The sequence below is a fragment of the Oryza brachyantha genome, chromosome 5 (genome assembly GCF_000231095.2).
Source record: "Oryza brachyantha chromosome 5, ObraRS2, whole genome shotgun sequence".
Lineage (NCBI taxonomy): Eukaryota > Viridiplantae > Streptophyta > Magnoliopsida > Poales > Poaceae > Oryza > Oryza brachyantha.
In genome coordinates, this window is record NC_023167.2 from 11,941,389 (window position 1) to 12,082,156 (window position 140,768).

The 140,768-nt window shown below is 42.1% G+C and overlaps 13 protein-coding genes, 2 long non-coding RNA genes and 2 pseudogenes across 16 annotated transcripts in view; 8 read left to right on the plus strand and 9 right to left on the minus strand.

Moving 5' to 3' along the window:
- Nucleotides 1-970: 970 nt before the first annotated feature.
- On the minus strand, nt 971-3,550 carry LOC102714457 (sm-like protein LSM5). The gene is made up of 4 exons (XM_006654289.3): nt 3,335-3,550; nt 3,066-3,189; nt 1,395-1,467; nt 971-1,292 (listed from the first exon to the last, which is right to left on the minus strand). Exons 1-4 carry the CDS (start codon nt 3,369-3,371, stop codon nt 1,257-1,259), a joined length of 270 nt encoding a protein of 89 aa, XP_006654352.1. The 5' UTR covers nt 3,372-3,550; the 3' UTR covers nt 971-1,256.
- Nucleotides 3,551-4,628: 1,078 nt separating this feature from the next.
- Nucleotides 4,629-7,860, plus strand: LOC102714831 (probable folate-biopterin transporter 7). Its single transcript, XM_006654290.3, has 2 exons — nt 4,629-5,238; nt 6,569-7,860. Exons 1-2 carry the CDS (start codon nt 4,962-4,964, stop codon nt 7,609-7,611), a joined length of 1,320 nt encoding a protein of 439 aa, XP_006654353.1. The 5' UTR covers nt 4,629-4,961; the 3' UTR covers nt 7,612-7,860.
- A 213-nt stretch (nt 7,861-8,073) lies between these two features.
- LOC102715112 (carbon catabolite repressor protein 4 homolog 4) lies at nt 8,074-12,427 on the minus strand. The gene is made up of 10 exons (XM_015837792.2): nt 12,180-12,427; nt 12,017-12,096; nt 11,837-11,886; nt 11,666-11,715; nt 10,643-10,712; nt 9,648-9,769; nt 9,399-9,508; nt 8,879-9,029; nt 8,628-8,775; nt 8,074-8,479 (listed from the first exon to the last, which is right to left on the minus strand). The coding sequence occupies exons 1-10, from the start codon at nt 12,281-12,283 to the stop codon at nt 8,180-8,182; spliced, it is 1,185 nt and encodes a 394-aa protein (XP_015693278.2). The 5' UTR covers nt 12,284-12,427; the 3' UTR covers nt 8,074-8,179.
- A 6,522-nt stretch (nt 12,428-18,949) lies between these two features.
- Nucleotides 18,950-22,452, minus strand: LOC121054436 (annotated as a pseudogene).
- On the plus strand, nt 20,532-22,311 carry LOC107304234. The gene is made up of 3 exons (XR_001550269.2): nt 20,532-21,388; nt 21,501-21,692; nt 21,978-22,311. It is a non-coding gene; the product is annotated as an uncharacterized LOC107304234 (long non-coding RNA).
- A 1,630-nt stretch (nt 22,453-24,082) lies between the features above and the next one.
- On the plus strand, nt 24,083-28,865 carry LOC102715390 (E3 ubiquitin-protein ligase RLIM). Of its 2 annotated transcripts, none has more exons than XM_015837896.2 (6): nt 24,083-24,548; nt 25,022-25,864; nt 25,938-26,141; nt 26,238-26,392; nt 27,351-27,461; nt 27,681-28,119. In XM_015837896.2, the coding sequence occupies exons 1-6, from the start codon at nt 24,345-24,347 to the stop codon at nt 27,790-27,792; spliced, it is 1,629 nt and encodes a 542-aa protein (XP_015693382.1). In that variant the 5' UTR covers nt 24,083-24,344; the 3' UTR covers nt 27,793-28,119. The 2 variants fall into 2 exon arrangements, with proteins under 2 accessions (XP_015693382.1, XP_006654355.1); XM_006654292.3 differs by lacking the exon at nt 27,681-28,119 and adding an exon at nt 28,469-28,865 and having other exon boundaries at nt 24,087-24,548.
- A 1,997-nt stretch (nt 28,866-30,862) lies between these two features.
- LOC102715663 (cyclin-dependent kinase C-1) lies at nt 30,863-34,762 on the plus strand. Its single transcript, XM_006654293.3, has 12 exons — nt 30,863-31,099; nt 31,202-31,283; nt 31,367-31,457; nt 31,555-31,584; nt 31,671-31,783; nt 31,883-31,955; nt 32,054-32,174; nt 32,271-32,388; nt 33,411-33,550; nt 33,629-33,686; nt 33,817-33,887; nt 33,988-34,762. Exons 1-12 carry the CDS (start codon nt 30,990-30,992, stop codon nt 34,535-34,537), a joined length of 1,557 nt encoding a protein of 518 aa, XP_006654356.2. The 5' UTR covers nt 30,863-30,989; the 3' UTR covers nt 34,538-34,762.
- A 53-nt stretch (nt 34,763-34,815) lies between these two features.
- On the minus strand, nt 34,816-38,174 carry LOC102702195 (annotated as a pseudogene).
- Nucleotides 38,175-41,113: 2,939 nt separating this feature from the next.
- On the minus strand, nt 41,114-46,844 carry LOC102702473 (phospholipase A1-Igamma1, chloroplastic-like). The gene is made up of 3 exons (XM_006655214.3): nt 45,605-46,844; nt 45,190-45,515; nt 41,114-41,787 (listed from the first exon to the last, which is right to left on the minus strand). The coding sequence occupies exons 1-3, from the start codon at nt 46,673-46,675 to the stop codon at nt 41,532-41,534; spliced, it is 1,653 nt and encodes a 550-aa protein (XP_006655277.2). The 5' UTR covers nt 46,676-46,844; the 3' UTR covers nt 41,114-41,531.
- A 4,494-nt stretch (nt 46,845-51,338) lies between these two features.
- Nucleotides 51,339-60,782, plus strand: LOC102702759 (probable transmembrane GTPase FZO-like, chloroplastic). Its single transcript, XM_040523981.1, has 11 exons — nt 51,339-51,939; nt 52,966-53,531; nt 53,657-53,725; nt 54,978-55,175; nt 55,517-55,648; nt 56,967-57,053; nt 57,163-57,606; nt 58,010-58,177; nt 58,865-59,095; nt 60,061-60,176; nt 60,296-60,782. The coding sequence occupies exons 1-11, from the start codon at nt 51,453-51,455 to the stop codon at nt 60,576-60,578; spliced, it is 2,781 nt and encodes a 926-aa protein (XP_040379915.1). The 5' UTR covers nt 51,339-51,452; the 3' UTR covers nt 60,579-60,782.
- Nucleotides 60,783-70,204: 9,422 nt separating this feature from the next.
- LOC121054479 (protein FANTASTIC FOUR 1-like) lies at nt 70,205-70,987 on the plus strand. The gene has a single exon (XM_040524362.1). The coding sequence runs from the start codon at nt 70,205-70,207 to the stop codon at nt 70,985-70,987; it is 783 nt and encodes a 260-aa protein (XP_040380296.1).
- A 3,616-nt stretch (nt 70,988-74,603) lies between these two features.
- LOC102715940 (RNA polymerase II C-terminal domain phosphatase-like 4) lies at nt 74,604-80,753 on the plus strand. The gene is made up of 8 exons (XM_006654294.2): nt 74,604-74,876; nt 76,585-76,658; nt 76,822-76,952; nt 77,412-77,592; nt 78,442-78,731; nt 79,015-79,203; nt 79,323-79,361; nt 80,087-80,753. Exons 1-8 carry the CDS (start codon nt 74,650-74,652, stop codon nt 80,627-80,629), a joined length of 1,674 nt encoding a protein of 557 aa, XP_006654357.1. The 5' UTR covers nt 74,604-74,649; the 3' UTR covers nt 80,630-80,753.
- Nucleotides 80,754-82,627: 1,874 nt separating this feature from the next.
- Nucleotides 82,628-83,511, minus strand: LOC107304256. The gene is made up of 2 exons (XR_001550286.1): nt 83,159-83,511; nt 82,628-82,840 (listed from the first exon to the last, which is right to left on the minus strand). It is a non-coding gene; the product is annotated as an uncharacterized LOC107304256 (long non-coding RNA).
- A 5,868-nt stretch (nt 83,512-89,379) lies between these two features.
- LOC102703037 (probable membrane-associated kinase regulator 1) lies at nt 89,380-91,461 on the minus strand. Its single transcript, XM_040523829.1, has one exon. The coding sequence runs from the start codon at nt 91,325-91,327 to the stop codon at nt 90,161-90,163; it is 1,167 nt and encodes a 388-aa protein (XP_040379763.1). The 5' UTR covers nt 91,328-91,461; the 3' UTR covers nt 89,380-90,160.
- Nucleotides 91,462-119,469: 28,008 nt separating this feature from the next.
- On the minus strand, nt 119,470-123,628 carry LOC102703583 (probable glycosyltransferase STELLO2). The gene is made up of 3 exons (XM_006655218.3): nt 121,832-123,628; nt 120,309-120,435; nt 119,470-120,186 (listed from the first exon to the last, which is right to left on the minus strand). The coding sequence occupies exons 1-3, from the start codon at nt 123,574-123,576 to the stop codon at nt 119,710-119,712; spliced, it is 2,349 nt and encodes a 782-aa protein (XP_006655281.3). The 5' UTR covers nt 123,577-123,628; the 3' UTR covers nt 119,470-119,709.
- A 3,289-nt stretch (nt 123,629-126,917) lies between these two features.
- On the plus strand, nt 126,918-135,144 carry LOC102703868 (mannosylglycoprotein endo-beta-mannosidase). The gene is made up of 11 exons (XM_040524059.1): nt 126,918-127,355; nt 127,530-127,668; nt 128,555-128,782; nt 129,333-129,391; nt 130,803-130,851; nt 130,971-131,201; nt 131,917-132,086; nt 132,168-132,372; nt 132,746-133,414; nt 133,510-133,737; nt 133,823-135,144. The coding sequence occupies exons 1-11, from the start codon at nt 127,177-127,179 to the stop codon at nt 134,624-134,626; spliced, it is 2,961 nt and encodes a 986-aa protein (XP_040379993.1). The 5' UTR covers nt 126,918-127,176; the 3' UTR covers nt 134,627-135,144.
- Nucleotides 135,145-136,763: 1,619 nt separating this feature from the next.
- LOC102704148 (xylan glycosyltransferase MUCI21-like) overlaps nt 136,764-140,768 on the minus strand; it is an 8,516-nt gene continuing 4,511 nt past the window's right edge. Inside the window, exon 4 of the mRNA XM_040524219.1 lies at nt 136,764-137,974. Coding sequence (XP_040380153.1) covers nt 137,274-137,974 — 701 coding nt within the window. The 3' untranslated portion in view covers nt 136,764-137,273. The remainder of the gene's footprint in view (nt 137,975-140,768) is intronic.

The following is a 140,768-nucleotide window of genomic DNA, read 5'->3' on the forward strand; positions in this document are numbered from 1 at the left end:
TCTAATAGCCTCATCTTACGTGCATGATGAGACCACTCCTACAAGTGTTCTCCACTGTGTATGCCCTAAGTGCCATTTTCATGCTTCCATGCTTCCCTATAACACATGCTCACCCATTTTCATGCTTCCCAAGTCTATTTTCTGGCTTCCCCCATAGTACACGCTCAATATATTGCTATCAAAAGCTCACTTACTCAATATATCGCTATCAAAAGTTGTATGCAATATTTGTAGGCAACAAGATCATGGTGGCACACGAACAAACTTTTAAGTGCCCATTTACTTTCTTAATATAGGGCTATCAAAAGCTCGCTTGTGTATATGCAATATCTATAGGCAACAAGATCCTGGTGGCACAAGAACAAACTTTCAAGTGCCCATTTTCTTGCTTCATTGAGATATAGCTTTCGGCATTTTCTTGCTCCAACTGAGAGAGCTCGGCTCAAGGCATTTTATTTGTCAATTTTCTTGCCCAACTGAGATCAACTGAGAGTGCATTGCACTTTGCACCCGATAAGAGTGTACATTTATTCAATTTATACACTGGGTTTATTAAATAGTTTCACTTTACAACAATATCCAAATATGCTTCAGTCTGAACTAGATTGCATCATATAATTGAAAGGAAATCTTGTCAAATATGCTAAACTTGTAAAACTTCATGAATTTATACCATGTTTCACAAAATTACATTCAGATTTTAAGAATTTCATTAAATTTCCATAGAACCCTAATCAAGAGAAAATAATTTCAATACAACTTGGTGTGAAGTGTAAGTATATGCTAAACTAGTTCAAACTTCAAACAGAAACAGTGATTCCTACCCTTAGAATTTGTGGCAGAGGTTACTGTGGATCTATCCTTGTATAATAGTATGACTGCCCAAAGGCTAGATACTACCTTTGATTCCACTGGCACATTATCTCATTGAAAACATCTGGTGCATAACACAGGATATTAATCCCAGATGAAACACAAGAATACCAAAATTTTCAGAGAAGGCAGCATGTAGCAAAAATTATCAAATCAACAATGTTGAAGCACATATGCAACCATTGCAGGTACGCTCACCATTATCAGGTTTCTTCAAGCAGTACCTCATGTAGGTGCAGCTATTGCAGGTACACTACTTCAGGTCAGTTAACTAATAAACTTCAGTACAGCCACAAATGGAAGAAACACATTTGATCTAAGTAAAACACTCGGTAGCCTATGTCTCCATCAAACTCAAGCAAGCATACCAGGGGAGTACTTGTTTATGCCACATCTGGGGGAGAACCACCAGGAACCAACTGTATGGGCCAAACAAAAAGCGTAATAACGTTAGAGATCGCAGGTAGCATCAAACTTACCGAACCATTCTTTACAGGAAGTATCTGATCAAGATTTCTTACAATGGCTATATTGTTGCCATTTAGGAGTATCTGATCAAGCTTTGTTATGCGACGGCCTTCAGCAGTGTATTCACTGGAAAACAACCAGAAGATCACAAAACAAGAAACATTATACTACAATTCCATAATGAACATATACATATGCTAAATATGCAAGTGAAGAAACTACCAAATATCAGTCTGATTTTGCTGAGTGAGTTCCTAGATCCTACATTAATTTGGAAGGGTGATAGTGGTAACTTCATATTCAGCTAAAATAGGAAGAAGTACCACTACTACTGTCCAGCATTTTGTTATGGGACTAGTGAATCATTGCACATCAACAGATCATATGGATATAGTCATGGTATATATTCAGGAAGTAAACATAACACAAACTCTAAAACACTGCTCACTTGAAAACTTCTGCAAGATGCTCCAACAGTATCTTAAGCCCTTGTACAACCATGTATTATATTGCATGCCATTATACAGCAATCATCTAAAGCTTTTGCGAAACACCTCTGATTTTAAGTAGTTACAACATCCACTGATCCACATGCGCCTTCTCCAATCTACTAAGATGCTGAATATGAGCATTTCTAGCACTAATTCAGGTATAATAGAAGACTGCAAAATTTGCAAAAAATATGGTAACACAACAACACCTATAAGAACTAGTACAAAACTAATGCAACAATTGCGAAGAGCTAGCATGACATTCATGATGTGTCAGCGTAACACTCACTAATGGAAAACTACTATCGCATGACCAACTCTCTCCCTCTTATCATTCTATCCTATATCGATTGCTACAGATATGGAGTACTCCCTCCGTTCCATATTATAAGACTTTTTGGGTTTGCCTAGATTCATCCATGTCTCAATGTATATGTTTTGTATAAGTGTCTAGATTCATTAACACACAAATGAATCTAGACAAGTTCAGAAAGTCTTATAATGTGGAACGGAGGGAATAGATAACAACATTAATTATGCCAAAAAAACAGCTTGATTCCCTGCTGCAATATATGGAAATAAAATTCCCAAACAGGACAACACTAACTACAGGGGTGAACAGGTTACTGCACCACAAAACCTGCAAAACAGTGTGCTGCATCCACTGTTGCAGCTTCTCTGGAATCAAGTTTTAATGTGAACTGATCTTAGACTGGATAAATTAGTGATCGTGTTATAAGTACTAAACAACAAATAAAATCTTGAGCTATACCAAAGTATAATATTGAGATTAGAAGATGGCATACTTCTTTAACTTCATGAAATCAAGTTTTTTTGTGAATTTAAAATTGAAGCACACAATGGGTTAACAATCATGTGAGATACCACAAAGATGAAAAATAGTTTGAGCTATACCACCTATGCTGATTGGTAGCATAACAATTCATGCTATATGAAATCTGTGTGAGATGGGATGGAGAAAAATGACCAGTACAAGGCTAATTCCAATGTGTGCCGGTTATCATAAACTCAAATAAAGTTTTCTAAATTTTATTGCTAGTTCCACTATCAGCACAGTGATACAGCAATGTCAGACACTAAGCTAAACTAATCTGTAACCTAATCCGAAAAAACCAAAAACACCATACGATCGTGAGATAACATAAAAGAACTGGTGCCAAAAGATCCAAAAGAAACGGAGTAAATTCAAGGGTAGGGCGATTTTCCACATACTACTCAGTGACGTCCTCGAGCACCATGTTGACGTACACATCGAACCCACAGAGAGTGCCCACGAGCTCCTTGTCACCCTTCATGATCACCCAGATCTTGGACCCGATGCACCGGTCAATCAGCTCTGCTCGAACCAACGCCCGCAAAAACACACAGGAACAGCCGAGACTAACAGGTCAAACCCAAGGCAAGAGAAATCCGGGAGCAAACCTAGCAAGGCTTAGCCCCCTACGGGATTGGGAAACAAGGGCAAGCTTCTTCCGGCGCACCTGAGGGGAGAAGCTGGGAGGGGTTGTTCTGGGACATGGTGACGGGTCCCCTCTCCGGCGGATATCGAGGTGGAAGGGCGGCGCGCGGCGACGGCGGAAGAAGATGAGCGGCGGCGGAGGCGGAGGCGGAGGCGGAGGGGATCCCAACTGGCCCGAACACTGCGCCCTAGCCGACCCGGCGACTCCACCCACAAGACGTATCCTCCGCCGTCCGATCGATCAATCAACCGTAGATGTATAAAAGCCCCAGACTATTCTTTTTTTAACGCTTTTGAGAGCATTTTAAAGCACCAAATAAAATGAACCCAAGAGCCGAAAGAGCTAAAGGTCAGCCCAATTTCTGATAAGATTTTTAGTGCGGCTTACTCATTCCAAAGAAACATTATTTGGGCCTAATTTTAAAAAATTAGAATTAGGCCCAACTCAAATATATTACGTTTGTTGGGCTCTCTGATTTTTAGTGCCAAGTGAATGACGAATTTATTAAAAAATAAATATATTTTTTGTTTGAAAAAACTATAAAATTGAAATTCCATCTTCTGGACGAAATATATAAAATGTTCACTAGTTATGCTATATATTTAACATGCATACGTCCGATTATAGCTAGCGGTGCTTACTATATTTACCGGTGCCCCCCTTAACGTCCAACCACATGCAAAATGTTTTCAGTGATGAGCAGCAAGAGAGAAGGGGTGATTTTGCAGTTGGCTGACTAAAACACCACTAGTAAGAGCATGGCTAATAATATAGCCAACAAGCTGGCTATAAAACTCTTTTTAGTATTTTTATAGCTCACTCATATAATGGTTAGCTCTTTATTTTTAATGCAGGACCCACATGTCTATCTCACATGCTGTCTTGGTTCTTGTGCTTGAGCTGGCTATAAGCTTATAGCTAGCTTCTCCTTTTTCTCCTCCCTTCTCTCTTCTACGTCAGTATTTAGCTGGCTTATAGCCTGCTATTATACTTGCTCCAAGGCATATTTGCGGATATCGTCGAGCTCAAGGACGTTTTATATATATCTAAGTGTTAAGAGTCTAGTTTTACCCTTTTAAAAAAAACTATTTTTTTAACTTTTATAAAGAAAATATAAATAAAAATTTCAAAGAATGACATCCGAGGTCATGGTGACGCCGCGTGTTGCTAGTGGTGGGCCATGTGGCCCACTCGTCTCGCAGGGCCCACTGATAGCTCAACCCAGATGGACGGCCACTGAGATATGGCCAGAGCGACACCTGAGCAGAGCCCAGCCAGTCACATCCGCCCATGGCTTAGCCCCACACCGACGAGCTCCTGTCCTCCCTCCACTACACCACGCGGCCAGCCGCCCATCGAGCTCCCGCCGCGTGTGCCCGTCGCCTTCGCGCTGCGCCATTAAACAATCGGGCTGGAGCTAACAGCTGCGCGCCCGAGCCCTCTCGTCCCACTCCTACGTGTCCCGCTGCCCTGGCCTGGCCCCCGGCAGGTGGAGGTGGAGGTGGAGATCAAGAACCGCCGGTGCTCGTTCGCCCCAGTGCCTCGACACTCTTCTTGGATCGGGGAGCCGAGCGGGGCAGATCAAGATTTGGGCTGCGGGCGGGCGGGCGGGCGGAGGTGGTGAGGGTGAGGAGGAGGAGGGGGCGCGATGGAGAAGGAGAAGAAGATGGAGGTGGAGAAGGTCAGGGTGGAGGCGACGCGGCGGTGGGTGATCGGGGTCGGGTTCTGGGTGCAGGGGTTCCGGCTGTTCCCGTGGCTGGGCGTCAACTTCTTCCTCAAGGACGGCATGGGCGTCGCCGCCTCCTCGCTGCAGATCCTCCAGGCCTCGGCCAACCTGCCCATGGTCGCCAAGCCGCTCCTCGGCCTCCTCTCCGACGCCGTCCCCATCCGCGGCTACCGGCGCCTCCCCTACGTCGCCATCGGCGGTATGCTCTCTCTCTTTCCCTCCCTTCCCTGGATTGCCTTCCTCCAGATCCAGAATTCGCCTCACAAATCTTGCTTTGCCCGGAATCAGATTTGGTTGCGCATTTGTGATACAATGCATTACGGTGCAGCAGTGTAGTGTAGGAATATGCAGTGGTATCTCACTTTGCTCCGTCATTAGCATTAATCGTGGCAATGGCCATGCTGCTTAGTATGGAGAGTCTTTTCTTGCATTTGTTTTGGAGCCCGCATCTTATGGCGCAGCTGGCGACAATTGCATCACAGCAAAGGATATGCTTTGATGCTCATGTGCTTGTCCTCTTGATCCTTCTCACCTACCTTTTGTTATGGTTTACTTTTCCTTTTTGTGATTAGCATTAGTATCTGTCATCTTTTCCCGGATTAGCCTTTCACAGAATAACTTTCGTCTAATGTTGCACCAAATTTCCTCTCATGCTAGTGCCACGAATTCACAAAGCAACAAGTAAGTAGTCCCTTGCCAACCAGCTCACGCATGAATCTTTTATGTACTTTCGACGTGGCTTCTGCCGTCCTTTTTAACTTTTAACCCTTTTAAAAGGCAGTGTCATGATGAAATTCTTCAAGGATTAATGGATAGTGAACCGTCTCACTCCAGCATCACATAACTTAAGACTCTAAATTTCCTAGCAGAAAAGATAGCATAAGAGGTGCTTAAGAGGCGGGAAAAAAAATGAAGATATACATTTTTTTAGTCTCATTTTGCATGTATATGCATACCGACTCTAATTTGCAAAACTATAGATGTGCTGCGGGATGAGATGTGGTGCCACGCCGCCGATCCCTGTGTCTATTCCACAGGAGAGGGTCAGGCTGGTGCCATGGGGTGGTTGCGCGGCACTGGCTGGCGGCAGTGGCAGGCAATGGCAGGGGCAGGCTGGTGCTGCGCAGTGGTAGCGCGGCACTGCAATGGCACTCGATGGGAGCACGGTATCACCACGGTGCCATGTCGCCAGGGTGCAGATGTATATCTAACTTTTTCTTGTGTGTGTATATACTTGTAAAACCGACAAAAAAATGTATATTTTAAAATCTTTATCCTTAAGAGGCACAGTTGTGAAATTTCAGGGACCTATGTGGCATCTTAAGCAATGAACAGATGGCATAAATCGCTCAACCGAGCAGGGATGGACATAATTGACAGGATCATGTCTATGAACGTTATGATTTTAATCTAATAAGCACACCATAAGACACATGACGTAGTTTGGAAATGCTTCCTGTGCATTACGCTACTTTTGCAAAAATATTAGACTATGATACAAACCTGACATGTTATTGCTATTGATGCAGCTCTCTTGCAGGCGATTTCATGGTTAGCAATTGCCCTCTGGCCAGCTATTTCTCTTCCAGTTCTTACCATTTTTCTCCTCTTGAGCAACTTTGGTGCGTCCATATGTGAGGTTGCCAATGATGCCATTGTAGCAGAAGCTGGGAAGCAAACGACCTCATCCTCAGGGTCAGGTCAGCTTCAATCCTTTGCTTGGATGTTTGGTTCATCTGCTGGTGCTTTAGGAAATCTTGTTGGTGGCATTGCTCTCAGCTACTTTTCTCCAAAAATCATGTTTCTCTTTTTTGCGATCCTTCTCGTGCTCCAGTTCTGCACTACTGTGGCTATACCTGAAAGCTCCCTCCAACTCCCAAAGCCAGACACTAATCTATCAGCTCTCTCCAGCATCCGTAAGCAAATCAAAGAGCTGTCATGTGCGCTGTGCATGCCTGAGATATTTTGGTCTGTCATATGGTTTTCAGTGTCCTATGCTGTCATACCATTTCTACTTGGGACCATGTTCTTCTATCAGACTGAAGTTTTAAGACTTGACTCATCAGTTATCGGTCTGTCCAAGGTTTTTGGACAAGTAGCTCTGTTAGCTTGGAGCGTGGCATACAATAAATACTTCAAAACAACACCTGCACGGAAGGTCCTATCGGCTCTGCAGTTTCTTACAGCTCTCATAATGCTGTCAGATGTGCTATTTGTCCAGGGTGTATACAGAAACTTCGGAATACCAGATTCCATGTACACAATTGTGTTCTCAGGGCTGTTGGAGGGTCTAATGTTGTTCAAGGTGCTGCCCTTCAGTGTTCTTGTTGCAAAACTTTGCCCTTCAGGGTGTGAGGGATCGGTTATGGCTTTTGTCATGTCTGCGCTTGCCCTCGCAACTATAATCAGTGGCTATCTTGGGGTTGCACTTGCTGAATTCATGGGAGTATCTGGAGGTGATTTCTCAGCATTGCCTACTTGCCTGTTAATTGAAGCTGCATGCACAGTGCTGCCACTTTGTATCTCCTCATTGATAAAAGAAAGGAGAGAAAAGGAGAAGAAAGAAGAATAGAATTCATCTATAGGATTCGATGAGGTTGGATTGGTGCTTGTTATACTTTACCAGTTTACTCTCATCTTTGGAGCCATATGGAGTTGTCGATAGTTCAGTTTGAAGATTTGAACATAGCTCATGGAAACAATATAGAAGGGTAGGTCCCTCGAGAGGTTTTCAGTGTTTATCGAGAATTATGTTCAACGTAAAGGGCATATATGTACCTATATTTGTGTTACCATTTTTCTATAGATCAAGTATTATTTCTGTAACTAGTATTAGTATTCTTTTTTGTATGTTATTTTGTTTTTGTAGATCAAACAATACAGTCATGTTCTGTGCCTCTTACAAGAGTTTTGCATTCCTACCTTGTGCCCATGTGACCAACTGAAATGGGCATGTTTCTTTATGATGGGCCTCAGTTATTGGAAATCTACGATATTCTAGTGTAGTGAAACTTAAAGGTAAAAATAATAGATAAAAAATTATGCATATATTATTAAATTTGCTAGTGTTTATACAATAAAACCAATCAAAACACGGCGAACAATCCATGGGACATTTATTGCTGATGTTCAAAATGCAATCAGCCTTCGTTGCTAAGTACCTGGAAATCAGCACCGATTGGCAGATGGTCACTAGGATGGTGAAAATTGGGTAGCCCTCCCTGGACATCGGCTGAATCCCCTTGTGGTATACGAAGTAGGCTGGTAGGTTTTATTGAACTGCCGTCCGACAAAAATATGTAATCCAGTGTTCCTGTAAAACCAGGAGTGCAGTTGGTGAACTCTGGCTCCCCTCCATTCGCAGCATAAAGGCTGCGTAATTTGATCGCCGGGGCTTCGTCCGTAGATTCAGAGTTAGCTGTTACGAGGTAGTTGTATACCTGGAAATGACAGTGACATATTAGAGAGGTGGAACATCATGTTGTAAGGTCATCTGTAACACAGTCTGATGTAAATACAAAACAGTATGTGATGCTTTCGAAAGTCTGTAAAGTTTTAAAGAACATACATAGCAAACGCAGAGCATACCATGTCACCGGGAGTTGAGTTGAAGTCACCAGCAATTATTACTGAAGGTTTACAGTCAAATTTATTCGAGATAAGTTTCTCAAACTGAGAAACTCTTGAAAGAAGATACTTTGCTTGAGCCAATTTTACATCGATCCATTCAGGATCCCTACAGAATCAGAAAAATATGAGCAGGGGATTCAATGCAGATATATAAATAAAACAGAGAGATGGCTTAAAAAATATTAGAGATTTCTGGCACTTTTACTTGCCAATATATATGAGTGTTCGCCATAATTAAAATGTGATCACAAGGGTCGTTAAGCTTGAAAGCAGCAAGTAAACCAACACAGTCACGCTTCAATCTGAAACGTGGATCATTTGGATCTCCATGCTTGTTATTATCCGTCTTCTTGCTTGCTTCTGAAAAAGGAATATTGCCGAATTAACTTGTGTAAAGCATCATACTAGCCAACTCAAACTCATGCACCAGATGTAAAATAAGTACAGCACGCAGTTGGGCAAATGTGTGCCCTCGCTATAGCATTGTAATGATAAAGGTCCAAAGATAGAATCATAATAGTGAAGGCCAAAAGAATCTGTGTGCTTCATGAGCTGGGATTTTAAGTTTGAATGTCTGTCTACTTCTTTTTCCAAGATATGGCAAGGTAGTTTGTATGTTTTAACTTGTAAGTCGTTTAGCCCAGTTCACAACTTTAACCATCACCTCTCACGAAAGAAGTACCACAATGATTCACAGGATAGTATCAAGTTGAGCAGCTGATCCATTACCTTCCGTTGGTGAAGAATTATTTGATGTAACAGTATTTACATGATCAGTATGAACATATTTTTCCACTAAATCGTTGTAATGGATTGCTTCCTTCTGGACTAGTTCCATGCTACAAAGTAAGAATGGCCCAAAAAGGGGGATACTGAAAAGTTAGTTTGCAACTCAATCAAAATATTTGTAAATACTTTATCTTTCTTTTTTTTTTCTCATTGGCACCACTTGTTTGAATTTTGAAACAATATACATACCTTTTTGGTTTATAGAATATCCCACATCCATCCCGTTTGTCCCCAGATCGTTGAATGTAAATACTTGAATATCCAGAATTCTCCATGTTTTTCCTGTAGAAAGTTTCATACTCATCCAACTCCTGTGCAAACCACAAGTCCACAATGAAAATAAGTCATAAAAATGTTCTAAACTCCACATTAATATAGGTCATGCCTAAATTTGAAACAATACAGCCATATGAAGTAATATGTAATGTTCCCAATGTTCGCTCATGAATGAATAGAAGAGTAATTAATTTGTGTTCAGCATAATGGAGGAAAACTATTATTTTTTAAAACATTATAATAGCCAAAACTATCTACTACCCTTATGTCCATTATGTTCTGTTTTGAAAAAGGAACATTGTGTATCAGGTTACAATCTGTTATGTTGATAACTTGAAATGATCCCTTTATGCCAGAGGTTAGATCATAGACAAGGCAATCAATGTTACAGTTTTTCTATTCATTTCTTTCTTGGATGATACTTTTCAATCCATTAAACAAAAATTTGAGCATGTTACATAAAGCCTAGATAGAACCAAATAAGACATAATAGGATGAGAAAATCTAAAAAATATCATTGACAAACATCTAAGTCTAAGAAATGTCATTGACGAATGTTAGTTCTAAGAAATGTTATCGTATAAACGAATTTGTCTGAGAAATATCATCGCCGTTAAGGTTCCGTCCATTTCTGCCATTAAATATACCGTTCATACTATAGCACTTCATGTAGAAAAGTTAACGGAACCTTAACGGCGATAGCATTTCTTAGACAAATTTGTTTGTACAATGGCAATTTATAGAACTCTGATTTGTCAATAGCATTTCTTAGAATTAAGTTTTTGTCAATGGTATTTGTTAGATTTTCTCTAATAGGATCTAAAAAAAGTTCACATCATATATATTACTTACAAGGCATGACCACATAACAAAAAGGAGTTGCTTGAAACATCACAACTAAGTCCAACCTGTATGCACATGAGGTCAGCTTCGAAGCTCTTGAGTTCTGATAGAACAGCTTTAGACCGAGCTTTCCACCTGTTTCCAAAACATGAGGGGAAGCATATGGTCCACAAAAGAGTAGGGACTAGAATGGAAATGGAAATTGTATACAGCCACAAAACTAAACAAGCACGCTGATGCATCAATGGTTTGATACTTTTAAGGTGAATGAGCATATTTTGCTCTGTATTGGTCCTACAGATTCTGAGAATGGAGCCCAAGTCTGTCCCATAATATAAATACAAACAGCATATCGGAAAGCTTGCTATTGGTAGAACCTGAAACTACTCCATATTAACCTTTGTGTGCAGAATGTAAAGCATGCTTTAACTTGTACTATGATAGTTAATTCATAGAAATATACTTAGGTTAAAAAAAAGCAATTGGCTTGTAAGTGGTTAGCAATAAAGTTTTGGTTAATGCAATCTTCTGAGCCTTCCTTCAGGGCATCATATTCAAGCAGGCATCATATTTGCTTTGTCAATTAGTATATTCCATTATTACAAGCCGAATTGCATTCCACACATAATAATAATCAGACCATATAAGATTTTCACAGCTGTACATATAATTTGGTGTTGCAGAAGAACAATCTTATACTCTGTTATTGCATTGACATGAATCATGAGTATTATTGTAAAGAACTTCCACACATATATATGCTTTTAGAAGGAGAGATTGGGGTGACAGTGTGCGCTACATCCATCTCCCCTCACCTTAGGTCTCTTGTGGCAATATATATGGACATGTGTGTTTATATGTATGATCTTCTGTGAAAAAATATATATAATTAATCTCATGTAGATGTAGGCATGCATATGACTTTAAGATATTTATGTAACTTATTACTTCTATAGTAAATTATGTGGCATTCGCCGCAGTGCGTGGCCACTGCTCTAGTGCTTAGTAGTATCATTGAAGCGGCCGCAAGAATATATTACTAACACCCAAGAAAATGTTAGGAAGAAGCTAGTAAGCCAAGAGCTTACTTGAGACAGGCAGATGGGGAATGCGGGAAAAATGCACTCTTCACATAAACCTGCAACACAGATCAAATAGTCTTTCCTCTCTCAATACTGTAATCCTCATCGTCACCCAAAAAAGAAAATGTACAGAACCACAAGCAACCCAACAGAACAAAACGCAGCATGACAGCCTACCTGGGCCAAGATATTGTAGGAAACCAGCCGGAACTGGTACCCTGCTGCCCCTGTAACCCAAACATTAGAATTTAGAACTATGAATACGAATTACACCTGGCACCGCGAGATTTGCAGGTAACACTGGCAATCACCAAGCAACTTCGTAATTTCGTATTAGCTTCTTATTAAGATTGAGACCTGCATCCGATTCGGGTCGCGCCGTGGGGAGAGGGGCGAAGCTGGGCTGCGCCTGGGTGCCCATCCGCCGTTTGCAAATCCTGAACCGCATTCATTACAACAGAGAAGAGAAGAGGTACAAGGAGGTGAAGGGATTCTGAATCTGGGAATAGCACGTGCTCACGGGACGAAGGGGAGGCGGCGGCGGCAGCCGCCGGGAATAGGGGAGCTGGGACGGAGGCGGAAGAGAGGGAGAGACGCCGCCCGGGCTGTCTGGAGCTTTAGCATCGGTGGACTCCTTGGGCTCTTGTGCACCGGCGGAACAGGCGCATCTGCGCGGCGAGGAGATGGCCGCGCCGCCGCCTGCTGCTGTACGTGTACGGCTCTGGCTCCACCGCTCAAGCGTTTTGATTCAAACCTGACAGCTGGGCCCGACCTGTCGGCGGGATGCGTCTGTATTGGGATATGGAACTTCAATCAGATTATGTTTTCGTCTGTATTTCTAACTCTAGATTTCACGTGAAATAGTATAACCTCTTTTCAGACTGTTTTGGGGGAAAATACGAGAGCTCCCTTTCAGAAACGGAGATGGTGACAAATTGTATATCAATCTATCAATAAAACTTTAGATGAAAAGGTAAAAGCGTTCCATAAGCCATAACAACCGAAAAAGAGACTAAGGCCCCGTTCCCGTTCGTTAGGTGTGAGGGGTGGATTAGTTATCCGGTTGGAAAACGTATTAATAAATTAGTACATAAGTAATTAATTATTAATTATTAAAAATATAAACTAGATTAATATGATTTTTTTAAAACAACTTTTCTATAGAAAATTTTCGCAAAAAATACACCGTTTAGCAATTCGGGAAGTGTGCATGTGGAAAGAGAAGGAGATAAATAACTAGCGTAGGCAGCCGAACGCGGCTTAAGGCCACGTTCAGCTTGGCTTGTTTTGAGGTAAGTTATCCGGCGCGAAAACGTAGTAATAGATTAGTATATAATTAATTATTAACTATAAATTATCAAAAATTAAAAAATAGATTAGTATGGTATTTTAAAGCAACTTTTCTATAAAAAAACCACAAAAAACACATCGTTTAGCAGTTCGGGAAGCGTGCGCGTGGAAAACGAAAGAATCTAGATATGTAAACACGACCTAAGCCAACAGCATAACAAATCATTAGCCGAGAAGTCTGTTGTCGTCTCCAAGACTCTAATTAGCTCATCATATCATCCTAGGACAAGTGCAGGCAGAAGATCATCATCGCACGAGATAGATAACCTACGCTCTGCATGACACATAGAGCAAGTCATCATGCAGACTCGCAAAATCTGTTTCTTTTGCCTTCATGTCATCTAGTGTCATTGCCGCTTGTCTTTTAACCCCGTGAAGATCTCCAGAAACTCTTGGGTGCCCTAAGTTGGGACGGACCGAGAGCTCAATTATTGTCGGGGCATGGAGAAGTCATGATCCAGTTGTGGTGGCACAACGTAGATCAAGGTCATCCAAACATGGTGGTGGAGTGGAATGGAGTAGCAAATGGAAGGAGCGCAGAGGGTAGCGACAGCACAATTTTATAGTGACATTTGTTAGCTTTCACTGACTAATGGCAAATTTAACTGTGTGAGACATGCAATTATTAAGCATATTTTTGTATAGTATGTTTGCAATATGAAAATGAAATGAGATTGAACTCATTCTATATTTTGTGGTTTCTTGGTATTTATCTATCATTTACTTGTATTTACATATTTTATACCATGTTGACATGCATCACCAAAAAGGAAAAGGTCAAGAGATTTATGATGAGACAAATTAAGTAATTATTGTGTTGCTAGTTTGTGACAAACTAGCTTTATGGGACTAACCTCTCTCCATGAGCTAGTGAATATGTTTCTCTCCAACTTAATATGAACGAAGATAGCGATATATTCTTTGAAGATGGATCCTAACCACGATGAGGAAACACAAGAAGATCAAGCTATACGTATCATTCTTTCTCTTCATCTACATATTGACATATATACGATCTCCGTGTTATTGTTACATTTATATGAGACAAATATTTATTTAAACTTTACCTTATTTAGTTTCTTTTACATTATGAACATGGAGATCATGAAGTTATGAGTTTATCTTTGTTGCATGCCTTCCATATATTTATAGGATAATCCCCCATTGACCAGCTTTAATTATGCATACACTCACCTCTAAAACATGTACGCATATATTTAGGGGAAAATCCTATACATTTGTTATTCATGTTCTAGATCCATGTTATAAGTGTACACTTTATTCTAGATCTTTACTTTTGAGCATACATGTGAGTATCACACTTGCGGTGTTAATGGATACCCAACAATCTTTTTCATATCGTAGATATGCAATCGATGATCATCATATACAGGATGGCGACTTATTTATTAGGACTAATATTTTCATTGGAGTTGTGCAAATAAATAGTAGATCCTGTCATGATGAGGCTAATGGATGACACCATGGAATGATGGTCAGCTAGCTAAAGATATTGTCATGTTGACTAGGATGAAGTCAAGTTTTTGATAAGAAGAATGTCTTGACAAAGGTTGATCGAGACCCCGGTAAAAAGATGGTTCACTCGTATGGTCACAAGTGTTTGTCTTATCTCAAGTATTGACCTTGCTATGAATGAAGCAAGGCAAAGGCATAATAAAGCTAAGAATGTTTTTTAGTTTTTTTCAGGTCTTAGATTTTGGTGAAAGATCGAATTGCAGACGTCATACTATCAGAAGGGGTCTACGATGTGAGCATGCGGGTGATCTTGTGTCATTTTAGTTTAGTTGCACTTAGTGACATACTGACATTGTCTAACCAATTGTGGTGAGTCTTTTCTCAAGTCTAGCTAGTACAAAGAGTGAGGTAAGTATATCCAATAAGAATGAGTGGTCTCTCATGGGTATATCCACTTGAGTGTCCTTTAGACTCTGAGCCCTTCATCCTTGTGAAATGTTGTGATTCTTGGACATATGGTTCATGTGTAGGATAACCCTTTGAATAAGCTTCTAGAGGATCCACTGTGTGCCACTAAGTTTGTCAACGGTCTATAATATACTACTAAATTCGTCGCATTCTATAATTTTTCATCTGCCTAACTTTTACAATATACTACTGTTGTCCATATAGTCTCTTTTAGTACTGTACAATTTTGTCCTAATGATCCAAATACCCCTCAAACAAAAACATCCACAATTTAGATAAAATTCCAAAATATCCTATTTTAAGTTTTTGACCAAATTTTGTTACAATCTTATGTTTACAATTTGATATTTCAAAATTTGTGTCCACGTTTTAGAAGTTTTATTCTAGGGATATTTTGGTCATTTGGAAAAACTTTACGGTACTAGCAAAGAGTTAAGGGACAATGATGGTATATTGTAGAAGTTAAGCAAAGATGATGGTAAATTTGGAACGTGACTAAGTCAATGGCATATTATAGATCGGTGACAAACTCGGTGGCACACAGTCGATTCTCTCATAAGCTTTGCATAGAGTAGAATGTCGAATTCTAACACCTGAGCCATGAGATATCATCGTTTCACATACCATTGTTCATGCTGAAAACTGACTTGTGGTGGACCACCTAGTCAACTATAGTCAGACCACTATTTGTTTGGCTTGGAGAAGGGGGTGCTAGTGGGAGCGGCACCTCAACATCCATTGGACTGGGAGCACATTTAATGCACCTCAATGGTTATTTCTTCAACAGTTTGGAAGACCATTAGTCGGACTAGCCTCTCCATGGTGGTCAGACCAACAATGCTTAGAGTTGGGAATTTTTCCCCGAACGACTAGTTTTGGTGGTAGGGGTATAAATACCCCCTACCAACAACAATGAGGCCCTCTTGGCACTTCATTGATATCTTGAGTCTTTGAAAGAACTCTCATACGTTTGTGTACTTAGGTTATCAAGTGAGGTGATGGAGTGAATTGAGTCAATCCAAGTGCATTGCTTCATTGTTAGAGCTAGTGTGCCACTTGATCATCCTCAATCAGCATCATAGACTTGTTACTCTTGGAGGTTGCGACCAACGAATTTTTATTATTTTATGAACCTTTATTATCTTTTAATTTTAAAACTAAAATCTTCCAAAACTTATTTCTAGATGTGAACCTTTTAATCACGCCACCCAGCCAAGCATGGCTAAATAACACTGCCATGGCAGTCTGGATGGCGTGGTAGGGTTATTTGGCCACGCCAGGTGGGATGTCATCATTGCCATGGCTAAAAGGTTTAGATCTAGATAGATCTATAAGTTTTGCTTGAGTTTAGTTTTAAAATTAAAAAGAGGTTCATAAAATATAAATAATTTGACACCAACTAGACAGCTTGGAGGAGTTTTTCATGTGATCTCTGCAAAGGGGATTGTGGAGGAGGCTTGATGATTGATTATTAGTGCCTCAAATTTCATCATCTCTGGAGTGGAGGGAGAACAATCCCTAGTGACCGAGGCTTGGGTGGACCATTTTAGAACTGGCACTTATCTTGCCCATCTCTTGACCAAGAGATTTGGAGGCTTGGTGGTTTGTGCGGTAAAATTGGACTCACCTAAATGCATACTAGTAAACTGATAAGTTTTTGAACCTTGTGTGAAAAATCATTTATCATTTAGCTCATTTACTTTGTTATATTTACTTTGAGCAAGTTTACATACTATACATGTTATTTGTGCTAATATCACCGTAGGCTTGCAAACCTCGACAAAGGCTAGCTTCTTGGTATACTTAGTTAAGACTAGTTGATTTAGATTTTGAATCGTGCAAAAGCATTTGGATTTACACTTCCATATATAAATAGATTTAGCTAAAAGTTTCTAAAACCATCTATTCAACCCTCTTATCATCGATCTCCTTGATCCTATATATGTACAAGTGGTGGTTGGGAGCGGAGAAGACACATGAAGCCACACATGCTTGCGTTTGAGGCGAGCCAACCACAACCCAACATATCCTAAAAAAAATAGGGTGGCCTCAGAAGCCCACGCTTAGTTTCCATTGGATTAGGCTAAAAATGTCCATAAATTAATGTGTTAACGATCCATCGAAGCAACACTTTGAGTTTACCCTAGAAATAATTTATGGCTTTGTAATTTACACTTGTATTGACCCAATTACAAGGCTTTCAAGAAGGCCCCAAATTGGAGTGTCTTATCTTATAATTCATCAAATCACCTGTGATTTAGGTCAGGTTTGTTTATGTTGGACTAAGCTAACTTTTTTTTTTGTTTTTAGGGTTCTTTTGGTAAACAAACACAGGATGTGAAAAAACATACTACAAAAATAAGAATAAAATAGTAATAAACGTGGAAAATATAGTGTCAGAGCATGAGCTCGTCGAGTGGAGGACCGTGGGACCCCCTTTGTGAGTTCGGCGCAGGGGTGCTATTTAGGGCCCGAAAGCCTATCAAGATGAACAGATGAAAAAAGAGAGATCGAGGAGGGTCGGGCCCCTCTCGATGCACGCAAAGGAGTTATACAAGTTCAGACTGCCGCGAGGCGTAATACCCTACTCTTGTTGTTTGTCAACTATGAGAGCAAAGTTACAAGCTTATGTGTGAATGTTTTACTTGTCTTCTGTTCTCACCCGGGCCTCCTCTTCGCGTTGGCCAAGGTCTCCTTTTATATCATAAGGGGACACCACAGGGACCATGGTTTTTTTCCACCTACGGCTTGCAGGGGCATTCTTCTCGGGACTGCCGTAGAGGCTGCAATTAGTCAACATGCTTCCTCATGTCGCCATGCTATCATCACTCGGGCCCACCATCTAGTGGGTGGATGAGGGGGCAACCTCTTGGACCTAGCGGTCCGAACGGGGGGTCACTCCTCTCACATGATCGCCTTATGCATTTAATGTGACAACGATCGCGGGAGAGACAGGCCATCCTTGCGATGATAGAGCCGTCATTGCACAGTCAGCGAGGGCCTGACATCCCCCTGCTTTTTCCGGAGAGAGGCATGGGCGGGAGTGGGTGGGAGGCGTGTGCTTGTAGCTGCATTAAACGAGGCGTGGCGCGTGCCAGGCGCCCTTCCATCACCATAAATGTGGTGGTTGGGCGCGAGGGACGCACTGCGCCCGCACGCGTGGTGGGGCCCGCGTGCGCTGCCCGCCGCGGAGGTTAAGGGCGGCCCGACCCCTCCAATGCTCGATCGTCAGGTAGCCTTTCGGGCCCGATCCCTAGGGGGCACGTGGATTCCTAGGGCCCGACCCCTTTTTTCAGGGGTTCAAACACGTGGGCCCACGGAGCCACGCACCATACATAGGGGATACCCCGGGCGCATTATCCGACATAGAGAATTTTAAAACATATGAAAACATGAAGACAATGTGTTTGGAACGTAGGAATTGATCAAATATAGCCACATAGGAATCATATTAGGTGTAAACTTACCATGCTACTCCCTAATATCATTTTTCTCTATTTTGTTTGTCCCAAAATAAATTTACTTTAAGTAATCATTGCATCGGAGTGTTTGAAAGTATAAAAAAGCATTGGAATTCGAGTAATCATTGTATCTCAGTTCGTGGAAATAGTGAATCAATGCATTGGATGTGGAAGAAGTATTCCTAGATGACTATTGCATTGAAATTTGATAAAATAAAGATATTTTTGTTTCTTATTAATATGTATGACATGAGTAAAACAAAAAGAAGAGAAAGTACTATTGTGTTACTGCAATATCAACTCCAAACGCCCGCACTGTCCCGTGGAAACAAACCAACAAACAGACCTGAATCTAACCTTCGCAATTATACATCGGTCAATGTGTAATTTCCTCCCCACAAAATTAAATTTCCAAACAATTCAAAAGTTTTGATTCATCGCTAAACCTGTTTAGAGCCATTTAGAATGGCAATGATAAATAAAAAAAGTTTTGGTGGCAAAAGTTTTGATACTGTATTTTTACAAGTTGGTATTTAGAGGCACGTAAAAGTTGTCTTTTTTGGCGAAAGTGAGAGGTGGTCCGCGTCCTTATACACTTTTTAATGAAATTTGCTACTCTAGACTGCCAAATGCTAAATGCGAATTTATCATTTTCTTACCCTACTGTTTAGATCTATTTTATCAAAAGTACTTCAAAATGACAAAACATTTGCCATTTTAAAAGATCTAAACACGCCCTAAACTAGAGCAACAAAACAAACTAGCCATTCTGCTATAATCAGACTGGGCGGCACGGGAAGGTCAAACAAACCAAAAGAAAAAGGGTTAATTGATTCCATGCCACTGTAAATATGGCTATTTAAAAAAATGTCACTACAATTCACGTATTCGGGTGGGTGCCACCACAATTTTTTAAAATCAGATCCATGCCACTGCCGTGACTTTTCCGTCCATCTCACACTTCCTTCCGTTTTCTTCCGTCCGACTCGTCACCACCTCCGGTAAGACGTCAGCTGCGGAGGCGAAGACGACGACGGAGCCGACGGCTCCAGCAGCGGGGTCGGTGACCGGCGGAATGGGCGGGGGGCTTGGACAGGAGCACGAAGAGCGTCGTGAGCGCGGATATCCCGGCCGGCGAGGAGGAAGCTGACGACGATGTCGCGAAGGAACTTGTCCTCCGCGGCGCCATGCGCGTCTCCGGCCGAGGCCATGAACCGGGACAGGAGGTCGTGGCTGTTCCCGACGCCCAGCTTCTGGCGCTCCTGGATCATCGCCGCCGCGAGCCCATTGATGAGCCTGATGGCCTTCTTGATCTCCCTCTTGGACCCGATGTTAAGCAGGCGCTTCATCTTCCACAGCAACGGCGACGCCGCGGCGCCCCGCATGGCGGAGAGCCGCGAGGTGGTGTCGAACGCGTCGGCTAGCTAGCTCCGACACGAGCATGTCCCGGTCGAGGCAGCCCGAGTCCAGGCCAAAGGAGATCTTGCAGATGGTGTCGAAGGCGAACCTGTTGGAATCACTCCCTCTCTTCTGTAGTGTTTATCACAAACACTCACGTATTTTTTACTTGAGTCACACACACGAGTGAACAGATGGCACAAGCTAGAAATGCTTTTGGTTGATGCAGCCACCTTGCTCTTGTCGTTTTCCAGTCATTATATAGACTGATGTACATGCAAGAAGTTACAACGAACTAGCCAATCACCTGGCCAAAACTCACGCACCACGATTCCCACTAAGTGCTAATGACCAGGTAAACTAATTACATACATGCAAAATTAACTACCAACTTCTAGCATGCAGCCATGCACACACGTGAAACTTTGCTTGCAAGTTTCTACTCCTCCTGGGCGTCGGACAGCGCCGGCATGAGCCGCGTCTCCACCTCCTGGCAGGGGCGGGCCCAGCTATAATTCAAGGGTATTCAGACGTATACCCAAGATTTTTGCGAAAAAATACATATATACTGTGTATACCTATATGTATTCAATAGAATAAAAGAAAAAACATATTTAAGCCTAAACAGGCCAAAATTCGGCTTATTGGGCCTCTTTCTCCATTTAGCCCATTTCTCGCTCAGCCCATGGCCCTTCTAAAAAAACCCTAATGTTCCCACTGGGGGGAAAGGGGGCCGGTGGCTTCATCTGGTCCCGAGCGCCGAGCCGCCGATTCCCCCCTTGCGTTGTGTGTGCTGGCGGCGGCGACTGGAGAGGTTGCGGGAGACGGGGCGAGCCGCCGAGCCGGCGTCCGTGGAGGTCGCGCCGTCACGAGGAGAGGAGGGAGGCCGGCAGGCGGCGACGGAGGAAGCCGAGGCGCAGGCGAGCGCGCGGGCGCGGGGCGCCGAGGCGGAGCCGTAGAGGCACGGGTGGCGGGCGACGCGTGTGTGGCGGGCGCGCGAGCGCGGGGCGGAGCCGCGGAGGCGCGGTTGGCGGCCGGTGCTGGCGCGCTCCCCCCACGCGCGATGCTACGGTGCTGCGTTGCCGACTTGCCGGTGGGCTAGGCGGGGCGACCGGCGACGGCGAGGCGGGCACTCCGGGCAGGCGGAGGCGACGACGGGCGACGGGCGACGGCAAGCTTCCGCGCCTCAGTGAGGGCGGAGGCCAGAGGCGCGACCGGCGGGCTCGCGCCTCGCGGAGTCGCGGGCACGCGGTGCTGCGTGGCTGGGCGACCGGCGACTCGGCGACAGCAAGCTTGGGCGGGTGGCGCACGGCAGGCCGGCAGGGGCAGTCGTTAGTCGAACAGGCGCGCAGGTGGTCCACGGGCGCCGGCGCTCGGCCCGACGACCGGCGGTTGGCGAGCCGCGAGTGGGACTGCTCGCGGCGGCAGCCGGCAGCGCTGTCCGGAACTACCTCAATGGCTCAACGTCGGCGAGGTTGTCCTTCCACTCTTCCAGCGGACCAGCGACTCAGTGGGCAGGCTGCAGCAGACAGCAGTAGTCTCTAGACACTAGACAGTTAGAGCTTTGAACTTTGAAGTATGATTGAATGATTGATTGTCAATTTAATTTTGTGGATTGTCAATTTGTTATTTCACAATAATTGAAGTATGATCGATTTATTGAATGATTGGTTTTGTTTTCACTTTAGATCTTAAGATGAAAAGGAGGAGGGGGCCTGCGGTTGATGTGAAGGATTTTTTGCAAAGAAATGCTTCAAAGAAGACAACTCAAAATGAAGTTGAAGATGTTCGAGGTGAAAATCAAGGTGAGGAGAATCTCAGTAGCAATCCTTGGGTCAATGAGAGTCATCATGGAGCGTCGTAAAGTTGTCCTCTAAATGGTAAGAATTGTACTCATTTCATTATTGTTTATGTTTCACATGTTATCTATATGTTGAATAATTTTGTGATGTTATCAATTCGATGAAATATGACTTTAGGTTCAATTTGACATTTTGTGTTATATATGATATATATAGTATGATCATTTAGTTTTTGATGTTATACGTGTCAAGTAGTAGGATTTTGGGTAAAAAAAATTTTTTTTCCACCATATCATTTCGAATACCCAATGTCTAAATCCTGCTCCCGCCACTGCCCCCTGGGCGATGATCTTGAACGCGTAGGACCGCACGGAGACGCTACCGAGCTCGAGGCTGGCCATCTTCCGCTGGTGGCGCCACATGTCGCCGTCGACGTTGAAGATGCCGCCGCCGAGCAGGTCGCCGAGGAGCGCGGCGAAGGGCTTCCCCTTGGGGAAGTTGTCGAAGCGGGTCTTGAGCATGTACTCGACGTTGGCCATGACGGTGCAGCCGAGGACGTGGACATGGACGGTGCCCATCGGCGAGCGGCGGAGCAGTGCGCGTACCAGTCGCCGAGGTTGGTGAAGTCCCTCCTCCACGACCCGATCAGGTAGGCCGGCACACATGGCAGCTGCACCACGGCCACCGCCGGAGCAGTAGGAGCACGACACCGAGCGCCGCCATGCACAGCGCGCACCCAAAGAACACGAGCCCCGCGCACCGCGCGCCCGACGGCAGCTCCACCAGGGCGTCCATGGCGGATCCGTTACACATTCCACGGCAGTTCCTGTCCAAGCACCCCGCCCATTCCGCCGGTCACGACTCCGCTGCCGGAGCCGTCGGCTCCGTCTTCGCCTCTGCGCTGCCGTCTTGCCGGAGGCGGTGACGAGTCCGATGGAGGAGGAGACAGAAGAAAACGGAAAGAAGAAGGCAGATGGATGAAAAAGTGACGGTAGTGGTATGGATCAAATTTCGAAAAATTACGGTGGCATCCACCCGAATACGTGAATTGTAATGATATTTTTCTAAATAGTCATATTTATAATGATATGAAACTAATTAACCCAAAGAAAAAACACTGGCCGTCTACGCCTCTAACCACCGGAGTCCGTACCGCGCTACAGCGCCTAACGAAACGGACGCAGACCACACCAGACGAGACGATACAGCCACCCACCACGACAATTCGAAATCAAAAACCGGCGCTCGCTGCGGCGACACTCGGACACTCCCCCACGATCCACCCATCCGCCGCGCGGCCGCGGACACCACACACGCACGACGAGCAAACCCTACCCCGCCGCGCGCGCGCCGTCGAGGGCGCGACGCGAGGCCGGGTTTTTCGCCGTGGTGGTCGTCGTGCGGCGTGGGCGGCAAAAGCGGACGCGGTGCGATGTGTCGCCGGGCCCGCGCGCGCGCGCGCTGCGCCGCTCCGCTGTGCGGTCGCGGTCTCGGTCTCGGTCACGGTCAGGATCGCCTGCTGCCCGTGCCACCCTCTGCCTCGTGCCTCCACATGCGGACAAGTCGCGGGGGAGTTTTTCGATCGGCACGAGCAGCTACAGGCGCCTGCCCCCCCGGCAGCTGACTGCTCCGCTGGATTTTGTGCTGGGAGGTGGGCCCTCACCCAGCCCGGCGCATCTGCCAGCCATCAATTATCCTCTCTTCGTCTCGACTCACGTCACCTACAGGATCTTATGTTTTCACCCCCATCCTACCCGTGCGACTGTGCAGGCTAGTACTGGTACCACTGTACTGCCCCTACGAGTGCAGGAGTACTCCTACTCGAGTGTGCCGCTGCCAATGCCAATATCCCCTTGTTTTACTGGCGTGAACAGTACATGAAATGACACTCCTCAAATCAAGAATTCAAGATGGTGAATTATACGCTCATATAAAATCGTACTACCTAATTTTATTTTTTGTTTTTCCGTTTCTAATGTTTGACCATTTATTTTATTTAAAAAATTGATAAAAAATGTTAAAAAATAGTCACGTATAAAGTACTATTCATATTTTATCATCTAGAAAAACAAAAATATTAATTACAATAAAAATTCAAATAAGATGAAGAGACAAAAAATTGTATCAAAAGAATATAAAAATAATCTTATTTCGGGACGAATACAGTAGTACATCTTGCTGAAATATTTGAACACTCAATAGTGGATGCGTGGAGTAGCAGTAAAACTTTATGTTTTAAAAAAGAGAATAGTACTACGACTAAATTTTAAGCGTAGAAAAATGGGAATTCTAGGTGAAAAGAAGCGAAGAGTGAATTATTGCACTCATCTAAAACTGAAGTCCACGAGGCGGTAGCACTCTCATCTAAAGGATGCCATTATTGGTAACTATCCAATCCAATCAAACCGAGGAGAGGGGAGAGAGAAAGAATCAAACCGAGGAGAGAGAATGAGAGTGGCATTTTTTTAATTTTACCGAACCCCCTCTTCTCTCGCTGCCTAGCAAGACTCGCCGAGCTAGGACTGGAGTGGTTGCTAGGCTAGCGTCAGGAGCGAGGCGGAGGCTGGGTAGCTAGCTCTCCCTTTCGCGGCCATCTATGCGCGGCGCACGCGCGAGCGAGGAGGCGTGAAATCCGAGCAATGGCGGTGGGGATGGCGCCCGGGCAGGGGCGATCCGCTCATCTGTAGTAGAGGTGCCGCGCGGAGGGGGTTTGGGTGGTGGTGGCGCGAGATGGGATCTGGGAGCAGCAAGGGCGCCTCGTCGGCGTCGGCCGGTGGCGATGAGGCGAGGAAGGGGGATGGGAAGGGGCGGAGGGGGAGAGGCCTGCTGCAGCGGCTGCCGAGCACCTCCTCCTGCTTCCGCGGTCACGACAGCGCGCCGTCGCGTGACGACGCTTCCTCGGCGTCTCCGCCGCCGCCGCCGCGGCAGTTTGAGGTGAGGAAGACACTGTCGACGTCCGGCTTCCTTTGGCTAAGTTGGGAATGCTGTGCGTGTAAATGACGTGTGATCATGAACTGGATGTGTGCGTGCGTTTCCATCGATGGCATGAGTTAGATCTCGTGCTTGTTGAGCGATTGCCCTGTTTATCATGTCGAGTCATGTCTGGGTGTTTGGTTCCTACCGTTTCCAGAACATCGTGATGGAGATGGGAGATTGTCGAATGCGATTCCTTTGACTGCTGCATAATTTGGTTACAGTGATTTTGACAGTGCGTGGAGCGTGGTGAATAGTGGGAGTTTCCTGATCCATACTCATATTTATGAAGAACTAGCGTATAATGAAGTGATTAAATTTGTTGAAACCAGACGAATTTGTTCTCTTGTAATAGTGTTATATATGTAAGGATATGCATTTTATGAATTAGATGCACTCTTTCTAACAGAATGATGCATTTGTGTCTTTTCCAGTCTAGCAAGGGAGGGGAGGCCGGACGCTTGCCTTCAATTCCTCAAGTTGACAAATCTGATGAGGATGCTCCCACGAGCCCTAAATCTCATCCAGGTGAAGGGGCAACATTACCTTCATCACAAATAAGCAGAGAACAGGGTGTTGATGTATTGCAGAATGCCACCGCTGGCAACACCACAGGGGAGGTCAACCAATTACCAAATCATTCTGACAGGCCACGACCACGTCTTGGTGTCAACTTCGGGTTGAGTAGAGCTGTCAGCTTGGGATCATCGGTAGCCTGCTCTATTCTCTCATCGGACCTCTCCACTTCAGCTAATCCTGATGGAGGCCATGGAAATGTGGACAATTCTTCTGGTGCAAACATCTCTCAGCAAGGTGGTGCATCAACCGCTGGGATTGATTCAACCCTGAATATGCTTAGAGATAGTGTAACAGCACAAGCTAGAGCAGCACATCAGGCCAGGAGAAATTTGCTAGAATCCGACAATGCTAACTTGAGGCATTCCAACAGAAGGATGGGAGCTCAGGAACCTTTTGAAGGCAGTGTTCGATTCAGCCGAACGTTGAGTGTTGGACGTCTCCGTGACAGAGTTCTGAGGAGGACCCCATTCTCAGATGGGTTATTCACCCCTTCACTTCTTTACGATAGGGCAATATGGCCATCAGGAAATGCGAGTGCCAGGCAAAATTCAGCAATCATGCAAAGGACTAATTCAGAGAGAAATTCTGAACTACAATTGGATTCTTCAGCTGACCCTGCAACACTAAGAGAGGCCAATAATCGGGATCTACTAGAGCGCAGATCAGCTTTTCTTGAGAGGAGAAGGATACGATCTCAGGTGGTCTGTGTTTCAACTATTCCGAATCTTCAGTTTTCACCTGTACATGCTAATGCTTTTGTTTCCTTAACAGGTCCGAGCTCTCCAAAGATTGGGCAGCAGGTATGAAAATCTATCAGGACTATCAGGACATGAGAGATCATGCATACTATCTGGTCAGCATAGAACAGGAAATTGCAATTGCAGAACGAACAGTCAACCAGGAAATTCTGATGAAGAAACCAACACAAGAGCTAGCATATCAAGAATTGTTATGTTAGCAGAAGCACTTTTTGAGGTAAGTAGTACTGTTATCTGTATAATATTTCTGCTTTCCTTGACTGGAGAAATATGCCAAATTGCATCTGTAATTCCATATGGTTATACACACCAGGTTTTGGATGAAATCCACCAACAGTCTGCTGCTTTATCCTCAAGGCCATCATTTTCCTCAATTGGGTCGGTTCCTGCACCAAAGGAGGTTGTCGAGCGTCTTCCTGTAAAAGTGTACAGGAGATCATTAAAACACCAAACAGAGGAGGCTGCACAGTAAGCCACCTGAACTTTTATAGAAATTATTCAGCATTTTTTAGTCAAATATTTGGACTTTTACCCGTGTTCAATTATTATGGCCATTATTATCTGCTCACAATATTTAGTGTCAAACTCAATCTTGAGGATAAGTGAAGGAGAGGTAAGTACAAAACTGTGAATGTCTAATGTCTAAAATGATTAAGATCCTCTGCCTTTTAATCGCAACAAGCATACGCTTATCTGTGCTGCTTGATCACTCATCAAGTGCTTAGATAGAGACATGAGTGGTATTGAGTTGTAACCAATGGTATATCTGGCCATTAGTACATGCTATTTTTGACTCGGCAAGGTCTCCAGAATGCAACCTTTTCCACTAAGTTCTGCTGTTGTTTGTTTATAGAATCCTATAAAATTATAAATTATTCCCTCCTTTCCAAAATATAGGAACCTAGTACTAGATGTGACACATCCTAGTACTATGAATTTGGACGGATGTGACATATTCTAGTACTATGAATCTGGATACATGTTCAGATTCATATTACTAGGATTGTCACATCCAGTACTAGGTTCCTATATTTTGGAACCGATGTAGTACTATAGATGTCGTTTACAAGATATTTCTTCACATGATCAAATTTTTACTCATCCGAACTAAATATTTAAACTTGTGTTAGTACTCAAAAGTTTTGATACTCTGACTAGATATATCATGTACCATATGTGATCCAAAATTTCAAATTCTAAGCTGAGTATGAGAAAGGTTCCCATGGATGTTAGTTCTTTGCTTGCAATATAATGCAGCCGTTATTCTCTTAAAAGGCATTTAAGCTGCTAGTTCATTTCCAGCTTTCTTGCACAGTTGCACCTGTAAATTTGCCCACAGCAGAATGGTTTAGTACTATCGTTGAATAAATCCAAATAAAGAACAATGTGTCATTTTGCTCTTCTCATCTTTCCCTTGCTAATGCAGATGCTACATTTGCCTTGTTGAATATGCTGAGGGAGACTGTGTCCGTATTCTTCCATGCAATCATGAATTTCATCTAACATGTGTAGATAAATGGTTGAAAGAGATTCACAGGTATGTTGGATTAAACTACAGACTTTGTAGTCTTCATAACTAAATGAACATAATTACGGTGTAACTTGCTATGTGTGCCTGTTTTATGTCAGAGCTCTATAGCTGTTCCCTGATAAGTGTTCTAACATAACATGAGTACATGCCACTATGCCAGTTAACCAAAGCAACATTATGTAATGAAAAAACCTACGTGCTTCATATTTACTTTTTATTTTTCAGGTTGCTGGTGGGGAATTTGGTTTTAAAACTTTCTACACTACAAAATCCAATCACAACGAAAAAATATTTCAGAAGTCATGTCTTCTTTTGTAATATTTTATTGTCATGTTAAGTGAGCTTTCAACTAAATCCTATGCGAATTAAGACCCCCTTTATCTCTTTGACGTAGTTCTGCCAGCAATAATTGTGGTCAACTACAATACGGAAATAATGTAATTTTTCAGCAAAACAAATCTGTACATGTTTATACATGTACTGTTTGAATTTTCAGTTGAGATAATTCGTTGTATAGGTATCTTTTAAATATTTTTCCTTGCAGCAAGTGTGTGTTTGAAATAGTTCCTGATTGCCACCTGGCCTCATTTATACTTGCTTAAATATTGCAAACTTTGGTATCCTAACCTAGAGATGCTCTCCAATTAAGCTAAGAGCTACTACTCCGTCCCAAAAAAAGACAATTTCTGGGTTTTCTAGATTGATCGTTTGATCATCTGTTTTATTTGAAAAATTTATTAAAAAATTAAAAAAATAATCATATGTAAAGTACTATTCATGTTTTATCATGTAGTAACAATAAAAATATTAATCATAAAAAAATTTCAAATAAGACGAAGAGTTGAAAATTCTATCTAAAATCTCATAAATTCGTTTATTTTGGGACGGAGGTTGTATGCAGTAGAACCATATAAGTTTTTCTGTCTGAATTTTGTTCCTCCTTAATTGCTCAAAACATTTGGCTTCATATGTATGTAAACCTGCTAATACGAGTATAAACCTTGTCTTTCCAGGGTTTGTCCGCTTTGTCGTGGCGATGTCTGCAGATCTAATGCATCAAGCATTGGAAAAACCACATGATCTTCTCTTTTATGAGAAAAATGGAGCTTCTGACATTGTCTCTGATCAAATCCCAACAGAATTTGTAATACACGTGTTTCAGGTGTAATTTCACTCATTCTTTCCCTCCTCCTGTCAGGACAACTCAGAGTGCTCCTTCATGTGGTGGCAAATCTGCATGGCAGTCATCACCATTATAAAATCGATGAACTGCCATGTCAATTTGGAATTCTTGTATGGCGAGGGAAGTTTGTTGATATTAGGATTTCGTTATACGTTTTCTTTGGGTGTTTGAACTTCTTGAGACGATGACTGTATTTTTAGATGCATCAGCCAATGACAACTGTCAAATCGTGTTGTCATGCTGGAGCAATCCATAGAATTTTCATGCTGTATGGGTTTGTTGAAGCATAGAGGCAGTTTGTGGCTGCCTGGCAGTGGAGAATCTTCTTAAAGGATAAATGAAGTATAACTTGTAGTATTTTTATGTACAACCGTCAGCCAGATGTAAACATAAACAAAACTGCTAAATGTTTGTTTTACAACAAAGGAGAAAAATAAAAACGGTTATATGAATTGACTGTCATGCTATGGTAGCGTAAACACATGGTTCCCTTGCCAACAGGGCAACTAGGTGCACATCAACACGAGGACAACAAAGAATTACCAACCTAACAAGTATACCTTCCATCAAAGTTTTCAATCTGGATGTTGGCCAAACAATTAGTAGGGATCAGATTAGAGTTTTCGCCTCGGATAAAAAGTAGCAGTATTCAAACAATAGGTTCTAATGAGTTTCGGCACCGCAGCAAAGGGCGTTTGACTTGCTGCTAACACTGAGGTACTAGTTGGTCGAAAATATACCCTGACTTTCTATTAGATTTATTTATGTGCTAATGAATCTAGACACGGAGAAAAAATATATACATTAATGTATTGATAAATCTAGATGGACTCAAAAAGTCTTGTAATATCCATTTTAATTCACCTAACCTAGCAAGCAGTACCTATGATATGACAGACTAATTAAGAGTGATAAGAGCATCTATCCTTTTCTATGGTTGCGTTCTTTTGACGGATGAAAGATGAAAGAATATCTGATTTTCTATAGCTATTTAATTATATAAACAATGACATCAACTAATATAAAGTTTAAAATCTACTTTAGAAATGTGAGACGATAAACTTCTATATAGAAATTTTTTTTTTTGCAAAAGATGCGGCACTAAGGAGTTTGGGAATCATGTGTATAAAAGTCGAGGAATAATATGGGAAAATCAATTTCAAGCGGACACAACCTAAACATGGGTTTTGGTAAATTAACAAAATAATGATTAAGGAGAACATTAGTTCAGTAAAGATAAGGAAGATGAAGAAGACAAGTACAATGTAACCGAATGAATGGAAGGCAACGAGTGGCTAAAGGTAAAAGGTATTAAAAGAAGGGTTGGCAAGATCCATGTGGTGCTTGGTGCCAAATGATCTATGTGGTGGTAAAAAGGCAAATGTTGACACAATGCTTAAAGAGCCGATCAAGACTATAAGAAGTCACAAATTACATACTGAGTATCAGTCTTTTGCTAATGTGAAGCAAGCGGAAAAAGATTGGCAGAAAGAATATCAAACTAATATAAAGTTTTAATGGGCCAAACTGCACAAAGGGTGCAATTCGGTCGAATAGTATGGGTGTGACCATACATTCCGACAAGTCACAATGAATTGTTGGAAAGTTTCTAACTAGTGGATTTGGACAGTCGGAAAGAAATGACCCTATCGGACCAGAGCATGCGTCATCCAGTCATCCAGACGATCCGAAGTATATTGATCGAACGGTATGATAGTGTTGTAAAATTTAATGCTTTGGATGTCTAATAGGATCAGACCATCAAATATGTGGTTGGACAATCTGTTTAATACCTTTTCTGTTGGACCTTCCATTAGGCGGACAATTAAAATTGAATGGGTCGGAAATTAAATGTCATTGATTTTTAGGTCCAATTTTTACCATTCATCTTATTAAAAACATTATATAATATTAATTATTTTGTTACAATATGATTTATTATTATAGAAACTTTAAGTATAATTTATAATTTTGCAAAGATTAAAATTTTGAATACGACTAATGTTTAAACGTAAATTCAAAAGTCAATGAACTCATATAAAAAAAGAATAGAGTAAGTACTCCACAAATATACTCTTTTAAGAGATATATTTGAATTCTATAAATACGATTTATCCTAGTTGAGAATTTGAAGTGGTTTTGGAAGTAAACTGTAGGACTATAGTCTTAAAGCCGGGGTGGAAATCCGTATACGCCTATGAGGAAAAAGGAGAAGGAAAGAAAATTATCCAAAAAAAACCCTGAAAATTAAAACAAAGAAAAAAAAAACTCACCCTGTCGTTTCAACCGATCCTCACGTCCTCTCGCAAAGTCGAAACCCTAGTGACGCGTAGCGGAGGCGGGGCTCAGCCATGGCGGCGGCAGCGCCGGGGCAGCTGAACCTCGACGAGACGCCGTCGTGGGGCTCCCGCGGCGTCGATTGCTTCGAGAAGCTCGAGCAGATCGGTGAGGGCACATACGGGTACGGCATCTCTCGATAGCCCCTAATCTCGACTCGATTTCCAATCCATCGAAACACCGTTGCGTCGTTCCAACTCGTTCGCATCGGGTTCGTTGTTTGTAGGCAAGTGTACATGGCGAGGGAGACGGAGACGCAGGAGATCGTCGCGCTCAAGAAGATCCGCATGGATAACGAGCGCGAGGGCGTAAGTATCCGTGCGCTGTTTCCTTCGATTTGTCTTTTTTTTTTTCGGGGTTTGATGACTTCATCGTTCTATATCTGGCGCAGTTCCCCATCACTGCAATCCGCGAAATCAAAATCCTCAAGAAGCTGCACCACCAGAACGTCATCCAGCTCAAGGAGATCGTCACCTCACCAGGTCTTAACCAATGATTCGACAGAGCATATCATCTTATTATTTACTGATAAATACCCTCTGTACCTAGAAGAATAATGGAACGGGGTAATTGTTGCAGGACCGGAGAGAGATGAACAGGGGAAACCAAGTATGGCTTTTTTAAAGAACAACACATATTGTTATTCTTGATTTACTTCATATTTTTTATGTTGGATGTGCTGTGTTGTCGTATAGTCCACGGTAACAAGTACAAGGGGAGCATTTACATGGTCTTCGAGTACATGGACCATGACTTGACTGGGTTGTCAGATAGGCCTGGGATGCGGTTCACTGTGCCACAGATTAAGGTAAAACCATTTATATGTGTATGATGGTTCTTGGCTTGCTATAAGGTATAGTTGGTGATTTAATGATGAAAAGATAACTGGTATATTGCCATGCACCAGTGCTACATGAAGCAACTCCTTACAGGCCTTCACTATTGCCACGTTAATCAAGTTCTGCATCGTGATATTAAAGGTATATGACTAAACTTAGTTTGATTTTTTTCGTCACATAGTGATCATGATTTTGTGGTGGTTGTACTAATGATGAATCAATATCTACTCTTTTTGCAGGATCCAACCTCTTAATAGACAACGAGGGTAACTTGAAGCTGGCTGATTTTGGCCTAGCAAGATCATTTTCAAATGATCATAATGGAAACCTCACTAATCGGGTGATAACTTTGTGGTATAGGTATTGCAGGACTACGAACTTCTCATTAAGTTGCATATTGTGTTTTGCATTTTAGTTTTTTCCAAGGTCTGCTGATTGTTTGCTAATGATTTTCAGACCTCCAGAGTTACTGCTCGGAAGCACCAAGTATGGACCAGCAGTTGACATGTGGTCTGTTGGTTGTATTTTTGCAGAGCTTCTCAATGGAAAGCCAATTCTGCCTGGAAAGAATGAGGTATTGTTTCTTCAGGATTTGAGATTTTTTTTATAGTTCTTCAGGATTTGAGTTACTAACATATGTAGTAGTTATCTTAGATTTAGCAAATCATATGATAAGTTGCTAGCCTGACATAAGCTGAGTAGCCTTAGTCTCTTGGAGTTGGAGGTGTTCTCAATTAATATCTGTGTGCTAGAGTTGAGGAAATTTATAATTTTGCCTCTTGTCGGCCAAATCTTTGTTGTCTTAATTTAATGCTATTAACAGCGAATTCTGTTTATTACTATGTGAATCTAACATGACTGAAGTTTTAGAATGCTTTCTGATGAAGTGATTTGACTTCTGCATACATGTGAAAGTTAGTGCATAGATAGTTGGAATAAATTGATAGATTTGTGCTATGTAGCAGGTAGAATGAAACTTTAGAAAGTTCCCCATATTTTGCATACTGCCTTCAGTCACACATTAAACTTGGTGCAGCTACCAGCAGGGAAAATCATGAGTCATTCCTGCAGCCCCGTTACATGAAAAGTGATTTGCATCGGTTACATGCTCATTCATTGTATATGTTTTAGAAGTTGAGTAATGCTTTTACGCCTTCACAGGAGGAACATGAACTTATTAACACATTCACTGTGCGGCAGCTTTATGAATCTTAATTTGCTTCAAGACCTATGTGGTTATTTTGTACTCCCTCCATTTCATATTATAAGATATTTTTACCCTACCTAGATTTGTTCATGGATTAATATGTCTTCAATCTTTATATGTGTCTAGATTTATTAACATACATATGAATCTAGGGAGTAGGGAAGACCAGAAAATCTTAATGTTTAACGGAGGTAATAGATGATATAAACAGTTCAATACAGTAACACCCTGTCTGACCTAGCGCTCCTCAATTTGGACAATTTCAATCGGTCTCCTTAATTGTTTTCAGTTTTCACTATAATCGTACATTCCAAGCTGAATATGCAACTTAATATAGTTAATAATATACATTTGTGAGTGAACCTTTGTCGCTCTGCCTTTTTATGCAGCCAGAGCAACTAAGCAAAATATTTGACGTGTGTGGCACACCTGATGAATCAAACTGGCCGGGTGTCACAAAAATGCCGTGGTATAACAATTTCAAGCCGCCCCGCCCATTGAAGAGACGTGTTAAGGAGAACTTTAAGCAGTAAGAAATTCTTATTTCTTGAAGGGTTGCTTGGAAGCTCTTCCAGAAATGTGCTTACTTACCTTCCTTTGTTTTCAGTTTTGATCGGTATGCTCTTGATCTGCTTGAAAAGATGTTAACACTGGATCCAGCACAGGTAATATCATATCATTCTTTTGGTTTGCTTAATTCTGTTGACGCATGAAATATGCGTGCTGTGTTCTCTTCGTATTTCCTCAGCTGTCATATTACTGAGCTGTAAGTTGACATAAATTTGCACTGTTCAGAGGATATCAGCACAGGATGCCCTTGATGCAGAGTATTTCTGGAATGATCCCCCACCATGTGATCCTAAAAGGTAGTGATCATAGGCTTCCCACCTATTGTTGCCACATCTAACATTGCTATTTGGCTCACTTTCTTTATTGATCTCATCTTTTTCATTTGGAATAATGCAGCTTGCCAAAGTATGAATCTTCACATGAGTTCCAGACCAAGAAAAAACGCCAACAAATGCGGCAAGCTGACGAAGCTGCGAAGAGGCAAAAGACACAGCATCCTCAACCACATGGCCGTTTGCCTCCAATTCAACAAACAGGTCAGCCTCATCCTCAAATCAGACCAGGCCAGATGATGAACAATCCGCATCCACCGATGGCTGCTGGACCAGGCCATCACTATGCAAAACCCAGAGGGCCAGGAGGCCCAAGCAGGTACCCACAGGGTGGGAATCAAGGTGGAGGGTATCCAAACCGTGGCGGGCAAGGTGGTGGTGGCGGCTATGGAAGTGCCCCTTACTCTCAACCAGGTCGAGGGCCGCCACCACCGTACCCCGGCAGTGGGATGGCCGGAACAGGTGGTCCAAGGGGTGGCGCTGGTGGTGGCTATGTAGGAGGGCCCAATTATCAACAAGGTGGTCCTTATGGTCCTTCTGGCCCAGGCAGAGGGCCAAGTTATCAGCAACAAGGTGGTTCTCGCAACCAGCAGCAGTATGGAAACTGGCAGTAGTATATACCCATTTCAACACCATGTCAACTGTCAGCAAATCTGATGCTAACTTGATCCTTGATCTATTGTTATTGTCTTGGGGCACTACATTTTGTTAGATCGTGTATTGCCTGAATCTAGTAGGAATTGTAGCAATGTTGTCAGTTTTTGATGATCAGACAGTAGACACACACAAGCTGAGCCAGCAACAGATTATCTTAATTTTCACTGGTCAGTTTATAGTTACAGCTATTGCACATATTATCATGAACTTTTCACTAGTTAGTTTATAGGTACAGCTATTTACAAGTTGCCATGGAACTTTTACACGTCGAAGAAACTGTTCAGATTCAGAGTCTGTTTCGTGGCTTCGGTCGTCGTCTTCTCTTGCACCGTGGCCGTCTTCTTGGGCTCAGGCTCGTCGACGTCCTAGCGCTCGTAGTAGTGCGGCGCGATCTCCACCAGCCACTCCGGTTTGAGCTCCGTCACCTGACGCATGTACTCCTTGGTCGTGAGCACCAGCTCGTGGTACACCACCCATGGCGGCAGCGGCGCCTGCGCCATACCGGAGCTCGGGTGGACGAACACCGTCTGCCGGCTCTTGACGGCGCGGTACGACCCGTCCCTCTGCAGCCGCGCGGCGTGGCGGAAGTACCCCGCCGTGACCGCCTTCCTGATCGCGTCGAGTTCGCCAGCGGCGGAGCACGGCGCGATCTCCACCCGCTCCAGGAGCGCCTCCAGCTGGTCGCGCACGTCCCGCGCGCGCCGCATGGTGCGGTTCTGCACGAAGCTCTCGCGGCACCACTGCGGCGAGTAGCCGGACTCCCTCCACGCGTTGTACACGTTGAGCAGCGCGATGTGGTCGCCGACGTTGCCGGCGTGGAACCCCCGCCGCGCGGCGTCCGCGTGGACCTGCTTGTCCTTGGGCCGATAGAAGACGGCGTTGCCCGCGGACAGCATGGCCGCGATGGTGATCACCTCCTCGGAGCACCCGTACCTCTCCGACGCGACGATGGCCTTGGAGAGCATGGGGTCCAGGGGGAACTCCGCCATCCTCCTCCCCGTCTTCGTGAGCTCGCCGCGGCTGTTGAGCGCGCCGAGGGCGAAGAGCTCCTCCAGCGCCTTGAGCAGCGACTCCGCCGCCGGCGGGTCCATGAAGTCGAAGCCGACGAGGTCGTTGATCCCGAGCGCCTTGAGCGCCACCACGCCGTTGGCGAGGTTGCTCCGCTGGATCTCCGGCACCGTGTCGTCGTCGAGGTCGCTGAGGTAGTTGTACTCCGTGTAGAGGCGGAAGCACTTGCCCGGCCCGGTGCGCCCCGACCGGCCGGCGCGCTGCTGGGCCGACGCCTTGGACACCGGCGCGACGAGCAGCGACTCCATGCCCGTGCGCGGGTTGTACGACTTCACCTTGCAGAACCCCGGGTCGACCACGTACTTGATCCCGTCGATGGTCAGCGACGTCTCGGCGATGTTGGTGGCGAGCACCACCTTGCGCGCGCCAGCCGGCGCCGGCTCGAAGATCTTGGCCTGCAGCTCGGTGGGGAGGTTGGCGTAGATGGGGCAGACCACCAGCTCCGCCACCTTGCCGCCGAGCACCCTCAGCCGCTGCCTCAGGATCTCCTCCACCGCCTCGATCTCCTCCTGCCCCGTCAGGAACAGCAGGATGTCGCCGCCGGCGGGCTCCGTGGCGTGCAGCTGCAGCACGGTGACGACGGCGCCGTCGATGTAGTCCGCCTCCGGCGCCCTGGTGTAGTGCACGGCCACGTCGAACCGCCGCCCGGGGATCCTGAAGATGGGCGCCGCATCGAAGAAGTCGCTGAACTTGTCGGCGTTGAGCGTCGCGCTGGAGATGAGCAGCTTCAGGTCCGGCCGGAAGCGGGCGATGTCCTTGACGAGGCCGAACAGGATGTCGGTGGAGAGCGTCCGCTCGTGGGCCTCGTCGACGACGACGACGCTGTAGCTGGCCAGGTCGGGCTCACCGAGGAACTCGCGGCGGAGCATCCCGTCGGTCATGTACTTGATGACCGTCTTCTCCGACGTGCAGTCCTCGAACCTGATGGAGTACCCGACCTCGTGACCGAGCTTGACGCCCATCTCCTGCGCCACCCTCGCCGCCACGCTCATGGCCGCCACGCGTCGGGGCTGCGTGCACGCCACCTTCTTCCCGCGCGCCGTGTACCCGGCCTCGTGGAGGTACTGCGGTATCTGCGTCGTCTTGCCGGAGCCGGTCTCGCCGACGATGATCAGAACCTGGTACTTGTCGATGGCCTTGAGGAGGTCGTCCCTGAACTTGTACACCGGGAGAGTCTTCCTCTCGTCTTGCAACGAGACCTTGGTATCCAAGGCCGCGGCCAGCTCGTCGGCCGCCTCGTCCTCGTCGTCAGGGTCAGGCACAGTGCCCGCCGTCACCGCCGACTTGACGAACTCAACGCGGTCGTCGAACACGAGCTCGTACTCGTCGCCGCGCAGGGCGCGGTGCATCGATCCGAACTGCAGCCTGGATTTCCGTATCTGCTGCTCCTCCCATGCCTCCTGCTCGGAGAACACGTTCGCCGTCGCCACGGGCTCCTCGTACCGCCGCCGCGCCACCGAGAACTCCTGATCTATGTTAGCGGCGGCGTCGTACGCCTCCGGCATAATGTAGTCGCTGCCGGCGTCGGCGCTCTTGTCACGATCGATCACGAGGCCGTAGACTTCCTTCTTACGCCTCATGTCCGTCTCCTCGGCGGCCGACAGCTGGGCGCCGGGGAAGAGGAACTCGTGGTCGACGATCTCGTCGCGCATCTCCTCGACCTTCTTCTCCTTCCGCTTCTGCAGGTACGCATGCCGGGAGAGACTCCTGAGCTCCGAGGCGTCGTTCTTGTCCATGGCTTCAGACCGGCGCGCGATCTCGTCCTGCTCCTGCTTGGTTGGTCTCCGATCCATCAATCGCCTCGTCTTCGCCGCGTCGCGCTCCCTGATGTTCCGCTCGAGCTGCGCCTTCTCGATCTGATCCCGCTCCATCTCTTCTTCCTCGCCGGAGTCGCCGCGCTCCTCCTGCGTGCTACGCCGCCGTCGCACGTTCCGTGCGGGATCGGGCACGGCGGCCGCCTCATAGTATTCGCTCACGGGCTTCCTCCTGAAACGCTTCCTCCCGATGTTAGATGACGAGGTGGAAACGCCGGCGTCGACGCCGCTCTCGCCATCGTCCCCGTCGTCGAGCAGCTTGAAGGTGCTCTGCCTCTTGGCCAGCGCCACCGCCGCCTCCATCTGCCTCTGGTACTCGCTGGTCCCGGCGTCACCGCCCCCGCCCCCGCCACTGCGAGGCACCCTTCCGTACACGTCCTCCGCGAACGCGACGGTGTCGGGGGAGGGCGGGAACCCGCCGAGGTCGACGAGGCGGCCGGCGAGGTCCCCCGCGGACGCGCACTCCCGCGCGAGGCGGACGACGAACTGCGCCACCCCGCCCTGGGAATACCCGAGGAGCGCCATGAGGCGGTCGGAGACCCACGTCTTGAGCTGGCCGTCGCTAGCCGCCATAGGCCTCGCCGGCGGCGGCAACACGCGAGGCGGAGATGATGGGCTGGGCTTGTGGTGGGCGGTGCGGCCAAGGCCGGTTCGTGTTTTTGTGTTTTGACGTATTCGACGACGCGGAGGCGGCTCCGGTATGGCGGTTCGTGTCACTACTGGGAAAGTGGGGACCAACGCAAACCGACTTTTTGTAGCTTGGAGCGCACGCTTGTATGACACGAGATTTTGTTGGTATATTTTGAAAAGTTTGAAATGTCTTCTCCATTTCTTTCGTATTACAATTTTTTCCCATTTGTTTGAACTTACATTTGTGAAAAGAACTCATAATGTTGTACCCCTAGAATTTTTTTAGTTAATATCACAAATCCACAATGCGGCTCGAAACATGTTTGACTCGTTTGTAAACCAAAAAAACCCAAGAATGACTATATGATACCCCACGCATGGTTTTTGCCCTAGCAAAACTCTAAGCAAATTAACATTAAAATAGTAGCATGTATAGTGTTTTAGAAGTTTGCTTATAGTATGGAAAAAAAATTCCCTACCGGAGCACATTTTCTTAAAAATCTAGGGTCTGTTCAATTTGTTGCTATTTTTAACCCTACCAAAATTTGGTAGGATAACGAACCAGACACACTTCATCCCAGGCAACCTTACCAAGATTTGGTACTTCTAAAATTTTCCACTCCTAAAACCATCACTAAATTTTGGAAAGGCGACAAACAAAATGCATCCAACTCTACCAAAATACCAAAATTTGGCACCAAATAATGGTATGGTTTATCTGGGCAGTAATATGAACATACCCCCTGGTATGATTTGAATATTTCATTCCTATAAGAACTATTTCAAGCAGATTGGACATGTCTATCGAACCTCATGAAAATGAGAAAATTAGATATATTTCATGTGAAACATGGATCATGTATGCCAACAGTTCCTCCAGGTGATATTACATATGTTTTTATAAGATGTTCTAATTCTCTATAACCAGTATCTTTTTACTTATGTTTATGCCTATAAGCCAAAATTAGATTTTGCAACATTAAATTTAGAGTTGATTTTGGATTTTTTAATTGAATTTATTTTCTAACCTTAACTTTTATTCTAAGAATACACATATAAAATTTTTATTTACAAATTATTATTCGGTTGTAAATATGTCATTTGATTTTTTTTGTGAAATACCCAAACAATAACTCCCGATTCACATATAGATGCTAATAAATTTAAATACACATATAAAACATATTTATTAATTTATGAATAAATCTAGTTATAGCTAAAACATCTTATAGTATAGAACGAATTGAGTAACAAACAAACTTCCTGTGAACCAAATAAAATATAGAGCTTGAGGGAAAGGGTTCTTATCTTTTTATTTTTGTTTATAATTATAAAACAAAATCTGAATTCTCAACCTTAAATTTAAAGTTTATTTTAGGATTTTTTTTATCATAGTTTATTTTATAGCCTTTACTTTTATACCATCGAGAACATGAAACGAGAACATGGAAAGAGAGAGAGCGCACCCTTGATGGTAACCATGCGTTGGGTGTTGTTGGCGTTGCATAGCCCTTTCTCTGGGTAAGCGGCCCGTGAGGGGAATCAGCAGGCTCTTGGCCTCGATCCTCGATGGCTACCATGGATCCAGATCAGGTGCAGTTGCTGTTTTAACTGTTCAACGAGTTGAATAACCTATGGCTGGATGAAAAGCATGTATCCTCATCTTCCCTCCTTCACAGCAAGAAATATGAGATAAACCTGGAATTAACTTAGTAGATAAAGAATATTAAGAATATGAATACACAAGATTTTATTCTTGTACACATCTTTGTTTGTGTGTGTTGATTTAGGCCAACACATATTAATTGATACTTGCTTTATTTTGGATAAGCGAATTTCATTTTCATTGCACCAAAATTTTGTTTAAGCACGACGCAAAGGAAAATATTGAACCATGTCTTTCTTAGCTGCTCATAACTTTTGCTTATAGGTTAGATGTTGAAACAAGCCACATGTAGGATGATGCAATAAAATTCATGGGATTTGGAATATTGGGCTTCAAACATGTAAGTTCAGATATATTTACTTAAACTAATTGATAAGATCTATCTTTTATTATCTACATGCAGTGTTTTTTTTAAAACTTGACATTACCTCATCAAATGACTAAATTCAATACCTATACTCAGTAAATGGCACCAAGGGTGTAGAAGGCCCGGAAAAAAAAAAGAAAATGAGGGGAAGGGAAGAAAGAGAATCTTCATCCGGTAGTTAGTTCCTTTTTGAATGGATGGATGGCTATGACTGCTAAGGTTGCAGTCAAAGATGCATCTGCACCTGATACGGATCCGATAAGCATGCATTGTGTGTTGTCCTTGCATGCCATTACATGATGACTCTTGATCTTCCAAGGTGGAAGGGATGGGAACTGTCTATATAATATACTACTCCATCCATTTCGCAAGATAAGACTTTCTATTTAGGTTTATGGCTGCTAATGAATCTTGAAACATATATAAATTATATATATTCACCAATGAATAAATTTAGGCAAGACTGGAAAGTTTTACAATATGAAATGAAGGTAGTACCTCTATCCCATATTAAGTTCATTTTTTAGTTTTTAGATATAATGTTGACTCTCCGTCTTATTTAAAATTTTTTTACGATTAATATTTGAATTTCATTCTTGCTCCTATTTCGGATTCTAACACAGATTTTGCCCCTTTTTAGGGTTTTCATTTTTACCCCTGTTTTTTTAAACTGAATCGAGAGTTTGCCTCTGTTTTGGATGGAGGGACCTAACAGTGTTAACTTGAGGATTAAAAGTATTCTTTTACCCTTTCTCGAAAATTTTATTTTTAGCCTTGTTTTTTTGTCACTTGCTTTTTTGCCCTCCGTTGTGAATCACAACAATATATATACAACAAAGCAAATGATAAAAAACATGGTGAAAAATAAAATTCTCAAGAAAGGGTAAAAAATACTTTTAATCTTTAAGTTAACACCGTTAGGTCCCTCCATCGAAAAGAGGGGCATACTGTTGGTTTAGTTAAAAAAATAGAGATAAAAATAAAAACCCTAAAACACTATATATACACCCATGTGTTAAAAATCCCTCGATCGCGCGGACTGAACGCTTTCAGAAAGCTCATCACCCCACCGGCCAGCGACCAGCTTTGACGGGCATCCGGACACAACTGTAAATTAATGATTCCCTTTCTATTAAAAGAGAGATTACGTGGTGTAACCGTGTAAGCACCTTAGCACAATACATGTGAACCAAACAAAAAAAAAAACAAATCAACACCAACCATCTCGAAGCTCTTGCGCATAGCGCACAGACAAGGGGAGCAATCGCATAGCATCTCGCAAGTTCACAAGCGCTTTTTTTTCTGGTGATGACTCAACGGGCTCTTCCATTCCATCATGTACATGGCGTCACCGACGCGGCTACGGGCTACGGCTACGGCTGGCGCCGGACGAGGAGGCGGATGCTTCATGCCCGTGCCCCCCCTCGCGTGGTGGTGCCGTCGTGGTGGTGCTTGCCGTCGTGGTCGTGGTCGTCGAGGTGCCAGGTGTGGCGGTCGGGCTGGACCCAGCGGCCGTCGAGGGCGCGGACCATGCCCTTGTTCTCGTCCTGGCGCCAGCACGCGGGCACGCAGTGGTGGTCCTTGAGAAAGTCGCACGCCTTGTTCACCAGCGCCGGGTCGCGCCCGCTCGCCAGCACGAACCGCTCCCCGCGCCCGTGGTACCTGCACCCACCACGCCGCCACCGACTTTAGACTCGCAAGTCACCAAACCAGACGATCGGTATATCCAGACTGGAGTAGCACTCATTCCATTTCCGTAATTCGTAAAAAAAAATAGTTTGTGGACAGATCATGATGTAGAGATTAATCTTAAAAAGTGCATTTCTTAAATTAAATAAGTCATTATTTCCTATATATATCTAAATAAAAATTATAGTTAAAAGTACATTGTAAAGAACATGTTATTGTTCAAAATATTAAAAAATATAGAACCCATGAAAGCAGAAAGCAGAAGACTAATCTAACCGTCAACACGATGTGGTTGTAGACAGAAATTAGTCATGCTGCTCCCCATCATCTTAACTAACTATCCCCCGTACAAAATTACAGAACTCACTGAAGCGGAAGACTAATTCAACATGGTGCAGCGGTAGATATGAAGAAAATCTAACAAAAGTCATTGACAAATACGTAATTCTAAGAAATATCATCGATGAATGTGAGTTCTACAAAATGTTATCATACAGATAAATTTGTCTAAGAAATATTATTTCCATCAATTTTTTCTGTTAAGTGCTATAGTATGAGTTTATTTAATGGCAAAAACGCATGAAAATCTAACGACAATAACATTTTTTTAGACAAATTCGTTTGTCCGATGATATTTTTTTTAAACCCGCGTTCGTCATTGGTATTTTTTAGATTTTCTCGTAGACATAAATCATAGTTCCCTTATTATCGACTCCAACTTATAAGTATAAATAAAAATAAAAATTTTAAAATATAATTTTAGAGTTGATTTTAGGTTTTTTTAATCCTACTTTATTTTATAACATTTATAATAAGTGATTTCACTTATTATAAGCGTAACGTGTTTGGTCCTTCGGTGGTTGCAGCAGCTCTGCCGCTGGGCTGGCGTGGCATGACATCCTTAATGATTGGTCAACCGGTACAGTACAAGATCGAGAACCATCGGGACGTGTTTCTTCAATTAGTACTCCATACTACTCGAGTCAGGTCGCATGGCGCATCGGTCCTATACTGATCAACATTTAATTAGTGGCCTGTCATACAGGCTGGCGTCCCTCTTAACAAAACCTGAGATTTGCTGACCCCGGTGTAATAATAAAGCCTCTCGCCCTCTCCTCGAAACAAGTCGCTCTCGGTTCTCGATTTTTTTTAAAATTAATACTGCCTCCGTCCCTAAATGATTGACATCGTTGACTTTTTTAAATATGTTTGACCATTCGTCTTATTTAAAAATATTTTAAAATTATTAATTATTTTTATATCATTACATTTATTCTTAAGTATATTTTTATGCATATACGTAGTTTTACATATTTTATAATTTTTTTAATAAGACGAATGGTCAAACGTGTATAAAAAATCAACGGCGTCAAACATTTAGGGACGGAGGGAGTATTATTTTAATGAAAAAACACAAAATTAGAGGTTATCCGTGCAAAAATCGCAAATTTAGGGTCCTGTCGAGTTCGATAGGACTCCAATTGAACGACCAGCAGTCGATTTGAGAGGAGATCGGACTAGATCACCAACGCTGCAGTTCGACAGTCCCGGCTGGCTTCATAGTCGAACGGGTAATGGGTCCTGTCAAACTCTCTCCGTTCGATGGACCCTAGTCGAACGGCCACGATAGACCCCTAAATTCGTGATTCCCCCCGGATGGTCTCTAATTTTATAATTTTTCATTAAAATAATATTAATTCTCAAAAAAGAATTTCTCGCTTCTCTATCAGACTGCAAATTTTCTGTAAGACTTTGCAACTTGACAGTAGTCCTACTATACTATGTGAACCTTACCGAGTACAAATTGCGGCAATATCTATCCGTTTCTTTTTCTTATGCTTATGTTTATAAACTAGAATTTAAATATTTTAACCTTAAATTTAGAGTTGGTTTTGAGTTTTCTCCACCAAAATTTATTTTTCACCCTTAGCTTTTATATCACTAATAGTATGTACATAAAATTTTATTTAAACATATGTCATTTAGCTTTTTTTCATAAAAGAAGAAAACATCCACCCCATGCAGCGTATAGTATGGCTCCTATCCTTTTAATTCTTCACCTACTTATAACCTAAATTTTAAAACTTAATTTTGGGTTGGTTTTATGTTTTTTTATGTTGTAGATTGTTTTATAATATTTGCTTTTAGATTGCTAGGGGCCATATATAGAAATTCTACTCGGAAATTATTTTTCGGTTATAAATAAGTTGTTTCAATTTTTTATAAAAGTGGAACGATGGGAGCCTATAATCCTGGTTAGCAAGTCATTATTATTGAGTGGAACCTGTTTACCATGCTATCAGCTGTCCCTGTCCTTAGTTTTTAAAATTTTGTCATGAACCCATAATAACTATAGTAGTTGTACTTATTATGTGTTTGGGAAATAGAAACACATGTTCTGGATGACGGATCACGCACGCTAGCTAAACTCAAACAATGAAACAATCATACCCATCTCATCAAAAGGAGAGGATCATATCATTTCATTTCATTTCATTGCATCTCATGTCCGGCATGCATGATTGGTGATCCGATCGATCTGTTCTAGTACCACGTACCATACTACTGTAGCAAATTAACATGGTGACGTGTTCTTTTTTTTTTTTTGAACACATGCGAAATGCAAGCATCCACATACTATGTTGCATTATTGTAAACTACTTGGCAAGTTGTCCGATAGCTTGTGCCCTCCGGTTTTAAAGTCCCTAGTAATATCGTCATCAACCGTACTAATGATATGAGTTGACAGCTTCAGAATATTCCTGGGCCAGACAACGTTGGAAGACATTTCCTATCGTCGATTACTTTTAGTCGTTCCATACTTACTCTCTCTTACCCGGTCACCACGCTACTGTCATTATCTACCGTCTATTAGCGACTTGAATCAGTCCAATGCACGTCAATAACAACCCAGTTTCAGGCGACGTCATCACCATCAACTTGTTGGCTTAAACTAAACCTGAAAAATGGGTCGCCTTGAAATGGCCACGTCGTGAGCTTTTTTAGTAAGAGAGATTAGGTATGTTTTGGATTGGCGAGCTTTACTAAATTTTGTTAATGTCAAAATTTGTCATTAACAATTCGTTCCAATGATATTAGGTGTAGAGACCCGTTTGGTTTGACTCGACATCCTACCATTTTAGGCTGATGTTATTAGATGTTTTGGGAGGAGATGAGGAGTTACTAAATTTTATATACGTGGTTGAGTGGTTTGCTTGGTTGAAAAGGTTGTTTTTGTCGCCTTATCCAAGAAATTTTAACCAAAATCAGTTCACCTCAGATATTTGGCTTCAGAAATTTGGAGCATGGGATGAGGAAGTGTACTAAAATTTGGTAAATTCAACGAGGTAGTAGGAGTATAGTAGAGCAAGTTACCCGTCGAGGAGGTGGAGGTGCGCCTCGAGGTTGTGGTGGCAGGCCGGGTCGAGCGTGTCCTTGAGGAACGGCGAGCGCTTGTGGTCGAGCGCGAGCTCGACGCCGACGTGCGCGTAGCACCAGGGCACCCGCAGGAGCCCCTCCGCCACGCGCCGCAGCATCGCCGGCGCCCCCTCGTTCAGCAGGATCCCCGGCATCCGCGCCACGCCGTCGTGCACGTTCACCACCCGCAGCGCCTTCACCCCGAGCTCCGCCTCGAACCGCTCCTTGAACCGCGCGTTCCCCACCCGCGGCCCCGCGAACGAGTACACGCACACCGCCGCACTCTGCATGCACGCACGCACCCCGCGCCGCCGTGTCAGTGCGCCCGCCGGCCGGCTCTCGGCGATCCAGACGAGCAGCTACTAGTACGTACCTTGTCGTTGTGGAGATTGGCGCCGGACTCGGCGATGTCGTAGGCACTGATCATGGCGAGGGCGCTGCCGAGGCTGTGGCCGGTGACGGTGATGCTGACGTCCTCGCCCAGGGCGGTGTAGCGGGCGACGAGGCGGCGGACCTCCATGAGGACCTGCTCGCGGGCGGAGTACTTGCAGAAGCGGCAGGTTGGGTCCTTGTCGGTGTAGAGGTCCACGAAGCCGGACTCGACCTTCACCTCGGGGTCCGGGCACGGGATGCCCTCGTCGGCGACGGGGCGGAGGAAGTCCATGAGGTCGGACACCCACTCGAGGCGGGTGACCGTGCCGCGCCACGCGATGGCGATGTCGCGCCGGCCAAGGCGCGCAGTCTCTTCGTCGGTGGAGACGGCGACGTAGCCGATCCAGTTGGCACGCTGGCTCCAGATCTTGGCGCCGGCGCGTGACTGCGAGAAGAAGTTGGGGAAGCGGAAGTTGGAGGTGGCATAGAGGTAGCGGGAGACGGCGTAGCCCCGCGCCGCGGCGGGCATGCCGAGGCGCTCGAAGAAGGCGCGCCGCGGGTACTTGCAGCTGCCGCAGTAGCGCGACGCCTGGTCGTAGTCGAAGGCGTCGTAGCAGGCCTGCGCGAACTCGCCGTAGCGGATGAGCTCCGAGCGGAGCAGCGGGTCCATCGGGTCGAGGAGCCCCGCCCAGTCGTCGCGTCCGTGGATCTCCCGCCACCGCGCTGCCAGCTCGTCGTCCATGTGGTCGTGGCGCTGGTGCCTCCGCGCCGCGTGGCGCCGACCGGGCGCGCCATCGTGGTGATACAGCTCTTCATCCTCCTCTTCCTCCTCCGGCGCCGCCGCCGCCGCGTCGTGTTCGAGCTGGCCGACGAGGGAGGCAACCACCGCGTCGTCCCTCGTGGCCGCGGAGGGGAGGCGCAGCCTGTCGTCGTCGCTGGTTGTGGCGGTGAGCGGGCGGCACGGAGCTGGATCGCGTCGGAAGGAGAGCCGGGCCTGCGTGGTGGCGGTGGCGGTGCCGCGGAGGGGAGAGGAGAGGTGGGTGGAGAGTTCGCGGCAGGAGATGGGTGCCATTGGGATGGTCACCGGCGAAGTCGCGCCCGGGTTCGGGTGAGCGAGTGTTCTGGGGAGATCAGAGTAGAAGTAATTTATTCAAAATTCTCCCATTATTCATTGATGATGGGACGACTTGTGCGCGTAGCTGCAGGACTTTGGACGGAGTCGGATCCAACACTTTGTGCCCGTTTAGATTGCCAAAATTTTTGGTTGGTATCAAAATTTTTTGGCGGATTGAGTTTTTTTTGTAGTTGGGCAACTAAACGGGATAGGCAAAAAAGGAGGGTGTTCATACTACTGTGCATGGTTGGATTTAATCTCGGACAGTCTGCCCCTCCAATTCTGATTACAATCTGCATGTATGTGTGCTTGAGTAGTTACTAGTACTCATGGTACCTAAGCACCAAGAGGTGTCAAAATTTTGATGTAAAATTTTGGTACCTTATGATACTTTCTTAAGGACCGTAAAATTACTCAGGTACCACCTATTTGTGATTTAAATGATGTTTACATTGGGCATTTAATAGGAGTATTGTTGGCTTCATTTTCTTGTGTTCACATGGATGGTGGCAAAACATTTTGGGTGTTTAGTTCCCAAAAATGCCAAAACCTAGCATGTTCCAATTTTTTTGCAAAACCATAAAAATTTTGGCCAACTAAACAGGGCCTTTGGTTAAGGAATTGTTTAGTTCCTAAAAATATCACATCGAATTTTTGATATTGGGCTCGCCTATGGAGCAGTCGCCTAAAAATTTTAGAACCATCAGTCGATTCTGTGGAACATTGGATTTTCATCCAAAGCGAACTGATGGAAGGAAACCCATGGACAAAACACAACCACTAAGGTCTTTCCTCTCCTTAACGGTCACAATTATCGGCTAACAAATCCTATATTTTCAGTCACCTGACCAATAGCAAAGGTGTTAAATGAAGCATTAAATATAGATGAAACGAAAAACTAATTGCATAATAATGGAAGAAATCTTGAGACGAATCTTTTGAGTTTAATTAGTCCTTGATTAGCCATAAGTGCTACAGTAACTAACATGTGCTAATGACAACTTAATTAGGCTAAAAAAATTCGTCTCGTGGTTTCCAGCCGAGTTATGAAATTCGTTTTTTCATTTGTGTCCGAAAACTTCTTCCGACATATAGTCAAACATACGTAACCCCTTCTCCAAAAAAAATTTACCATCTAAACATGGGCTAAATCTATACACTCTACTGTTTTCGTTGGCTGAGATGAAGCAATCTCAATCTCTCGTGATCAATCCTCTATTTCTATCAATTATTAAGTAAGTTTCAACAAAAAAAAAAATACTTTCTTTTAACTTACGGACCAACAAAAATTAACAGAATACGCTCCGTACTATCCTACGGTTGAAATAATGTAACAATGCAATGTTTCCACGTATATGGAAACCAAGCAAACCATGCTGACCATGATCCATAAATTTCTTGACATGATATATGGAGGGAGATCCTAGTTATGTGGTTAAAAAGACAACGATGGAAAACACTTTTTTTTTAAAAAAACATCTTTTGGATAATTAGTTAGTGATTAGTTACAAATATTAGGTAAAATTATTTCTTGCAAAAAATAATATTAAGTGAAGTTAAAGTGGCTTCATCTTGACCGTAGAATGCAGTAGATGACAGAGATTGGCCAAATCCACAGGTGGACTTTGATATTACCCAGAGCGGTAGCAGATTACTTGTTCTAAAAACATGGGGTTGATTATCAAACGACATATTTATAAATGAAAAAAATTATTAATAAAACTTCTATTTATGTATTCTTGGCGATCTAAAAGCCAAGACTGAAAAATAAACTTCGATGAAAACCCCAAAATTCACTCCAAATTTATTGTTAAAAATTTAAATTTAGACTTATAAGAATAAGCAGAAGTGAAAATACATGGGTGAATGAGAAATCGTACCTATATTATATCCGGATCCAACGATTTTTTCTTAATTGTTCTAAATATGATATTCCTATTAGATTGGATTGTTTTTCAAAAATACACAAAATATTATTATAGACATACAAGATTAACAATAGATTTATTCCGTTATAAGTTCCAACAAATAATAAATTTATTTGCGTAGCCTCTTAACACGATATGAAACTTTTTATACGTCAGACCGTGAACTCCTCGAGCGGGATACTGCGGGATTTTTTTGTGTTCGGCTCAAGCAGTACGAGAGGAATCAACATCTCAAATATAGTGAGAAAATGCATGAATAAAATGAACAACAAGTATACATACCCAGACAATATGAAGATGTAACACCTACTCCCGTGGATGTTACGCCCCTTGCACGCGTGGGTGCATCCACCAGGCCTGGATGTCGAATCGAGCATTTCTCCTCTGCTTGTCCAAGTCCTTTTTGCACAAGCAAGGCCAGGCTGGGAAGGCCAAGTTGCATGTACATATACGAGCCAAGTCTAGTGCATGCAAGCAAACAGACTCTATATATATAGGCTTAGTTTTTATTTACTAAATTGCACCTACTTGTCAAGTTGTTAAACTAGCACACTCACTTCTCAAATTTTTTAGAATGTTGCATCCACATACCAAGTCGATGTTACGCGAAGGCAATTTACTTATTTGTTATTTAATTTTTGAAACAAAAGATTAGAGTTATCTAAATTCTATAAATTCCTAAGAAATGACTCGTGCAGGTAGATTTAGGAGAAAAGTTAGCAAAAATTTCAACCTCTTGGATATTTTCTTTTTGAATCTATCTCTATTACCGGTTGTAAGTTTTTGCAGTCTATTCAAATAACGGTTCGCATATTTTTCCTATGCTTTTCACTTATTTTCATGCCAAAAGCATGTGTTTTCTTGTTTCTTCGTACTTTAAATTCTCAATTGTGTGTTTCAAAGGAGCACGCTGTGTTCGGCAGTGGGTTAAATATCCGGCGCGGAAAACACAGTAATATATTAGTGCATGATTTAATTATAAAAAAGAATAAAAAATATATTAATATGATATTTTAAAGCAACTTTCCTATAATTTTCTTTTAAAAAAACACCGTTAAACCGTTTGAGATGTGTGCGCGTAATAAAAAACAAGGAAATCTAGGTTATTAGCGGGGGAAACAAATGTGGAGCTGGGAGGGGCAGGGAAAGGGAAGAGGGGAACCCTCTGGTCTTTAGTATGCTCGATTTAGCTAGCTATGGTTGAATAAAACCAATGACGAATCAATAATAAAAAATATAGTGGGTGCTAATACATTAGTAGTTGGTCTATAACATCTTAAAAAGCACATTATAACGGTCAAAATTATGCAAACGAAAAATCAAATTATTAATTAAATAGAAAACAGGTTGCATTTCCTCTTACTGGGACAATCATTTATTTGTGTTGAAGACCAACATAAGGATCAAATTCATGCCATAAATATTTGCTTGTGTATGGGATTAGTAGTGCTTGCTCAGATGCAATAATAATCTATGCAAACACACATAGAATTACAAATTTCTAATATGTGCCTTTCTAATATGCAATAATTGAATTGGCCCTGTGAAGTCCAGATAACAAACAGCTTGTACTAATATAGCAGAAGGCAGTTGGCCAACCACTGTGAGATGGGCAGCTAGTCTTCCTGCTTTAGCCACTGCAAACTATACCTTGGAACTGAAAACCGGAGATGGAGCTTAAGCCCAAATAGTAAATCCATATGGAGATAGCACCTCTATAAATTACTCCCTCCATATACAAATATATAACGTTGGTTTGAACTAACCAACATCAAATAAATAAAATAGGAGGGAGTATATGATATCTAACTTTACCCTTTTAGGATGAGTCTTTGAAAGGTGAAAGCTTGCCATTTGGGCCATGGCCCTATGAGAAGGAAGGTTATTGGTCAGGATCAGCAGTGAAGATGCTCATTAGAGCAGCTAATAGGTAGGGACAATAGTAGAGATCTGATGTCGTAATCCATCGAAGGCAAGGGAGAAAAGGTGAAGAAAAGTTCACTCGACTTAAGTAGAAATAATGTGCCATTGATGGTTAATGATAGGAGAGCACGTCCGACAAGTGTTACTGGTCAGGTGGCAACAAGTTCCGAACAAAATCGAGCCAAATTGAATATTTTTTTGTTTATGGTGTTGGTATTAGTTTTTATGTGCTCAGAGTTCGGTGTTATGTTTAATATTCGGTGCTCATATACCGAAAACTTAACACACCGATCAAACTAACATGACTATTGTCTTGTCGTCAACTCACATGAGAAATAAAATCAACACATCCACGATAGAAACCAAAGCCCATTAGCCCATCTTTTACCGCCACAACTAAATTCTAAAATCCTTAACTTTCTAATCTAGCTGCCACGATAGCAATTGACATGCATTCGACTCAACCTTTCAACCAATTCCAACAATTTTATACTTAAGTTAACTTATTTTCTCCGTGTCCATTTCTAACTCTACTGTACATTTTAGAACAGTAATTCTTACCACTCATGCTGCATTTTTGCACAGGCCCTGCCAAAAAAAAATGCACTTTAAACCACACTGGTTTGTGAAGAAACGCCAATCAAACGGCCTGTGCGAGACTGCGAGTGTGAGTGCGACCGGGAAAACACCCGTGCGGCCGTGCTCCGCGATCAACCGATCACCCTATCCAAACCAAATCCGCGAAGAGCACCATCCCCTCCACTCCACTCTCCGCCTCCACGCGCGGCTCCACCACCTCCCACTCCCACGCCTCACCTCCTCCGCTTCTGCTCCACTCCCCGCTGCCGTCCACGCGCGCGCGCGCGAGCTCGCTCTCGCTCCCCATGTTCGCCGCCGCTTCCACCTCCTCCGCGGGCCTCCTCCCGCGGGGCACGGGCCTCGTCCTCCCCACCCGCTCCCTCCCCCTCCTCCCGCGCCACCGCCACCGCCTCCCCCGCGCCGCCGCCGCCGCCGGAGGGGGCGTCTCCGGCGGCGGCGGGAGTGGAAGTGGTGCTGCCGCCTCGAGTTCGAGAGGGCCGCCGAGGACGCTGTTCCCCGGCGGGTTCAAGCGCCCGGAGATCCAGGTCCCGGCGCTCGTCCTCCGCGTCGGCGCCGACGAGGCGCTCGCCTCCGGCGACGCGGTGGTCGCGGCCGTGGCGCGGGGCGTGGGGATCGTGGTGCTCGAGGCCGGGGAGGAGGGCGGCGGGCGCGTCTACGAGGCCGCGCTCTCGCTCAAGGCGTCGATCGGGGACCGCGCGTACCTGCTGATCGCGGAGCGCGTCGACGTCGCCTCGGCGGTCGGGGCCAGCGGCGTCGTGCTGGCTGACGACGGTTGGTGACTCTCATCTAGAGTAGTATTTCGTACGAGTAGTTGCTTGTTTTGTTAGGCGGGTAATTGTTTTGAATATGTCACATACTCGCATGGTTTCGTCGAAGATACATTTTCGTTGTCGCTTGTCTTGCATGCTCCTCTTCCCAATTGTTCGCACTATGTCAATAATTTGACCATCTTTTGTTAGCCATTATTCTCTTTGTGTTCGAAAGAGGAAAAAAGTTACATTTTGTTAGCCATTATTCTCTTTGTTGACCAGCTTTGTCTTACGTACTCCTCTTCCCAATTGCTTTGTCTATCAGTCAGTTTATTCAAAAGGGAAAAAAGAGGGTAAATTTCACATCGGGTCATATGTTTTAACCAAAGTTTCACAATAGACTAGGGTTAACCTTTGCACTTGTTGGCAGTTTGGACTAGTGTTGGGTAAAAGAAATTGCACATGTGAGACAAGTTAGTTCTAACCATCATCTTCGGTGTCTTTGCATTAATATAAATATGTTTTGAGAATCACGTGAAACATGTGTTGAGATACGGAGTATAATCTAAGAACCGTTCTTTTAGCAAACTATAGAAATCAGAGATGATGTGAATATGTTGTAGAAAGGGCATAAGTTGGTCTGCATCAAAAGGGAAATGAGTAAAAGGGAATTAGAAAAGAATAAAGAAATCATACTACATTTTACCTTTCTAAAATGCATCCCTTGCTGTATGAAATTCTTTCATATATTTCCTTGGTGTGTTGACCCCCATTATCCAAATTGCAAACTTGTATGGTGTTAAGCGAAAATATTGGTTTAGACCTAGTCCATTGTGAAACTTTGGTTAAAATATGTGGACCAATGTAAAATTTATTCAATGGTATGTTCGCAACAGAACAGATTATGGATGATGGATAAAAGTGATTTTAGGACAGATTCTTGGGTAAAAACAAATGAATTAAACACTGCAGCATTAATAACTTATGCACCCATATATAGCAATAGCAAACCATTTTCTAAGGATGTTCCTTGTGTACTTTCGTGCAGGTATTCCTGCTATTGTTGCAAGGAGTATGATGATGAAGTCCAACTCTGACTCCATATATCTCCCTCTTGTTGCTAGAACCATACGTTCTGCAGACACTGCAAGAAGCGCCACAAGTTCTGAGGGGGCTGATTTTCTTATCATTGATACTGGCATTGACGATTCTTTTAGCGTTATGAATGGTGTTAGTGGCACTCAACATGTGAAGATCCCAATTTTTTTCACTTTGTGTGATTTGCAAAGTGAAGGATCTTATTCTGATACGGCATCTAAGTTGCTCCAGTCTGGTGCATCTGGAATAGTTATGTCTTTGGCTGGTATTCAAGTACTCGCTGATGATATTATAGAACGGGACTTTTCAAAAGTGGATACCACTGACAGTGTCCTACAGACTGATTACTCTTCAGCCAGTAGTTTGGAAGAAGCAAATAATGTAACGGTCCTAACTCGCGAGAAGGCAAAAGTTGCTGGATTCACTAAACTGGATGAAAAAGTAATGCAGCTGATATCTATGGAAAAGCCTATTCTAAGTGAAGCTATTGCTGTTATCCGCAAGGCAGCACCAATGGTGATCATCTAATGTTACATATTTGGTAGTTGAAGTTGCCCTGGAAATAAATTCAGTTTTACTTTACATCATCATTTCTAGCATATCCTTGACTTGAAATATAATTTTCTGTTATGTGGTAACAGATGGAGGAAGTTGAGCTTCTAGTTGATGCTGCTTCTCGCCTGAGTGAGCCATTTTTGTTGGTTATTGTGGTAATTTTGGTTCACATTAATTGTTGATAGTGCTTTATACTGCTTAGATAAATGGTATTTCATACATGACTATTCTGTTGTTTACATGAATAATGAAATGATATCATTGGTTCATGGAAGTGCTGTTTCTCATATTGATTTACAGTCTTGCCATGCATTTCCTCAAAGCAATTAATATCCTATGATTTTTTGAATTATTTCTTCCACCAAGGATTTTTTTCATCCATTTTTATATTTTTATGAGAAATACTGCTTAGTTCTCCCCATTTAAAGTGTAGCATTTAATGGTAGTTTGTATCATTAAATTGGGCTAATAATTAAAAGAATGTAAAATTCTTTATGAGGAGAAATTGTTCCCAACTATGCTCGTATAATGCTGAAATAGACTAGTTTTTTCTGGGAAAAACCGTTTACATGCAAACCTTTGCAGAAATGTGGAAATCAGCTGTCTCAACTTCCAACCTTGAACAAAAAACCAATTAACTCCCAACCTGTATTCTTGGACAAGAAAATCAGACATTTTGCAACCTCAAACTCTAAAGCAGTTCACATTTTACCCTCAGGCTGGTTTGGTTCGTTTCTCTTTTTGACATGCTGATGACCACAACTCATGTTTTAGCTCACAAGCCAGCCCATTTAGCTAAGTCTTTTATAGGTCTGTCACCGACAAAATCTCAAGGGGGTGATGGGGTGGGAAAAGGCACTAAAATATAAATACTATATAAGTAAAACCACTCTGATTTTGTTGGGAGAGAGAGGCTCAAGAGTTTAATGTTGAAAAATATCTGGGTTTGTAGTTTAGGGTTGATTTGAACTTCCTCATGAGTCCAAGACTACAAAACGGACATTTCTTAAAGAAAACTCATTTATATAAATAGAAGCATATACTTCCACATCCTCATTTATATAAATGGAAGATAAATGTCAATTGTCAACATCCTCGATGGTTCTAAAATTGCATAAGCTGACATAAAGCCCATTTGCTTTTCTAATTCATCTTTTTGTTACAAGCAGATTATAACTAACCACCATAGTACAAACACAGATCCTGTTCTACAGAGGAACAAATATTGTCCTGATAAAAACAATTTATTTTGAGATGAAGAAAGATGACCACCTTATTTTATTCAAAATAAATTGATCTGTTCATAATATTATACATTATCTTGGTCATCAATCTGTTCCCACGTTCTGGTTCTTACTTAGTCTTTTTAACTACTCATTTTGATGAGATCCTCCTCAATTTTCTCAGGGTGAATTTAATTCGGGAAAATCAACTTTTATAAATGCTCTACTTGGGAGGAAGTATCTTCAGGAAGGAGTTATACCCACAACAAATGAGATCATGTTGCTGTCATATTCTGATGTTGATTCTGAAAGCGCAGAACGGTGTGAGAGGCACCCGGATGGTCAATACATGTGCTATTTATCGGCTCCCATATTGAAGGAAGTAAGTACATAGTTGATGGCTTGATGCTAATTTTGACGTTCACTGCATTCGGTTGAATAAGCTAGCTATATCAGATGGTGCATATCATGATGTCAGGATTCAGTAGATAAGGTATTTTCAACCTTTTGAAGGCTGCTTTCTGTATGAATCTCAAAAGGAATATTAGTTTTGAGGAAGCATTTGAATCAATAGGTCAGCATTTGCTATATTTGTGAGGGACTCCAAAAAATTGCATTCTTCCACCTTATTTCCCCTTAGTGCTTTTAAGTTACATTAATGTAACTAGTTGGGTCTTTGTCATGTCCATGCTGTGAGATGTTTAATTGTGTACTACTAAACAGATGAACCTAGTTGACACACCTGGAACAAATGTTATTCTCCAAAGGCAGCAGCGGCTTACTGAAGAATATGTGCCTCGAGCTGATCTAATACTCTTTGTTCTTTCATCAGATAGACCATTGACTGATAGTGAGGTAATTATTATGTTTTTATTTTCAATGAAAATTATGATATTTTTTATCGTGCCAATTCTTTATGCATCTGATACTTATTATCTCATTGCTACAAGTTTATGAATGGTAGATAATAAGCATGAAACAATGGAAATAATTGAATCATCCAATTAATAGATCATTTGTTGGATGTATGCTCCATTTTGATTTCCTTGGTATTGCCGCAGAAAAATATCTCGTGATTCGAATTTGGTTCTAGTCCAGTACAATTTCATACATCATGAACACCAACATCTGAATCCTAACCAATTTCAATTGTACCTGAAATTGAATTGGACCTTCAATTCCATGGCACAAATTAAATGTGAACTAAATAGACCAGGGCAAACTAGTTGCGGGGTGAAACACATGAGGTTTTTGGGTATTAAGTATTGATGTGAGATGGCTATTCTAAACATTCCAAATATAACACTGCCTGTCAGGAGGAGGCTGGAGACTGGCTTGGTTAAAATAATTTATGAAATTAGTCAGAAGGGAAAGGCTGTACATATGGACTTGTCTGTTCCTGAGGTCAGTTGGGTTAAAATTAATCAGTCATGGGTGTTTAACTCTGCAAAGGGCTGAGCAACACCCAGCAAACAGGTTTTGATGCTATAGTGATCATTGGTGACTTAGGTGCTTTGGAAGGAGCACAACAATCAGGTGTTCTCAATGCATGGTCTTTTCTATACATAGCCTATTAAGCATGCCACACTCCTTAGGAAAGTGTGTGTTGCCAAAACTATGGCACGCAGGGGCGGATTTACCACCGGGGCTAGGGGGGCTTTAGCCCTCCTTAGCCCATTCAACAAAATTTTTGGTATTACTAAAGAGAAGAAAGGGCTGGAAGCAGTTCTCTTTCATCCAGCCCCTCCTAATATTTTTTCTAGATCCGCCACTGATGGCATGCCACACTTTCTTGGCCCCAAGCCCCCAGCCCATGACATGCATGCTGACTCACATTTTGTAGGTGATTTGGTACTCCTCTTGTGATGGCTGATTTGGCCATCACTAAAGGTGAGGCAAGTCACATTTTGTATCAACTTGCATTTTATGGGTTGGCTACTGACTAAAAATTATTTTTTCCCATCTAGCTTCCTTTTTAAGGAATGTGAATGCATTGTCTGCATTTTAGATGAGCCTTTTTAAACTTATAGAGTCCAGATTCCTCAGGATCTTGTCTTGGTTTGATTCCTACTGAATAACATATTTCATGGAAAATTCTGTAGTCCTTATTTATTTCTGAAGGATGCATTTTGTCCTCCTTTGTAGTAGAGTTAAAAGTGTTCTTGACTTCTAGGTCGGATTTCTCCAATATGTCCAGCAGTGGAAGAAGAAAGTTGTATTTGTTCTAAACAAATTGGACCTTTACCGGAACAGTAATGAGGTTTGATAATGCTTATATCTCTAGTTCAAAATCCCAAGCAAAATATTGCCTTTCCTAGTTGCCTTTTTTTTTCTGATTTCTGTTTTGCTTCTCAATCTAATGGTTCTAGCTTGAAGAGGCTACTGCATTTGTCAAGGAAAATGCAAGAAAATTGCTTAACACAGAAGATGTAACACTATTTCCTGTATCTTCACGCTCTGCTCTGGAAGTCAAACTCTTATATTCAAAAAATGGTGGGCAAGAACATTATGGGGCGGATTTGTTTAATGATCCTAGATGGAGAAACAGCAAGTTTTATGATCTAGAGCATTACCTATTGAGCTTCTTGGATGGATCAACAGATAATGGGAAGGAAAGGGTCAGGCTAAAACTTGAAACACCAATTGGCATAGCAGATCGTTTGCTAACATCATGCCAAAGACTTGTGAAACTAGAATATGAAAAGGCTATTGATGACTTAACATCCATCAAGGATCTTGTTTCTGGTGTAAACAACTATGCTGTGAAGATTGAGGCTGACAGTGATTCTTGGCAGAGGCAGATTTCATCACTTGTAAGTTTTTGATAGAAGACAATTTATGTTCTACTCTTACGTTGTTCACTCTATTATGATATATTCCCTATTTGCAATCAAGGCAAACTTGTCCATTAGCTTTGATGCAAAATAAGTAACAGTCCTACTAAAGAATGATGTTCTTCCTGCTGTTTATTCCTTTTATCTTCCTGCAAACTCTATTTGAATAACAAAGCTGTGTTTGTGTGTGTGGGGTGGGGGGTAGTTTTTTAGTTGAGATATCGTTAATTCATGTGTAACAGTGTAGTTTACAAACATTTTAACCTTTCATGGATATTTTGTTTTCTTACCTATCACTGATATTTAATAAGAGCAATATATAGCATGCCTGATACTCTCTGTGTTCTTTCTGATTTAGAACATGCCCATTTTCTTCTTGCAGATTGCGAGAGCTAAAGGCCGAGCAATTTCACTCATGGAATCTACGCTTCAGTTGTCAAACATTGACCTTATTTTTACATATACACTTTCAGGGGGGAAAAGCACTCCCACCAAAGTTACATCATTTTTTCAAAATGATATTCTGAGTCCTTCCCTTGATGATGCAGTGGTATGTTCAGTACTCATTTTATATACATATCATATTCAATGAATTTTGTTTCTATATGTTTGTATTTTCCACATTTTCTTGCGTACGTAATTCTGAAAAAAATCGCCCAAGTTGTTGCAAATAATTCAGACACATACATATCATGATAAAATAAAATCGGGCTGTGATTGATTTCTGGTCCCTATATGCTCATGTTGACTATTTGTTTTTTTCATTTGTTACATGTTTCTGATTTATTTATTTTTGAGTAAATTTCGCAAAACCATAGGTATTATGAACCATGTTTCAGAACCACTGTGTTTTGGTATATAACAAATAACCACAGGTATTATAGTCATATAGTTTCATAAAACTACACTTTTGACCAAATATGAGTTATAAAATTACATGTAAAATTATATCAAATTTATAAGTTCTTTGATATATCATATACATGTTGCTGCCAGCTAACATTAATCGTTTTATTTTGCTATATAGTACCAAGTTAAATTAGTTAATAGTATGGTTTTGTGAAACTTTTGGACCATAATACCTAGGGTTATATGCCACATTACAAAACCCCTGTGGTTTTGTGTAACCTAGAACATAGTACTTGTGGTCTTCTGAAATTTACTCTGGTTTTTTATTATTTGTTTCGTGGTGCTTATTTGTTCATGTTATCAATAAAACTTTCTTTCTTCTGTCTAGAATTTGCTAAGTGAATATTCTACATGGCTGAGTTCTACCAATATCCGTGAAGCAAATATATATGTGGAGTGCTTCCATGAGAGATGGGGTGTATTGGTTGCCCAGGAACAAAGGATTCCCTCAGAGAAAAATGAACTTATCAATGAAGGAGAGAAACTCTCCGTGAAGGCACTCGATGGCTTCAGTGCTAGCGCTGCTGCCAAGGTTTTTGAAGAAGAAATTCGTGAAGTGGTACACCGATGACTATATATAGTTATAGCCTTTTTTTCTATACTTATTTATTATTCCTGGAACTGTAGAATAAGCTTAACCTTATAAACTCAAGACAGTGTGACTTCTGCTCCCTGAAGTTTCAGCACAGATAAGATGCAACCTAAAACTACTGAAAATGCCTAAAGTGGTTTCTTTATTGTTTTTTAAAAAATAATGCAGCCTAGACTAGGGTTATTGATGGGAAAACCTTCTTACTCTGGTAAGATATATGAAAGGAAAAGTTTATGTGATTTCCTGCTACTATCTTCATGCTAATGTTCTTATCACAGACAACTGGTGGTAGGGTTCTCGTTCTTTTAATGTTCTTATTATGGATGATTGTAGGGTTCTCATTCTTCCAATTAAAAAAAGTTCTGTTCTACTACCTTTGTCCCAAATTGCAAGTATTTCTAGGTTATTTAGTAGGATTAAGATTGAGAAGAAAAGACTATAAATGCCTCATAATAAATAAGGAATGGATGGGGTGCAAGGGTAGGTGGGGGGTAAAACAGGAAGAATTTTAAATGAGAAGTGATTGATGGACGAGTAGTGCTGTAAATAATGCTAGAAATGCTTATAAAATGCTTACATTTTGGAACGGAGGGAGTAGTTGATTGGGGATTTATACTGGAACCTACTTTGATTCTTATTTCTGCATGAAAAATGATAATAATGGTCTCCTTATTTAGAGGGGCTCCTCAAGGTACATAGAAAGTCAATTATAACCTCCCTAACGAGATGTAGTGACTATTTAATTTTATCCTAGGAAAGTAACTAGTATTTGGGGAATTAGATACTCTTGCTGGGTAGACGAAGCCTTCCTGTTACTACTTGCTATGGTTATGAATTTTGTTTAAGAGTATCTTGTTAGGGGCAGTCTTTGATTTCTTTAACATGTTTTTCTTGGCTGTTATCATTCTGAGCTTTGCTATTGTGTTGTGAAGGCTTTGGGAACCTTTGGAGGGCTAGGCGTTGCTGGATTATCAGCTTCTCTGTTGACCTCTGTTTTGACAAGTACACTTGAAGATCTTCTTGCTCTTGCTCTTTGTTCAGCTGGCGGGTAATTCTCAACTGATAACTAGAGGCCACTTCGTAGCAAAATAGTTTGGCGTGACATGGAATTATCTGATATGGAACTATACTCATATTGATCTAATGAACAATAATACTCCTTTTCAGGTTTTTTGCAATATCAAATTTTCCTACCCGTCGGAAGCTTGCGTTAGAAAAGATCAGCAAGGCTGCTGAAAAACTATCTTCTAAAGTTGATGAAGCTATTCAGGAGGATATATCCCGTAGTGCTAATAAATTAGTCAATTTTGTTGAGACTATCAGCAAACCGTATCAAGATGCATGTCAGCAAAAGATAGATTGGTTGCAGGGTGTTCAGGGAGAGTTGTCTGCTGTTGAGCGTAAGCTCCAAACTATGAAAGTTGAAATTCAAAATCTCCATGAATCATGAGGTTTCAATTTAATTGACATGTTCTTCATTTATTTTGTTCTCATGCCTTGGATGAGTGATCTTATGTGCTCATCAAATTTTGTTGATATTAATTGTATTGTAGTGGTGCTGTTAGTATATATCTGTAATATGTGTTGTACCTTCTCAACAAATGAGACTGGTCAAGATAATCAAGAGAAACGCAACCACAGGTTCAATCGGTCATTGTTCAAATGTTTCTCCATGTTCTATGTTAGTTGCCCAGGGTCATTAAAAAAACTCTGCAATGGTAAGTACTAATCCTACTGTCCTACGCATGAAAATGTTACTGAATTATGTCACTGCATTCCTGGTTATGTCCTGATTCCTGATTGCTTGGATTTAGATTAGTTTCTACATGCATAGTATTTAAATAGTTCTTTATATTTTGAGTGCAATTTTTCAAATTCATGTACCCTTTTCACAATTTTCTGGCTACCCTTAATACGACCTCTTGAATTCACTACTATATGCTTGTTGTTGTACACAGTACAGATTACACATTATGGCATTTGTATATATGGTATTATTCCAGCCGTATATCCTCTAATCCACCTCATTTTTCTAGTCCAGTTGGTATTTCATGCTATCCTTTTTCTTATGCAAAGTTCTCTGTCATCTAATTAAGACAAAAGGACAAGTACTACTACACCATCCATTGGTAATTGCTTCTGTTGAAATCTTGTAGCTGTTGTGCATCTGAGCATCTAGCCTTTCGGTTAGTGCCTTGCTGCTGAGTACAACTGGGTACTGTTTGATAGCTTAGTCAAATGCATCCGGATTGCTCATAAAACCTCTGGCTGGAGGGCTTGGCAACAAATGGCGATGTGCCTTCTGCCACTCTCTTGGTGGCCTCTTTATTCTTCCTTTCACTACCAACAAGTCTCAGGTAGATGATGCATGCACAGATACCTGTGCAAGCTGCACGGTATATCAATGAACTTGTGGGTAAGTGGGTAACAGATGCCAAGCTGAATTTATTCTCTCTCCATGCGCCACAACCTACAGCATATACAAAAGTGTTTATTAGCTGACTCTATTAATCGTCACGCAAATAAATCTGATTAAGTGGAGAAAAAAGAGAGAAAAGTTATTGTTATACCTGACAACGGCTTAGAGTCGACTCTTAGTTTATTAAAGAAAATTTTATTGTATAAGTGTGGATAAAAAGAAAAATAGACCGCCGTTCTTCTTCCCCATAGCTAACTGAGATTCTCTTGTATTTTGCGCGCATGTTTTTCAAACTACTAAACGGTGTATTTTTTACAAAAATTTTCTATAAGAAAGTTTCTTTCAAAAATTATATTAAGCTATTTTATATTTTTTATAACTAATAAGTAATTAATCATATATTAATCTATTGCTATGCTGGGTAACTAACATCTATCCGAACGCAGCCGTGGTGTAATAAAATATATTTTGTTATATTAATAGAAAAAACCATATCTGACTCTACTTAAGTCATAGTAGGCTCTACCTTCGAACATACCCTTTTAAGGTTTACCCGTTGGAAGGGTATTTACTAGCTCATGATGATACCGCGGTAACCGCCGAAAACCATGGGAAAATTTTTGTTTTAAAATTTAAATTTAAATTTTTGAACTCCGCAATGGTAATACACGGTTGCCATGTGGTAAGATGCGTTTACCGCATGGCAAACTATTGAAAACACGGCACACTAAAGCTAAAAGTACAGAAAATTAGAAAAAACAGTAATAAATTCTTGAAAATTTGGAAAATTCAGAAAAATTGCATACATTTTTTGACATAGCCCTTGATATAATATTTTTTCACTTAACAAAGTATTACCTCTGTTCACATTATAAAATGATTGTTCCTCTCTAGATTAAGATAGATGATAATAAATTTAAACAAATATATATGACATATTCATTTATCATAAATGAATCTAGATAGAATCAAAACATATTGACCCTCATATTTTCGTTTATGCTTATACTTATATGCCAACATTTGATTTTTCAAGCATAATTTTGGAGTTGATTTTAGAGGTTTTTTTATTGTAGTTTATTTTTTTATCCTATGTTTTTATATCACTAAGAAATGTATATAAAAGTTTATTCATAAATTAGTTTTTATTTGGAAATATATCATTTTGGTTTTTTTCCATGAAAAGCCAAAAATTGACCTCCTTATATGGAGGGAGTAAAATCATATCTCAAATCATCGCTCTTTTTTCATCTTCGATGGAGGTGAAGTAAACTTTGTTATTTTTACAAATTTTATTCGTCAGATAGTCATAGAAATTAAGTACTACTTATAGGGATTTTAAAAATATTTTTCCATCCTTTTTGCAATTTTAATTCAAACAAAATTTATCAAACCTTACCAATCACTTACTGACCCCATGGTAAGCACGATGACCATATAGTAGGGTGAAAACCTACACCATACACACAAACTCACGAGTGTACATCCAGCTAATACGTGACCAAAAAAAAAAAGCAGAAGCCAACAAAATTCTTTATGGAAGTGCACCCGTATTCGCCGCATAATCACGTATGATAGGATTTGAACTCAGATAGACACACGTCAAAATGTGGTTCCCCCCAAACTGAACTTATTCTTTCTCTAGGATTGGAAAAAGAAAAAAGGCTGCTTCAAAGTCCAAACATTCCAGTGAGCAACATGCCAGTGCTCCAAGATTATTTCCAATTCCTTTAGAGCAAGTTCAATATTAAAGCCAACTGCTAGCTCTAATTCATATATAGTCAATCTAATAACCAATTCATACAATAGTTATCTACAAAACATCAATACATGGTTTCACATGTCATACATATACTATGTCATGGAGCCTGTGCTGTAACTGACTATAAATTAATAGTCTACATCTCTTCTTTGTCCATCTTATCTCTTTAAAATATGTTTATAGCTAGCTTATAGCCTGTCATTATACCTGCTCTTAGTAGCGCAGAGATTAATTAACAAGCAGTTGAATTTTTCGTGCTACCGAAGCTAGCTAGCACCTAGTGTGGGTGCCTAATCGCCTACCATTCCATGTTTTGTCCTTGTTTATGTTTGTTTTTGCTAAAGCATTGTCTTGGGAGTACTTTTGCTTGTCCTGCCATTCATCAGCAGCATAAACTTTTTTTTTGCTGCTCTCCTTTTCTTTAAGAGTACAATGCACGAAGAAGCCGCGAGTGCACGGTAGGATTCTTGCCTTTGCGGTGCTGGATTCAGCTCAACGCTCGTTGGACACATGCAAAGCACAAGCACAAAAGGTTAGGGCGATTGTTTACCTTATGTTAAAAGGTGCTAAGTTGACATCATTAGAGGATAGATGTATATTAAAGCGGCACGAGACTATGTCTCAATATTGCTTTGGCATTATCGTTATTCCAAACGGTCACTGATATACAGGTCCCATCAGACTAATGGAGACATCGAGGGCTCACATATCAGCGAGACTTCCAAAGTCTCACTATCATTTCCCTTGTGAGGATGGAGCGATGAAGTTGCTATGCTCAACAGGATATATAGTAGGTGGCTAGGCTTCACCTTTGTTTGCAGGGAGACAAAACGTCACCCTAGCTACGTAAACTACTCTCCACGTGTCGGGATTAGCGAAACGCTAATCCGCGATTTCTTCATTAATAACTAGAGATCAAAAGAATTAACGATATATGGTGGCCGGCCTGCTCGTACCAGACCATGGAGTTAGCCGTCCATGGCGGTTTGTCGGCTTGCTGTCCGTAGGCAGGCTCCTCTCCGGTTTGAGCTTCCAAATCAGTGAGCTACTGAGCTAGGCGAGCTTAGCCAGCCGCATGCGTTTCTGCACGAACGTACGATTTCGATGGATCTCGCAAATCTGAACAAGGTGACAGCACAATCTGAGCGCGAAGTGACGGTGCTCACTTTGGTTGATTCACCCGGTGCCCAGAGATCTCGCATTGTCTCTGAAACCTCACGGCCTTTGCCGGCCAACTTTTGTCTGAACCCCACAACATATCATCCAGGGGAAAAGATTCTGAAACACAGGTGTCAGCAGGGAGAAGAACGCCACCGAAGAGGCCCAAAATGTGAGGCATAGCATGCCCCAGTTCCAGATGTGGCTAGACCACGGCACTATCAAATTTCAAATCACAACATTAGAGCAAATTCAATAGTACAGCCAACTACTAAATTTAATTTATTTATAGTTAATTTAATAGCTAATTTATATAGTACTTGGCTACAAAACATATACTAACATGTCCCACATGTCATATACATACTGTGTCTTAGAGTCCGTGCTATAGCTGGTTATAAATCTGTAGCTCACTTCCCTTCTCTTTTCTCTCCTATCTCTTTAAAATATATTTATAGCCAGCTTATAGCCGACTATTTTACATGTTCTTGTATGGGATTCATTTTGACAGTAAGCAAGACATGGAAAACAAAGCTGAATAACAGAAGATGGGCTAGTTCTAGCCAGGGGACCAAACTCAAAGCAAAAAGCCATGTACATATTTTGATGTCATCTAGTATATATATATAATCTTGAAGCAACATTGTCCAGTCATTTCTTCAAAACCAAAGCAAGATGACCTAGCTTAAGAACATAAAGGCAAATAACTAATGAATGAGGCAGACATATAGAAGTATACAATGGTACTCTTTCACTTAAGAAGGCAAAAAAAGGCAGGGACCAATGTGGAGACAGGGCTTGTAGGTTGGTACCACCTAACCAACTCTAGATACTCTTAACATTTATGCAAAAGTTAGAACATATAGGCAATCTAGGGTTATAGGCCATGTTAAGCAAATTGAGATTGCAAACTACCTCGGCCGTCCAAATTATAGTGACCATCAGAAGAGTTCATGTGAGATGTACTACTACTGATTTGACAAAAAAAAAGACAGTATCTTCAAAAGCCATGATTCTCTCTAAAAATTCATAAGCATAGCCGAAAACAGCTATGCATTTGCAATTCATTTGAATTCAATCGATACTTTGTAAAACTAAAAATTGATAGCAACTCTCTGTGGTGTGGAACTGTAGCTATCTAGTGGCTGACTCGGGTGTATTTTACTGGTAGTAGAATTTAATCCATGTCATTGATATATTTTTATCGGACGAATGTGATTAAATTATACTATCAACAATATTAGGTGTACTAAAAATTTAAAGGGGTAATATTGTCCTTTTTATTATGGTCTTTATTGAAAAAAACAAAATTACAAAATACTACTAATCAAGTAATTAACAAAGTAAAAAACTATCCATTTTCTACTGGTAGTATAATACTACCAGTAAAATACACCGAAAAGTTGCCCAACTATCTATCATTTTTCTTGTTTTTTTATTTTTGAGTAATATCCAAATTGGAGACAAATAATCAGAACAAAATCGACATATGCCATGTACAGTACTGTCCATTGTGTCCACAAGCTAAGGTAGTAACATATGTGAGGGACGTTTCACCTTTTGGTTTTATTCTTATCCACTATCCAGAGAACCAAAAGCTAGCAAAGCACAAGCCGGAAATTGACCTCTACATGGAATTCTTTTTTCTTCATAAAAAGGTCAAAAAATTAAGAAAGCACCCAACCAGTGCGCATATTTATATCTCCTCCACAAGATGGGAAAAATACCTTTTTCCATTTAAATTGCTACAAATGTATTCTGTACCCTTAATAATTAATTTCCTTTAGGTTGTGAAAAATTCTGAACCATCAATTCTGAAGTCTGATTGGTGAAGGGGGATCCACAATAGATTGATATTCTTTCAACTCTACCTGTTAAACTACAGTAAAATCACCAGTGCAATCCTCAATATATATCCATCATATGGAAATTGTCTACTTCACAGAAAAGATTAATGAGCAAAGCAATTACAACCACAGAAGAGAAAAAAACAAGAATTTGCTCAATATTTGTGCCTGTGCACCATGATCCTGGAATGCTACGATTTACACTTCTAACACCAGTGCAGACCCTACATTGGAATGTTGGTAATCAACATTAGTACTAACTATGTATATAATTGAGAAAGTTGGTTGTAGTTTCTATTAAAGTAAAGGATTTCTTAAAGGTATCCTCAGATGATTGTGAGTCGTTCATTGATTTGGATCCAACGGATCTGATTTTATTATATTATACCGGTAGAATGTTTAAATATAACTTAAAACTAAAATATATAATTTTACGATAAATTTGTATGTCATATACCATGTTAAAATAGATGAATTAATAAATATATCTTACCAAAGTTTTGAATAAAATATTTAATATACTTATAAAAATACATAGTTGGATCTAAATTTTACAATATTACTACCATTGCTAGCAAAAGATACCGTAACCGTGCCCATAGTAAAGGCGATGATCGCTCATTATCACCGTTTGTGTGGTGGTGGAGCCATGGGTGTATAACCCCACCTTCCGGGATGATGTCCATAAGACCATAACTATTGTTGTGTGCATCCAATTTCTTTGCCCAAAACTATTTACACCATTACATTCTCTTGTGATTTGTCCACCCCTCGTCCACCCAAAACCTCTGGAAGTGTGCACAACGTGCCCTGCAAATTTAAAGCAGCTGAATGGATCAACTTATTTCTGTCACAAATGTGCAGATACAAGCTATAGTGAGGTGATGTGATGTGAATGTTCCCAATGTTAATTTTTTGACTTCTTTCTTATGGGTGAGTTGGGGGTGACATGGATGATACAATAAGGTCATGGGGACAAATGAAACACGCTGACAAATAATGTGGCCTTGCAAATCCTAGACTGATATCCACCGAGGAAACACTAGAGACAGGTGTTTCCTCTTGTTTTGTTCTTGAGGCTTGGACAGGTCCATCTCCTCTGCCCTTTTCTCCACATTCTCTGCTCCTCGATGGGTCATCATCCATCGTCGCCACGTTTTCTTCTGGTCCAACATGGTTTGAATTATCTTGGAAATTATTTTGCATGAAATCCAACTTTTATTTTTCGTTGTAGCTACAACAAAATTTTGCAAGATAACTTGCAAGTTATATGTAATTATAGTACTACATCCGTTTCATACTTACTTTTAACCTTGTCTAAATTCATCAATTAATAAATGTATATTATATATGTCTAGATTAATTAGTATATATAAATATAGTCATCTTATATTGTGAAACGGAGGGAGTAGTATATACACGAAAAGGTTCCCAATGGATGAGAATGCTGGAAAAAAAAATACTGAAAGGTGAGTATTAAGGCCAAGCGCACACTCTCAATGTTGCTTACGGAATTGCTATACAACCGTCGATAGCTCCAAAATTTTTGAATTTGTGGCCATTGGGTTGGATCGAAATTCATGCTAGAAGGAAAAATATGTATTTCAAAGCCACATGCGGGAGTATGGAATCAAACTTCTAGCCTATGGAAGTGGTGTATCAAGAATTATAAGTTTAGGTGATCCAATTTATATTATTATTAAAATATTATAAATGTACCATACCAAACATATCATGGGACTATAAATTTGATTGAAAAATCACCATAATATATTATCAGGGGAGTTTTTATTCTTACTTTCTCTTCATAGGGTTGTTTTTTTACATATTTATGCGTCTTAGGTTAGGATTTTTTTGGTCTCAGACCCACCAAGACAATCCCTAGATACCTCCCTGACAAGGGCACATACCCATGCCACTAACTAAGTGGACAAATACAGGTTTCGATCAAATGCATACGACTTATATATAGAAGTTACATCATAATTATAGTTATATTATAGTTGCAATATAATTACACTTCAATTATATTGGAAATGTTTTCTACCCAAAAGATCGTGAATGTCGTATAGGCGTATAGCCACTCCCCGTTACTTATTTGGGTTGCTTATTTGGATAGGTGTGGATATCTATGATCTCTTCTAAAAATAAAATTTTAATGTAAATATTAGCCAATCTAAAGGAGTATAGTTTTCTGTTTCACCAAACAGGCCCTGAAGGTTTTGTCCAGGTAACTAACATTGTCTAGCATCTGGCCATTGATACATTGTGATCGCTCTTATCTCTTTTGTTGTCGGACGCACTAACATCTTACATCTTCATGGTCTTAGGTATATAGATTTGTTGTCTTCAACTTATATAATACTCTCTCTGGTCAATTTTATTTGGTATTTCAAACAACAAAATTACACTAAATTATATACTAGATTTATGCCCTAAACGTCACGTAAAAGTGACCGGAGGGAGTAACAATTTTTGATAGGCATGTCAATCAAAGTGGCAAGGCAGAGGGACTCTTGTTAGTTTTTCTTCCCTATGAGTTTTCATAGTGTCTTGTGCCTTTATTTCCTTGCCTCATAAAAATAGTTGACTCTTTTTCTTTGCCCTTCTCTTGCTTCTATGTCAATGACATATACATAATATCTGTATAAATCAATCCTTTTGTACCGATATTGTATATGTAGCCTTAAATTATTTAAGAAAAAATTACAAGGCTGCCATTATAATTTTGCTAAATTAAAGATATGTTATCCTGACCCACATGTCATTGACTCGTGCGGACCCCATATGTCAGTGATTAACCAATGGCATACCTCTAATTTTACAAAATTATAATAAAATGTTTGCAATTATCTCCATCAGCCAGTGAACAATGACCATAACACTATTTTAGTTGCTAGTTGCCCCATGTATTCGTTTTCCGTTTGATCCAACTCAAAGGCAAGCAAAATCAGGCATGCATGCGTACTCATGCCAGTTGGAATTTCATTCTAACATCCTATCAAACTCCAACCTTCCTACACTTTGTGTTTTAGCGATCAACTAGCCCTTGTTTAATAAACCATAAAATCGGCATTTGGGGACGTCACCACACTCACTTGCAGAGCAAAAAGAAAGGCAAAATTCACCATTGGACGACGGCAACCTAGCTTTACAGGGTAGATTACCAGGCACCACCATGAGACCAGCAGCAGCTAGCTAGCTGCCCTTCCAATGGTGGCCCTTCTTTTCCATTAAGGAATCCGGCGTCATTAGAGCAAGGCTAACAACAATTTACTTTTTATAGTCTTTTCTCAGTCTAATCATATAGTAGTTAGCTTTTTATAATTAATGCAAGACTCACGTATTTTTTTTACGGAGTTTTTTTTACTATGCTAGAGATGGTTATAAATTTACAACACGTTTTTTCTCTCTGATCTTCTCTATCTCTCCTCCATCTTAGTATTTAGCTAGCTTACGACCTACTATTATATTTCCTCTTCCTCTTAGCAGCTGCAACACTGGAAAGCCTTCTCTCTCTCTTTTCTTTTCGTTCAGGATAATTAAGCGAAAGCAAAGCTGAATTTGGGTGTTTATTTTTGGTGAATTTACCGTGTTGCCCAACCCCGTGGCCGGCCGCTATATAAATGAGTGGCTGGCTCTGCTCTTGCTCCACAGCAAACGCAGCTCAGCTCGTGTCGCGTCGCGTTCTACGCTATAGCTAGCTAGCTATAGCTGGGTGAGTGAGTGAGCTCCTCCGCTTCTTGTGGCCGCAGCGCGTCTTCCCCGTCGCCGTCGAATCCGCGTCACCGGCGCCTCCGATCGCATCCGCTAGCTCTAGCTGTCCTACCTCCAGAAACCTTTATATAAGCAGCCGTATCTGCATTTTTTGTTTGTCCGTCGTGTCCGCCATGCCTTCGTTTCTCGACTCATCACCGGCGGCCGGCGACTGGAGCTCGCTGTACTTGGCGGCGCAGGAGCCTGTGAAGGCGCCGCGGCATGGGTTGGTGATGCCGCCTCCGGCGGCGGCGGCGGCTGCTGCCAAGAGGCCGGCGTATGGTGGCGGGAGGAGGATCAAGAACTTCGAGATGTGCACCGAGGCGCTCGGGTGCGAGACCGGCGGCGTCGACGGCGCCGCCGCCATTGCTGCGGCTGAGGATGTCATGGCCGTCGAGACGGACTGCGCGGAGAGGAAGAGGCGTGCCAGGGAGGAGGCCGCGGCGGAGTCGATGGTGATGGAACTGGAGGCGGGGAGGGTGCGCCGCGCCGGCGGCGCGCTGCCCCCGCCGCTGACGACGCTGGCGCGCGGCGGGAGCCGCGTGCGCATGGTGCACGAGCGCCGCGACGGGCGGCTGGCGGTGTACGCGGTGCGGACGGCCGGGGTGCAGGCCGAGCGCTGCGGCGGCCGCCTCCGCCTCCGCCTCGTCCCCTGCGCCGGCTGCAGCAATGCGGCCGAGTGCCACCAGAAGGAGAAGCAACTGATCAAAGAAGAAGCGGAGGAGGCCGCCGCCATCGTCGCCAAGGAAGAGAAGCACGACGCCGACGACGAAGACGAGCACGGCAGCGTCGCCAAGTACGTGCGCGGCGGGCGGTGCATGGAGGCTGAGGTCGCCGCGGCGGCGGCGGCGGCGGCGCGGCGCGGCAAGAAGTGGGAGCCGGAGCAGGCGGCCCCATTCTGGGTGGCCACCTCTTGAACCACTCAAGAACACCACATCAACATCAACTACTAATTAATCGAACTCTTCTAGGCTAAATTAAGCTTAATCATGCACCTTGATCCATCTCTACCTAGGAGATGGTATCCATAAGCACGTGATCGATCGAACACTTTTGATGATCTCCAGTTTCTCACTGTTACTCTTTCGATCTCTCAATTTTCTCATCTTAGCTTCTTGATTGATCAGTCAGGAACGGTATATCATTGGTGATTGAGGCGGCACATACTTGCTGCAGCATATTGTACCGTGTACTTTTTTAGTACTTAATTAGTAACAATAATTAATATTATTGACTGGTTTCATATATATGTGGATGCATCTAAATCAAAACTCGTGACTTGATTCTGTTATCTATAATTAGTAGCAGTAATTAATATTATCGACTGGTTTCATATATATATGTGGATGCATCTAAATGAAAACTCGAGACTTGATTCTGTCATCTATTGTCAATATATATGTCTCAAAATCTCAATGAGATAATGAACATGCCTTTGTGTCACTGTCACCAAGAGATCATTCTTCAGTAAACGCTTGGCTTAAAATTGCTCAAGATATATTTCTGAATCGGCAGATAGGTCTCTGCTGATCATTCTTGGAATCCTCCTTGTCGATCTCAAGAAAAGCAAGGAAACAAAACGAACAAACGGTCTCTGTCTCAAAGAAAACAGCACAAAACCAAACTACAGCGTCGCTGCCGCGTCAGCTTGCTCTCTCTCTCTCGAGAGAGAGAGTTTTTGCTCTGCAAAACGGTGGGAAACTCGTGCTCGCGGGAGACAGGGGAGATGCAGTGCAGCGACGTTGCCGGAGCCAACCGACTTGACGAGAATCTCTCTTGGTGTCCACGAACATTTAGAAAAAATATTAGGAAGAGCTAGATGAAAGAGAGTAAAAATCTATGAACGCTGATGTCTATTTTCAGTCCTTATTCTCTTTAGTAATGTCAAAAAATTTTATTGGGAGCTAAAAAGATTTCAATAACATCGACCGGATAGGAGGGGCTGAAGCCCTTATAGCCCTTGGTGGTAAAACCGCCTGTCTCCAGGGACGTTATCTCGCTGCATTGTGCAGGCTGTCACTTGGAGGGCTAGCTACGGCTACTGCGCCATGCCAACCTGCATATGCAGGTATACTTATGGACAGTAACCGACTCAAGTTTTTGTCTACAAAAATATAAACTTTAAGTGTTGAGTTTAAAATAAATGTGAGCTGAAAATTTATAGATTTTGAATTAATTAGAATTGTGAAAGGACCCAATGACTTTGGCCATTATAACTCCTAAGACCAGTCTTAGTAGAGATTTTGTGGAAGTATCATGCACATTAATTAGCTGACACATCAGCATAAAAGTAAATATTTGCATGAAACTATGAGGAGAATGAAGGAATTCGTTTCATGGCCATGAAACATTTGAGCACCGTTACCAAGTCCTCGGTAACGCAGTGAAATTTGCACCGAGGGACTTAAGGCGTTTTATGCAATCAAACACTGTTTGCATGCAATCAAACTTTCAGTAATAATTAAATATTTTATTTAGCTTTGGAAATGGTACAATAAAACGTTATACTGTGAGTAGTTGTTTCATGCATCGTTTCACTGCACTAGTTGTTTTGAAAAATATGTAGTGAAACTGAGTATTAAGATTGGCTTAAGTATGTTGGTAAGTGCATGTCTGGGCAAAATGAGTGTGTTCGAGAGTTTCTGTTGAGGGCTAATTTTTTTTCCGTGCATATTTTCCAAATTGCTTAATGATGTGTTTTTTTACAAAAGTAAATTATATGAAAGTTGCTTAAAAATTAAATTAACCTATTTTTAGATTTTCAATAACCAATACTTAATTAATTATGTGTTAACGACTTTTCTCGTTTTCAGTGCGCTAATTAGCCAACGTGCCAGAGCGGCATGCAAATGCACCCAATATGAAGCGGGAGAGACTAGCGTATGGGTAGCTCACGTGTACTTGCGACCAAGGTGTATAGTTGCCCATAAGACCCGAGGCCTGAGGCCCGGTCCAAGCACGACACGGCCTAGGCACGGCCCAACTGTCGCTTGGGCCGGTGTCAGGCTCGGGCCGGCCCAACCCGACAGTTGGGCCATGCCTTGGCCGCACCCTCGGCACGGTGGGCCGGTCTAGCATGGCTTGGTTCAATAAAAAATATTAAAGACCTTAAATAGATTTAATTTATTCATATAAAGCCTAGCCAAAAAGAGAAGTGTGCAAAATAGACTTATTCTAGCTATATATAACACAACCTAAAGAAGAGGGAGCGGAAATAGACTTATTTTAATGGCCCAAAGAAGTGAGGGGTGGAATATAGACTTATTTAGCATGCAATTCGATGTATGTCTTGCTGTCATTCTTAAAAAAGACGTACGTGGTACCATACCTGAATCTAACCTATGCCAGTGATAAGAATTGTTTGTCTTTTTTATGAAAAAAGTCAAACTAAGAAAAAAATTACGATATAAAAGCTAAGTTTAAAAATAAAAATTAATAAAAAAATTCTTAAACTCAACTCTAAATTTAAAATTAAAAGTTAAAAATTTGGCTTATCATGTTAAGCAAAAGCGAAAAAGACTAATAATGTATTAATGTGTGCGGGTGACGAGAATGCTGCCCGTGAGAGAGTGAGCGCGCCATGGCGACAATACACTCCAGCGGAACGTGCCATGCCGAGACGAAACCGCAACGAAGGAAGCAACTGGCCATCGGTCGAGCAGCAAAAATCTCCATCAGCCAAGTGCCACGCGCCACGCGCGCGTGCAGCTCGGTGGTTGGTCCCCTCAGGTCAACCGACCCCTCCCCTCCAGCTCTTTCGATCGTTTTTCTGTTTCTCCGTGACGACGACGACGTGACGTCGGAGAAGAGATATCGCGTCGGCGGCGACGCGTCTGTCGCTGTTTGTCGTTGACAAGCACCGACGACGACGCGTCGTTGAAATTCCTCTCTGTTCTCCATGCCAACCGACTCCTCCACTCGCGGTCTGTCCTCTCTCGCCTCTCCCCGTTCTCCTCCTGCTCGGCCTCTGCTGCTGGTGGTCGCGAATGCGCGGTCGCGTCGGCGATCTCGTGTCGGCCACGGCCGGCCGAGCCGTCGGCGATCAGGCGGCATCATGGGCAGGCGTCACAGGCCCTGTTTAGTTGCCAAATTTTTTTCCCAAAAACATCATATCAAATTTTTAGATATCTAAATAGAGAATTAAACATATAATGAAAAATTAATTGCACGGTTATATGAAAAATTGCGAGACGAATTTTTTAAGCATAATTAGTCATAAGTGCGACAGTAACCTACATGCGTTAATGCCGAATTAATTAGACTCAAAAGATTCGTCTTGCAATTTCTAAGCAAGCCGTGAGATTTTTTTATTCGTGTCCAAAAGCTCTTTCCGTATGTCAAATATCTGATATTATAAGCAAAAATTTTCATTTTCCACCTAAACACCGCCTGAGATATCCGGAGAAATCGAGGCAGTGGTGGATTGGGCCCAAACGAGGCCCAGATTGGTGGAGCAGCCGAAGCCTGCTTCCTGCACGGTGGCGGTGGCGGCCATCTTCTTTTCCTCTATTTGTTGCAGCCCCATTTGCGCTTCCACCCACCCGACCCGACGAGCTCGCCCTCGCCCTCGCCCTCGCCCATGAGTCTCGCCGCCGAGTCGCCGTCTCCGTCCTCCCCGTCCTCGTCGAGCGGCAGCGACGACTTCGCGGCGCTCCTCGACGCGGAGCTCGATTTCGACTCCGCCGCCGACCCCTCCTCCGCCTCCGCGGCCAGCGACGACGAGGAAGATGGTGACGAGGAGGAGGGGAAGGAGGAGGACGTGGTGATGGTCGTGGAACAAGAGGAAGCCAAAGTAGAGCAGAGCAGGTACGCGCGTCTCCGTCCTCTCTCACCTCGTCCCCGCGGAGCTGGCTGCTTGGGTCTGGGGTTTTCATGCGATCGGGAGTGTTGGGCTGTCGGTTTCGTCGCAACGGGGAGCAGATTTGGTCTTTTTAGGGTTTTACTGCTTGATTGTTGCGGCTTTACACCCGAGGGTCTTCGCTACTGTTCCGCTTGCATTGTGATAACTGCTGGGTTCAGTTGGTCGATTGCTGATGGCAACAAATTTGATAATCTAGGGGATTTTTCTTAGTGTCGGAGACCGTACTGCTTATGTACATGGACCCTGCACTTCATTTGATAATTAGGAGTGATTAACCTATGTGCAATTGTGAAATTGTGAATGGCATTCTATCCAAACAGTACATCCATAAAATTGCTTTCTACCATACCGTACAATTTGAATGGTGTGCTACGGTATGCAAATGTTCTCCTTTGTGGTAAGGGGGGCTAACATAGCATGGTCTAGTTTCATTGGCTACCTGTGGCTTTTCATATTGAAGTCAGGGCAATACATGTTAGCATACATTATGTTAATCGCATATTCCATAAGTTATAATAAGCTGAAGCTACTCTTCTACTTCTACTAAAAATCCTTCAAAAATAAGAATACCCTGTATTAAGGATCCTATATGTTGGTGAACTAAATGCACTATATAATTTCATTTCAGGAAAAAATAATCATATTACCACTAAAATATGAGCGATTTAGTTTTGTATCGCTGAATTTTTGTGATACACTTAAAATACTGCCAAAATATGTCTAGGTCACCACTCAGTTAGCACTTGCAGCTGCATAGCCTTTCCTCCCACCAAGGACATTACTGCCTCCTGCTCCCCCGTCGCCCAGTCCACCTCCACCTCCTCACTTCCTATTGCTTGTGCTTGCTGGCAATGATGCCACCATCTCCTGTGCCAGTGTGTCCCCAGTTCACTGGTATTTAGTGTATATTGTATATTGCTGCATGTCTTTGTTGGTGCTGTCCCTGACTTATTATTGCTAATCACCCAAGCTTATTTCCTGTATTTCCATTTATATATTGTGTATGGTTTTTCTGCTTTGTCAGTTAAAAACTAGATATAATCAATGGAATGTGCTACTTGTTTTTAAGTGGTTATTGCTCCTTTGTTTCGCTATCTGTTTTGAGCAAGCATCCCTGGTCACTGTTGTGCCTGATCTATACATTTCAATTCTGGCTCCTGGTTCTCCATCGCCCATTAGGGGTTGAAGATGACTTTGTTATCTTCTGGGTGGTCCATGCCTTTGACATTCTTTCAGTAAGCAATGACGGTCTTGGGGGTGTCTTGTGAAGAGTTGGTGCTCAAAGGAGTTCAGCAAGGAAGAATCAGCTGTGGGATAGCACGATGTAGGGAATTTTTTATATTTCAGGGATGAGGGTGAAATGGCCAACATGATGCAAGATGGGGCACTCATGACAGCTATGGTTAAATCTGAAACGGAGCGCTATTTGGATGTCATTAATGCATACCGTAAAATTAAATTCTGATGGTATAAAACTAATTTTGGTGGGACAAAAGAAATTATTTTCCTTTCAATTATTTTGTTTTTGCCAAAGCTTGTGTCAACATGCATGCTGTGCTGTTGTGTTGAGGAAGTACTAATAGCAAGTTGCTGAGTTGTTCTCTAAATTCTGTATTTTGGATCTGACTGTTGTCAATTGCATGTAAAATGCAGCTCTAAACGGCGTAGAGTGGAGGACCAACACCAAGATGAAGGAAAAGCAATGAGACCTAATGATGATACAGTTGGTATGCTACTTGGTTTCTTCTTCCCCCTTTTTTTTTCTTGTGTGTGTTGGGGGTGGGAATGATTGTGTACTAATGATGTGCCAGTTTCTAGTTGGAGCATTTGCGCCTTTTGTCAAAACTTATCTTTATTTACATGACCATTGAGATACCATCATTTCTGTAGGTTCTTCTAAAGATGTTAAAATTGAGATATGTCCTCCACATCCTGGGTTTTTTGGTGGACTCTGTTTTAAATGTGGGAAAAAACAAGACGAGGAAGATGTTCCGGGGGTTGCTTTTGGTTACATCCATAAGGTATGTCCAAACTGATAGCATTTTTTAACTTTCAAGGTTCCGTTTATTTATACATTGATCCTTCTTACTATAAACACCACAGCCGTGTTCTTTCATTTGGTTTGAAATTCTATCGTTTTCCGCGCACGCTTCCCAAACTGCTCAACGTTGTGTATTTTGCAAAAAAATTCTATAGAAAAGTTGCTTTGAAAAATCATATTAATATATTTTTCATATTTTTTATAACTAATAATTAATTAATAATATGTTAATCCCCAGCTATGTTCTCCGCGCGGGCTACTAAACCCTCGCAAGAACGCGGCCTACATAGGATAGTAATTTATTGATTTGCTTTGCTCAAAACCACACATTTTCTGGGAGTATTTTAACAGTGCATCTCTTGAAAAATTCTCGTCTTTCCAAATTATAATTAGATTTCTGATTGTTGTCGCTGAATGTAACAGAGCTACTTCACTGCAGGGCTTGACGCTAGGTACATCAGAAATTGACAGACTACGTGGAGCTGATTTGAAGAATTTGTTGCGTGAAAGAAGACTAGTACTCATTTTAGACTTGGATCATACACTGATTAACTCAACCAAGCTCCTTGATCTTTCTGCTGCTGAAAATGAATTGGGAATTCAATCTGCTGCTTCAAAAGGTATTGCATACTTGTTTGTATTTAAATGTGATAACATGTAGGTTGTACAAACTTTGATATTTGTTAAACATGAACATAGAGGTACTACCTTCAGGTCAGGCTTCAGTCCAAAAATCTATTTGACTATTGTATGTGTATGTTGGAAGTTAATTTGTTTTCTTGAGAAAGTAGTAGTCAATTGGATTTTGACTAAGGTGCTTCAATCTATCACTAGAACATGAATGAAGATGGGTGATCAGCTAGCAGTAAAATGCTATGTTGCAAGGAGCAATCCGGAAGGAAATTTACTACGTAGATGGTTTTGAGCTGTAAAAAGTGTACTGTAGCATGCCGGTTATTGTAGCAACCGACATAAGAGTCCTAAAAAAGGACATATACCCCTGTGTAAATATCAGTGTTTGGAGATCAATGAAAATCTAGCTCCTTTGCCCTACTCTGTTCTCTTGCTCTCTCTATCCATGCCATGAGTGAATGGAAAACCAACAGTGTGGTGGTCACTAATGTACATGATAAATATGAAATTATTCAGGACATGGCATTTCTATTCTGTTTTCAAATTCTTCCACTGTAAATGCCATTACAACATTTAGAATTAGTGGCGAGAGTTGCTCCTTGCAGTCAGTGAAAAGTAAAACTAATCAGAATTTTAGTTGATTATTAGGATAGAAAAACTAGAAGTTATGGAATTATAACAGGGCACTAAGTTCTAAATAATGCTAATGTTCCATTTTATTTTTTTCTTCCATATCACCTTATTATTGTAGTTTGATCTTTGTTGAAACTGTTGCTTACCTGTGGATATCTATCTATAATTTTACTAAACCAAAAACATGTCCAAACCAAATGCAGATGATCCAAACAGAAGCTTGTTCAGATTGGATGCAATGCAGATGCTTACAAAGTTGAGACCATTTGTCCGTGAATTTTTAAAAGAAGCAAGCAATATGTTTGAGATGTATATATACACTATGGGTGATAAGGCTTATGCAATTGAAATAGCAAAGCTTCTTGACCCTGAAAATGTATATTTTGGCTCAAATGTGATCTCAAATTCTGACTGCACTCAGCGACACCAGAAAGGTCTTGATGTGATTCTTGGAGCTGAAAGTCTTGCGGTGATTCTTGATGACACTGAGTATGTAAGTGCTATTATTCAGTGAACATTGTTGATAAACATTTTATATGATAATAATGCCAGTAATTACTCTATAATCTTCATTGTTCAAACTAGTTAGTTTACTTTGGCCACTGAAAGTTTGTTTTGGTCTCTGACTGTTCTACATTTGCTTCTACACAGCAATGTAGAAACTTTATGCTGATTTAATGTATAGATATTATTTAAGTGTCAAATGGCTGGATTAATTTTTCATTTACATTTATACACATCTTGTATCTAGCCTAAACGGTGTTAATTCTTTTCAGGTGTGGCAGAAACATAAAGAAAACCTGATTCTAATGGAGAGATATCATTACTTTGCTTCTAGTTGTCGCCAATTTGGTTTTAGTGCCAGATCTTTGTCAGAGTCAATGCAAGACGAAAGGGAGGGTGATGGTGCTTTGGCTACCATTTTGGACATCTTGAGGCGCATACACTCAATTTTCTTTGACTCAGTAGGCTACATAACTTCATGATCTCGATTGTCCATTATCTGTTATGCATAAACCTGAATAATAAGGTCAAAAGTTCATTTTTTCTCATCTAATCATTTGCTACTGTACATCTCTTGTAGGCTGTTCAAAACCCTCTTCCTTCACGGGATGTAAGACAGGTAGGCTGCAAGACTTTACTATTACTTTATATATATATACATATATTAATATATTATACTCCCCCATCCTAGAAAGACACAAATTTTTGGGTTTGAATCTTGATATAGGTCACGTTCGGCAGTAAGGCTAATAAACCATATTCCTCTATTTTTCCATGCTTTCCAAACTACTAAACGGTGTGTTTTTTGTGAAAATTTTTCTATAGGAGAGTAAGTTGCTTTGAAATACCATATTAATCTATTTTATTTTTTTATATTTAATAATTAATTAATCATGCACTAATCTATTACTACGTTTTCGCGCCGGATAACTTACCCCAAAAATACCTACAACGAACACGGTCATAGTGTATGTATATCCTGATTTAAACCTAAAATTTTGTTTTTTCTATGACGGGGTATGCTCTAATGTTGCTTCTAGTTATACAGCGGTATTTATGACACTAGCTTTCTTTTCCACTCTGTATAAGTTGATATTGACATTTTTTGGACAGTGTTATTCATTCCTACCAGTGAAGTTATTTTTTATGGATAAGATCCAGGGGTATAAGCACAATGAAAAGAATTTAACACAGGCAAATTTAATTTTGTTGTAGATCAATGTTTCCAATGGTTATGATTTATGAACTACTGGGTGCTAAGCAGATCCTCTAGTGCTGTTTTTTTCTAAAAAGAAAATCGGTACCGAATATCTGGTTGGTAACACTTACGAATCCCCTCTCCAGGTGATCAAGAGGGTACGGCAGGAAATACTTGATGGCTGCAAACTAGTGTTTACTCGTGTATTCCCGTTACATCAACGCCCACAAGATCAGATGCTCTGGAAGATGGCCGAGCAGTTGGGTGCTGTTTGCTGCACAGATGTGGATTCTATGGTCACCCATGTTGTTGCTTTGGATCTAGGAACGGAGAAGGCCCGCTGGGCTGTTGGTAACAAGAAGTTTTTGGTACATCCCCGCTGGATTGAGGCCGCGAATTTCCGATGGCACCGGCAACAAGAGGAGGATTTTCCTGTAGCTCGCCCAAGGGAAAAGAGTAAAGAAAATGCTGCCGATGCTGCTAGCACAAAGGAGAAGGGTAAAGAAAATGCTGCTAGCGCAAAGGATAACGGTAAGGAAAATGCTGCTGATGCTGCTATCGCAAAGGAGGGTAAAGAAAATGCCCATGATGCTACTATCGCAGAGGAGAGTAAAGAAAATGCCCATGATGCTACTATCCCAGAGGAGAGTAAATCTGATGATGATCCTAGCGGTGTAACTGGCTTGTAAATCCGCATACACCTTAGTCAGCTGTTGGTAGACATTGCTGTGACTGCGAAACGCAAGTACGCAACTACATTAGGATTGGTTCTCCTGCGGAATTGAATTACGGAAAGTGTGTCATTTTTGGATCTGACTCTTATGGATCCCTGGTGTTATACTGATCCAGGCCTCGGACTATGCCTATTTACGTCAGGTGACAGTTTCCGCCTTGAGATTCTGTGGGTCGTGGTAAAGGCAGAATACTGTTTTTGAAGAGCTATACTAGTAACAATGGTTACTCATTCACCCGTGGTCTCCTTTCAATAGGTGTTGATTTCTAAACACTAACTACAATTATACATTTCCTCAATGATTGGGAGACCAAAAATAGTGCAAATGCAATAATTATCCACTGAAAGAAAGGTGCACCAGAAGGTTGTCATGTCCTGGGATCAACCATAGCACATATGATGTCAAATGCTAGCCAACAGAGTCATGGGTTAGTCAGTCTCTTTGGAAAGAAAGCAAGAAAGAAATGCCAACCGTCCGTGGTTCTCATGATTTGCTCTATACTTTCCCACGAATGCGACGGTGGCATAGAAATTCCTATCCTACTCCCTTTTAGGCTTGTTCTTCCTATGTACAGAGCTTTCAAAAAGTTTAAGGCATCCCTTAACTTTACCGTGAATTCTGTGACGGTGACATCAAACATGAGCAATCCTATTCCCATTGTTGTCAAAGGTTGCATGAATCTAGTATATTCTCCTACTCAGAGACCTCGAATCATTATTATCATGAATTCCTGGCTAGAGTTTTTTCTAACGGTATTCACGGTACCCTGGCGGTACTGTGTGGACTATCAAGGGGATCTTTTTTTTTTTTTGAAAAATACCGAACAATATATTTACAAGTGAAAAATAATTTATAAACTCTATATATGTGTGTGTGCGCGCGCGCACACACGCGCACGTTGTTAGCGATCTAAAAGTTAAACCTAAAAAATTAACTACGATGAAAACCTTAAAGACCAACTTCAAAATTAAGGTTAAAAATTTTAAATTTTGGGTTATAAGTATAAACAAAAGCAAAAAGATGTGTAAGGTTTTCCATATCATTAGGATAGGGTTATTGTACCTTGACGTAAAACTATACAAAATTTATCACATATTTAAATTATTTTTAAAATATATGTTAATTTGATACTATTATTGAGGTATTATTATTACCGTACCTTAGCGATAACCAATGGTTTGATAAACCCTATGCCACATAAGCTAATGTCATTCATTCAAAAAGTTTCTCTTCCACGATATAAGTGGTTCATATGCATCTTTAATTTTACGTGTCAACCCTTAACATCTTACAATTACTTAACATCTTACAATTTAGTTCACATGTTTTTTAATATATATGAAAGCCCAAAATTTCACACTAAGGCGAATCGAAGCTTCCTTGGTGGTGGATCAAAAAGAGTATTTACCGTCTTAGAGCTCGTCGGCACAATGTTCAACATAACTTCATTTGCTATTGGGCTCGCCTGAGCCGCCGCTAGGCAATCACACATGGTGGCACGAGGAGGCGAGGTTACAACTTTCCCATACAGTTCTTATCCATGTTATCGTCAATGGGTAGCCTCATGTCTATCATGACGCTGTCCATAATTGTACCAGCAAAGACAAGGAATGCGACTTCTTTTTACATGATTTTACCTTCGACGTGGTAAACAATAATAATTATAATATCATAGAATCTCAATCTAGGGGTAAGATGTCAGCTTATATTACGAGGACACATGCTACCTTTGTGTGCCTAAGAACGTAACCTAAGAAAAAAATATTTACAAATATGACACTTTTAATATAGCAATTAAACTATGTATCTATATAATATAGTACATGGGTTTTTATATATATTAACACATATAGCGATAAATCTATAAAAGTATTATGATAAGTAGTAATAAATATTGTCTCTGTCTAAATATAACTGTATTAGTAGATTTTCGTGTTTAGATAAAATAGATGATCAAACATTGAATTAAACGGTGCAAAAATACACTTACATGGGTTTGATTTCAAGCAGGAACATATCACGAGCAGTGACTCAGTAGTCAGTAGTCACCCCGGTCAGTCCCATGCCATCGGTTCATTTCAACCAGGAACATATCGCGAGTACTGACTCGGTAGTCACCCGGGTCAGAGGTCCATGTCACCAGTTCATTTCGGGCTTATTTAGTTCCTAATTTTTTTTCAAAAATATCACATCAAATCTTTAGACACCTAAATAAAACATTAACTATACATAAACATTAAAACAAATTACACAGTTAAGAAGAAAATCGTGAGACGAATCTTTTGAGCCTAATTAGAACATGGTTAGCCATAAGTGCTACAGTAACCAACATGTGCTAATAACGGATTAATTAGACTCAAAAGATTCGTCTCGTGATATTCAGCCGGAATCTGAAATTTGCTTTTCCATTGGTGTTTTAAACATTCTATGTGACTTTTTTTTAAAAAAATTTTGTCAACTAAACAACCCCTCGGTCCATGTCACCTCACAACGTCGCATGCCCACACATCACCGTCCGATAGACGAACCAAAGGCCACGATCGATGCAGCAACGAACCACGAGTCCAACAGCCACCCCGTCACCCCGGGTCACACGCGCATACGCATCCGCATGATTGGGTGGTAGACGACAGGCGTGAGATGCGCGTCCGTCAGAGCGTGTGAGCTTGCAAGCCTGCAGCGACGACACACTGCCACGAGCCTCTCTGCAGGAGGACGAGGACGCCACACTCGGAGCGGACCGAGCGGCGGGCCGATCCGTCGTCCGACGGACGAATCCGAGCCGCCCCAGCCAGGCTGACCTTTCTTGGACAGGAAAGGCCAAGAATATAAAACGATCGCACATGAGCTCTGGTCGCGCTGTCCCTCTCCCGTCCGTCACGCACCCCGTCGACCGACCTCCTCCTCCTCCCCCCGGACGGCCCACCGGCTGCGTCGGCTTCGCTCGCGCGCCGCGCGCATGTGCTGTGTGGGTGACCGGATGGTCCGGATCGGCCTTGGCCGCGCGCCGGGGGCGCCACAGGCACATGCGCCTGGATTGCGAGCATCTTGGTGGTGTTCGGTGCGCGATGACGTGTCCAGAGCAGCGCGCGCGGCGCGTGGGCTTCTTGCGTCGTGGTGGTCTCTCTCGTGGACCGGTGCGTGGCCGAGGACGCGAGACGGCGAACCTAGCCGGCCTTGCCGTGGGGGCGGGGATCCTAGGCGGGTTTTCGGTTTGGTAGTTACGCTCGCTCGCTCGCTAGCTCGTACGCTGTACGTTGTCCGTTGGTTGGATGTGCGTAACGTGGGGGAACGTGACGCGTGGGGGGGTCGGATGGCACCGCAGATTACGAAACGTACTTGTGGATGGCGCTCGCTGCGGTGGATCCGTCGACCGCGCGCGGTTTATATGCAGAGCAGAGGAGAAGACGGGCAGGCATCGAGGAGTGCGTGCATATATGACTGCGTGATCCCGTATATATGCAACGCTTCTCCTACAGCGTGCGTTCCAAATTCCAGTGGACGATACGATGGACTGACTGACTACACGCATCATTTCAACGTAGGTGCAATATGCCGATGGATCGGGCAGCTCGACGAGCAGAGCACCCCGATCGAGACGCGACTCACACACACGCAACGTACGCCGCGCAGGGCTCGAAAGCTAGCGGCGCCATGCTCGCCCTGACGCAGTTGTTCGATCGTTAGTTGTCATCCGCTGTGTCGCTGACATGCATGTGGGAGATTGCAATGCTTCTTTTGAACGACAAACAAGAAACTGCTCCGAGCATATTTGGAGGGATGCTATTCTGTCAATTTCATTTCTCTGTTTGAACTTGCTTTGGATTACCAAAAAAAAATGCACATGCTTTGAACTGATTTTGAAAGCAATCAAACGGGGCAACGCGAGACAGCTACACTAGAAGACCACTCGGTGAACAACTCCACATGATGTCACGGCTGACCGCTAGAAGGCGCGTTATACACATTTACAAATGAATATTACCAACCACTCTACGCTACGCAGGAGTCCGTCAAATTCAAAGACTGTCTAAACAGTGTGCCGCTGCATCTTTCCACAGCAAGGCTAGCTACAGTATTGGTCACGCATACCGCGACATGCCCATTAGCATTTAGCAAAATCGTAGGAGCGCAATACAATTTGCCAGTACTCACGTCGATCCTTTGGAGTATTAGCTACCAAAATGTGGGTTAGAGCAAGTACACAATAGCATCCTATAGACTGATTATAAACTTACATGATAAAGAAATAAAATAAATAATGAAGAGGATTGATTCTTAAGCGGGTACAATAAGTGACGCTAAACGAGCCGTAAAAATTGTCATATCAAATTTATATTTACGTACAAAAGAAAAATAGGATACATACTTACAACCATCTACGATATAAAGGTGGACATACATTACTAGTAATATAGTATATATTTATATGTGACTATTGTATAAGCTAGCTATATGTTTGACATGAAAAGATTTTACAGCTACAAGCTATCTCTTCTATTGATATTGCTCTTATACAAAAGCTAACTCTACATAGATACATTAAATACATAAGTAAGAGAAAGAGAAAGAAAATATATAACGAAGACAACTTTATAAAAAATCTATTATACATATTAGCTCTAGTTAGTGTTTGACTGTGCTATTAAACTTGTTTTTTTACTGTAGATGATAGTAGGGCTCACGAGTCAGTGCCTTCCACTGCACGGGATTCGATCGTCATTTGGAGTCTTGGAGGTACTCCTCCACCATCGATCTAAGCTAACCGGTCCACATTGCCAAATGCCAACACCAACGCCAACGCGCCGCCCGCGCGCAACGCACAGCGAGGTCTCTCCCCTTTGCCAACTTCCAACCAAAAACAACCACCACGTCCACGGCCAAGCTCCATCGGACCAACCAACTGCAACCGTGTTCAACGGCAGCGGCTGGGCTATCCACGGGCGCCCCAATAATTGGTGCCCCCGACGACGGCGAGGCCAAGGCCAAGGCCAGCTCACCGTCAAAAGCCATCGTGCTCCGAGCCTAGAAAAGAAAACGCCTTTGTTCAATTCAGCGACGCAACGCAGGGCAGGCAGCATCTGTTGGTTTTGACGCCGCGTAGGCGTAGCAAATAAAACAAACCGCTCCGAATCAAAACGAGCCGGTTATATCTAAAAAAAAAGGTCGCACACTGCATGGCTCTATCGGTTTATTACTAGTATTACTCTCGTTTCTTTACTATAGTACGGAGTAGTATTACTCTCGTTTCTTTACTATAGTACGGAGTAGAGATTAAGGTTGAGAGAAAAAATTACAACATCACTTCATAAATAAGAAATTGATACGAGTGAAAATATAGGTGAAAATAAAATAGATAAAATATTGGATAAAAAGGTACTTAATGAGACAAGTAATACTAGAAATATCCATATTTTAGATAATATGGTCTTCTAAATATATCTTTGATTATAATTTTCTATTAAATATTATATATATATATATAATACTCCCACCGTTCTAAAATAAGTTTCTTTTCAGTTTTTGGATATAATGTTTGATTCTTCATCTTATTTAAAAATATTTTGTGATTAATATTTTAATTATTATTAGATGATAAAGCATGAATAATATTTTATATGTGACTATTTTTTTGAGTTTTTTAAAATTAAATTTAAATGGATGGTCAAACGCTAGACACACAACCCAAGAAATGAATTTTTTTTGAAACAAATGTAATAAATAAATGTTTAGTTCATTAAAGTATTTGTTATTACTTATTGATATATATAGTCCTAGTGTTTTTAAACTAAATATTTTAAAGATTATTGATAGTTAAAGCTTTAAAAAGTCGATCATACTTTTATCAAAATTATAAGAGCACTTACAATAACAGACTATAAGTCAACTATAAACATATTTTAAGAAGATAAGAGATAAGATAAAAGAGCAGTGAGTTATATATTTATAGCCAACTGTAGCACGAACTATAAGACATAATGTGTATATAATAGGTGGGACTAGGTATTAATAGTGTAGTAGCAACTATTGTAAGAATTGACTATTAGATTGATTATAGATAATTTAGAGTTAGTAGCTAAGAACTTGCTCTAAAAATTATAGAATCTCAGTGAGTATAATATTCAAATTCACGTTTTGCAAAGACGAGGCAAAGCTACAGCTAGGTTTCTCGAGCCCGAGAAGAGCAAGAGCAATGCAGCGCCGCAGTAGTGTGTGGTTGCTGTCCTGCAGGGACATTAATTAGGTCAGGCTAATTAGCTACTAGCCCGAGGTGATTACTGAATAGGAGTACTGATCACTGTGACACTGTAGGAGTGAGATTAAATTAGAGCGCTATTAGTAGTAGGCCTGCGAGGCACTGACGCAGGCACGCAGTCGCAGCTCGACGTAGAACTGTCACCGTACTACACACCCTATACAGTCACAGTGATACACGGCTATTGCGAATGGAAAATGCTGTCGTACTTACGATGTGTTTACGATTCAGCCGCGTTTGTCGCTGCCCGTTGCTGCGTTTGTGCGGATACATGCGCTGTCGTCAGTGCGTACGTACGATCGTCGTAAGTATAGCGTGGACATGGCAAGTAGAACTACAAGCTGAAGTGGCACAGAAGTTTGCTGATTAGATAAACTAGTTAAGAGCAGGGGCGGACCTAGGCTTAAAAATTAAGTAGGGGCACCTTCCTAGAATTATTAATGTGTTGAAAACTTTTTTACTCAATATATTCACATCCGCCCTTGGTTAAGAGAAGGTGAAACAACCCAAATTGGACATGTTCTTGTCAAGACAGGGATGATCGTTTGGAAAAAGTCAAACGACATCTTAAAAATAAAAAGTTATAAATAAAACTTTTATATGTGTATTTTTAGGAACATAAAAGATTAGACTGAAAAATAAACTTCCATAAAGAAACATTCTAAAATAAACTCTAAATTTAGAGTTAACAATTCGGATTTTGGTTTATAAACAAAACCCAAAAAATAGGGGTGATAGCTTCTGATCTTACCGCGCTTGGTTTGAAAACTCCTAGTATTCTCAATACGGAGATAGGAGCAAAAGATATTACAAACCACGGGCATTGTTTTGTGTCCAGTACTCCGAATAAACCAGGCCTCGTTTTTTTGATTTTATTTATACTTGTAAACTAAAATTTAAATTTAGAGTTAATTTTAAGATTTTTATTATAACTTATTTTTCAATTGTTGTTTTTAGATCGTTAAAACACATATATAAAAATTTTATTTATAAATTATCTCTTGTTTGCAAATATATCATTTGTTTTATTTCCAAAACCCCCCTAAAATCTACTCTCAATTTTGGCTTATAAACATAAGCAAAAGCCAAAACATCTACCACACGACTATTCCATTATATTTTCTTCAGTAAAAAAAATTATCGTTTAGAATATAATTTGGTTAAAATTTTGAAATTTCAAGCATAGTAATTTCTTAAATGCCTAGCTTACCTACAAAATAAGTGATATATGTTTTGTCACGAAAAATGCTATGATGATATCATAAACTTATTAAATTTTATAACTTTTTCTACCATAGAATTAGTCATTAGAACTTCTAAAAAAATTAACTGAATCTTACCAAAACCGCAAATATTTTTCTCAGTGTTGACTGACCGCCCTGAAAGTCTCTAACAGGTTGGTCACCCATTTAACTATCCAGCGTCAACACAACACACATCTAAAGAGGAACATTAACTACTTCAGGCCTTTTACTATTCACGCTACTTGGACACAGGCACCAGCCCGCATGTGGCACACAGCGGCAGCTAAGCCTCGGCCACCGCGTCTCCCCTATGCAGGAATCTCTCTCTGCTCAGCCACAGCAACATGGCTAAGCCTCCTTTGTTTATCCTCAAAACCCTAATTAATTCCACTGTAGCAGAAGTTAACCACAAACCACAATGTGATCTGCAGGCACTAATTAACCAGTGACCAATCCAGCCATAACTACTTGCAGATGCAGCTGCTAGCTAAGCATGATCACGTTTAGCCGTATCTAATCACGGAGAAGCTGACACAAATACACAGTATTTGCTCTCATGATCTATATGCATACAGTAGTTTACCCCTGTCCTTGTGCTCTCACATACTAGGGACTTCAAAGTTTTGTGCAATCATGAGATGATGGTAACTTAGGTGAGAAAATTATGGCACTGAATGGTTGTTGAAATTAATGACCCCCTGCATATGACACCTCAGTTTAACACAGTAGTAGTCAACATGTCTAATCTTAGCTAGGATCCACAAGCACTTTTGATTAGCAAATGAAAACTACATTCCCAATGGGGGGAAGCATGTGATTTTCAACAGCATTTACGTGAGCCAGATCTAGCAAGGGAATCGTTCCAACCTCCCAACTGCTACTGCTAATTAACTTCTTGTGGGTGTTGGCATGCAGTGGTGCCCAACTAGTTCCAGGGGAATCTACCCAATGGGTCTTGTAGGATTAACTTCGCAGGAAAATGAGCAACAGATTGTGTACTAGGAATTAAGGTAAAATGAGAGGCTAATTAACCGGGACCAGAGATTGACAATTATTGTTCAGGAGACCCAAAAAGGTGAATATAGTTTGTACAAATTCAGTGAATATTTGACAGAAATGAGGTCATACAAAATGGAAGGAGAACAAGGAGCAGAAGAGAGGATAGTTTCTGAAGAAGCAATGATCATACAAGCACCGTTGTGATGTGAAAGTACAAAAGCCAAACTACTATTAGAATTAGCTTAATAAACACTTGTCTTGACAGTTGAGACAAAAATCACAACAAAAAGAAAATGACAGCACTAGCTCAGGCTGCCACATCAGAGTCCAAAACCCATCTAATTAACTTCAAGGAACTTTGCAAATCCCTTTTCCAGGCAATGGAATCTGCATCAACACCCTCCATCATGAAAAGTTGGCAGCTTTGTGCTCCAAAAGCCTGTAGGGACACTCACTAGATCGACCAGCTACTTTCATGGATCCTAATTGGCAAATTTCAAATTGGAAAAATGCATGTTCCATCCAGATAACCTTTCAAAGGCAGGTTCTAATTGTTGTTTATCTAGCAAAAGTTGCCATGCATATCAAACCCTAGCAGTTCCAAAACAGAAGACATTTGGAAATTAATATCCAACTCAAGTCATCTGTCCTTATGACCCAATGACTAGTTCATTAAGCTAATTGGCCTCATAATGGCATGGCATTTCTTAAATTTTTGTCCTTTGTTGATGCAATGGGAAGCAATATTTGGAGGGCGCCGACGCAAATTCCAAATTTTGGGAAAAGGAGATACCAAAATTCCAAAGGCTCCAAAATACCATTTTACCCCTTCAAACTACCCTTATTTACCACCATCATCATACTTAATAGTCTTATACCATGACATAAAATTAATTAACAAAACACATGAAATTAACAGATAATGCTACCGATTAAACAGCCTTACTTGGCTCGTCCCCGCCCGAATCCTAAGTGGCGTTCGCGCGCTCAGAACGCGCAGATCTCGTCGGCGGCCGCCGCCGCCGCCGTCGCCTTGCGTGGGCACATGGACACCGCGCTGCCGCCCATTGTGCTCTTGCAGTGCGCGATGGCGCCCTCGATGGCGCTCTGCAGCTCCTCCATCGACGACGCCGTGGACAATGAGACGGGACCCACGCTAATGCCGCCCGACATCGCCGCCGCCGCGGCGGCCGGCACGTCGGGGAAACCGACGCCGCCCGCGCCGCCGAAGGAGAGCAGGCCGGAGTGGCTCGGCGAAGAGCGCATCGAGGAGGGGCAGCTCGCCGCGCACCGCTTCTGGCGCGGGAACCGGAGGTTCCCGGAGAACGAGTTGGAGTGTGCGTACTTGGCGCCCGCCTCCGCAGCTACGGCCGCCGCGGCCGCGGCGGCGTGGTCGTCGTCGCCGCGCTTCTTGCGCATCGAGAAGCTGAATGGCTTCTTCAACCCCTGCTGCTGCTGCTGCGCCGGCGGCTGTGGCTGGCCGTTGCCGGCGCCGGCGCCGTTGCTGTTGTTCTGGTTCTTGGGGATCTGAGAGAGCTTCTCATACAGCGGCTTAACCTTCTTGGCGTACTTCTTGATCACCTCCTTGGCGAGCGACTTGGACGGCTTCTTGGCGGCGGCGGCAGCGGCAGGAGCGCCGCCGCGGTGGAAGACGGAGGAGAAGCGGGTGGCGAACGACGAGAGGTACTGCTTGCCGGTGCGCTTGGCCGGGGGAAGGCCCGCGGCGAACGAGGCTGCCACCCCCGGGGGCGGCGGGTTGAGGTGTCGGTCGTCCTCGGTGGCGGAGCTGGGCCGGGAGGAGGAGGCGGCGGAGTCCGGGAGCAGCAGCGCGGCGCAGTCGGCGGAGAAGGACGAAGACGTGCTGCCGTTGGAGTCACGGGAGGAGGAGTTGGAGGTGGAGTCGGAGGCGGAGGCGGAGGAGGTCGACGCCGACGACAGCAGCAGCGTGCGCACCATGGAGATGCGCGGCGACAGCTGCAGCGGCAGGAGCTGCCCCTTGTAGAACAGCTCGTCCGCCGGGCACAGCTGCGCCGCCGACCGCTGCTTCGACGCCGGCGACAGCGTCACCGTGAACTCGAACTCCGACGACGACGCCGAGGACGACGCCGGCGACGGGAACGACCTCCCGCCATCCTTGCCTCTTGACCGGCCCATGGTTCTTTGCTGCTACGTAGCACCGTAGGCTACGGGGTCATGGCGCCGCGGGTGGTGGAGGGAGGAGCGGATCGAGGCGAGGTCGAGGTGGAGGTGTGGGGCGGCCACCACACCAGCATGGCGAGGTGGGAGGGAAAAGGTGAAAACTTTTTCCGGGGCTACGAGTCTGACCGCTTTATGAGGAGAAGCCGGCGAGCCGAGTCCGGAGGAGAAGATGCGGATTGTCGCATGTGAAAGTGGCCTCCGCGCCGTTGGATCGCCACCAGATCGCCATCGGATGGCTCCGGAGGCTGCCCTTCATGTAGATTATTACAATATTTTCAGCTGATAATCGAGCCGTTCATTTTTTTTTGTGGATAGGCACATCGTATGTTCGATTGATGATAATACGTCGAAAAAGGACGCATTGCCAATTATAGAGTCATGTATGACTAAAAATTTTATATACCCTTTCAAAAAAAATTATATACAAACTTAAAAATCAGTGATGAAAAAGATTGAAAAAAAATCATAAAATCAAGTTTTATAATTTAAATTATGGCTGCAATATATAATACTACTCCGTTTTATACTGTAAGTCTTTCTGGCTTTATCTAAATTCATTAATAGATAAATGTATATATTTTATATATATATGTGTTGATTCATTAACATCTATATAAATCTAGGCAATGCTAGAAAGACTTATATTGTGAAACAGAGTGAGTATAATATACACGTTGGAGGTAAAGGATGGGGCTATCATAGGTCCCAAGAGTTTATTTTGTCTTAAGAAGGAAATACTTCTCCCTTTTTTATTTTACTCCGATGATTTTTAAGTTATTATTTGTCTTATTTATAAAATTTATATAATTATTAATTACTTTGTTATGATTTGATTCATTAATAAAGAAACTTTAAGTATTATTTATACCTTTATATATTTGTATACTATCTCGTTTCATAATATAAGATGTTTGATTTTTTATTACAACGTTTGACCATTCGTTTTATTTAAAAATTTAGTATAAATATAAAAAAATGATATGTCATGCTTAAAATTCTTTCGATAATAAAGTAAGTCACAAGCAAAATAAAAGATATTTTCATAATTTTTTTGAATAAGTCAAATGGTCCAACATTGTAAGTAAAAAAGTCAAACATCTTACATTATAAAACGAATGGAAAATATTTATATAAGACAGACGATCGAACATAAATAAAAATAGCGGTGTCAAATAACAAACGAAATGAGTTTTTTTTTTCTTTGAATCACTGGATGGATTAATGTTGATCTGTTGGTACAGCAGTAGAAATGGATGTATCAACGTTCGGTTTGCAGCGGGTAGTACCACATCCGTCCAATAATAATTTTATTTTATTTTTTCGTGTTCAATCATTCGTCTTATTTAAAAAATTTATATAAAACTTTAAAAAATTAGTCAACGTATTATTTATGATTTATCTTACTAATGAAAATATTAATCGTAAAAGAATTTTAAATAAAACGAAGAATCAAAATATTATATCAAAAATCTAAAAAATAAAGTTATTGTGAGACGGAGAAAGTAGAAGAGTAATGATTTGACAAATCGACGGGGCAATGAATTGTCATCCGGTACATTTTGACTAAACGCAGTACATGCTCAACTGCATCTCTTTTTTGTGGGAACTTCTGGAGCTCAGATATATCGGCTGTCTTAGGCTATATTTTTCACGGATTTTTTGTTGCTTTCTCCGTGCTAGTTTTTCAAACAGCTAAACCAGCATCTTTTTAAAAAAAGTTTATAGAGAAGTTTATCATCTTATATTTTTAAAATATATTTTTAACTTTATAATAGTTAATTTTATCATTTATATCATTAAATATCTATCATAAAATCAGATAACCTTTTATCTATCGTCGTTTATATTACACATGAATTCTATGTTAGAGATATAGGTTAGAGATAACATAGTCCGATAAAAACTCTAAAGATAAATATAAAATCTTAGAGGGGTACAATAGAATATTTATCTTGTTCTCCAAGTTTATATCTTTCTATGTACGCTATAAATATATCTATGATGGTCATTGCAACAGATCATAAAATTTCTTCCAATTCGATATTTTCCGCATTCTGTAACTATATCTTTACCCTTAATGGTGGTAATTTTATATGTTACTACATCAAGTATCGACACAATTTGACCGTTTCTCCGACACTTTGTCTTGAACAGTACACCATCACGCGCACACCTACAGATACGACTGACAGCTCTTTCTCCTCTCTTCTGTTTCTGCATTTATAAAATCTACGGTAATTAAATCATTGCGTCTTTTTATTTTAATCGTGATTTTATCCTTACTTTATTTAACTTTGGAATTTTGTCCTGATTTTTCAAACAAATCTTGTGTTTGCCTCCAAATATTTCGTCGAGTCATCCTAACGGTCTTAAATATATGTATGTCATTTACAGATTCTTTTAGAACTTTGTGATTTTGATCCTGTTTCGACATTAATTTCACTTTGGTTTACATGATTATTCACAAAATCAAAAAGCCGATTTACCCATGAAATGTCGCGAAAGTATAAGATAACCCCTCTACCCCAACTGTAATGTCAGACAAGTTAATTAGATCCCTGCTCTCATTTGTAGGTGATATAATCTAAATTCTCCCTGCTCTCATTTGCAGGTGATATGAGCCCAAGTTATCAAATGTGGCACTCCAACATGACAGATGGTGAACCAATAGGTAGGTTTGATGTGTCAACTTCTCCTCTCAGTTCATCTTCTTCCTCTTCATTCCATTCCCTCTCTCTTACTCCTACTCCTTCGTCCCTAGCTCCCTCCCTCACCCCTCCTAGAACCCGCGGTAGCTCAGAGGAGGCTAAAGGTTCGGTATTGACGCATGTCTTGGAGGAGGAGGCACTCCTTCCGGGTACCCTGAGGTAGAAGGTAAGATCTACTCTAGAAAAAACACAAGCAAGGGTGGGGGAACTTCGGCGCAACGCTCGCCCGCTCCATTCCCGTTGTTGTAGGCTCTTGTGCCAAGTTCAAGGATGCCATTGCAGCAATTAAGGAGCGTGTGTAGCAATTGTGGCCTAGGTCTAGAAGGCAAGGGCGTGGGGCAAATATGGCTGAGCGATAGTATCTAGTGGGATCTCTCCCTACTTTGACCGTATTCGTTTGGGATGAGAGAAAGGGTTAGTTATCCAGCGCGAAAAACGTAGTAATAGATTAGTACATGATTAATTAGTTATTACTTATTAAAAATATAAAGTAGATTAATATGATTGTTTAAAAGAACTTTCCTATAGAATATTTTTACAAAAATAGAATGTTTAGCAGTTTGAAAAGCATGCGCGCGAAAAACGAGGAGTCTAAGATAACTTAGCCCCCCTCCCCCTGGCCGAACGCGACCTTATTGACCTCTGACACTTCTCCCCTCCTCTTGGACCTCCACTGCTTCTTCCCTCTCCACTATGACCTCTGATGTTGTCATGTTTGTTCATTAGAAGGATGTTTGTCGCTGCATGTTTCTTCCTTGACCTTCAATGTGAAAGTGCATCTAGCCCCTAAACAAATTTTGGATGATTAATGACAATGCTAGCCAAGCATGTGTGCGCTAATGAGTTGTGATTGCAGAGAAGATGAGAGATCATTTTGATTGAAGGATTACTTGATCAAACTTAGAGCATGAGTGACCCGAAGCGACGGCTCTACGAAGACGAAGGTGCTCGAAGGCGTATTTTATTTTTTCTTTTTGAGTCATAGGAACTCCGTACTACTAAGAGGGGTCACTGGAATCTCTGCATGTATCCTGGAGTAAGCCTAAGCCGAGTGGAGTAAGTTTAGGTCCAGTTGTAGCCTATGCTGTTTTTCCTGAAGCAGGGACAGGACGGTCCGGTCCTTGGTCCGGTTTCTGCTTGGTTCGGTGACAGGACGGTCCGGTCCTTGGTCTGGCCCCTGCTCAAGTCGAGTGTGTGGACGGTCCGGCCCCAAGCCGGACAGTCCGGTGGCAGGACGGTTCAGACCTTTGTCCGGCCCCTGTTTTGAGTGAGTGAGTTAAGTGTCGGCCGGACGGTCCGGCCCCTTAGCCGGACAGTCTGGTTCGGTTTCTTTTCCAACGGCTAAGTGACGTCTGCCAGCCTATAAAAGGGGCTCTTGAGATCTAGCCGTTGGTGAGGCTTTCTGTTCGAGTTTTCTGGTTGCTAGGGCAAGTTTAGCACCTCTCAAGCCTCCCCACTAACCCAATACACCTCCTAGAGAGATTAATCGTTGGATCATGTCTTAGAGAGAGTGTTAAGGTTAGTGAGTGATAGAGTGTTCATTCTCGGGCGTTGATGGATGCATGCGGAGTCAAGGTGGCCTATTACTCTTAGATATTGATCTCCTAGACGGATAGGCGTCGCCCGCGAGCCTCCGATTCGTGTGGATCGTCCGGGAGCAAGTTGTGAATGTTGGTGCCTAACCTCCGCAAGGGAATAGGTAAGATTGATAGTGGATTCTTGTGATTTCTCATAGAAGGCTGCAGGGTAGAGCGAATTACAATCTAGGGCTGGGCAAGCCGCCTTGATCTTGACCTTGGTGGTCGATCGAAGGGGTTGCTAGTCCCTAGTTGTGAATTCGCAGACCCGTGTTGGCCTTGTGGGAGGAAGCCAAGAGAGAGAAAGGATCGAGAGAGATCCCGCTCGCAGGAGCGCCTCAACGGAGAGTAGGATCGAAAGATCCGAACTTCGGGATAAATCTCTCTTGTCTTTGCTTTTATGGTTTTGTGTTTTGTTTGTTCCTGCGATCTTTCTGCTGTTTTATTACACACATAATCACATCACGTTCGCAGGAACATCACCGAAAAGGTAGACTATCAAGTCTGCATTTTTCACTGACCGGACGGTCCGCTGTTCTAACCAGGACGGTCCGGCTAGAGCTCTAGGCCCAACCCGAGAGTGCCGACCAGACGGTCCGGCCATAGACATGGACGGTCCGGCCCCTGTACTGACCGCTGCGATTTGAAAGATTTTTTAGGACACCTATTCACCCCACCTCTAGGCTGTCTCTCTTGGACTTCAATTGGTATCAGAGCCTATTCTTCTGAAAAGGCTTAAAAGTTTGAAGTGATCCAAAATGGGAGACAAGACTAGCGACGTTTCCAACAACAACAACCGTAAAGATGAAGATGATGGAGAAGGCTCTACCAAAAAGGGAGCCTCTCTTGAGTTTGATTACTCTAAACTCAATACTTCATCATCTAACATTTCTATCTCTTCCGGCCGTGCACCTTCCTTTGATGGTACTCACTATGGGGCATCGAAACATAAAATGAGACTTCATCTAATCTCCTTGCATCCAAGTGTTTGGAAAGTTGTGTGCACAGGTGTGAAGGATATGCCGGAAGATGAAGAAGATCTCACTTCGACGCAAGAGCTCCTCATCCACCGCAATGCTCAAGCGGCAAGCGTGATTCTCAACTCTTTGAGCCCGGAGGAATTTAACAAGGTTGATCAACTTGATGAAGCCAAGGAGATTTGGGACACGCTCTGCATTGCTCATGAAGGATCAATAGGGGTTCGAGAATCCAAGATTGAACTTCTTGAAGGGAAGCTAGGGAGGTTCGTGATGGAAGATGACGAAACACCTCAAGAGATGTATGACCAGATGATGGTCATAGTGAACAAGATCTGTGGCCTTGGGAGTGAAGACATGACGGATTATGTGGTGGTGAAGCGCTTGTTCCGGGCAATTTCACCAAGAAATCCTACCTTGGCAACTTTGATCCGTGAGTCAAGCGGTTTTCAAGAGAATGACTCCAAGTGACGTGCTCTCAAGGATCATCTCGCGTGAACTCTTGGAGGAAGAAGCCAAGAAAGTTAAGAAATACGCCACCAATGCAGCCCAAGCCAAGAACAAGGAGATTGCATTCAAGGCAAAGAAGACTAACTCCAAGCTTCAAGAAGAGAGCTCAAGTGACTCAGAGAGTGAGGATGAAGAACTCACTCTCTTGGTTCACAAATTTAAGAAATTCCTCCGCAAGAAGAGCTATGGGAGAAAAGATGAGGACCGGTATAAGAGGCAATCCAAGAAAACATGCTATGAGTACAAGGAGTTTGGGCACTTTATAGCGGATTGCCCCAAGCTCGCTAAGAACAAGGAGGGCAAGGGCAAGACCAAGTATTTCAAGAAAAGGCCCGGGAGAGCTCACATGGTTCTCAAGAGACAATGAGAGCGACAAAGAGGAGGAGCCCAAGTCAAGCGACTCCAAGAGCAAAGGCGTCGCTACCATGGCCATATCGTTATCAAGCACGGAGCGGCTCTTCTCCAACTTGAGCGACGACGATGGTGATCATACGCCATTGTGCCTCATGGTGCAAGGGCGCAAGGTATATCTAGCTCGCAAGCATCATGTTGACTCTAGTGATGATGATAATATAGACCATGATAATGATGATGCTTTGCTTAGAAATTTTAGCAAACCCGCTCTCATTCATATCGCTATACTCAGGAAAGTGCTAGAAGAAAAGGAAGGATCTCTCGAGAGGGAAGAGGATCTCCTTATTTAAGAGAGGATAAAAAATGACTCTCTTGAAAAGGTACTTGCCGGAAAGGATGAAAAGTTGGTTGATTTATCTAAGGAGCTCACGCTAGCAAATCAAACCATAACCAATCTTAAGGATGTCAATGAAATCCTTGAGGAAACTATTGTGTCCATGAATGTGAGGCATAATGGTCTTGAGAATGAAATTGACAATCTTAAGCACAACCTCTCCAACTCTAAGGATAACACAATAGTCAATACTTTTCTTGATTGTGAGAAATGCAAAACTATTGACTTAAGTGTTGTTGAGACTAACAATGCAGCTCTCAAAGAGTTGAAGAAAGAAAATGAGAGGTTGGAGACCTTGGTAAAGTTTGGATGCATTCGAACTTACCAATCCAAGGATGCTCTCTTCAAGACAATCACCTCTTATAACAACAAGGATAAGAGGGGTCTTGGATATTCTCCCGACTCAAATGCAAGCCCAAAAAGAGTAATGATCAATGGTAAATCAGGTGTTGCATTTGTGAAGGAAAGGGAGTCAACTGCTGAAGAGGACACAAAAATCAGCCCTGAGGACAGACAGTCCGATCAGGGCCGGACAGTCCTGCTTGAGTCCTCTGTTTAACAGAGAAGGCAGGCCGGACGGTCTGGCCTGGCTCGGACGGTCCGGTCCGGCCCCTCTGTTCAACAGAGAGGGCAGACCAGACAGTCTGGTCTGGGTCGGTCAGTCCAGTCAGACTTCTCGATCTGGAAGAAGGGTCCGACCGGACGGTCCGGTCCCAATGACCGGACGGTCCGACCTGAGCTGTCTGCCTGGCAGAGAGTACCAGCTAGACAGTTTGGTCCTACGGGCCGGACAGTCCGACCCTAGCTGAGCAGAAAGGTTGACTTTGAGCTCTCCTTAGTTCATGAGGATCCAGCTCGAATCAGGCTTATCTATGGCTCTCATGTGATCATGAAGGACAACCGTGGACGTGTGGTTGCTATCTTTATTGGATCAAGTCAAGAGAAGCGAAGGCCAAACATATGGATCCCAAAGGAGTTGATCACTATTGTTAAGGGACCCAACTTAAACATGTTTGGGTACCTAAATTGCATGCTTGACCTGTTTCTTGTAGGCATACTCCTCCGGTGGCTCGAGTTGGGCGATCGATAGCGGATGCACAAATCATATGACCGGAGAAAGGAGTATGTTTATCTCACTCGACGAGAATGGAGGAAATTGCGACGACATTATCTTTGGAGATGACAACAAAGGAAAGGTAATGGGCTTAGGTAAAATTGCTATCTCCAAAGACAATTCTCTCTCAAATGTCCTTCTCGTTGAGTCCCTTAGCTACAATCTACTCTCGGTTTCTCAATTATGTAAGCTTGGATTTAATTGCCTCTTCACCGATATAGATGTTACCGTCTTTAAGAGAGATGATAAATCGGAAGTGTTTAAGGGAAGATTAAAGGGGGATCTCTATCTTGTCGACTTCGACAATGATAGAGTTAACTCTAAATCTTGCTTAATCGCCAAATCGACTCTTGGATGGCTTTGGCATCGACGCCTTGGTCACTCCGGGATGAGAAATTTATCAAATCTTCTAAAGGGGGAGCACATTCTTGGCTTATCTAATGTCATTTTTGAGAAAGATCGAGTTTGTAGTGCTTGTCAAGCGGGGAAGCAAGTTGGAACCTTCCACCCCACAAAGAACATCATGACGACTACAAGACCATTGGAGTTATTGCACATGGACCTCTTCGGACCAATAGCTTATCTAAGCTTGGGAGGTAACAAACACAGTCTAGTAATTGTTGATGACTTTTCTCGCTTCACTTGGGTCTTCTTTCTCTATGACAAGAGCGAAACTCAAGAAGTCTTCAAGAAATTTGCGAAGAGAGCGCAAAATGAGTTTGAAGTGAAGATAAAAAGAGTTCGGAGTGATAACAGAGGAGAATTCAAGAATACCCAAGTTGAAGAGTTTCTTGATGAAGAGGGAATCAAGCACGAGTTCGCCGCTCCATATGATCCTCCTCAAAATGGGATTGTGGAGAGGAAGAACCGGACACTTATCGAGATGGCTCGGACAATGCTTGATGAGTACAAGACTCCGGATGTCTTTTGGGCCGAAGCCGTCAACACCGCGTGCCACTCTCTCAACCGTCTATACCTCCACAAGCTTCTCAAGAAAACTGCATATGAACTTCTAATCAGTAAAAAGCCAAACGTATCCTACTTTTGTGTCTTTGGTTGCAAATGTTTCATTCTTAGCAAAAGGCCTAGATCATCTAAGTTTGCATCCAAAGTAGATGAAGGTTTTCTATTAGGATATGAGGCAAACGCACGTGCCTATCGGGTTTTCAACAAAACCACCGGTATTGTTGAAGTCTCAAGGGATGTGACGTTTGATGAAACTAATGGCTCTCAAGTATAGCAAGTTGAAGTGAATGATGCAGGAATTGGAATTTCACGGGAGGATATAGACAACAAGGCTGTTGGTGATGTAAGACCCCGGGAGGTTGAGGGGAAGCAAGAACAAGAACGAGATGTTCAACAAGAATCCTCAACCAAAGATGATTCCGTACTAATTGATGATGGTGGTGGCAATAAAACCTTGGGGATGAGATTGATGTCGTGGGCACATGTGAGCAAGAATCGCTTCGGCCCCCACGGTGCACTATCCTCGAATTCATCAAACAGTACAAAGGAATCACCCGGTGGACAACATCATTGGTGATATGAGGAAAGGGGTAACGACTCGATCCCAAATTGCATGTTTTTGTGAAAATTACTCGTTTGTCTCATCTTTGAAACCAGTGAAAGTGGAAGACGCGCTTGGAGATCCGGATTGGGTAATGACCATGCAAGAATAGCTCAACAACTTCAAAAGAAATGAAGTGTGGTCTCTAGTGGAATGGCCCAAGCAAAATGTCATCGGGACCAAGTGGGTTTTCCGGAACAAGCAAGATGAGCATGAGATCGTCACAAGAAACAAAGCACGAGCGCCTTTCTCAATGGACCAATCTCTGAATTGGTATATATGGAGCAACCGCCGGGCTTCGAAGATCCAAAGCACCCCTACCATGTCTACAAGCTACACAAGGCTCTATATGGGCTCAAGCAAGCACCAAGGACATGGTATGAGTGTCTTCGCGATTTCCTAACCAAGAATGGTTTCGAAATCGGGAAGGCCGACACTACTCTCTTTACCAAGAAATTTAAGAATGACCTGTTTGTATGCCAAATTTATGTCGACGACATAATATTTGGCTCAACTATTTGAGATGTCCATGATGAGAGAATTGAAGTTCTTCGTCGGCTTGCAAGTAAGGCAACTCAAGGATGACACGTTCATTTCACAAACAAAGTACTTGAAAGATGTCCTTAAGAAGTTTGACATGGACGGCGCCAAGCCCATCAAGACGCCAATGCCGATAAATGGACACCTCGACCTTGATGTTAATGGTAAGGAGGTAGATATCAAGGTATATCGCTCAATCATTGGCTCCCTCCTTTATCTTTGCGCATCTAGGCCCAACATAATGCTTAGTGTATGCATGTGTGCTCGCTTTCAAGCTGCTCCAAAAGAATGTCATTTAGTGGCCGTTAAGAGAATCTTGAGGTATTTGGTTCACACTCCAAACCTAGAGCTTTGGTATCCGAAAGGATGCAATTTTGAGCTAGTAGGCTACTCTGACTCGGATTATGCCGGGTGTAAGGTTGATAGAAAAGGTACCACAAGGACTTGTTAATTCGTTGGGCGGTCTCTAGTCTCATGGTCATCCAAGAAACAAAATTCCATCGCCTTATCCACCGTCGAAGCCGAATACATAGTCACCGGTGCGTGTTGTGCCCAACTCTTATGGATGAAACAAACTCTCCAAGATTTTGGATACACCATGACTAGGATCCCCCTCCTTTGTGACAATGAGAGTGCTATCAAAATAGCCAACAACCCAGTCCAACACTCAAGAACCAAACATATCGATATACGACACCATTTCTTGAGGGACCATGAAACCAAAGGAGACATTTCCATAACCCATGTGAGAACCGAACACCAACTAGCCGACATCTTCACCAAGCCCTTAGATGAGAAAAGTTTTTGTGAGTTGAGAAATGAACTAAATATCTTGGATTCTCGCAACATTGCATGAAAAACGGCTTGACTTTTCAAATAGTTAAGTCAATTTCATACACATGTTAGAACAACACGAGTCTTCGTATTTCTAGAGGTCAATTCTTAAATAGAATTGGTCTTAAATGCCAAGAGTAAGGCTCAAACATTCCCAAACAAAATTTCAAAATTCTTGTTTTTCAAACTTGGTTGCGAAAATTGTTGAGTGCTTTGCGAAAACTTGATTTCTAGATTGCAAAAATGGTTGTTGACTTGAGAATCATAGTTTTGTACTGATTGCTTGATCTGATTCTCAAGTTGAATAGCCAAATCTTCTTAGAGTCAGTTTCGCTTCAGCCTCTTTTACTTCCACCAGAGTCCAGTCTGGACCGAACAGTCCGCCCCCAGCCGGACTGTTTGGCCAGCCCTCCTCCTCGCAAAGTCCCAGCCGGACGGTCTGGCCCCTACCCGGATGGTCCAGCCGGCGACTTCCTTATCTACCCCCAGGCCGAGCAGAGAGAGGAAATATCCTCATTTCCTCTCTCCCTCAAACCCTAACTCCCTCTCACCCCCATAGAGGCGATTTTGGGTTTGCACCGTTGAAAAGGCTTCGGATTCCACGTTTTTCGTTGCATTGGTGGTGAGGAACTCGCCCCCGAACGCGGAATCGACATTCCCCAACTCTAGGTATTGGTTTCAATCTCTTTCTAGGGTTTTCACCTTGTTTTAGCCGGATCTCTAAATCTGTTAGGTTCTAACAACTTTCGACCATAGAAAACCACTTCGTTAGATGTCTAGTTACCGATCTACATGCCAAAATCACATACTCAACCACCTGTTCTTGCCCGGACAGTCCGGTGTTCAAGGCCGGATGGTTCGGCCGGCCCTCTCGGTCTGGCAGAGCACTTGGACCGGACGGTCCGGCTCAGTTTCTCTGGTCAGACAGTGAGCTCCGACTGGACTGTTGTGTGCTTGTCCGGACTGTCCGACCCACAGCTAGTCCGATTAATTCTTTGGCTCCACCTTCCACCATACTTCAATTCTTTCATGCTTCTTGATTCTTGTATTTTTTTGTCCTCAGTCATGACTTCAGAAAAGCGTCAGAAGGCTCGTCAAGAGCTATCTGCAGAAACAGACAGTGAGGATTCCTCTCCTGTTGAGTTGCCAATAGGGAAAATGACAAAATGAAAGAAGGTAGCAACCAAGGGGGAGGCAAGCGAGCTGCTATCCGTAAGCGCTCCATAGGGATTGTGATTGAGTCTCCTCCGCATCCCCGCACTCGCAGTCACTCCATGGGGATTGTGATTGAGTCTCCTCCGCATCCCCGCACTCGCAGTCAGACAGGTCGAGAGACCGCTTCACCTGTCTCACCCTCATCCCCTCCTGCCAAGAGCAAGAAAGCCAAGACAGCTAAAAAGTCCAAAAAATCCAAGAAGCAGAAGGGGAAGGAACTAGTTGGTGGTAACTCCTCTCGACCTTCCTGTCATGAGTCGAGTGGCCGCCCCCTTGAGCTACGGAAAAGAAGGGTTGTGATGCACTGTAACCAGTTTGAGACTCCAAGGAAGAGCATTGACTACATAAGGTGCATAGGAAAGACCAGAGTTGATCGTTTGAAGGCTTCAGAACAGCAGTACCTGTGTGAAGCAGATTACCGTTTCAAGACCTAGGGGCAAGTGGATTGGTACAACTCAGTATTCCTCGGCATGACCAATTCCCTCACAGAGATGAAATGGGTGGATTGGGACTACTTGCAGGCTTCTACTAATCTGGTAGCTAAGCAAGTGATCAAGATGTGCATCGACAAGGATGTCGGTGGCATCATGTGCTTGGAGAAGGATTGGAATGAGGAGCTGATTGGACAGTTCATTGCGACTATATTTTTTGAGGAGACGGAGGATGGGACAGAACAGCAGATGCAGTGGCTGACTGAAGGGGAAGAGTATATTGTGACCATGTCACAATTTGCCACCATCTTGGGACTCGATGCACTCGATCTGAACAAGCCCAGCATACACGTAGAGTCCCCAATGTCTTCAGAGGTGGTTCGCACCTTGTATGCAGACCGGATGCCGGCAGGGGCACTTGGCTCGACCAAGGGGCTCCTTCCTCATTACGATCTGTTACTCAAGCTTTTGAAGACTACTATTTCGCCCAAGAGCGGCGACAAGACAACCCTTACCTCTAGGCACCATACCTTGCTGTTGCGCATGAGGGAGAATGCGCCTCCTTTCAGCATCATGAAGTATATCTGGTATGAGCTGCAGCAGATCATCCTAGATGCCTCCTGTGGACTTGCATATGCTCCATACCTGCATCTGATGATTGAGACAGTCACTGGTTTGTGTTTTGTCGCTGACTGTGCTCACCGTAGTTACAAGCCCATTCTCCCCAAAGTCAGCAAAGCGAAAGGAAAGTCCAGTGCCTCAGCTCGCCCCTCCTCTTTGCAGATTCCCGAGCGCCCATCTTCAGGATCGCTTTCTCCTTTCAAGAAAGCGCTCTCTGCTATCTTTGGGATCTGCAAAAAGACAACAGTGAAAGTAAAATCCAATGAAAGAAAGATCAATCAGCTTCTGCGTGAGTTTGGGCATGAGATTCCCTCTGAGTCTGAGGATGAGGTCTACGAGGATCCCTTTGCTGCCTATGAGGCTGCCCGTACCATCGTCCGTGACGTCGGCGCATCCTCTTCTCGCCATGCTCCTGTTGATAGTGATGTCGACACCGAGGAGGAGGAGTACGTTGAGGAGGACGACGAGGAGTCCGAGGTGCCTGCAGCGGAGTCCTCAGAGGAGGCCGAGTCTGATGAGGGCGAGGCAGCAGACGATGAGGAGGGAGACGCACAGGCAGAGGGGGAGCCAGAGCAACAAGCAGAACAGCTGCCAGAGCAGGCGGCCGCAGAGCCTCAGGTTTCATGTGGCTACTCTACTCAGCAGGAGTTTGTGTTTGGTGCATCTCAGATGGAAGAAACAATTCAGCCAGAAGTAGCTGCAGAGGCGGAGGCCACTGAGAGTGATGGGATTCAGACAGAGGGCGACATTGCAAGCATCGCCTCTAGCGCCACTGAGATTGTCCCGTCAGATGAGGATTGACCATCTCATTCCCCTGCTTGCTCCCTTTTCTGGTGTATTGATGCCAAAGGGGGAGAAGTTACAGAATTGAGAGGGGGTCAAAATGATTCTGAGTCTGTGTCGGCCGGACCGTCCGCCCTGAAGCCGGATAGTCCGGCCCATCTTTTATCCTGTGTTCTGAACTTTTGTGTTGCTGGGATGTATTGACTGTAGGCTAGCTCGCATTTAATTTTCTTGCTATGTGTTGTGTGTTCGTTGCATGAACTCGTATGCCTTACGTTAGAAAAATTCAAGTTTCATGCATAATTGATTGTTCAAGGTAGCACACATCTAGGGGGAGCTAGATTTATTGCATCTCTGTATGTATGATGTTTTATTGTCATGCGTTGACTAGTATTATCATCAATCAGCAAAAAGGAGAGATTGAAAGTGCATCTAGCCCCTAAACGAAGTTTTGGATGATTAATGACAATGCTAGCCAAGCATGTGTGCGCTAATGAGTTGTGATTGCAGAGAAGATGAGAGATCATTTTGATTGAAGGATTACTTGATCAAACTTAGAGCATGTGTGACCCGAAGCGACGGCTCTACGAAGACGAAGGCGCTCAAAGGCGTATTTTATTTTTTCTTTTTGAGTCGTAGGAACTCCGTACTACTAAGAGGGGTCACTAGAATCTCTGCATGCATCCTGGACTAAGCCTAAGCCGAGTGGAGTAAGTTTAGATCCAGTTGTAGCCTATGCTGTTTTTCCTGAAGCAGGGACAGGACGGTCCGGTCCTTGGTCCGGTGACAGGACGGTCTGGTCCTTGGTCTGGTTTCTGCTTGGTCCGGCCCTTTGTCTAGTGACAGGACGGTCCAGTCCTTGGTTCGGTGACAGGACGGTTCGGTCCTTGGTCCGACCCCTGCTCAAGTCTAGTGTGTGGACGGTCCGGCACCAAGCTGGACAGTCCGGTGGCAGGACGGTCTGGACCTTGGTCCGGCCCCTGCTCTGAGTGAGTGAGTTAAGTGTCGGCCGGACGGTCTGACCCCTAGCCGGATAGTCCGGTTAGGTTTCTTTTCCAACGGCTAAGTGACGTCTGCCAGCCTATAAAAGGGGCTCTTGAGATCTAGCCATTGGTGAGGCTTTCTGTTCGAGTTTTCTGGTTGCTAGGACAAGTTTAGCACATCTCAAGCCTCTCCACTAACCCAATACACCTCCTAGAGAGATTAATCGTTGGATCATGTCTTAGAGAGAGTGTTATGGTTAGTGAGAGATAGAGTGTTCATTCTCGAGCGTTGATGGATGCATGTGGAGTCAAGGTGGCCTATTACTCTTGGAGATTGATCTCCTAGACGGATAGGCGTTGCCCGCGAGCCTCCGATTCGTGTGGATCGCCCGGGAGCAAGTTGTGAAGGTTGGTGCCTAACCTCCGCAAGGGAATAGGTAAGATTGATAGTGGATTCTTGTGATTTCTCATAGAAGGCTGCAGGGTAGAGCGAATTGCAATCTAGGGCTGGGCAAGCCGCCTTGATCTTGACCTTGGTGGTCGATCAAAGGAGTTGCTAGTCCCTAGTTGTGAATTCAGAGACCCGTGTTGGCCTTGTGGGAGGAAGCCAAGAGAGGGAAAGGATCGAGAGAGATCCCGCTCGCAGGAGCGCCTCAACGGAGAGTAGGATCGAAAGATCCAAGCTTCAGGATAAATCTCTCGTGTCTTTGTTCTTATGATTTCGTGTTATGTGTGTTCCTGCGATCTTTCTGCTGTTTTATTACACACATAATCACATCACGTTCTTAAGAACATCACCGAAAGGTAGACTGTCAAGTCTGTATTTTTCACTGACCAGACAGTCCAGTGTTCTAACCAGGACGGTCCGGCCAGAGCTCTCGGCCCAACCCGAGAGTGTCGACCGGACGGTCCGGCCCCTGTACTGACCGCTGCGATTTGAAAGATTTTTCAGGACACCTATTCACCCCCTCTAGGCTGTCTCTCTGGGACTTCACATGGTAAATCAGACTTAACCCTTATCAAACAACATGATCAAACAGAAGGTATACATGAATTTTGAGCATGTTTGATATAACCACTATAAACACTTAGGGTATGTTTGATTGCAGGGATGGGATAGAATCCTAGGTAGTGTTTGGTTTATGGACCAGGTGGGTTGAGTTGGATCCAGTAGAAAATATTCCCTCAATATGTTGAGTGAGATGGTTCCACCAAATTGGTGGGACGGGGTGGGACGAGAGGAACCTGGGATGGGCTAGCATCGTGTCGCACAGGGAGAGGGTGAGGGCATCACACATTCGCACTTTCTCTCTCGGTGTGGTCGCCGCCGGGAGGTGTAGATCTAGCCACCGGGGGGTTGGATGAGCTCACCGTGCACACCTGGAAGTAAGCGGGGGTGGGGGGAATACCTCGCCGTGCTGGGGGGAGCTCGCCACCGCTGTTGGAGTGACCGGGGTTGAGGGTGAGGGGGAAGACCTCGCCTCGCCAGGAAGTGGGGAGAGGTCACCACGCTGTGGGAGTGACCGAGGTTGGGGGGAGACCTCACCATGCTAGGGGGGAAGACCTCGCTCGCGCCGGGGGGAGGGGAGCTCACCACCGTCACCAGGGGGAGCTCGCCACCACGGCGAGGAAAGAGGAAGTTTCTGGTGCTTTTTTTTTCTTCCGTTGGTTGTGGATTATATGCTTGATATAGCAATACATATATGCTTCTTCTTGCACATAACCAAACAATATATATATATGCTTATTCTTGTTATAGCAGTACATATATTGGAAAGTATGTGTAAGACTTTATGCAATTATCTAATCTTATGTGAGACTTTGAAATGGAAAATGTATGGACTTCAATTTTGTCCATATTCATATATTAAATTGATTTTAAATATAACATGTATAAACACAAAAATACGTTAAGTTATTCAAATATTAATCCTACTATCTCATATGTTGTATTTGAAAGATGGGAGGTAACTTTACCAACTCATTGTGTAAGGTAATCATATCTGGTCATCCCACCTCCATCGCTTGAACCAAACAAAGGATAAGTTCACTCCATCCCATCTCATCCTTCCAATCAAACAAAAAATAGGGTCCAATCCATCCCACCAACCAAACAGAAAAATGAAACCATCTCATCCTGAAAACCAGAGATGGAACCAACACATCATACCTAGTCCACGAACCTAACACATCCTTAGTGGAACAGAGGTGAACACAAACACCTTATAGCACTAATTACTACTAATAACATTATGCAGACCTTGAAATCTGTTAATTTCGCGGAATGTTGGAATGTCACCTCGCCAATCCACTGGTTTTTTTGTAGGCACAATTTGAAATTTGCCACGGATTTAAAATATTATTATAAAACCGTCACTAGAAAATTAAAAATAAATACCAATATAACTGCGATTCTAGTGACATCTTTGCAATTTAGAGCAAGTTCAATAGTATAGCCAACCGCTGGCTCTAAATCATCTATAGTAAATCTAATAGCCAATTCATACAATAGTTATCTACAAAGCATATATTATCTTGTCCCCACCTATTATATACACATTACGTCTTGGAGTCCGTGCTGCAGTTGGCTACAAATCTGTAGCTCGCTGCTCTTCTCTCTCATCTTTTTACCTCCTTAAAATATGTTTATAGTCAGGTTATATTCTGTTATTGTACTTGCTCTTTGAAGAAAAGAAAATCAATCACAAATTGCAAAAGTCCCTTTTTTTTATATATGGAGCATTGATTCCACCGGAAACTCTTCCCGTAACAGCTTCCGCATTATCGCGAGGATTTATCACCGGTCAAAGAGTTAGGTAACCAGTTACTCCAAAAGCAGGGATTTGTTTGCTCGAGCCACTCGGATCAGATGAGAGGAAACGGAGCTGAAGGAGAGGGACGGCCGGGGGAGGGAGCAGATATATAGAGGCTCCATTTCCTTGTGCTGCGCAGGGGCAAGTGCAACATGTGGAGGGGGTCAGCGTGCATGTTGCATGTCCCCTTGACTACAATAGCCCCCCTGTAGCCATGACCTCACGTAGGGACGATTTGATCCTCCGCGACGGGATGCATGGGTTTTGCTCGTAGCTTCGTGTCTCCGACGAGGCCACAGATCCACCAATCAGCACGCGCGCATGTGTATAATCAAACTGTTAAAAAGTGCCCTTTTGAAGGCTGTTCATTGCCCTTAGAGTCAGGTACAAACTAACTACAGCCATACCCACGTACCCAGGATTTAACCCAAAGACGTTGCAGTAATTTTTAGCGGACTTTGGTAAAGAAAAAAGTAATCCTACACAGCGGAGCTGCTATATGGTTGGTCTCATGCAGAATTGATATATGTTCTTCGTCCGCACTCCAATCAGAGCGAGTTCTAACAGTATAACCAACTATTAACTCCAATTAATCTATGGTTAATTTAATAACCAATTCGTACAATAGTTATCTACAAGGCATTAATATATGGTCACACATATCATACACATACTACGTCTTGGAACCCGTACTGCAGCTGGCTATAAATTAGTACTAGCTCACTATTTTTCTCTCTCCTCTCTTATCTCTTTAAAATATGTATATAACTGGCTAATACTCTTCTCTCTCCTCTCTTATCTCTTTAAAATATGTATATAACTGGCTTATAGCCTCATAGTGTACCTGCTCTTAGGAGACATCAACCGCTTGGGTTGAAAATTAAAGTTAGGAGTATTCAATAGAGTTTCAAGGCAAAAACAACTCTCCATAAGCAATGACGCCAACCCTCATTCCAACAACCGCAGTTTCACATAATTTCACACAAAATTAACAAAAAAAAACATTTTCTCAGGCTTCCTTGAAACACAGAAATTCACAAGTACATTCATCTCAAAATATAATTATTTCTAGATTATTTAATGCGATTGGTTGTAAATGGATAAGAGTGGGAAGATATATGAGTATAAAATAAGAATAATTTAGAATAAAAGTGGTTGATGAAACAAGTATCATTATGAATAGGGTCAAAAAGCTTATATTTTGGCACAAGATTTAATCTAAAAATAATTATATTTTGAAACCGAGTGGGGTGTAACATGGTTTACACAAAATGCTACAAATTCTAGGGTATTCTTCTACAATCATGGCCTCGAGTTGTGACCAAGATAGTGCCAAGGTACTTAGGCTGGATCTTTGTTGTCTAATATTATCATAGGATCATTATTCTATCATAGGATTGGAGTCCTACAAATTCTAGAAAGTACATATTTTTATATAAGATGTACAATATATTGTATAATACAAGAGCAATTTTCCCATCCTTAAGAAGGTATCATAAGGTACCACTATTTTCTATGTAAAATTTGATATCTCTCGGTACCTTAGGTACTAGAAGATACTAAATTTTGTATAGAAAACAGTGGTACCTCATTTTACCTCTTTAAGGATGAGAAAAATGCTCATAATAAAAACATATGATATTGACTTTGACCAATTTAATTGACTATAAACTTGAGTGAACTTATTCACATTATTTTTAATCCACTTTTATTTTAAATAATATTTTTTAGGATTTGTCTTTCTATCTTGTTTCTTAATCCCACCAAAACAACCTAAAAATGACAATGTTTTGAAACAGTGAGTAGTTGTTCAAGGTTCCTCCGTCTGAAAATAAATCAATTTATAGAGTTTTAACTTTGTCCAAAAATAAAGGGAAGACTGTAACACCCACACCCTTCCCACCCAATATAGAAGGGTTCCCTCTATAAAATGATTTGTTGTAAATACGTAATTCAATTCAGTTTGAAATCCTGCCCATCGCCTCAGCTCGTGCATTGCTGTGGTACTTTTCTACACGTGGACCTAACATATTTTTTTGATTGACATGGTTACAAGGCCTATATATAAGTTAAAGTTCGTCCTGGAAAGAGTACAAGACAATTAATTCACAGATGTTCCTCTGAATATATGGCCTCAAACATATCTTATTTCCTAATAATATCATAGTGTCACATCGAGCTCGTCTCCACCACCATGAATTTGAGTGAGAAAACACAGCAAGGCAAATACAACGACCCACTTCCTCCGTTTCACCGGTAAGATTCCTTATGATGCTAATGAATCTATATATATATATATATACACATATACACGACCCACTTTCTCCGTTTCATATATATATATATAAATTGATAAATTTAGCCAAAACTAAAAAGTCTTGTAATATAAAACGGAGGTAGTATTCTCTGGTGAGCTCGGTCGGGCTTAGCTAGCATGAATTATGATCACTACTGCTCTCGACCTATTTGGCTTACTAGAAGCGTGTGCGAGGATTTGCAGCTATGAAATTCATGAGCATCAACAAACTATAGTAATGGTTGTTTGCAATGAATCAACTCGCAGGAGGAACCTTAAACTAAGAGCCTATTTGGTTTGGAGTAAAAATAAAAGATTTGGATTTTTAATGATTAATTTCTATGGAAGCCATTCGGTTTGTAGAAATGAAGTTTAGAAAAAGCAAAATAAAGTTTCTTTTCCTATAAGTTATAGAGAGAAAACATTTAAAATTTTTGTCTACTCAAACATCTTTAAAAAAATCTTATGGATTAGTATGAGCATGCATTCCTATTTTTCTTTTTTCTATTTCTAATGGTTGAGATTTATCCAAACCTAACGTGCAAGTCTTGTGTGCCTTCGAGAAAAATCCAAACTGAAGAGACCCTAATAGTGACTACATTTAAATCAACTTTTATCTTAATACCTACCATTAATTTGATTGGGAAATTTTATCATATCAATACCCATTATCTATCCACCACCAATTTTATTTTGCTAATAATAAAGGGTATTTTGATCCCTTCTTGGTTCCTTTTTAGAAAACTAGGAGAGGGTCATTGGTGCAACAGAGTACATACTTCGGCTCCCATCGTTTAGTTTTTTATAGGAATGAGCGAAAACACATTTTTACAAACAAAAAATAATTTCCTGGTAAAATTTTTATATACGTGTCTATAGCGACTCAAAAGCGAAATATGTAAAATAAATCATAATAAAATATCATAAAATCAAGTCCAACATTAAATTCTAAAATTCAAATTTTGACTTATAAACAGTTACATATGTGAAAGGATGGAGCCCTTGAATTCCCTCGTGGGGAATGCATGCTGCTAGTACTAGGCAGTAGCATACTATCCTCCTACTCCTATCACCGATGCTAGCTTAGCTCTAGCATCATCAGTGGCACTGTGCAATGCAAGTGGCCAGTTGCTATCGGACATGATGTTTTCCTTGGCACAGGGGATGGCTACATGCCATCCGTAACACGTAAGCACCCTGCATGGCATGAGTGATTGACACTAATTCCGCACCCAATTATTTGATGTCTTCAGTTCAGGCGGTCTACGTACCGATATTGGAGCTGTTGTCTCCTCCGGAAAATTCACGCACATCTTTTCGCTCACTACTCCGTTAAAAAAACAATTTTTAGATTTTCTAGATTTAGCGTTCGATCATTTATTTTATTTAAAAATTTACTAAAAATAAAAAAATTAATCATATGTAAAGTAATATTTATATTTTATCACATATTAACAATAAAAAAATTAATTATAAAAAAATTTAAATAAGACGAAGAGTTGAAAATTTTATTCAAAAACTCAGAAATTTGTTTATTTTGGGACGGAGGTTATATCATGTTATTTATAAGTTAAAATTTAAACTTTTAACTTTAAATATGTAGTTCGTAGGTTTTTGTAGTGCTTTATTTTCAACCTATTACTTTACTTTTGTATCGGTAAAAATATGTACATCAAAGTTTTATTTATAAATTGTTTTTATTGATAAATATATTGTTTGGTTTTTAATTTAAAAAACCAAACAATCGCTCTCTCGACGTGTACTTGCTTAATTTGATTGGACTATTTTCAACTATACCAGGTTTTTAGTGAGTCGTTTTTTTAGTGCTTGAAAACGACCCCTCTTGGACGCTGGTGACATACTCCTATATAAGAAGTATTTTTTTTCTTTTTGTTTCCTGTGTATGATAAGGCATTAATTTTGGCACATTTCCTATCGTTGAAAAACATGATGTGACATGGAAATTGAGACAGTGTCTATATCGATAGGAGCTGTAGTTCTTAGTTAGGGCAGTACGGCAGTACGCATCAATGGTTTTCAATGGGGAAAAAATACTGTAGTTAGCGCCACATCGTGCTTGTGAAATTATTAGCCACACTCAAAATTTAAATTTCAAAACTTAATTTTTTTATTAATTTTATGGTCTTTATTATAGATTGTTTTTCATCGTTGACTTTTAAGTAAAACTTTACCCATAAATAAATTTTCATTGCTAATTTATTTTTTATGAATTATCGGTTGCAGCTGAAACGATCAATCAGTTTCGAAGATATGATGGTAATGAACGACAGTTACTCTTTGTTTGGATGCATATAAATCAAATATATATTCCTACATTGAAACTACTGTAAATTGAAGTACATTTGCTTGGTAGTAGTTCAATTTGCCATACCAGTGGACCGATCTAGACTTAAATCAATTTTCACATGTAATGCATGCTAGCAATTGACAATTACACGGTGAGGTGTGCCTCAAGCCTTCAATTATGTTGTAGCAGTGTAGAATTCTTTTATTTTTAAAACATTTTTATTAAATAATTTTATTACTAAATTTTGGATGAAAATATTTTCACTACATGAACCTTTGGATCACGTCACTACCATTGACATGACAAGATAACCCTGGCACGCAGAGTTTTTAACATGGCAGACTTGTCACGTTAGTGTTAGTGGCATGGCAGTATTGTCTTGCCACGCCAATAACACTGGCATGACAAGCCTGCCATGATAACTAGGTGCTGACAGCGACGCAACGTTGTCTTGTCATTTTTAATAAATAATTTTATTAAAAATGTTTAAAAAATAAAAAATTCAGCAGTGTATGTCTCAGCTTTACACATCCAGGCTTTTCAAATTGTCTGGTACATTTCGCATTGGTTTCTTTCTTTTCTTTTATTTGTCAACGTGTTTAGTTGATGTGTACGTACGGTACGCATCAAGTACGTACGGCTGTTGGGAGGCTTCAATCGAACCCGTGATGCAATGCAGATTTCATAAGGGGCCAAATTTATTGACAGGTGCCAACAAAATTGGGATCAAACAGCTATCATTCTGTTTTTTTGCTTAATGATTGTGGTCTGTGGAGTGATTCAATAACTTCAGAGAGATACATATTGCATGATTTGTTGCTGAGGTTTGCTAGAATGTTAGGTGGTCTTTCTTTTCTTCCTTTTTAGAAAGGGGAGTGCGGACACCAGAATCAGGTATGACCTTTAAAAAGTGAAGCACCTCCTAAAGTTAAATAGTTACTCTGTTCTAAAATAAGTTTATCCTTTTAGCTATTTTTAGTTCTTACACAAATTTTAGGACGAAGTAGAAAGTAAATAAGTAGTCTTGAGAGTTCAGATATTTGAATCAATATCTTAAACTTTATCGTTGAGAGATATTTGAAAGTATTATCTTAGTATTAGGGATAATAGATCAAAAGAGACATGATTTAACGTACATTAAATCATGTCTTATCCCTGACAAGTGGTATCAAAATAAGTGGTATCAGAGCAATGAAGATGTATCTACTATTCGGCGGTTGGCGTGTTTCGTCCTGATGTCAAATTTTTCGCAAGATTGCTTCTACATGCATAACAATATTGAGAAGTAATAAAAATATTAGTGATGTTGACGATTTATCTGATGACCTTCATCTTTTTATAAACATGTGTGCCATGATTTGATCATGCACCCTCAAGCTAGTTTGAGGAAGCAGCACGCTACCACTCCAACATATGTGTTTTGTGATAGTTGCATGCAAGTCATCATAGTTATATATAACTTACAATATAACTACAATCTAATTATACAATAGTTACATTTGAAAGTTTTCTATGAAAAAAACTTTTGAATAATATATAGCTATTCCCTAATATAGGGTCATTCCTTCTATTTCAGGCCCTTGGGGCAAGAAAAATGTTAGGGCCCCTTTACGATGAGTTTTAAGTTACATCTGTTTTACTACTATGCAATCCTAAGTGTAATATTAAGTACAATAATATTATGAAATGAAAATTTTCTCTTTGATAAATTTGTTTTGGATCATGTATTAAAATTCATGTTTAGAGACAATGAGAGTAGGAAAATGCACAATGTCAATGATTTCTCTTTGATGAAAGTTCAAATATACTCCCTCTAGTAAAATATATTCATCGTTTAGGACAAGACTTTGATTAAAATTTCTACAATTTAGACCATCGATATTTTCTTAAATATTTAATATAAAAACAAGACAAATAAACACATAGATTATCCTTGAAAAGTACTATCATAATACCATAAACTTATTATATTTTATAAATTTATTATAAGATACAATTGCTTGTTAGAATTTTAGATGTTTAACTAAAGTTTATTCTAAATGATAAATATTTTTGATTGGAGAAAGTATCGTGAACAAATCATAGGCAAAGCAACTAGAAACATATGAATTGGGATATCCACTTATGGCATATATCTACCTAGCGCTTACGAAAGACTAAGGAATAGACCCATTATCATACAATTAGGTCACATGGTAGAGACTAGAAACATGATATAATATGTGCAGATTGTAACTTACCATGACCCACATATTTTTAATTTTGCTTATACTTACGAGCCAAAATTTAAATTTTTCAGCCTTAATTTGGAGTTAATTTTGGGATTTTTTCACTAAAATTTATTTTCGATCTTGGCTTTTAAATCACCAAAATTACGCATATAGAAATTTTATTTATAAATTATTTTTCATTTGCCAATATGTCATTTGACTTTTTGCATGAAAAAAACAAACAATCACTCATATATATATAAATACAAACGATAGATCAATTAGATATGATACATTCTTAGGGCCTATTCGTTTTAAAGGATTTACAAAGAAAAAGAGTAGGAATGTGAAATCATGTGAAATACATACTGTAACAATGTTCGTTGCAAAGAAATGCACACAGAAAAACTATAGAAAAATTTCCTATCTCTCTACTATTAAGAGCAAAACATAGGAAAAAAATAATCCACTTCAATCTCATTTTCGCAATGCTAGAGGGAAAATTTCTATGTTTCTCAATCCTATAGGTTTGCACGTGCATTTCTGTCATATTTCTATATTTTTTCATATTCCTATGATTTAGAAATCCTAAAAACCGAATAAGCTTTTAACGAATATACACTGATAAGGCCCCCTAAATTCCCTTACCCTAGGTCATCACCCCTCTCAACAAGGAAAGGCTCAACCCATGTAACTATGGTGTACGTACATATGTATCTTTCGTGCGTTATATACTAAACTCTAGTATGTATATATTAATACTATAAAGTAGAGTAGGCAACAAACCACAGTTTAGAGCAAGTTCAATAATATAGCCAACTACTAGCTCTAATTTATCTATAGTCAATTCATATAATAGATACATACAAAACATATACTACCATGTCCGATGTTATACACATATTATGTTTTAGAGTCTGTGTTGTAGCTGACTATAAATCTGTAGTTCACTGATCTTCTCTCTTTTCTTTTATATTTATAGCTGGCTTATAGTCTGATATTGGACGTGCTCTTAGGGATGGAGCTGGGCCATCCTATTATCATCATAGGATGCCTCTTCTGCCGACGTGGCTGGTGACAGTGGTCCCCACGGAATACATGCGGGAGAACACGCAAAAAAACAAAACAAAACCAGAAAACCCTGCACATTACCGAGTTTCTTACTGCTCAACTAGTCACATGAAGGTGGATGGATCTGTGGATTTGATACGTATTTGACTCCGCTGCTCTGTCGGTGAAACGCAGCGTGCATACACGTGGATACACGGTCGCTTCGGCGCCGGCCGGTAGGGATGGCCAATACTAGCCTTTCCTGGTTCTGTACTTCCTGTACTTTCTTCCTGCCTCTAGAAAATATTGTACTTCCATTGACAAATAAATTTCGCATTTCTTAAGCCAGGAGCTCTCCGACCTGTTTTGGGAGATTGAGAGAATATGGAAAAATATAGGTTTTCTGGTTTCTGTTTTCTATTTTATTTTTGGATTATATAAGCTTCTAATTTTTAAAGATTTTGTTTATGCCGCTCGTTTCAACTAAAATATTAAATGTTTTTCATTGTAGGAGCTGGCTTCTTGCCTAAATCAAACCTAACACTAATTTCGTTAGACAGTCAAATTTTGTAACTCTGTAGACTTCCACTCTACAAGTATAGCAAGATTTGTTATAAAGTTTGAGACCAAATGTTAGCTCCGCATCTCTTACCCCACCAAAATCTGATATCACTGAATTTTTCAGAACTAATTTCGACAACAAACCAAACAACTCTTTTTTTTTTAACTAAGAACAAGACTCAACAAAATAAAACAACTAAGGACTCAGTGAAGCCAAAAAACAAGGAAGCTTTAGGAGCTTCGCATTTGTATATACACACCGAAAATTCAACAAACATATGTGCTGGCTGAAGAGGTACCTAATCTGAGTGTGCATGGTACATTGAACGAAAGGATTTGGTGCCGGAGCTTTTCATGGCACCATACAAACACAAGGATATTTTGGGAGATTATGATTCTGTTATTATTGCTAGTCATCAAACAGTTGAAAAATGTGAGTATATTGGCGGCAGAAAGCTGCAGGCAACTTCCTAGAGTCTCTTCTCTTCTGTAGTCATGCCTGCGTTTGGACGTACGATCCTCTTGGTCAGATCATGTTCTACAGAAGCAACCAAAACATGTGTGAGAATGCTACAGGTGGTAGTGTGGTGGGGACGTAGGGTGATTCTTTGGGTATTTTATTGAAAAAAAAATCCAAACGAACGTAGTTACAAACAAAAAATAATTCGTGAATAAAAAAATTATATATATATATTCTTAATGATCTAAAATCAAAGGCTGAAAAATAAACTTTGGTGAATTAAGTTTAAATTTAATGTTGAAAATTTAAATTTTGTTTTATAATTATAAGTGAAAAGAAGGGGTGATACTGTTTTTTTCCCGGTACAATTAATACAGGTTAATCTGCTACCCTGTGATGAGCCTATTCGGAGGTGCTTCCAGTGACGGCGGCATTTCTCGGAGTCTCTAGCTTTCTCAAATAGTCTAGCTTTTCATTTAAATTTAAAAAACTATAGCTGTAAATTTAAGAAATGAAGTTCCAAGACAAAAGTTATAAAAAAAAATTTCCAGATATGTGAAGACGGAAGTATGTTCTAAGTTTTACTATATATTAACTCTTCTCTGTCAAAAAGAAAATGGATTTGTGTAACCCAAGACAACACAGGTGGAGAGAAGAAAAGACAAGTATGCATACCATTACGTAAAAGTAGTATTAGTTGGTAGGCAGGTATTGAAGGTATAAAATTTCTTGATTTACAAATTGATGGTATTTAAGAGTATAAAAGTTGGTTATTTGGGACAAATGTTGAACTTTACGAATTGTTTTATAATGGAACATATATAGTAGTCGAAGCCCTACACAAGTACTTAAACTAGGTATACAGAGAATAGGTAAAAACAAGAGAAGATGAAAATACCTTCCAAAAGTTGCAGATACATCAAGGTGAAAGTCTTAAGGGTGTGATGTTTTATTTGTTTCCTAAAATAATCCTGCTAATCTTTGTCACTGCCAATATTGGCAAGACAGAGATATGTAGGCATGTTCAAAACCCGGCGAAAAAAATCCAGGCTCGAGCCTGTCCCAAGCTCGACAATTCCAGAAAAACAAAGCCCATGTCTAGTCCGACCCGGGCCTTTTCAGTTTTATTGGTTTTTTTTTTCCTTTCGTATAACTTTTAGTTCTTTCTGAGTTTTGGGCTTCAATATTTAGACTCGGGCCCAGCCCAGTGCATGGTCTGGCTACGTTAGGCTCAGGTTTTTTTTGGGTTGGGTCAGGCTTGAACAGGCTTAGAGGTATGCGATGATATATGTGGATGCCGCAAGTTTCAGTGAACAACTCCAGAATCATGGGATAGATGGAGTCACCATTTTTTTTATTAACAAATTTTGGCATAATGGAATGGAAACTATGATATGTCAAGATAATGGGCTTGTCAAATTTTGGTATGGTTGGCTTGGCGAACAAAACAAACATTCACATATATACTGCATCTGTCTAAGAAAAAATTAAGTCAAAGTAGTGCCAAGTACGGACTACGGGCCTGTTTAATTCATTCCCATAACCTGTAGGTTGAAGCTACAGAATATTAAGGCAAATAGTGCCTGATCTACTAAGAGATTTTTTGTTCGAAACAAAAACACAACTTTCATTAACATATGCTTTCTTGACAAACAAAATACTCCTTTGAAATAGTGTTTATGATTTTTTTTCCCCATTTACCAATTTTGAAGGCAAATTGTATCCCTCCATGATGGATTTCACTGAAGGCAACCATGAAACCTCGCAAAACAGCCGACCGTGGTGGCACTCTTCTCAGTAAACTTAGCTGTCCTTTCCTTCACTAGGGCAGCTGGACCAAGATGATCCTCAGTAACATTGTCACTATTGATACAACAATATACAACATCAGAGAAAAAAAAACAGCTACAAAATAAACAGAATAAATGGAATTACAACAATGGAGAACCCCTTGAAAACAGAAAACTATGGCTGTCTACCCTGTCCACACTGCAACAAGGATGAAGTTTCGTTTCAACTACAGAATATGTATTATACCAACTCCATTAGAAGAGGGTCTCCCGTGGACATAACCCGGATAAGCTTTATAAAATCAATCTCGTTCTGTACTTTCAGTGGGAAAACAGCAGGTGCTTGAGCGGTATAAATACTTGAGAAAGTCTCGTTGCCCGCCAAGTTGGTCCTGAACACTGTTCCAGCCAGAGCATCGGAGTCAAAATTTTGAGGTGAATCCATCGCTAGGAAAAACATTGGGACAGCAATTTTATGGTGCAATTCCAAGTCGCCAACAAGCCCCACGAGGTCACCAAAATCCTCAACAAACTGACGCGGTATGTAAAAAAGCTCACTGCCACAGAATGCAATCTTATCTTCGCCCATGCTTTCTTTATAGTTTGTCTGGAAATGAACTGGGGAACTGCCAATAACCTGCTTAACCATTGAGCCTTGCTTTACAAACCATTCCTCTTTGTTACTCTCCAACGGAACGGTAACCCAAGAGTGCGCAATCTGCAGTATATCAATGTTATGGATAGTAATGTATCATGTGTGTTGATTAATAGCACATGCACGGACAGTTAACAGGTACAAAAAAAGGGTGGAAGTAAAGGAGCTAGATACAGCCTACAAACCTTGTTGGTTATCCAAAGTTTTTCCTTGTCAGCCTGCAGCAGGTTCCAGTAGTTAAGAATCATGTGGTCTTGCAGGAAGAGAAATCCATCAGCACCGCCGTATCTTGCAAATACCTTGGGCAGAAACCTAATTTAAGCCGCACAAATATTGACAGCATGATTAGCACATGAAAGAAAGTTCAAATTCATAACACTGCTAGTTAGCTATAATCATGACAAAAATCAAAACGATTTAAAGGCAGTTTGCAAACCAATAGTTTGGGATGATTATGCAAACCTCTTTGGTTCAACCATCATATGAACCTAGACCCGCGAAGACTTAGACTTAAAATGAAATAGTAAATGGTAGCAGTTAGCCTCTTTTCCTGTGGAATTTCTGAGGGACCACTATCTTCATCTAGGCATGTTCAATAGTACCAGCAAAATACCCATGCTTTGGAATGGATAAAACAAAATATATTATAATGTCATGGACAAAATAAATAAATAGATAAATAATTTTAAAATATGTTAGTACCACCTTTTCTTATTAGAATATATGGCATTCACTTGTTTGACCCAGATATTGAACTGTTCCATAATATTAAACAAGCCAATTTGTAAAAACTGTAAAAAGCAATGGGGTGGCAGATTCACTGCCACCATGTAGCTAATGACAAGTGCCAGTATAGAAAAAAAAAACATTACACAGCATGTAGCTAATGAACACTGATTAGTATTTTAGTAATGAACTAATCTCAAATATTGAAAAGTATTTTTATGCTAAGCTCCAACCCACATAAACAATAATAAGCTTAGAGTGCATTTCTATTTATCTCTTTCAGGGAAGAAACACTTAAATGTCATAACCATTATAACCAGCACAGCCACAACAATGGCATAGCCTTGGTCTACGAGATAAGTGAATGAAGAAATTGGAGGCAGTACCATCATAATTTGTTGATGCTCATTATTGAAACAAAAATGGTTACTCATCGGCAAAATAACATCACATATATAGAGACCATAACAGCCAACATCCGACGTAATTTTAAGAGTAAAAGAATTTAGGCTTTACAATTTTTTTCTAGCTAAGTTCAATTTAACATCAGCAGTAATTTTCTAGTGCTTGGATGCAATGATATATTAGTAATAACTCGAGTGCTTCAACAATGTGGTCACTTGCATATAGCCTGGATGCGCAATCAATAATATCAAATCCCACTATCCTAAATGTATTTGGCATTAGCATAAATCATATTATCATTAATGAATTTCATATTGGATTATTCAATAAATTCCAGATTGTTATAAATTGCAACCTTGTGGATGAATGCTTATTTGAAACCTTAAGTTGCTAATACTAGCTAGCAGCTTTCAAGATGAACTGGTCGGTAAATTAAGGTATTTAACTGAAAAATAAGCCAGACTGCAAATAAAAATATATCTTAAATTTACTACAAGTTTCTTCTCTATATCAAGGTGAAAATAAGAACGAGTTATGAGCAAGACAAACAAGAGTTATTGGGGGTAAAACCACTCACTTGTATGCATGTGACAGCGCACAGTGCTCAACAGCAAGCTCCTTGTTGCTCTGTTCAGCTAGTATGATAACTGTCTTGAAAATCCGTCCATATAGAAGCCTCCACTCGAGTGCTGTGCGATCCACAGGCCCACTAACATGCATGATCAACACAACATTTCCAAAGTTCTTTCTCCACTTAATCAGGTTTCCAATCTCATAGTTCACTGTACCAATCTCATCAACCCCCAAATGCACAGATGGCAGCTTCTTGGGCACAAATTCCTTCATGTCACCCTCTCCAATGGTTGCTCTCTGCCTGTCGATTTCTAACGACATGAGCCGAGGCTGCCTGTAACCAACTGAAAGCAGGTCCTGCAACCAGGCAGCCGTTAATCTCACATCCTGCTCTGTCCAGAAACCTTCCTCAGCCATGGCATAACTCAAATCAAGAATCCTTTCAAACAGTGTTCTCTTGTTTGACCTCCACTCATTCAGAAACTTGATCAACCGACCCACATTCACATGCAGGTCCTTCTCCTCGGCGAACGGATAGGCCTGGATATGGTCCTTCCGGTAAATAGTCGGTGGGTAGAAAGCCACATACCCACCAATCTCCCACAAGATCCGTTGCGCCCAGTATCCACGGATCACATCTGACGCCATGGAGCTTACTGACACTGGCATCATGAGGCCCCAGAAAGCCGGCGTGTGAAACAATGTGTTGAACGAATTCACTGGTGCCATCGTGCCCTGTGGCAGTGCCACCTTTGGTGCCTCTGCATCAAACCTCAGATCGAACGCTGCAGTTGGTGGCTTCCTTGTGAAGTAGAACACAGCATCCACATCGGGCAATCCATCTGACAGCCCTTGCTGAATGAATTGCCGGCCACTGAACACCTCGGTGTAGAACACCTCGTGAGCCACCTCCCCAACCTTATCCAGCGGCAGCCCCCGCGGCCACACGGAACGCTGCCCGAAGTGCACGTAGGGATTCACCACCGTCCTGTTCGGATCCGCGTGGCTGTACTGCAGCAACACGGGGTGGTTGGTGACCCCAGATCCCAAATCGACATCGAAATGCTTCCCCAGATCGTTGCCTGGAACCTCGGCGCGGTCGTCCGCGTCGAAGATCACCTTGGCCCCGTGCTGGATGGCGAAGAGGTAGCCGGCCGTCTTGCGGACGTGGGACGCGTAGGGCAGGAAGTCGACGGAGCGGTAGCCGAGCTGCGCCTGGAGCTCGAGGGAGAGGAAGATGGCGCCCTTGAGCTCCCACCCGGAGGGCGTGTGGGAGTTGCCGACGGCGAGGAGCTGCCACCCCTTGACGCGCGCGAGCGCCCCGAGCGCCGCGGTGGGCGGGGACGAGACGGAGACCACGATCCACCTCTCCGCGCGGAACGACGCGAACGGCGTCCCCGCCGCGATCGCCATCGGCGGGACGGCGGACCACGCGACGTCCGGGTACGGCAGCCTGGCGGGCCCCGAGGACGAGGCCGAGCGCGACCGGTCGAGGCAGAGCAGCGACGCGGCGTCGGGCGCCGCGCCCCGCAGGAGGTACACCGCCGCCGCGGACGCCACCGCGAAGAGCAGCAGCAGCAGCTTGGAGGAGTGCTCCGACGCCCACGTGGCGAAGTCGAGGTTCTTGGCGAACGGCCGCGGGTGCCGCCTGTCCGCGCCCGGCACCCCCCGCGGCGACGTGGGCGTCTTCTGCCCGCCCCCTCCCCCCGCCACGGCCGCGTGCGGCGAGACGCGGTCCTGCACGAGCATCCTCGACGACGCCTAGGGGGTCGGCGAAGGCGAGATCTGACGACGGGCCGGGGGGGTGCGCGCGACTGGAGTGCGTGGGCGCTGCTTCGGTTGGGGATTCGGGGCGCCGCGAGATTTGGTGCCGCCGCGGTGGGTGCGCGCGCCGACAGGTGGGGTGGGGAGTCGCGATCCGCGCGGGGGCGGAGAAGAAATCGGGGGGGAGGGGATCTCTCCGAGCCGCGACGGCCGCGCGCGGTGGTGTCGGTCGCGGGGGAGGGCTCGCGGCTGAGCGCTGCTGGAGTGTGCGTTACTCCAGTGGTGGTGGTGTGGTGTGCCCCAGTTGGTGGAGCGGTTGGTGGTCGCTCGTGGTCGCTCGCTGCGCGCGTTGGAGGAGGAAGGAAGGGCCGTCATGTCAAATATACCAATATATAGTTAAAGTATTACACACTGTTTAAAATAAATTATAAATTCCGTCCGAAAACCGTGAGATAAATTTATTAGTAAATATTTATTGTAGCACCACATTATCAAATCATAATATAATTAGACTTAACAGATTTGTCTCATAATTTACACGTAATTTATGTAATTGGTTTTTTTTCTATATTTAATACTCTGTATCTAAACATTCAATTATAATGGTGGAAATTTTTGTTTTAGAACATAACAGGGCTGAGTGAGTTCGTTGGGGTTGGGGCTTTCTGGCTTCCCTTTCAGCTTTGTTTATTTCAGAATGTGAACCGAAATGGGCTGGAATGATCTGCCTGGTTCATCATTCGCTCGATAAAGAAAGGTTTAGTCGTTTATCAACAGGTGCACTCCTTTCACATGGGATTAGGGGCAATTTGTTTATCAGATCACGTAGATCTAGGTGCATTGTACTACAGCGCAATGTGATAAACTGCACGGTGTTGTCGCTTCCCAGAGTTTTTTTTTTAAAAAAAACACACACTAGTACGTATTGTACAAGCTTGTTGAGTGAAGATCAACCGCATGGTGTTGTCGCTAAACAAAGCCAGAGTTAAAAACTTAGAGGTTGTTGGGATTCAGAGACTTTTTTTAAGTTCTTGTCATATTGGATGTTTAAACGTTAATTAGCTATATATTACTTATATTCTCCTATTTGTAGGAATGTCCAGTAGTTTCTTGCAAAAAGTACTCCGAACAAAAACATACTAATATAATAGAATCCAAATAAATCCACATAAAGGATGAGTGAGATTTGTATTCTTCGAGTCTTCTATGGTTACACTAAATTTGAAGTTTAGATTTTTATTTTTAATAATTTAAACATAATTTCCGTGTTTTATGTTTTCGGTATTGCTTTTGCTATCGTAAAGATTAAAAGTGTAACAAGTCTTATTATTTTTACTTCTTGGGTAAGATGTCTCAGTTTGTAAAGTCGCTTAAAAAAACTCAACCCTGGAACCATCTAGAATTGCATATTCTCATGTGCTATACTCCATATATGAGTGGACAATTAGTTGAACAGTAGCTGGTTGGTAAATTGGTGCAATCAGACTACGAGAGAATGATTATTGAATTGTGAAAAGAAAAATTGAAGTAACGTCTATATATGACACATATTCTATTTGTATTAGTCTTAAAGAAAACTCTTAGTATCTTTGGAGTACATATACAATTTTTTTAGTTTTTCTAGTGTTGGACTGATACCAAAAAAATATGATGCATTCCATTACTTTCTCAGTGGAATCACTTAGAATTTTAGGGACAATGCTTCATGACGGGGTGAGAGCAAACCAAGTCCTTTTGTTTCCGTAATAGATTTTTAAGGGTGTGAAATGTAATTTAAATATATCAGCCTATTTTATAGGAGAAATAATATTTCTAGATCTACATATCAACTTTTCGAAAGAGACTTAAAGTAGCAATATTATAACTATGAGCCCATATTGAATAGACCTATTTTCACTATGGTAGTGAGTACCGTATTTTTAAATGGAGCATTTATCTAATAGAAAAACTACGTAATAGACTCCTATCCTGGACAGGAGTCTTTTTGCACCGGCTCTCCAACGCCGCTCCTCCGTGTGCATGGCGTCGCTACTCCATGCTCCTTTGTTGGCGCGCTACTCCGTGCTCTTCTGTTGTCGTCGCTCTTCCCCACACTCGCTCATGTCTTTATGTTGTCTCGCAGTGATAATACCAATTTGTATCATCTAGTACCAACTGGTATCATCTAATTCATAATTTATACTGTTACAAAGGGATTCCCTAGTTGGACTAGTTTATACTGTTACATAGCATCTCGTAGTCGGACTATTTATCTAATCCGGTGCTCCAATCCCAAGATGGCATGTGGCACATCTACACCATCACCCGTCACGGTTGCCCAGTCCAAGAGTTTCACACGACCACACCCATATTGGTAGGAAGAAAAAGTCCTTCCTCGATACGAAGGACGTTGCTTCTTTATATGACATTTGTCCATCTTTAATCAAAAAATATAAAATTGCTTAACCGTTAATCGTACGACATTATACCATGAGAGTATAGCACGTGAAGAGATAGAAGGGCACGAATGCGCGGCACAACGTGAGGAAATTCAAATAGGCACATCGCAGGAGACAAACGAGTGGTTTCATGGATGAAGAACGATAAGGCAACAAATCCAGTGGCCAACATCACTAGCCAACACGTAGAGTAGAAATCTATTTGTTTGCTTCTGTTTGTATATGTCGGTGCCGATGCTAGTGAAGTGAGACATGGTCGGTTCCTCGCCTAAGCCACGCGGCGGCTCGTCATCGCCACACTCGTCGTGGCAGCTCTCCTCACCAGAGCCGTCCTCCTCATGGTGCAAGCGTAGTCGTCGAAGATAGCCAAGACGTCCAAATCTACCACCAACGATGATAACCAAGGTGAGATGACAGATTGCATCTACTATTGATTTTTTGTATGGTTGATAGATTGTCATCAACAAATATATCACTTCATCTCGACAAAAAAATCTCAAGCGCAGCTGCGCTTCACGCCATCGTCCCTCACGCATAGCTGACTCCAGTGCTCCTCATGCCAGAGCACATTTAAAGAATAGATCCTCGGTGCTTCATGGCGCCACCGCCATGCGCCCCGTGTTGCCGTAGTCACCGCGGTGTCAGCGCTTGATGTCGCTGCTGCGGCCACGCCGTCACCGAGTTTACGTCTGTTGTTAACACTTGTTGCGTACTAGTACACTCAGATGACAGAGGTTTATTTTTTACTTATGACTGGATATCTCGTGTCTTTCACGAGGCAACGTTCTTTGGACGAGGGAAGAACTTCGGTCCTACCAAAATTTCTTCCATATCGCGCATGATCGAACGATGCAACCGTGTCTCGCTGCCCCCGCGCCACGGCCACGTCCGGCCGTCTCCGTCCGCGCCACGCCACGCGACGCGACGCCCCGTGACGCGCTGCCCCACTCGCTCCACTCTTGCGTCTCCCCCTTCCCGCAACCTTCCAAGCCCAAAAACCCGGCGCCGGCGTGGGCGTGCACTCAACCGGAACCGCCCACCGCACGCGGCTCACCCAACTCCGCCAGGCCAAGCCATCGGCGGCGTGAACTCCTCCTCCCAGAAATCGCGGGGGTGCCGCCGGCGTCCACGCGATCGGGGGCCGGAGATGGCGGCTGCTGCTGCTGCTGCAGCGGCGGAAGTGGGGAAGCGGGTGCTCGACACGGGCTGGCTCGCCGCGCGCTCCACCGAGGTGGCCCTCACCGGCGAGCAGCTCACCACCACCGACCCTCCCGCCGCCGACCCCGAGCCGGCGACCCCATGGATGCACGCCGCCGTCCCCGGCACGTGCGTCTCCTCCTCTCCTCTCCGATCCCCCCCCCCTCCCCCCTTCCTCCTTCCCCGCGAGAATACTACCTTCAGTTGCTGTTGCGTGTGCTTCGCCATTAAAAATGCTTGCGGGGTTTCGTTTATCCGGCGCGAGCTTGACCCCGTTCTGTTGGATGCTGCTTCGGGATGCAGTGTGCTGGGGACGCTGCTGAAGAACAAGCTGATCCCTGACCCCTTCTACGGGCTTAACAACGAGTCGATCATCGACATCGCCAAATCCGGCAGGGGGCACTACACCTTCTGGTTTTTCACCACCTTCCAGTGTGCTCCGGTACGCAGTCACGCGCTCAATTTCCGTGCACTAGTTGTCAATTCATCTGTCCATTGCCAATGCTGGTAGCATGTGTGCTCCGGTGCGCAGTCACGCACTGAATTTCCGTGCACCAGTTGTCAATTCATCTGTTCATTGCCAATGCTTGTAGCATGTGTGCTCCGGTGCGCAGTCACGCACTGATTTTCGGTGCACCAGTTGCTAATTCATCTGTTCCTTGGCAATGCGTGTAGCATGTGGTACAGTGAGTTGTTAATTAGGCACAGTATAACTGTCCCCAATTGAAAAGCATTACGTTGCTTAGACAAGGTATCATTTAACTTATTCATTTAGCACAGTTGTCGTGCAGTGTTTAGACTTTTAGTGGGGGCACAGTGGATACGTCCAAGAAAAGAGTGTGGCTGCTGTTGAAATGAACAGTTTGTGCCAATGGATTTCCTCTGCAGCATTGCCTTGCACTTCATCCTTCTGCGAAATCACTTGTATAGGGTATAGAAGAAACTGTGTAAAAATGAAGCGAGGCCGAATACTCCTGTAACTCGAGGTGATTGGAAAATAAATGTTCCTTAGATTAACCGATCAAAGCTGTCTGAACTATACAACACAACACTCTGTGCAATTGATCCACGTTGCATTTAGGTCCTACTGCACTGAAGCCTTCAGTAAAAACGATACTGCTGCAGTACTATTGAGCCTGCTAGCTTTTTACCTTTTTCAAACTATTGGCTTTAATGATTGTTGTCAAACACTGGAACTGCTCTTAATTTATGTGGCAGTTGACTTGCAGGAATGATGTTTTCTGATGCTGTAGCGTTGTACTGAGTCGAGTGTAGTCCTTATGCTAAGTTGCCGACATATTGAACTTTTTGTAATGTTTCATCTGTAGGCAGGACACCAGCATGTGAGTTTAAACTTTCGTGGAATAAACTATTCAGCAGAAGTGTATTTAAATGGGCACAAAGAAGTACTTCCAAAAGGGATGTTCCGAAGGCATACCCTTGATATTACTGATGTTCTTCATCCTGATGGTAAAAATCTGCTTGCTGTTCTTGTTCATCCTCCTGATCATCCTGGTGCGATTCCTCCTCAGGGAGGTCAGGGTGGTGATCATGAGGTTAGTCATATGTCCTTGATATCTCTACAATGGTATTTCTAATGCTGTGAAAGCAAAGCAGAGTAGTTCATCAGAACTACCAAGATTTGCATGGTCCTTTTGTCCCTTATTCAAGCAAAGCTTGAACTTACACCTATGTATTTATTTTTATAGCTTTACAGGAATTGAGTCTCTGTTTTGAAGAAAGGAGATGAGTCTCTTAAATAATATATATCTAACGTAACTAGCTCCACCTTGGCTCAACTTGTTAAATGGACGACCAGTGTATTTTGTTCTTTGTATGTGTTATTAAGATGCTCTTTTCAGGGAAGAGATGAAAGCTAATGGGAACGCAAAATGCATTGTCAACTTTTTTTCTAACTGACTTGCTGAGTTAAATCATGCAATCTAGTGTACTTTAAAAGAACATTGTCAAGACTCACGTGGTATCAACGATGAGTCATGGCTATGTAGTTGTTTTAGACTTTTAATATAAATTTCTCTTCATGACTGCTGAAAAAGGAAAACTCATGACATAAATGGTCCAACCTTTAAAATTGGTTTGTTTCAGATTGGGAAGGATGTTGCTACACAGTATGTTGAAGGATGGGACTGGATATGTCCAATAAGGTAGGTAGCTGCTGCTTTAGTGCTTTCTATGTATTTTTTAAACATGTTGTTTTGTTCCATTTAGTTTTCTTCTGATACATTGATGTTAAACTATGACCCCGTCTCTTACAAATTGATAGGTGTTCACATTTGAGAATAAATTGACAGACGTTTACATTTGTGAAAATTGCAACATGCCAAATGCTTAAGTGTGGTGTTAGAACTGGCTGACATGGTGTTAGAACTGACTTACGTGGAGTGTTTCCACTGGATTAGGTGATCTATCATAACACATGATGCAGCATGTTTATTTCTTTTATTATTCATTTAATATCTCATTGCCAAGACAGCTTATGGGAGGTTTACATGCCAGTTGACAGGTTGGCTGGGTATGTCAATCACAATATTATACTTGAACCAGCTATAAAAAGATAGTATATTTTATTTGTCTAACATAATAATAAGATCCATTAATAGACTGAGTTCTATTCAGATACAAAGGGGGTCATCGTTTGGCTTTTTTAAGGAAAAAGCCAAACGACATATTTCCAAATAAAAAATAATGTGAATAAAATTTTTATATACATGATCTTTGCGATTTAAAAGCAAATGTTGATACATAAACTATGATGAAAAAATCTCAAAATCAACTCGAAATTTAAGGTTGAAAATTCAAATTTTAGCTTATAAGCATAAACAGAAGTGAAAAAAGGGGCTGAAAATGTCTATGTGGCGCGAAAAATTACAGGAAGTAAACAGAATATGCTTAAGAGTTCAATTGCTGCTGTGTCTTCTGGGAAGTGTCTAGCTTATGCACTGAAGTAGTTGTCCAGTTGATGTATAAGTTTTAATTTTTTATTTGTATATGAAGTTTGGCTTCAAAGTTCAAATTTAGGAAGGCATTTGTGCTGACTTTCCAACTTCCTATGTTTCTATAATTATTATAAACTTTTTTGTTATCAAAGAAGCTGCAGTATGTTATGTTCGACATGACTGAATAACTTTTGCATTAATGTATATGTAGGCCTAACTTTTCTCAACTCACTTAACCTGTGTGAACCTTAGTTGCATGATCTGATCAGTGATAAGCTTAGATCATAATCACCAAGATCGAGTGAAAAACTATTCTAGAATAATTTCTGTTGTTTTCAGCAAAGAGCATAATCCATATAGTGAAGACTACTAATAGGTGCTAAACAACATTTGATGTCTTGTTTTGATATAACTTTTGATTTAATTGTTTCAAACTACTACTCACTATACTTTCTTCTAGATCATGCTGCCGATGGAAACAATTACTCCGCATTCATTTAATAAAACAATTACTCTGCAGCAGCAAATTTCACCCTTTCCTTTTTATACTCAATTTGATGGTTCTTAAAAGCAACTTTCTACGGTAACATTTATCAATATTTCTTGTTTGGCATCGTAGGGATCGGAACACGGGTATCTGGGATGAAGTATCAATATCCGTTACTGGGGTGAGTATTGTAGTCCCTGCTTTCTTTTGTTAGTAGTTTTGTTATTATTGTCCTCTAGTGGTACTGTCGTGAATTCCTTGAGTCAATGATGGTGCTTATGTGTCACATATGTTTTGCAGCCTGTGAGCATAACAGATCCTCACCTGGTTTCAACTTTTCATGATGATTTTAAGAGGTCATATCTTCACTGTACACTTCAGTTGGAGAACAAAAGTTCATGGCTTTCAGATTGTACATTGAAAATTCAAGTTTCAACTGAACTCGAGGAGAACATTTGCTTGGTGGAACATCTTCAGAGTTATGAGATATCAGTTCCTCCCAACTCAGTTCTAGAATACACGATCCCTCCTGTGAGTTTCCCTTTTCTTAAGCAACTCAGATATTACTTTGTTTATTTTTAACTCAGGCACTACTTTGCTATTTTTCTTATTTTTCATCAGAGCTGTGATGCACTGTATTCAGGCAATGAATTTTTCCTAGATAGCTCACACCATTTAATTGTTTACAATCTTATTGTCAACTGCTTACCTGATCCAGCAATAAACATGATGCACAGTTTAAAATTCCTCCATTCCAATTATGTAATGAGACGCAGTACCCACTAACTTATAATTGAAAATAAGAAACTTTGCAATTCTACTTATTCTTATAGAGCATTGAAGGGATTCACCTGATGAATAACTGTGGTACTTCTTGGTTTGCAATCTTGGCACTTTCCAATTTGTTAAATTCCGTCTAATCAAAACCTATTTTTGGTGTTTAACAGAAATATTTTACCAAAAACGATGAACATATTCTCAACTAACTAGCTTGTGCCAGAGTAGCACTAAGCTGGACCTTTTTTCTCTGTTAGGTCAGAAAGTAATCCATGACTAATGCTTTAGCTTGGAAAATATCTAATACCATTTTGCATAGTTCCATTTTTTAATGGCGCATGATGCTTGTTGTAAACACATTTGCCATGTGCAGTCATTCATTTAATACTTTGTTTCAGCAGGAAGCCCTGATATAGCAAGAAAGCCTCAAATGCATAAATTGGCTAAGTCTGTTCTGTATTATTTTCAGCTGTTCTTCTACAAGCCAAACCTGTGGTGGCCAAATGGCATGGGAAAGCAATCCTTATACAATGTTGAGATTGGTGTTGATGTCAATGGATTTGGTGAATCCGACTCATGGAATCATTATTTTGGATTCCGTAAGATTGAGAGTACTATTGATGATTCTACTGGTGGGAGGTATAATTGATTCTTTTATGAGTCTAGTACATAATACTTGAACTCATGAAAACTAGCGATTGCCAAATAACTCATCTGCAGGATCTTCATGGTAAACGGCGAACCTGTTTTCATCCGAGGAGGGAACTGGATATTGTCAGATGGCCTTCTTCGATTAACAAGGAAGCGATATATGACTGACATCAAGTTTCATGCTGATATGAACTTCAATATGCTTCGCTGTTGGGGTGGTGGATTAGCTGAAAGACCTGATTTTTATCATTTTTGTGATATCTATGGTTTGATGGTACGCTTAAGTCTCTCTTCCATGTCAATTGATTGCTTATATTTCCTCATTCAAGTTACAATATGTTGGGTCATAATGAAGAGTAATAAGTTCATGTACATATTTGTTGCCTTCTTGAAGCAATATCAATAATTCTCTATGTCCTTTTAGGATTAGAAAACTGATCATTAACACTGCTGGAATTCGTTGTTTTGAAATGATTTGTAAACCAGATCAGATGTAGCATTAAATGCTCTTCTATATTTTAATTGTGGATTTATTATAGTTAAATCCTTGACGATTGTTCACCTAGATGCTTCCCTGAACCTCACTTAATTACGCTTGTGTTTGTGCCATGTTGAATGATACTTACAGGATCAACAATTATGTGCAGGTTTGGCAGGAATTCTGGATAACTGGAGATGTTGATGGACGGGGAATTCCAATATCAAATCCAAACGGTCCTTTGGACCATGATCTCTTCCTTCTATGTGCTAGAGATACTGTCAAATTACTTAGGAATCATGCTAGCCTAGCTCTGTGGGTTGGTGGCAATGAGCAAGTCCCACCAGTTGACATTAACAAAACACTGAAGAATGATCTGAAACTACATCCTATGTTTGTAAGTAACCATACAACAAAAATTCCAGGAAAGTATATATCACAAGACCCAACTGACCCAAGTAAATACCTTGATGGCACTCGGGTCTATGTTCAAGGATCAATGTGGGATGGTTTTGCCAATGGGAAAGGCGACTTTACTGATGGCCCATATGAGATTCAATATCCAGACAGTTTTTTCAAGAACAGTTTCTATAAATATGGGTTTAATCCCGAAGTTGGGTCTGTGGGGGTTCCAGTTGCTGCAACAATTAGAGCAACAATGCCCACAGAAGGTTGGAGCATTCCAATTTTTAAGAAGAGGATCGATGGGTACATAAATGAAGTACCAAATCCAATATGGGATTACCACAAGTACATCCCCTACTCAAAACCAGGGAGGGTCCATGATCAGATTGAACTGTATGGCCATCCAAGTGATCTTGATGATTTCTGTGAGAAAGTAATTTTGGAGTACCATCCTTTTGTCCAGGATATTTATGCTTGATCACCATATGTATTTTAGTTTCATTTCTAAGTTGTGTTTTTAACCTTCAGGCACAATTGGTCAATTATGTTCAGTACCGAGCACTTCTAGAAGGATGGACTTCTTTCATGTGGACAAAGTTTACAGGTGTTCTAATTTGGAAGACACAGAATCCATGGACTGGGCTACGAGGACAATTCTATGATCATCTCCAAGACCAAACAGCTGGGTTTTATGGTTGCCGTTGTGCTGCTGAACCAATTCATGTACAACTGAATTTGGATAGTTACTTCATAGAGGTACATTTCTACAACTTACAAAATTTGAACCAACTGCGCTCCATGCATTCTACTATAAGACATGAAAAAGCAATTCTTTTTCTAGGTGGTAAACACTACAGCCGATGAACTCCCGGAAGTGGCTGTTGAAATATCAGTATGGGATCTGGATGGCACATCCCCATATTACAGTGTTACTGAGAAAATAGTGGTGCCTCCCAAAAAAGTGAAGCAAATTGTGGAGATGGCATATCCTAAGACGAAGAACCCAAAGCCTGTCTATTTTCTACTTCTCAAACTTTTTAAGCTGTCAGACAACTCGGTACTCTCCAGGAACTTCTACTGGCTACATCTTCCTGGGAAAGACTACAAGTTGTTGGAACAATATCGGCAGAAACAGATACCACTGAAGATTGACTCGAAGATTTCCATCACAGGCTCCGAGTACACGGTTAGAATGTCCATAGAGAACATGTCAAAGAAGCCAGAAAACGCGAACTCAGTATCAACCATGAAATCAGCCGATGCAAATGGTTCCAGCAGAACCGGAGAAGAAATCACCCATGATGGACATGGCAGTGGTCTGTGGGGGAAATTACGCAGAGGCCTCAGGATCACAGGGTCAGATGACAACCCAAGGACAGTGGAGGTGAAAGGAGCTGATGCCGGCGTCGCGTTTTTCCTCCATTTCTCGGTGCACACATCTGAAGCATCATCCAGCCAAGATATGTACAAGGACACAAGAATCCTCCCTGTCCACTACTCCGACAACTACTTCTCCCTCGTACCTGGGGAGAAGATGGCCATCGACATCTCGTTCGAGGCCCCCCAGGGATCCACTCCGAGGGTCATTCTGAAAGGCTGGAACTATCATCTGGGCCATGCAGTGACGATGCAAGGAGTACTTTAACAAGCCTGTCAAAATGTGGACATGTCGGGAGCAGGACAAGATCCCAGAAACCAAGTGGTACAGCTCCCTCCAATAAAGTGCAGGCATAGTATAGACTTCAAATGGTGACATTGCATGAGCAGTGGTTGTGAATTATTGTGGTAGCCATCACCGCATCAGGACGATCTCAGAGACCCTCGGGCTCCTGCGTGTCGACGGTGTCGGCGCCAACCAACAGCTTAGGTAGCGTTTGGGCCAGAACCAAATTAATAGAGGGTCACCGTAGTACGGCCCATTGGCCCTTGCATCCAGATGGAGCGACACAAATGGTGCTTGCATGTGTATTTTGATCTACTTTTCTGCTGCCTTCCGTTTACCTTGAATCTGGACAGGAGAGTCATATCGTCCCCGCTGCTCAGATACTTCTTCCATTTGACGTTGTAAGATGTAAATTGAGAAAATTAATTTATGACTCTATCTTTTAGAAAATTTCTCCTTATTAAATGCCATATGTTTTTTCTACATTAAGATATTACGGTTCAAACGCTCTGTTTTATAATTAGAATTGATTTTTTTTTTCAAAATAATAAAGAAGTTTGTAATGAAGGAATATTGGAGAAATTTTGCAAGGATTGAATTCGTTAAGACCATTTTGTACTTAGGGATTATTATTTCGAGGAAAATATTATTGGAAACAATATATAAGTTGCAGTAAACATTTAAATGGGCGATATAAATAAGACGCTAAATTAAGGCAACAGGATACCTAAGTGGACTTTTTTTATCTCCTGAGAATTACAACGTGCAAGGCGAGGGTTTCTCGCTATTTATGGTTTAAAATAGCTTCTACCCCATAATAGCTCCATTTCAAAATATCAAGATTTCCCAATTATTTAGCAAGTACCAATATTTAGTTAAAATTATATTTTAGTTAGTATCAATCAAGTTTTGAATTTTAAGTTTCCCATGTTTCCTTTGTAAGTGCCTAGTTGACGACGGAATCATTGCAATAATAAGAATCATATAAGTGTATATTTTGGGATGATATTAATTTAAAACTTTTCCTAGCCGTTTGAAGGTATGCCATTTAAATCTATTAGCAATAAATAACTCAAATGGCAACGCAAATAGCGACGGGCATTTCAAATGACGGCTGATTTTGTCACTAATTAACGACAGATAGCCCATAACCAATTCAAACGGAGACAAAAACACGTCGTCGTCACACACATCCGTCATTTGAAACGGTGACAAAGGCCTCTGGCATCAAACCGACGGTCGGTTTTTATTAGTACTGGTAGGTTCTTAGTCTGTTCCAGAATTTCTGGTGCAATATCACTATGGTCAGATCAACAAACATATTCGTTCATGAGATTAGTTGTACAAATCTTTCCTTCATTCATATAAAACCGCATCTTTGCACAGTTTCTGCATTTTTCAGCGTCTGCCTGCGGGTATCGGCGTGCAGCGGGAAAAGGACAGCGATTTATCGTCGGATTCCATCTCTCTCGCTGCACTCGCTCTACACCTGTCAGCTGCACGGGACACGCGGCGGCCACGCTGTCCGAGCCAAAGACAAGTCATGGGCGCCACGTGCTGCTCGCCCCTCGGAACCCGCGACGGTAAAAAATACCGTCCACTCCAAGTGGACCTCTCGTGCATTTAGGAGATGTCTAGATTATTAAAATTTTTGAAAGAAATATCACGTCAAATATTTGACCAAATGTTAGAAAGTGTTTTTAACATGAATGAAAAAAGAATTTCACGGCTAGCCTGAAAACCCTGAAAACCGCGGGACGAATTTTTAAGCCTAATTAATCGGTCATTAGCATATGTTGGTTACTGTAGCACTTATAACTAATCATGGACTAATAGGCTCAAAAGATTCGTCTCAAGATTTCAAGATTTCTTCTATAACTGTGTAATTAGTTTTTTGGTTCATCTATATTTAATAATTTATTTAGATGTTTAAAAATTCGATGAGATGTCTTTAGAAAAAAATTTTGAAAGCTAAACCAGATCTAAAACTTACTTTCTTTCCCTGTCTCTTTGACACTGTGCTGTAGGAGTACTTCTGGTAGTACACGTATCTTTTTCTTCAGGCTTTGGAGTGAAAATTGTTAAAACACTCAACTAGTAGCAAATAGTATAGCACTGTAATCAGAAGAAACGCCAAATTGGCAGTTCATATATGATCTGTAAAGGAGTCTGGATTCTATTGCACTTGTTACAGAATGTTGCTCTTACATCATCAGGGCACCCAAAGAATGAAAAGAAGAAAAAAAAAGAAAGAGAGAGAAAGCAGAAGAATGAAGAAAAAGCTCTTGCAACTAGTATAGGCTAACCAAGAAGATGCTTTATGAGGACCCCCTACCATAAATTATTCTTCTCCCTCCTAACAACACGAACCGAACGAATGCACCGTGCACGGAGGCGATCCCTACCAATAAATCCAATTCTATTTACAGGATCTCCCTTTCTTTACCCTTCTTAATTATACTCTCCTCCCAAAGCCCCAACCAAAAACGAGCAGAAAAATGGAAATGGAAAAGTAATCAGAAAGAAAAGAAATAAAGAAAAAAACATGGGCAAATTAACAGCTGTGGTTGATCGATTAATTAACACCTAATCGACGGAGAGCTTGGTAAGTTGGTTTAACAAGCCACGCCTACCTCGCCGCCGCCGTCGTGGCCTTGCCGCACGCGGTGGCGTTCTTGAGGTGCAGCCTCGCCGACCGGAGCAGCTCGCCGAACCTCTTGATGTTCACGGTGACGTTCTGCCGGTCCATGTATACCTTCTTCATCTCCCACCACCCGCGGCTGCTGATCACGGACGGGTCGCGCACGACGGTGCTGTTGACGCCGTACTCGGCGGCGAGCGAGCTCTCCTCGGGCGCCACCTTGTACTCGAGGTACTCGAGGCCGAGCTGCTGCGCCGGCTTGCCGTAGAACGCGTCGGCGGCCCAGTCGAGCCCGACGGGCACGATCTGGAGCAGCACCGTACCGGGGCGCATGAAGAGGAAGTGGGTCACCGCCGCGCCGTGCACGGCGACCATGGCGTCGGCGGAGGCGAGCGCGGCGTGGATGGCGGGGAGCGGGGTCTGGCGGCGCAGGTTCATCACGTGCGGCGCGAACCCGGCGCGGCGGCAGGCGGTGACGATGTGGGGCAGGTTGAGCAGGACGCGGTTCTGCTTGCGGATGAAGATGACCAGCTTCGGCTTGGCGACCTTCGCGTGGTCGTCCGGCCGGAGGCACGGCCGTGACGGCGGCGCGAGCGCCAGGGGCACCGGCGGCTGCGCCGCCGCCGTCGCCGACGGCGTCCGGCTGTAGCCCTGGTGGAGCAGCGCCTGGAAATCCTGGATGCCCTTGCCTGCAGCCACGAGCAAATTCGCAACCTTTAGAGTTGTTGCACTAGTTTTTACAGCACCATCAATAAGAGTCCTAACAAGGCTAATTCTGAGTAATCACGTGTTAAAATCTCACACATTCCGTGGATCCATTAAATACTCCTATTCAGAGTTTATTGTTTCGAAATGAAATAACATTCTGGATTCCTAATTATCGCAAACTTCAGAAAACAATTAGGAAATATCAAATGAAAAAAATTTAAAACCCCCATATTTAGCTTACGCTTATAAGCAAAAATTTAAATTTTAGACCTAAAAGTTAAAGTTAATTTTAAGATTTTTTATCATAATTTATTCTTCATTCTTTGTTTTTAGATCGCTAAGAACTCATACATAAAGTTTTATCATAAATTATTTTTAACTATTAAGAATTTGTTTCGCTTATTCTTTTAAAACAAAAAGACGAGCCTGAAAAAGTTGGATAAAATTTGATAAACTAAATTTGACGAAATCGAAATTGTCGACTAGAAGCACATCCTACCAGTACCAGACCCCACAAATTTTCGGTCCAAAACTTCTCAATACGTACTGTTATCCTGAGTTCCTGCCTAGCACGAGCCTCTCCAAAGCAATCAATCATCACTTCATCAGTGGCGGACTGTGCAAAAAAACAGCAGCCAACGACGGTCCGGCGATCCAGCGGCGGGACAAGCGGCATGGTCCCGCCAATTGCGTTAACCCTACTGCTCTCCACCCAGATTGATCAGTGATCACTCGCTCGCTCACCTCACTTGACCCAACCAGCCAAGCCAGCCAGCCAGCTAGCTTCCAATCTCGCTGCGTGCCGACGCGAACGACGCCTTTGCGTGCGTGCCCGGCTAGCTCAGCTAGGGCTCCGTCCGGCGGGCGCGACGACCAACAACCATCCTGGACGCCCATAGGCTACACTGCATGCTCCAACCTGCACGACGATGGCCGGCTGGGTCCGGGGCCCCGGAATGGATCCAAGGCCGGCTGCGATCTCTTTGCACTGTACATCACATATTGTAAGTGCCACCTGATGACCAGGCTAGATCTGGGTGTGACAGCTTCAAAGTTTTTGGTGATGGTGGTGGCTTGGCTTTTGGCTGATGAAAGCCTTCGGGCGTGGACAACTGATCTGGTGGCTAGGCTGGTCTTTGGATGGTTTGGTGTGATCTAGTCTTTGTCCAATTCCTAAAAGAACTTGCACGGTTCAATTCCTCCTAAATTCTCACAAAATTCCACCAAACCAAATAGACCCTAGATGTTTTTGTTCAAGTATTTTAAGGGTTGTGATAAATACTTTAGGAGTACCTTTTTTTTTTTTGCAAGATCCAGGGGCGGCTTAAACTTTGGTGTCAACTTTTTTCAAGTAGATGGTAATTCACTCGGCACATGCATGATTTACTGTCCTGAATGATTTGCATTTCATTTTCAGAACGAACCAATGACCAAACTATCATGTGCCTTAGCATAGATTAACTCATTACAATGCATCCCCTGTCCCCTGAGCCCTGAATCCCTGATGATTCGCAGCCAGCAAACAGCGTATAACAGTATAATCGTGCAAAGGACTAAATAACACTTACCTCATACTAGTACTTCCCTAATTAAGTAAGCGAAAGGGAAACGTTGAGATCTAAACAGAAAAAACACGGATATAAACTGTGCAGAGTTATAATTCATTTTTATGCTTCAATTTATTAAAGTGTCCACCAAACTGTACCGACTCAAACCCACCGACACAATGGCCATAACTTGCACCTGCTTTGAACCCATTATCATTACAACCCTCACTCAACTCTCTGATCATGTCCTCTTTCCCCCCACTTTTCTTAGAGCTTTAAAATTTTCCTTTTGAGAGCTTTTGTTTTGGTAGTCCAGTGATCTTTGAGTTGTAATCACAAGCTTCCTGCTCTACTTTCATTAAAGAGTTCTAGCCCTTAGGTCAATCAGGAACCCTTGCTTTGGGGTTCACAGTTATTAAATCGATTCCGTTTTTACTTCAACTCTTAGATCACATGGACTAACTTTCAATTCAACTATGTGTGCAGTGCGCTTACTTTAGCCAAATGCGCTTTGTCTTATGACTTTCACTTGTGACGCATTTCGTTTTTTTTTATCTTGGGGGTTAATATCAAACAATGAATTTTCAACCTCAATATTATGAAGTACACGATCCTATGCATCCTAGTATTGACCAATTCCATTAACTAAACATACTAAATGATTGCCTACTGTGCACCAGAGTTGTAACTTAATCACTATATGCCATATCCATTTGCCTAATGCCCATTCTGTCACTGTGAGCTCCAGAAAATTCACGTGACATCTACTACTAAACTTCCAGATACAGTTATATCTAAAACTATAAAACTTCACTACAATCTATAGCATGTGATGCAAGTGTCACAGCAGTTTGCTTCCCCAGACAGAGCAAGCGGCGCAGTACGTTTTGAAGATTATTTGGACGTGGCTTATAACTAGTAGATTTGTAATCGATGTAACGAAAAATAATTTTTAGGGCGGCACTTAGGCTGAGTGACGAGAATGACACAAAAACACCTAGATCTTCTACAATACAAAAATAAGTTATAAAATTTAAAATTAACTAGGTCTATAAACTAGTCCTGAAAGGGCAGGAATATGAACGGGGGCCCAGGCACCAGCGAGCAGCGCAGCTACCTTAAACAAGGTCCACACCAAAACGTGATCTTTCCTACACAAACGTCACCCCACGGACCAGATGCATCTCATCGCGTACCCATCCTACCCTCGCTGATGGGCGAAACAAAG

Excerpts from the sequence above, each read along its gene's own strand:
- LOC102714457 (XM_006654289.3), bottom strand. The coding sequence starts at position 3,371 with ATGTCCCAGAACAACCCCTCCCAGCTTCTCCCCTCAG. Across the intron at positions 1,468-3,065 it reads CTCGAGGACGTCACTGAGTA|TGAATACACTGCTGAAGGCC; the intron begins GTATGTGGAAAA and ends GTTGTTTTCCAG. Across the intron at positions 1,293-1,394 it reads ATGGCAACAATATAGCCATT|TTGGTTCCTGGTGGTTCTCC; the intron begins GTAAGAAATCTT and ends TGGCCCATACAG.
- LOC102703868 (XM_040524059.1), top strand. The coding sequence starts at position 127,177 with ATGGCGGCTGCTGCTGCTGCTGCAGCGGCGGAAGTGGGGAAGCGGGTG. Across the intron at positions 132,373-132,745 it reads GTGATATCTATGGTTTGATG|GTTTGGCAGGAATTCTGGAT; the intron begins GTACGCTTAAGT and ends AATTATGTGCAG. Across the intron at positions 133,738-133,822 it reads TGGATAGTTACTTCATAGAG|GTGGTAAACACTACAGCCGA; the intron begins GTACATTTCTAC and ends TTCTTTTTCTAG.
- LOC102702759 (XM_040523981.1), top strand. The coding sequence starts at position 51,453 with ATGTTCGCCGCCGCTTCCACCTCCTCCGCGGGCCTCCTCCCGCGGGGC. Across the intron at positions 51,940-52,965 it reads CGTCGTGCTGGCTGACGACG|GTATTCCTGCTATTGTTGCA; the intron begins GTTGGTGACTCT and ends ACTTTCGTGCAG. Across the intron at positions 53,532-53,656 it reads TCCGCAAGGCAGCACCAATG|ATGGAGGAAGTTGAGCTTCT; the intron begins GTGATCATCTAA and ends ATGTGGTAACAG.
- LOC102715940 (XM_006654294.2), top strand. The coding sequence starts at position 74,650 with ATGAGTCTCGCCGCCGAGTCGCCGTCTCCGTCCTCCCCGTCCTCGTCG. Across the intron at positions 74,877-76,584 it reads GCCAAAGTAGAGCAGAGCAG|CTCTAAACGGCGTAGAGTGG; the intron begins GTACGCGCGTCT and ends TGTAAAATGCAG. Across the intron at positions 76,659-76,821 it reads ACCTAATGATGATACAGTTG|GTTCTTCTAAAGATGTTAAA; the intron begins GTATGCTACTTG and ends TCATTTCTGTAG.
- LOC102715663 (XM_006654293.3), top strand. The coding sequence starts at position 30,990 with ATGGCGGCGGCAGCGCCGGGGCAGCTGAACCTCGACGAGACGCCGTCG. Across the intron at positions 31,458-31,554 it reads GGAGATCGTCACCTCACCAG|GACCGGAGAGAGATGAACAG; the intron begins GTCTTAACCAAT and ends TAATTGTTGCAG. Across the intron at positions 31,585-31,670 it reads AGATGAACAGGGGAAACCAA|TCCACGGTAACAAGTACAAG; the intron begins GTATGGCTTTTT and ends GTTGTCGTATAG.
- LOC102715112 (XM_015837792.2), bottom strand. The coding sequence starts at position 12,283 with ATGCTAAAGCTCCAGACAGCCCGGGCGGCGTCTCTCCCTCTCTTCCGC. Across the intron at positions 11,716-11,836 it reads CCTACAATATCTTGGCCCAG|GTTTATGTGAAGAGTGCATT; the intron begins GTAGGCTGTCAT and ends TCTGTGTTGCAG. Across the intron at positions 8,480-8,627 it reads ACTCAACTCCCGGTGACATG|GTATACAACTACCTCGTAAC; the intron begins GTATGCTCTGCG and ends TGTCATTTCCAG.
- LOC102702473 (XM_006655214.3), bottom strand. The coding sequence starts at position 46,675 with ATGGCACCCATCTCCTGCCGCGAACTCTCCACCCACCTCTCCTCTCCC. Across the intron at positions 45,516-45,604 it reads CCAATCTCCACAACGACAAG|AGTGCGGCGGTGTGCGTGTA; the intron begins GTACGTACTAGT and ends GCGTGCATGCAG. Across the intron at positions 41,788-45,189 it reads CACCTCCACCTCCTCGACGG|GTACCACGGGCGCGGGGAGC; the intron begins GTAACTTGCTCT and ends TGGTGGGTGCAG.
- LOC121054479 (XM_040524362.1), top strand. The coding sequence starts at position 70,205 with ATGCCTTCGTTTCTCGACTCATCACCGGCGGCCGGCGACTGGAGCTCG.
- LOC102714831 (XM_006654290.3), top strand. The coding sequence starts at position 4,962 with ATGGAGAAGGAGAAGAAGATGGAGGTGGAGAAGGTCAGGGTGGAGGCG. Across the intron at positions 5,239-6,568 it reads CCCCTACGTCGCCATCGGCG|CTCTCTTGCAGGCGATTTCA; the intron begins GTATGCTCTCTC and ends CTATTGATGCAG.
- LOC102715390 (XM_015837896.2), top strand. The coding sequence starts at position 24,345 with ATGGGATCTGGGAGCAGCAAGGGCGCCTCGTCGGCGTCGGCCGGTGGC. Across the intron at positions 24,549-25,021 it reads CGCCGCCGCGGCAGTTTGAG|TCTAGCAAGGGAGGGGAGGC; the intron begins GTGAGGAAGACA and ends TGTCTTTTCCAG. Across the intron at positions 26,142-26,237 it reads TAGCAGAAGCACTTTTTGAG|GTTTTGGATGAAATCCACCA; the intron begins GTAAGTAGTACT and ends TATACACACCAG.
- LOC102703583 (XM_006655218.3), bottom strand. The coding sequence starts at position 123,576 with ATGCTCGTGCAGGACCGCGTCTCGCCGCACGCGGCCGTGGCGGGGGGA. Across the intron at positions 120,436-121,831 it reads GCGCTGTCACATGCATACAA|GTTTCTGCCCAAGGTATTTG; the intron begins GTGAGTGGTTTT and ends GGCTTAAATTAG. Across the intron at positions 120,187-120,308 it reads AACTTTGGATAACCAACAAG|ATTGCGCACTCTTGGGTTAC; the intron begins GTTTGTAGGCTG and ends GATATACTGCAG.
- LOC102703037 (XM_040523829.1), bottom strand. The coding sequence starts at position 91,327 with ATGGGCCGGTCAAGAGGCAAGGATGGCGGGAGGTCGTTCCCGTCGCCG.